This window comes from Echiichthys vipera, assembly GCF_963691815.1.
Source record: "Echiichthys vipera genome assembly, chromosome: 9".
Classification (NCBI taxonomy): Eukaryota; Metazoa; Chordata; class Actinopteri; order Perciformes; family Trachinidae; genus Echiichthys; species Echiichthys vipera.
Window position 1 is genome coordinate 20,161,665 of NC_139834.1, and position 144,179 is coordinate 20,305,843.

The following is a 144,179-nucleotide window of genomic DNA, read 5'->3' on the forward strand; positions in this document are numbered from 1 at the left end:
AGCTGAGAAGTTTTAATTAGACGATCAGAACCATTAATGCACAAAAAAAAGGTGTGCGCTGGGAAATTAACGGGAACGTCTTAATCAGGGTTAGCGACTCCGAAGAGGAGTCAAGTGAACAGAGAGCAAAAAACAAATCATTTCCGCACCACTGGGACAAAACTCAATTAAATATGCATGCAGAAAAATGGAAATTTCTCAGCATCGGCTGCACCGACTGTTGGAAAACTGAGGCAAAATCTCATGGCGGGGTCGACGACCTGCTTATTGTTATTCTTGTGTAATAAAAATGAGAGAGGGGCCAGATGCTGGGGTTCGGGTGTCGTGGCGTAGTTGTCCATCAGTGGCTTTCCGCTTGACTTCCTTGTGGCTGCCGCAGCCTCTCCGCCATGCAGAGGGAGAGAGAGAGGAGGAAAACATTATCTTCCTGCAAGCCGTAAATTTACAAAAATAAAAACATGGTAATTTTCAAGTGTGTTTGTGTATGTTTGCCTGTGTGGCTCAGTGATTTCCCAGAAACACTCATGCACACGCGCTCTCTCACACATACATCTCCCTTGAGAGCTAGACACAAAAGGTTCACTGAGCTACACACAGGGAGCTGCAGCCTTGTCGATTAATCTGCCAAAGGTTCATAAAGTTATACTGGGTTATTTTTTAAAGAGCTACAGCAATTCTCTTGCATATTGTAAAATAATCCTGAGCTGAACAGACATCTCCCAGACCCTGTTTGTATTAATTAACTCCTGATATTGCGGGGGGTTTGTCCTTGTGTCAGTCATGTTGGAACTCAGCAGGAATCTACAACAAGCCTTGTACCTGTGTTTGATTAGGTGTAGAGATAAGCTTTAGTTTAAACAGGTAATATCTACGTCTTTTATATACAGACCCTCATGCACGATCCATACAAACTCATAACACTCCAGGGAGTCGATGTGTTTATGGTGCAGCGCTGTGCTTTGAATGAACAATAAAGTCAAGTTACTCAGTTTTCTATATGTTTATGTGACTTCCATAAGTTGATTAAACAAGCATTTTGGACAGGAGCTGCCTCGTCTTGTATGACAAAAAAGAGGTTAAGCCATGACCCTGCCAGTCACAACCAGTCTTAACTCTTACATCCTTTACCCGTAGCTGCCTTGATTGCAGTCTGTGCACGTTCACACAAATAATTCACTTCCAACAGCGTTATTAGGATTTGAAACACCACTTGATTGGGCATGATATCATTCTGGCACATAAACAGAGGCTCTGCATCAAAAACCAACAAGACCTGTGGGGCTTTGAGCTGGGGAAGAGTAAGCTTGTCAGTGCAGAGGGCTAGACTTGCACACAATCCGTGTCATCCAGCGCTGAGAAGAAGCAGGGCTCCAAAGAACTTTGATGCACTTATTTTTGACTGAAGATGAAAAAGAACCTGACCTTGTCCAAATGTATTCAAAATAGTTTCTTGACTTTTTCCTCAGGTTTTGGCCATATACAGACAGTATATGGCGCTCCTTTGTGGCCCTGCACTGTTTCCAGTAAAAATAGTGTCACAGTTAACATAAGCAGTTGGAAAAATTAGTTTCAGCTGTTGTGTTGAAATTCAAACCTGCCTGTTTTTTCCAACTCCCAGTGCTTACTGAGGTGTCTCCTCCTTGACAATTAGCACACCAGGCTAAAACAGACTGTAAATAATGTCCAATGCATGTGACAGTGTTGTTTTTCTGTCTGATATTCATTAATAAGGCATAATGCTTACTGGACTCTCAGGGAGGTGGGGGAGTTGGTCCCAGAGGGAAAAGTTGTTCTTTCATGTAGGTCCCCACAGATTTTATCTCATTGTACGCTATCATGCACACAAACGACTTGAGGTAAACAGGTTGGTGTTACCATAGCAATCCCTATTGTAAGCAATGGCAAAAAGCTGCTGTGGACAGAAACCCTCAGCATAAATAATAGTTTAGACAGCTTCCATAAACCATCGAACCATAGCATGTTTCTCCTCAAGGGACGCTCACAATATTAAATTTGTTTTAAAGCACGCCCTACCTTTAAAAAGAAAACACTGAATGTGTGCTTAAGCTGTCTGATAATTCAGTTAGAGGCCTGCTTAGATACTCAACCAGTAGCACTTAGTCCTCTATGCACGCTTTGTATTGTTAACAGAAAATCATACATAAATACTCACTAATGGAAAGAAACAACTATGTCAGGGTCATTTCCTACTATAGGAGCTTGAGATTGCAATGCAAAGGAAATCGGTAGTTAAAGCATGAAATACTGAACACAGTAAACAGACAAAAATGACCTCCACTGCAACACCCAAATGACCTCAATCTTCCTTTGGAGAGTATTTCGAAAAAAAAAAAAAAAAACTTGAAAATTTATGTCTTCCACTTCCTAATAGTTTTTCCAGCTGATTTCTTTCTTTTTTTTTTTTTTCAAAATTGCTGTCTTCTCAAAGGTGACCCTTTCACCCCTGCCTGCAATTGTCTAACACTAAATTGTACAGTAATGTGCCGCTGATATACAACCCCCTCAAAACTACATAATTCCTGAAGCCATTGTTTCAGAGAGGAAGCCCGCAATGTAAATACAGTAACTGAGAAAGCATGTGTGGGGAGCACGGGGTGCATTGTCTGGCGACAGGGTGATCTGTAAACTCCTTCAAATTGTATATCCTCTAATGATTCCACAGCTTTGCAAAAGAAAATGAAAACAGGATTTTATGTTGCACCGATGTGATTTACATAATGCTGGCAATGGCTCACACATGATTGTGCTTGGCTTTATGGCTGAGGGAAAATGAAGAGGCTCGTACTCATTGTTATAGAAAGTGAATTGAGTCTTTAAGATAGAACTTTGTTACCTTTCATATCACACATTTTTGTCTGTTGAAATGGTGGGACCACAGCTCAGTATAGTTATCTTAACCACAGTGTGGCTGAGTTAAGACTCAATACAACTTCACACAAGGAGAAATATCTCTGCAGTAGCATGCTGTTTAACTGTTTTCACAGAGCTTCAACTGACAAAGCTTTACATACTGCCAAATAGAAACAGAAAACAAGTTAAAATGCTAGTCTGATCCCTGGTGGTTTTACTGCTTTTTCTTGTGTTACTCACGGTCACCTCCTCCTCGCTTTTTAAAAGTTATTTACAACTTGATAAAGATCTGGCCTTGATTTTGAGTCGGGAAAATGCTGCAGGAAGGTGAACTTTGGTGGCTCTGGAATTAAAGTGAAAGGTACTAGAGTGCAGTTTCTGCCCTAAAAAGGCAGCTCTGGATATGGAATGCCTCAGGCAGCTGTTCCTGCCTCATCAGAGGACATGTTATAAAGATAGCCCCACTTGGGTTGAAATAATGCCACCAATTCCTGCCCCAAAGCACACTCTATCATGCTCTATTGTTCAGAGAGGCCACACTGGGGAGAAGATGGTGAGACTGTGCAGTATGTCTTGTTAAATAAAGATATGCAAAACATGCCATCATTTTTTGGTAGATGTTTCTGTCTTGGCTAGATGAACAGTTAAAGACAGCAGAGGGTATGTAAAGAGCATATATACATGGTATATTCTTTTAATTTTAATAAAGAAACACATACGGTTTAATCACACTGAATAACCCACATGGAAAGATGGCTGCAAAAAGACCAAAAGTACTGAATTTTCACTCCACATCCTGACAGCTTTAACGCTGTGCAGACCCCCACTCAGTGGCAGGCCCATAGCCTCTTGAGGTGAGAGTGAAGATAACATTTCACAGTGTCTCTATAGCGCTGTCATGTGAAGGATTATGTAGCCATGTATTTGCTGCTTGTAGTACCGTAGGGGGTCTGATACCTATCTGCCTGTGGTTTCAGCTGCCTGAGCTTTTTTTCTGCTTTTTTTCCACTACTACTTTAGACCGAGCTGACCGAAGAGGTGTGACTTAGAAAGATATGTACAGTATCTCTGTGTGTCCTTCCAGTCTTGTGCTGTTATTGTTAAGTGCTTTGGGATGTTATTAATAGCAGCAGACAGTGTTGTTCAGTGTTGTTTTTCCATTGTGATCTTTAAAATCAGTAAGTAAGTAAGTAAGTAAGTTACTGACGCGGAAGAACAGGTTCACTCATTGAGTGAAAAAGTAGAGTTAGATTTTTAAACTTTAACACTGATAAATGTGTTACCGAACAACTTAAACTAATCGTCTATCTTTTTTTGTTCTTGTTTCCATCAGCTGAAAGGAGTTTATGCACTGAAACGACCTCAGGAAAATCCAAGATGGCCGCCAAAAGGAAAGGTGGCCTAAAACTCAATGCTATCTGTGCCAAGCTGAGCCGCCAGGTGGTGTTCGACAGCAGCTCCCAGAATGCAGAGGGAGATCAGAGTGTAGCAGAAAACAGTGAGCGTGGCAGTTCCCACTACGATGACAATGAGACCAACTTCCCTGAGAGCCTGAACCTTAGTCAGAGCCTAGAGGAGGACCAGAAGAGACGCGAGGCCATCGAGAAGTGGGTCAACGGTGAGTATGGCGATGAGCCGCCAGCTCCTGACGATGAACAGGAGCATGAACCAAAAGTCAGGAATGACGTAGATGGCCCTCCTGAGGGCGTGTACATGGTACAGCCCACAGGCTGCAGCGATGACGAAGACAATGCAGAGGAGGCCGAGCCCGTGGCAGGCTCTCATGATGGCAGTTACCATGACGACAAAGAAGCTGAAGAAACCCCTACAAAAGATAACACCTACATGCCACCAAGCGAGGCCCAGAGTCGCCAAGCACCTTTCTCCTCCACAGGTACATTTTGACTCTCTGTTGTCCAATCAGTTTTCTTTGTGATGTCCCCACCATACTCTGATTCATTTGACCCTTTTTATACATCTTAACATTCTCTAACACTACTTTTGCCCTACAAAACATTCCACTCCATAGAATAAAGGGACAAATGCTTAGATAAAGGGTTGCCGCATCCACATACAGTAAGCTTAAGTGTGCCCATTATTGGAAAGACACACTCTAGAGTTACATTATGAATAGCCAGTGACATTATTACCCTAAAGACAGATTCAAATGGCAGACCGGGGGGGGGACAGGAACTTGTCAGTGTGTGGTTAACTGCATGAAGAAATTCATAAATGGAGTAGGCTTACAACATAAGGCTGTTTATGCACTCTCCCAGCAGCTGTGGGCCAAGAGCGCATGGCAGGACCAGGCTAAGCTTCATATTACACCCAGGATTACATATTGAGTCTTTGATTTTCCCTAAGCTCACTAAACTTAGCCACTGCTTCAGACTCCTCTATTACATGGAGGTGTACTCTGCCGTGGAGGAGCTCAGGTTTTTTTTTCACAGTTGTCAAATACAAGAGATCAATCGTCAAATTAAGTCAGAAAAGGGGAATTTAAGTACATTCTTATCAAAAAACATTGGCTTCATGAATTTATTGTTAGCAGACATGGACATATTTTAATAAATTCCATAATACAATGTGCTCTTGTAAATGACTCATAATAACCCCTGTTTAATTGTGACATGATGTTCCCACAGTATAATTCACTGATTATCAAATAGATAAAGCTGGCATAAAGAGTCTTTCTGAAGAGAATGTGTCAACAGCTTAAACAATCTTTTAAGAAAGTACCTTTAACAGTCATACACTGTGACCCTTGAAGCTAGATGCATGCACACTATAGGAGAGATTGGCCTTTGTATAGCAGTTAAAACACAGAGCTGTAAAAAGGAGAAAAAAAATTCTTATATGAATAGATAAAGCCTGTTTCACAGACAGCCAGAGCAAGAAAAAAAAAGCAACTGCAATTTGCAGGTGAGACCGGTTGTTGCGGTACAAAAACAAGTTTTGTTTTGTGCTTGCTCACCTCACTTTAACAGTTTTTTGGTCTTTCATCTAGGTTTAGGTATCTACCTCAGAGTCATGTACACATGCTCTTTTTGTCTGCATTTCTTTTTGTTTTACAGCAGTAGCTCCGGCCACACATAGATTTAGAGCAGGGGCTTCTGAGAAAATGACGCAGGTTTCATTTCAGCGGCAAATGAAAAATGCTTTGTGGTTTTAATTAGTCATTTTGTGTATATTTCATGGCCATAAAACCGTCTGTCTGTAAATATGTATTACTGTTGTGTAGCAGGCCTACACCTTTCCCTTCCTTACTACTTTATGTCTCACAACAAAGCTAGAGTGTTTGAAGACTGCGGGGAGAGCATTCTGCATCAGTTGCAAATCTTGTCTTTAGAGTGGGTTTTTTTTCAGAGTTGCTCTTTGTTGATTGTAACTAGGGCATCTATATTGCCATGTTTCTGCTCAGCTCACAATTAAAACATTTTTTTCGCCCCTCTCTCTCTCTCTCTCTCTCTCTCTCTCACCGCTGTCTTTCAAAGGCTGATGCGGAGTGCACATAATTATGCATATAAACATAGTGGCTTAATTATCTCTCACAACATCAGTGACAATGTAATTAACAAACATTGCAAGATCAATGAGAGAAAGTGCGACCTTCAAAACATTTAACTCCTCACATCGAGGCATCGTGCGGATTTCCTATCAGTGCAAAACCCCAGAATACTTTTCCTAGATAATTTAGATGTCGCATTAGAGCCCTCATAAGCCAGTCAATGGAAAAACCAATGAATAAAAACTATGAAAGCAATGACAGAGATGCTGGATCAAACAGGCTTGACCATGACTTCCATTTGCAATTCTGGGTTCACTGTTAAAGGTTATTGTTCATTTCAAGCTGTTTCAAAGCCCTCTCTATTTACTGCTTGTTAATTAACTAACCAAACAGAGGGGAAGTTTGAAGCTCTATACAGTTTTGTGCGTGTCAAATTAGTCCAAACAAATGCACATAATGTCATTTATTCAAAGCAACTCTTGTCCATTAAAACAAAACAATTTCAGTAACATGACCTCAAATTGCTTTTTAAAAGAATATTTAAATTATTATACCATCTAAAAGAATCCCATTATTCTAAACTTTCTCCGACTGAACACTGAAAACAATGCATGCTATTAAACTTTCTGTTTTAACCAAATGGTTTACATGTGCATGTGTGATTCAAAACTGACACCCTTTTGAGGGTATTCAAACTCTAGATTATTCCAAATATAGGCACTAGCATGCACCTTTATCATCAGCGACACCTCTGCCTCTCAGTCCTGTGAGCAGGAAAGCTATGCCACACTGATGGCCATGTTTGGTCAGTCAAAAGGAGATATAAAGCCCATCTGTTATCATATCTTGGAAGGAAAATGTGGCCTAATTGCCTCAAATATAGACAAGGCAGGTCTGTGTTGTGTGTTGGGTTTTGCTTGCCTGAAGTGTCAAGATTAGGAACCACTTGTTTGTAGATTTTCCAGTGACACCAGAGAGAGTGCAGAGGGAAATTTCAGATATGAGGGGTTTTTTTTGTTTGTTTTTTGTTATTGTGGTGGGTCGGTACACCTTAACCGATACACCTAGACATAGTTTCCCACCTGGTGTCACATGACATCATGAAGAGGCAGCCAGATAGGGCTTGAGTAGAAAACTCATTTACATGGTGTTTTAGAAAGGTTCTCTCCTGTCAGTCCCAGTCATAATCCTTTTCAAGTCCAATCACTTGCCATTCATTGATAGCACGCCACATGGCTCCGCTGATGAATAAAGAGACTCTGCTAATTTTTTTTTTGGACAAGTGGTGATGATAATACCATAAGCAAATAGAATATGAAAACAGAGATGACGGTACTCCCATGACAGAAACCACTAGTCTCTGCAATAATTAACAATTGACTCTGCTACAAAAATGACAGATGTTTTCTTTAATTTGACACCTACTCCAAAGCAAAAGTCAACAGGCATTCATCGGTTCCCAGACAATATTTAATAATATTCCCATCAATTCTACCTATAATAAAAAATACCATCCTTCGCACAGTAAAGTGTAGTTCTATTTTCTGACCTGGGCACGTCTGCCCTAACTTTAGAGCTATATGATACGTATCTGTGGCCTGAGATGCCCTTACAAATACAGTAGCAGTTAAATCCAACTAAGCACAAAGGTTATCTAACGAGTGTTTAGCCAAATTACATTTTAAGTGGACATGTTCAGTTGTCTTTCCAGTGATCTTTTATGGCCTGTATGATTATCAGTTGAACATCTCAGGGAAACACAAAATCTTACATATATACAGTATTTCACTCTGTGGTTTGAGTACATGTTAAAACATGGTAGATCTGATGAAAAGATCTGTGGCAAACATGCATGTATTTCCTGTCAAATACCTGATCCATTTCTGTTAAATTTTTCATGCCCTTTCGATCCACAAGATACTCTTTCATACTGAACCATCGCGCAGAGGAGCAACCCCAACGCTGTGAATGGAAATTTGGGGATTATTTTACATGCTGCACAGGAGATGTGAAAAGCAGGGCACAGACTGATTTAGCAATAACTGAGAAATCTGAGACAAGAACAGAAATATTTGTGTATTAATTACCCGGCTGGTAGGTGGTATTACTTCTCACCAGCTCATGTGTTGATGGCGATAGACAAAAAGCAATAAAACATTTTTAAAAAGCATTTAACATTTTTTTTAAAAAGGGTTTTGACCCTGGTCCTGAGGATGAGCCAAAGCCTTTACATGACCCAGGTGAAATTGTCATCTGGTACATTACTAGCATTTCTGTGTTCTGGTATTTTGCCTGATATGCAAACAGGAGATTTATGGAATTGAGTTGGTTCAGCCAACACAACTGCCTCACAAGTTCCCCCTGCCTCTCCGTACATTTTCCCCTCTTCTTTAAGCAGAACTTTGTCCCTCCACTGCTCTCAAGCCCAATCATTTTTCCCTTTTCTCCACTCCCTGACCCCTTGCACTAACCTGGATGAAAGTTAATGGGCCAGAATTAATCTCCACATAATGCAATTAAACTATACATTTACTATATTTCGCCTATGTCCTTGGGGAAGTTGTCCAATTTAATGGACTCTTAAAATGAAAGTGATGTTTCAGTTCACAAATGTGTAAAAAGGGGAAAAGATTCATTATTTTCACTCTTGAAGGTGACACAATATTCATGTTATTTTCAAATACCTTACCCCAAGTTTCATGGGGGATTATGAATTATGAATTGCACTTAACATGACATAATTTCCTAGCAGATAGTAATTATAATTATGCCATTTTCAAATTGTTAAGCATCAGCCATCATGTAAAAATCTGTAGGCAAGTGCACCTAAGATGTTTTATAAACAGTTTTCCTGCTAAACTTCCCCTATATATTTTTTTTTTCTCAAATTTGATCTCTTAATGTGGTAACCAACATTTCATACTCTCACATGTGAAATAATTATTTAAAATGTTAACCTCAAAAGTAATTATCTAATGAGTTTTTATAGCATAACATAATAGGCATAGAAAATCAGAAGATGTGTTTAGAAGTGTACTCAGTGTGTCCTCTGCTACAGTCACCCGCAGATTTTGCAGTAATGACTTATAGTGCAACCAAAACAGGAAGAGCATTGCCTCAGACGTCTTGTAGACACATAAATATAGAGATGTACAGATGCTGCTTCAAGCTTGCAGTGCAGAATCACTTTTCCTGTTTATAAATTTACTACAGTTCTGAAATGACGAGGATTAAGACCACCACATAATTTATTGTTCAGAAAAAGATATACACTATAATGTAGTGGAGAGGGGATTGTTAAAAAAATAAATATTGTCCACTTGAACACAAACTAGTGCCAGATTACGCTATTCATAACTCATGTATTTGATCCCTAATAAAAAAATAAACAGTCAAATATAGACTATCCTCTTAGGCTACAAAGTTCAGCGACAGTGTAACTGTACGAAGTGAGCATTAATCAATATGAAGTGAGGGAGAACCATTTGGTGGATGGACTGGGGACTTTGGCCACTGATTAACAAGCCTTGAGCAATGGGTTAATTTGGGTTCAGTTTCACTACTCAAATGAAAAACTATTATAATATGAAGCGAAAGTAAAGACTTACAGTAATTACAGTAATACCAAACAGCACCAATGACTAAGGTTTGAAACTCGACACATTTGCTGGTATGAGAGCAATTAACAGAAGTATTCATCTCACATACGTATGATCTCACTACTCTACTCTTTTCTCTGTGCAGGAGAAGCATCCGCCCTGCGAGACTATGCAGCAAACACCATGAATGAATTTTTGGGAATGTTCGGTTATGATGACCAGCAGGTAAGGGATGAGCTGACCAAGAAGATCAGCTTTGAGAAGCTCAAAGCCGCTACCTCAGACCCCTCATCCCTCAGCAGTGAGGAGGCCTCACGGCGTGCCCGCTTCTCCAAGTATGAAGAGTATATTCGTAAGCTAAAAGCTGGGGAAACTCTACCTTGGCCCATACATGCAACCCCACCAAAACCAGACAACCTCAACCCAAAACTGGCCCAAGACAAGAGCGCTACCATGCTCCAGACCTCTGGGAGCGTCCCAGGGGCCGAGGCACAGATCTACCCCCCGAGCCTGGACCACAAACAGCCCGGAGGACCTCAGCTGGGCACTTCTCAGCTACCAAATCCCTCTCACATGCAGAACATGGCGTCCCGAGCCTCCAAGTATGACTTCTTTATTCAGAAGCTGAAGATGGGTGAGAGTCTACAGCAGCAGAACGGTAATGCTTACAAGCGACCCTCCAAGTATGACCTGGAGAACGTCAAGTTTCTCCACCTCTTCAAGCCTGGTGAAGGTAACCCTGACATGGGCGGTGCCATTGCCTTTAAGACCTGCAAAGTGGGCCGTCCTTCGAAGTATGACATCAGAACAATTCAGAAGTTAATGCCAGGAAATCCAGAGGCCTCACTGATGCCGAATGTCCTCGCTACAGCGCCCGGTAACCCAGGAGCTCCTGGTGTCCCAACTATGGGCACAGCTGGGGCCAGCATCGCCCCAGGGCTCACAATGGACCAGACAGGACAGATAAGCTTCAACGCTGCTGACTACCTGAAGTCCAGCTTTTCAAAGACTGACTCCATCACCACGGGCACTGTGTCCTCTGTTAAGTAAGTCTGCTCAAACGTCATCAGAGCTAAACTAGAAAGCACTCAGAGAGCACATGACTTGCAACTGCAACACAATCCTTTTTTTAACCTTTATCGAAACACATATGTAGATAAATAATGCTGATTTTTGAGAAAACTTAAATCCTGTCTAGAAATATTAAACTGATGCAAAAAAAATTCAAAGTGGTGAAAAATCTATATAGCTGATACTGGGCGTGGCCTATATGAATTGATATTTGATTGATGTTTGACCAGGGAATCAAGAGAACAACATTAGTTTTAGGGTATTCATTAAATTAGGACTGTGCGAAAAGCTTTAGCGCTACAAATTGTAACATTGTGGCGTAATTCGTACCTCAAACTGATGAATTACTTTGCCCATGACCAAACTTCCCAATAAAAGTAGTAGATCAGTTTATTTTAAGTTAAGACAAACAAACAGTGAATAAAACATAACCTTGGTATTGTTAACAGTGAGGTAATATATGTACAAAACTTAGAGGGCAAGAGATGACAGCATGTATCCCATTGCTTCTCATCCTCTCTCTTATTGGTAATTGAGATGTGTGAACATAGCGTGACATACTGCATAAGTTATTTGCACAAAAACAATGCATACCTCTTAAAAATCAGCTAATAAAAACCATAACCTGTCCATTAAAATTGCAATTTAAAGTTTATTGGTGGATTGAAAAGATCCCAAGTTCCAGAGGAACACCTTGGAGCCAATGTGAGGCTCACATACACTTAACTGCTACTGTGAGTCAGTTAGCCTAACGCAAAGGTAATTGCTACCTCCACAGCAGCCAACAGGAATGTAGTGTAAAATAGCGCATAGCGCCCAATAGATCCACGTCATGATGAGTTGAGAAGGCACATGAAGTGTTTACTCGCTGTAGCACTCCGTGGAGACTGATTTAGCACAGTCATCGCAAAGTGACTGACTTCTTTCGTTTGGCTAGGGTGTAACAACTCTCCCTTTAATTACTTCGGAGCCATGACTAACCTCCCGGCGAGTCACAGGGGCCGACTCCACACTGCCTGACGAGTGCACTTTAAAGGAAGTAAACGAGGGGTTTGGGGAGGTAGCCTACAGTCGTGTGCGCTACCTGTAGGAAACAGCTCCCAGAGTCTGTTTGATTGGTTTTGACCTTGTCTCTAGTTAGTCAAGACCTATCAAAGACACTGTTCAAGAGCCCTCAGGCACCTCTCCCTCAGGCTTTGGTCTTTGTCAGGTTGGGGCTTTGTGGCGCTGCAAGCTAGGCTAACTGACCCAGTCTAGTGCTTGTATACAGGGAGGAGAGAGGGAATACTAGTGAGAATGTCTGGCAGTGCATCCTGCCCTCTGGGCCAGATTAACCTCAGGTCATCCCCCGTTTGGAGCTGCTCACATGGAGCTAAATGCCATTTCTGAGAGAGAGCAAGCAGAACCAACACTGTCACTGCTACCTGTTTTATGAAGGAAATCACATCACAGGTGACAAAATGCACACAGCATTCCTCTGTAATGTGATCAATCTGTTTTGAATTAAATCTGATTGAATCAAAACTGATCGAGTCGACAGATTAGCTTGATCCATATGCATTTGAATTGTTTTGTCTTAAATCTTTGTTTGAACTGAGTCCAGACTGATTGGAGACAACTTGACATCAGCATTAGACCCAAAGGCCCTTAGAGATTATCAGAAAAGACCTTTTCAGAGCTTTTCTTCCACATCCCCCATTATCCAGTTTTGCGTATGAGCACTCACAAAAATACCCATATAAAAGATTAATGTCCCCTTGCTTCTGCATTTTGCCTTTCATTGGTTGGGAGACCATGCATCAAAGTGTGTGCCTTCTATCCCTGATTCATACAGCACATGAAAACGCTGTTATGCCACAAGAAAATGTATATTGATAGTCCAAAGTTTGGGAGCGGCTTGTAAGTAAATATTGTGTCAGTTTGTTTTTATTAACAACAAGCAGCCCAACCTTACCATTAATCCTGTCTCTTTTGTGTTTGCTGTTGCATTAGGAATGGCCTGCCACCAGATAAACCCGCCAGCGACGACATCAACCTCTACCAGAAATATATTGCCAGGTATGCAAATCCCTCAATGTGCTACACCAATGAAAAAATATGCCCAAAACAGAGATGAACCTTTTTTTTTAATCCACTGATGGTGTGTTTTATTCAGTGATGTAACTAGATCGTAGACTGGTGTGAGAATGTTCTGTGTGCAGTAAATTGATTAAGAAAAGCCCCAATTTATGTGCTGAGAGGAAGTAGAAGGATGAGGGGTAATGAAAGTGAAATGGTTTGATGGTAGCTTACTGTAACTGGTTGAGTAAATGCTCATGGTGTGTATAGTACTAAAACATTGAGGAGAACATAATTCTGTGCAACTCTATTGTTAGCTGTCACTGACACAAAGAGGATATGAGCTTAGGCCGGGTTCTTCTTGAGTTCTGCTGTTTATTGTTGAACACACAAGGAACCGACTGATCTAAAAAGTCTGTCATTCACACCAACAGAGACAAAAACATCAGGGGTGGGTCGGTATCTCGCGTTTCAATGGACACAGAACAATGTCCCCCAGTCTGGATTCATTTTGAGCCGACACTAGAAAGGTGATTATCATTTGTTTGTTTATTCCGTTTAAAAAGAAAGAAAAATAGCATTTGAAAAGCCAAAGTGGCTTTGGCGTTAATGATTACTTCTCCAAGCCATAACATGAAGGGCACAAATCAAAGCCTTGGCACTGACAGACACACACACAAACACACACGTCCTCATCTGCACACACACACGCATACACATACACACACACAAAACCCCTTCCTTGGACTGATTACATTTTGCAAGAAGATTTAATTAAGGAATTTTTAATGAGGCTTCTGCTGGCACTGCCAAGAACTGTTTTGATATTTGCGCTGCATAATGCATAAAATTTGTCTAAACATCTCGGCAGTTGATGCACGGGGAGGCTGCAGATAAGCCCAGATACAGTTTCAATTTCCGTGTTGGGGTTGGAAAAAAAAGAGAAAGGAAAGAAGAGGAGGGAGGAAAAAAATGGAAAAGGAGGGCTCATAAAAAGGGCAAATGTAGCACCGAGAGGGGAGGTAGAAGCGGGGGAGGGTCCTCTTTGGAGCTCGGGCTAATGAGGGCACACAAATACTAAAAACCTGCTTTGTAAACATGTTCGTACCCAATCCTTGTGAAAAGAGAAAAAAAAGTTCTTCATCTCATCACCACACTACAGTTTGATGTTTTAAAGAGCTTCGCTGGTAGTGTTTAGTTGCAGTTTTCACTCTTTAAATGCTTTCATGCACCCACTATTGCCTCGGCACTTTGATCTGTGTATCTCTATTGTAACTGGAGATGCGCTGCAATCTCTGTATCGTGGCGATATTAATATTTAATCTGGTGCTGAACAGCAGCGGCCCATTAGGCCCCCTGACGCGGCAAGTGGGAATTGTCCAGAGGCAAAGTGATACAGCTGGGCAATGAGCAGAAGGGTGGGCCATAGTCTCAGGGGGGTGAGGGGGCTTTGTGTGTTCATCAGTGTAAATGCTTGTGTGCGTGTGGGTATGTAGTGTTTGTGAAATAAGAGTATAGAAAACAGTAATGGTAGGGACATATGTTGGTGTGTACGCACGTAGTTCAGCTTCTGGTTTTGTCTTTTCTAAAAAAAAAAGCCATCAAACCTTACCAAAGCCCCCTCTACCTCCATCACTCGTTTTTAGACACACATACACTCTCACAGCCAACTTAAAAAGAGTAGTGGATATGCAGTTCAATTAGCTTGATGAACTCAGCAAAGTGATCTGTAAATGCAGCTTTGGGATAATCCCTACAAGGAAAAAACAGAAAGAGAGATGGAAAAAATATTACTTAGCCCCCTTTTCCCCCTCTCCTCTGCACTGGCAGATGGAGCTCTTGGCAGGAGCAGTGCAAATGTTTATTTGTGTGTTTTCACTGGTAATTGGAGGATTTTAACAGTCATCATCGTCAGGCTTATAATCACCACCGTAAAAGTGGCTGTACTGTAGCAAGTGGCAGCCTTTTTTTAAATATATAGCTCGAGACTAAAATCTGTTTTTTGGACTTCAGACGAGTGAGGGAAAGGGTCTGGGGTTAAAAGAAAAACTGTGGTTAACCTGAAAGAACTGTGTGTTCATTTGACAAAGGTTTTCATAGCATTGAGAAATAAAGTAGTCATGAGGTCCCCGATCCTTGAGTGGGTGTGTGTATGTGTGTCGAGGGAAAGGGTTTCAGTGTAATAAGTGTCTCTTACGGCTGCTTTGGAAATAAATGGAGCTAATTCAGTTGAAATTGGTGTGACAGACGGGTAAATTGTTGCAGCGGTGTGGAAAGCAGAAGTCAGTTTGAAGGTGCGAGCTGTGATACTTTGAAAGTGAGACGCGCTTAATGCCTTTGAAAACTCCTTCACCTGTTTTTCTTTTGTGCTGTTCCTGGTATTTCAAATCATTTCTTCCCTAATCATTCTCAAATTGCTGTTGATTATTTTTGAATCACACTGCCATATATTAAGCTTTTTCGTCCCTGCAACTGCTCCTTGTGCGATAAGCCCCGATCTGTTCCCAGGTTTTTGAACCAGTCTTGATGTCCTTTTATTCACTGCTCTGTGTGGCTCTTCAAATGTGTAACGGTTGAAATATGTCCTGCAACTTGGTTTTCAGGTTCTCTGGAAGTCAACACTGTGGACACGTGCACTGTGCCTACCAGTACAGAGAGCATTACCACTGCATGGACCCTGAGTGTAACTACCAGGTGAGCGTGAGTACCTTACAACTTTTTTGAGCATCACTCAAATACACATTTTCTCCTGAATGCTCCAATCTTGAGAATAACCTCAGTACTCCACAGTTAAGAAAAATAAGACAAAAGAAAATTTGGAAAAAGTGCCACCCTCACTGGTCAAAACAAGTGAGAGCTTAATTTGCATTTTTTCTTTACGTTAGGCGAATTATTTTCTAAGCATCTGCAATACATGACAAAGGGGATGTGGTGATTCTAGGATAGACAAAATGGATAAACTTTATAATTGTGGTCACAACCCATCCAAAGTCTACGCAGGTGAAAAGTTTGTTGGCCTCTGGTCAGCCAGCCATGAGTGTTTACATCTGTTCAGTTTGCAGGCGCCTCTCAGGCACTGTTGGTCTTTGATAGTTGGCCTTTTATCATAAGAGTTCATTGAAAATATGCCTGAAATATGCCTCTTTTTATCTGTGTTCTTTATTCTAAAGACATCTGCCACTGACTGGGGCGCTGCCTTTAATCCCCTTTCACGTTATTAATCTCATCCTGGTCCCAGGAGTTGTCATGTATGGCACAGGAACGAGAAAAAACACAAAGCAGATCATAATACAGGCCCTGTGTTTGCTGTAGCATATGGCCTGAGAGAGTTAGATAAACACAGGAAGATTTGTCAAAGATGTCAAAAAATCCATGCACAGCTAGAGCTGTGTGTGTTTTCCTTCCTTTCCTGATTTTTTTGAATTAAGCCATCTTCAGCTGTAATCTCCTTTGTCTGCTCCTGATCATGAGAGATTAGCGCTCAATAAATATTGTTTATGTGGTGAAAAGCATTACAGATCTAAGCTTTCATTTTCTGCATGATTCCCACTTCACAGTCTGATGGGACACATTCTTGGAGCAGTACAAAGGAAAATCATTTCATGTCATTATTTAAAGTGTTAGTTCAGGTTATCATGGCAATTTCCACGGTCAGGTCCACATTTCTCTGTTACTTTTGAGTTGCGTAGAAACACAGATTTGCTCTGGAAGCCAGCTCTCTGGGATGTCAATACCCTGAAAAAAAAGAAACAGGCCGTGATGAGCAGCCCCTTTCGAAGCGATAACTCATGAAATGTTACATGACACACACTCCTGGAATATTATCCCACTGCCAGCTTGCGGGCTATTGGCTGAGTCTTAACATTCTCCTTTCATGGGCTTGTACGTGAGGGAGAGTGTGCATCTTGCCACACTAGTGGGAATCCTAAAATAAATGTAGCAAGTGGCTTCCAACCTTCATCACCACTCAACTGAAAATGAGATCTTTTTCCCAGTCAGCTCTCTACACGGCCTATTTTGGATGGCTTGATGGATCGAATTTACCATGACCGCAGTTCAACTTAACTAACGGTAGATATCAGAGAGCCCAAAGTCCAGAACTGAGCTCAGGATTTTCACGAAAATTGTTCAAAATGATAAATCCAAAGCATTCATCAATTAGATTAAAAATTCTAATGAAGTGTTTGCTCCTACATGAGTCAAACATATCAGAAATATGCAGTGGGAAACAAGCCAGCGAGGGAATGAACAGCTGTGTGAGATCTTAGCTTTTTACTTGTGCGCGAGTGGAACACATGACACAAAGCAATTACCCTACTTTGTACAGCAATTAGTTGCTTTTTAGAATAGTTCTTTCTGAGGTTTTTCCCTCAACTGTAGATAAATATGTATGGAAGACAGAACTGTCTCATTGATTCGTGCTCTCATGTTACAGGTTCTGTTACATCAGCTTAAGCCCAATTACAGCAGATTTGGTTGCTGAAAGTCTCTGTGGAGTTACTTTTCTGTTTTCCCTTCCTGACTCCTGGGTGTGGGAGGGACTTTTTATTTATTTATTTATTAATGTTGTAATTTTAGAAGGCAGGTCTCTTAGCATATTCACTCATCATTACAAGCGAAGCCTGCACCAAAAGCGAGTGTTAATGCTTTAATTAAAAATGGAATCATATCTCAGTGAATTGAAAGGGAAAGCGTTTTTTGGTTCGCTTGTTTGTTTGTTTGTCTGTTTCTGTTGTCTTCTGTTCTCCCCTGTGCATGTCTGAGAAACCATCTGCATGGAACATAATTTTTCCAGAGACAGAAACATCAGAACTGTGATCTTGCATGCCAATTGATTCATCTTAATTAAAAAAATACATTTTGGTGGAAGGGAAAAAAATAATATAGAGACAGTGGGTGTATGGGGAACATACTTCATGTTCCATGTGGAAGCTTCTCCCGCACTCACAAAGTCCCAGAGCCTTTGGTGCTGCATTTGGATAGGACAGAACTTTTAAGATATGCAAAGTAAATCAATAACTACAGAACGCATCATCTTTAAAGACATCCTGGCCCTCTCCATTGCAGTGTGCACAGCCCTCCCCAACTGCCAGTTGGCTTCTGCATGTTGCAGCTGCTGCTTCCACAGAGATAAAGTGACTTGTTGCTGATTCTGTGACTGGTTTAAATAAACACCAACCTGTTGCCGTACATTTTCCCCCCTCCCCTTTTGCAGAGGTTTACCAGTAAGCAGGATGTAATCAGGCACTACAACATGCACAAGAAGAGGGACAACTCTCTACAGCATGGCTTCATGCGCTTCAGCCCTCTGGACGACTGCAGTGTCTACTATCATGGCTGCCACCTCAATGGAAAAAGCACCCATTACCACTGCATGCAGGTACCCTACAAAGACTGACACCTCCTCCTCCATCTACACATAAGCCCACAATAAACCAAGAAATACGTACAGTAGGCATGCTTGCACACAAATGCACACAAACATGGAAATAGAAAAATATAAGCAGATATGGCCACATGTGCTTTAGAATTACATACAGTACAAATAGCCCACGACTTATGTATGCTAATAAAATATGTGCAATATAATTCATAATTGAATTTATCTGCTAGAGCCACACAACAAACGTGGTTGTCAGTAAACCAGATCTCACATAGAGAGAGTCTATATAGAGCCCAAAGCCTGCTTCTGTATCTGTTAAGAGCCTTAAAACAGCAGGGGATAGCGATGACCTGGACAAATGAGAACATTCACTGGCTTAAAACAGCATTTTACAACAATGATAAAATTTCAGGACAGTTTAAAACAGGAAGAAAAAAGGAGTTGCAGAGCATCATGATATAGACAATGCCCTGAATCTGGGACAAACGACCACTCTTAAGACATACACGACTACAGGATGTTTCAGAGTCACACAGTTTACCTACATCTGTGAAATGGAATTACAGTTCCAAACTTTTCCATTTACACCAAAGTGTCTTTAAAGAGCAGTTTGGCAAAACGTGTCCTTAAGTAAATAAAAGAAAATTTAAAAAGGATGAATACACGTGAGGCTGCTTTTGCTTTCTCCACCTCTTCACTCTCTCGCTCCTTAATTGGCATGGATAAAATTCAGTAAGGTGTTTATATAAACTACACATTTTTCATCTTTTAGTACCAAGCAGCCAGTTGAAGATTATTCCCCCTTCTGGATTTGTTTAATTTTTTACATCTGCTTATTTTCAAAGTGTCATTGTGCTGAGAGCTTTCTCACCGCCAGGGCAGCAGGGCTGTGGAGGATGGTTTGAGATATATTCTTTTTTAAACCCCTCTAACGGCGTAATTGTTATTAGGACATTTCAGCCCTTGTTTTAACAGTCCCTGAGAACCTGCAGATGTTGGCATCGGCTCACTTGATTTAGAGAGGGAAAAAAACAGAGTGGCATTTTTTTCATTGTTTGACTCAATATGGAGAAGTTGCCCGGTTTGTGCGGGTGAAAAGTGCCAGGGATGATATACAATTGCTGCTTTTAATTCAAACATTACCTGTTTTTTCCTCCCTCTGTTGGCTCTGAGGGCTCCTGAGTACCAGAACATTTAAACTAAAGACAGTCTCCTTACTTCTGTGCTTTCCTCTGCCCCCCTCCACCTCTCAGATTTGTTCTCAGAGTTAAAGTAAGCTTGTAGTGACTGCATCGTCACACTCCAAATATGAATTTCATTTTCTAAAAGGCAGCATTGCCAGGAAGGTACTGTAGTTTCAGCTACCTGCTGTGACCACTGCCTCTTTCAGTCACTTTGTTTTATTTTTTCCAATTATCACAATGACAAGATTGTTTCCAATTCACAGGTTTTACTCGAAACATGTACCACACTGTTGTGCATTACCAAAAATACATTTGTGAAAACAACCTTCTTCCACCCATTTCTAGGCCACTAGCATTTTCTTAACCACACTGAGCTCCCTTTTCTATGGCGTGGACATTATATCAGATCTCTGCATTTTAGTAGCTGGCTTCTTCAAAACCATTCATGCAAACTGAAACTTTCCTATCTGCTGTGGGGCACAGATCTTGTTTTCCATTGCCATGCTTTGTCTTTGCTTTCCTAGGTGGGCTGCAGCAAGGTGTACACCAGCACCTCTGATGTCATGACCCATGAAAACTTCCATAAAAAGAATGCCCAGCTGATCAACGATGGCTTCCAGAGATTTCGTGCCACTGAGGACTGTGGCACAGTCGGTTGTCAATTCTACGGGCAGAAGACTACGCACTTCCACTGCAGGTGAATATTGTAGGCCTAATAGAGTGGAAGGTTTTTTTTTCCGTTCAGAAAAAACTAAATTAAGTATAAATGCATTAAAACACTTCCAAATATGTGTATATTTGTATTCAAACAGGAATTGTATTATCAAAATGTGTAGTTAGGCCCATAAAAGCAGTTTATATAAATGCAATAGACCAAAAATCAGCAGCAGAAGAAAAGGGATATAGGCACATTCTTTACTGAAAAAGAAATAAATGATGGGCAGCAAACAATGAAATTGTGACTAATGGCCTAACAGAATCACAGTTAGATGAAAAAAGTGGATAAAAGCATCAAGCTCTTATTTTGAAGAGCATGCACCACAGAACTATTATCAATGGACATAGAAAATCACTTGGTTGATTCACCAAACTCCCTCCCCGGAATGTATCCCTCTGGCAAAGGTTACAGGTGGCCTAGTGTCAATGGGCTGCTGTTGTATTAAAGCCCCTCAATTATCATTCCTCCATTGTAAAATATTTGAATCATGTAGACCCTCTCTATGACTCCCAACTGCACTGAGGTACTGAGATGGCTTTGTGGCAGAGCATCATAGCGAGTCATGTTTTCCCCTTGTTTTCCTTCTTTTTTTACAGGCGCCCAGGATGCACATTCACATTCAAGAACAAGTGTGACATTGAGAAGCACAAGAGCTACCACATCAAGGATGATGCCTATGCCAAAGATGGCTTCAAGAAGTTCTATAAGTATGAGGAATGCAAGTACGAGGGCTGCGTATACAGCAAAGCCACCAACCACTTCCACTGTATCCGCTCGGGCTGCGGCTTCACCTTTACCTCCACTAGCCAGATGACCTCCCACAAACGCAAACACGAGCGTCGGCACATCCGCTCCTCCGGTGTAATGGGGCTCTCTTCCTCCTACATGGCGCCAAAGGATGAGGCAGAGGAATCGAGCAACGATGACCTGATGGACTTCTCAACCATCAGCAGCAAGAACTCCAGCCTGAGTGCCTCGCCTACGACCCAGCAGTCCACCACTGTATCGCACCTGTTGGCCACACCCACCACTGCTGTCTCCTCCTCCTCCTCCTCGACATCGGGCCACACCTTCAAACCCACATCCTCACTGCCCAGTGCGGGCCAGCGTATGTCCAGCCTGCTGTCCCAGGCCCTGCCCAGCAACATGCCTGTGGCCCTTGCTCTTTCTAACAGTGCCCTGGCCACCTCCAACCCTTTCTTCCCCCTCATACCCAGGATGCCTCTCCAACCACCTCTGCCAGCAGCTAGCCTGATATCAGCTGTATCCTCTGGGGCCCACTCCATGCCTACCGACTCACTGACCCAAGGTTGCTCCACAATGGGTGCAGACGGAGCCATGGCCTCTACCCCAACGTCCTTCGCCACCTCCTCAATCATGGAGAAGATCTCAGCAAGCAAAGGGCTGATATCCCCCATGATGGCCAGACTGGCAGCTGCTGCCCTGAAGCCTTCCATCAACCTAGACACAGGTCAGTCACTTCACAAATAGTCATCATTGTGCATAATTTATCTGTTATCTCTGGTTTTGGACTGGTGGCCAGACAAAACAAGCAATTTAAAGTACAAACAATTGATAATTTATTGATCTAGGTTAACAGGTTATTTCAGCCCTATTTCCTTTTCCTTAAGGCAGTAACTGAACCAGGTTAACAAGTGCAAATTGTAAGCCCATGAATAAATTGGTAGTCAATTGCGTAGGTTAGCTTTGCTTGTTACTCTATTAATAGACAAAGGTATAGAAATCCATGACAAACAATAACCTTTTGAAATATGTCAGTTTCCAAAGAGAATACATGCATATGTACTAAAAGCCACAACCTTTTTTCTGTGTGGACGGAGAGTGCACTCAGAGGTCAATTCTATCACTATCCCACAGTGGAGAGAAAGGCAGAAAAACTGGCGCTTTCAGGCTTAAAGGGGCATACCGGAGGCATAGTCCTCTGCTCTGGGCTTGTTATTGTGTTGATCGTTTGTTAGATACCCACAATCCATTTGGAGATAAATGCGCTGACAGGGGAGAGTAGAGCCTGTAAAAGTCTCTTATGATGTTCGGAGTGGGGGCTCCTGGGGCTTGTGTCGAACATGTTTCCTCATCATTGGTCTCTTATCTGTGTCTGCACCCGTTCCAAGCAAATGGAGGTGGAATGAAATTAAGTTCAGAAATTGCAAGAACAAAAAAAATGTTGGGTTTTTCCTTTTTTTTCGTATCCTCTATGCAAACCGATAAAGAAAAGAACAGAAATCGCTCAGGCAGAAATGACTCAATGCACTAGAGCTGAGAAAGAGGTTTTTTTTTCCACTGACACAAGAACTCAGACACACTTGCATGCATCGGCAAAGACACACTTTTATATTTTCTAGAAACCTTCTGTTCCCACAAAAACATGTCAATATCTATTTAGCATAAACACAATTCACATAAATTTTGGAGGTAATTGCCTTGTCTATGTTTATCATATTGCTCTAAACAAAGCTTCTGAAAATGAAAATGAAGTTAAAGCATTACATTGATAATGCACTGCAGAGCACAATCTTGCATGCAGTAGCAGTGGGGCCTCCTGTACTGAGCCTGAGCAGGTGGGGTGCAGATTGTAAATGGGGCTGCAAGGGGGAGCGTCTCCGGATGTTGGGGCTGGGAAGGATTACAATTCCTGGTGGTGTTCCTGGAGCAGGACAGGCCCTGGGAGAGAGATGGGGCAGCTGCTCCAGGGAGCCGAGCTGAGCCCAGGCTGTCAGGCTGAGCTCCACCTCTGGGCTTCCAGCAGGTAGTCTAAACACTGGGAAGGCCCCCACTGAGGGTGTGGCCTCCACAGATGGTGTCTTTACCACCCCTCTCGTTGTCTCACTGAGAGGCTGCATCTCAGATCTCTCTGCTTGATAAAGCTGGTTTGAAATAATCTCCTCCATCTCGATCACATACTTTTCGGTAAAACTTCAGTGCAGATACAGAACGGAGGAGTAGCTTAGGTTTTGTTTCTTTCATTTGTGCTTGATAAAATGTGTGAACAGGACATTTGGGGCTAAAATGAGGAGGATGTGGTTTGTGCTTCTCTGTCAAAAAGGTGTGAGAAAAGGCCCAGTGTTTGTGGCTATTTTTCACATTGTTTATCATGGGGTTCTGAAACTTCCTGTTTCTGCTTTCAGTATTTTCTTAGTATTCATTTTTATTTTTTATTTCTTATTAATGTTCCGCTCTAATTTACCCCTAAGTGTTTTTCCAAGAGATTCAAGCATCTGAAGGGTTTACTAATTAGACACACAGTACAAATGATCTTTCACAAGCTCTGTATCTTATCCGGAGTAATTACATGGTGATACATTATTCCTGGATAATTTCCAGAAAGAAGCTTCTTTGAGTCAAACTCATTTGTTCTCCCTCTTTGGGAAGTGGATAGAAAAAATAAATTCATGATGAATACAGAATATGAGACTTTTGCATTATAATCCACTTTAAAAAGTAAATTCCTCCTCTGATATAGTGAAAGAATGCTTTAATCTGCCTGATGATCACATACATCTCATACTGTATAGTGAATATATGATGCTGCTCTTGATATAATGTGCTCTCATTTGGTCTGAGAGTTGATTTAATTGTCAATGACAAGACAGGAGCTGGCTAGTTCATTTTGGGTGTACTTGTATCAAGTTGGGGGGAGGGAAGGAGCGCTGGATGGAGATTTGATAACCATTGCGTCAACCAGACGCAAAATTGTTTGACTGCTGTTTTCCTTTATCCCCACCCTGACCCCACCTCCAGCCCCTCCAACCCCAGCCATTGTCAAACTGAACTGACACTGACACTTCCCCATCTCTGAGCTTTCCGCTGACAAGGCCCAAGACAGGCTTTTCCACTCCTATTCTGCCTGATATGTCTCTGGGTCATCTTGGCGGGGGGAGGGGCTGGGGGGCAGCCCCTTTACGTAGGCTGATCTTGTTTTCTCCCCATCAAGAAAAAGGAGAGGAGGCTCACCAGGCAGAGGGCCAAGGGCATACACTTGGTTGCCCACGACCTTGCCTGTCACTATCCCTCAGCACCCGCCCTGATTCCCAAACAACATATTTCTCACCAAACCAATCACTGCTGCTGGGGCTTCACAGTCTTACAGTGTCTAAGAGGCTATACCAGGGTCACCCCTCCTGCTCACATTTTTTTTTAAATAAAACGCCACTTATTGTCTACCAAAAAGCCCAGCTTTCTATGTGTAGCCCCAGGACAAATGAATATTTCAGTCCCTCGGGGATCAGGGGAGTGGGGCAGAATTCACCTTCCTGTCAGCATTTTTACCCCACATCGCCCCTGGTCTTTATTTATTTAATTTCAGCGCTCCTGTTATCGCTCACAGCATCCACTGAATACCTATTTGGAGGAGAATGTGATCGAGAGGTCATGCTATTTGAACCAATCTGATTGGCTGTCAGCTCCAATCTGACCGACATAGCACCCCTGTTCCTTGTGGGTACGCTCAGTGGCATTGGCTGCCGTCCGTTGTCAGGCCAACAAGCAGCCTGGGAAGGTGGGAAAGGAGGGGGTGGCCAATCTGAGACTGCCACTTTCCCTCAGCATTAGCATCTCACTTAATGACCAGTTAAGAGGCAGCCTAGCAAATGAGTTGTGACAAGTGCTGCAGAAAAAGGGGTCTTTTTCCCTCATATCTCCCGCCTCTCAATCACCATTTAAAAGGCTTGACGGCCTGACATAATTTCACAATAATTATCACTCAGTGTATTCTTTTCGGGCTAGGACAGAAGTCAGATTAGATCTCGTCATAGGATGATAATGCTGACCAACAATAACTTTGTTGTCACTTCTCTCATCTGCGTCTCTGGCTTGATCCTCAGGGAATGGGCATCCGGCTTCAGCCAGCCATTTCAATCTAGTTCAAGTGAAGCAGGAGCCAATGGACCTCAACTCCGGGGCCTCCCAAGACTCCACGCAGGAGCACAGCCTGGACCTGAGCAAGAAAGATCAGAGGTACACAGATGCATGGTGCACAGAGGGTTAATGTTATATGGAAAATGGTGATTCTTGTTGTAAATTCAGCTAATATATTCATAAAATAAATCTACAAGGAAATAAGGTTTCTCTGATTGATGGATGATTTCTACAGTCTTGGCAGCCAGGGTTATGTTTGCAATTAATTATCAAAAGTATATCAGTTATATACACATGCATACAATTATAAAACCCTCAACATATTTCTCAATTTTGCGGGAGAAGGATGTTTGTATAAACCGTCAACTCCAATATTCCCTCCAACTCACAGTAGATCTTATTTCTTAAGAAGACAGCATTTTTCTTCTTCATTATACAGGCATACCTTGTGTGATAAATAGTAATATTTACTGTTCTCATGCAAATCTTGACTAAACATTGTTCATTTTCCTTGTTCCAGTAATGAATCAAACGGACACCCTGTACCAGGGAATACATCTCTTTTATCCTCGCTTATGAATAAGGTAAGATCCATCCATCAAACGCCTTTCATCCCAAGACAAATTAGTGGGACACGGAGGGGCCTGTTTGTTTTTTAATGTTTCACCGCTAATAAGATGAGTTTGTATCATTTAAATTTTCCAGCCATTTTTCATACAGTGTAATTTTCACTGCACCTCTCACAAATTAATATAATGAAGCAGTAGCTGGGTGCCATGCCAGATATATAGAGATGTTTGTTTTTTGATGAGCTGTTTTGAACTCGCCGTCCATTTTTTCTGCTCCTTTATACTTTTTCTTCCCCCCGCCTCGCTCCTCATTTATTTATAGAGTTTGTAAATTATTTGATTAAAAAGTCAGAGGAGAAAAAACAACTGGAAGGCACTGCCCTCATTTTTCTAAGTCCAAATGTTAGCGTATGGAAATTTAAATGGGTTTTTTTCGTGGTGAAGATTAAAATTGACATCGTCTTAATCATACATCTTGTCTGATTGATAAAAATAAGCCAGGTGGTTTCCATCACATTGATGATGTAATGACACATAAGCCTCCATTTTTTTACCCTTGTCAACTGGTCAAGACCTCCTCCCTCCCCTCTATACACAGACACACACGTTGTCTTTTTGTAACCTCTCCCCAGGAGAGCCTAACGTCAAGTTTCTCTCCCTAAAAGCGCTTATTAAAGCCAGACAGTTTAGGAGCTTGCAGACCTGTTTTCCAACAGCTCCTCATGTCATGTCAGCTTTTGAGGGTTTGATTCAAGGCACCACATCACATAAAAGGGTTAACAGTTGCTCCCAGAGGACGCTTGGCAAACACGCTTGGCCTGCACTCAAGCAAAAGCTTGGATGTTTGTAAATCTGGCTGTGCTTTTTTGCCTCGCCAAAACATTTGTGTGTGTGTGTGTGTGTGTGTGTGTGTGTGTGTGTGTGTGTGTGTGTGTGTGTGTGTGTGTGTGTGTGTGTGTGTGTGTGTGTGTGTGTGTGTGTGTGTGTGTGTGTGTGTGTGTGTGTGTGTGTGTGTGTGTGTGTGTGTGTGTGTGTGTGTGTGTGTGTGTGTGTGTGTGTGTGTGTGTGTGTGTGTGTGTCTCACAAACATATGCAAGTGCCCAGCTTACGTATGTTCAGCTAACTCAACAGCTGGTTGTTTATGTGCTATGTGTTTCGTAGATGTCACAGGTGAACCCTGCACTGTTCAACGCCATGAACCTGAAGACAGAGCTGGAGGCAGGCCAGGGCAGCCATACCTCGGAGGCAGCACATTATCTGAACAGAGTGCTGAAGAGGCCCCAGCCAGACAAATCCACTGAGATCTGGAGGACATACCTCCGCAGGTATAAAAGAGTCCCAGTAGTTCAATTCACTTAGTTGGACTTGACTCATTCATGTTGATAGGAAACAGTCAGTGTTTAAAAGTATTGTACATACGAGGCATTTTCCTTTAAATACAATTACTAAAAGATTGCATCACTGGAAACCCCCTGAAACATAAAGAATGTGGTCTTGCAGGAATTTGAAATGACTTACAGTACGAGGGAACATTTTTTAAATTTTGGAAAAACATAGCAACACAAACAAACATAAAACAAGGACAATAAAAGGACATATACACCCATACAACAAAAAAAGCAGACTAAAACAACCAACCAGCGAAAAAAAAAAAGGCTGCGTCATAATGGAATGATTGAGCAAATGTATGTGTGTGTTTGCGTGCAAGGGAGCTAAGCCCTGTGTTTTTCTTTAAGTGTCATTAATGCAGTACAGAAATCTTTCACATTCCAAATACCGTTCTATCCTGCCCAGCAATGAGAAGGGTACCCGCTCATATGCTGCCTCCCTAGCAAGCAGATTATGTCAGTCCGTGACTGATGGTGCGTGAGCTGACTTCCATTGTTGAACAAGCAGTCTCCAACCCAGCATGATAGCAGTCTGAACCCATTCAGTATATGTAGAGAGGAAATTGTGTCATTCAGGGTGGAGTAATAAGCGAATGCAAAAGGGAACTTCCTGACCAACAATTTTCCGGATACAGTCATTTGTTTAGTTTTTAAGAAGGCAGTATATTTACAGTCTTCATTATCTGTCTATGTTAAGGTTTGACACAGATGACTTTTGTGAAGCTCAGTGTGACTTCCTTCAGAAAGTGCACTTTCACTGCGTGGTAGAGGACTGTGGTGCACTCTTCAGCACTGTGGATGGGGCCATCAAACATGCTAAGTGAGTGTTCCACTGGTTCATAATCACAAACATATATAATATACCCTTTCCACATTTTCGCTTCTGGCTTAGTTCATCAACATACAAATAAGCTTCCGTCTTGTTTTCCAGCTTCCACCTCCGGGCCACCTTTAAAGTGAAGTCGGAGCCTCAGTTCGGTGAGGGCAAGGACTCCAGTGAGGGAGCCTCACTGGAGCCTGCTGCCCCTGTGTCTATGGCCAACAATCACTCCATGGATGTGGCACACCTCACCTGCTCTGGTGGCTATGGCTCTCCTCCTCCCTCTCTGCTGGCCTGGAAGCAGCTGACCGGCAGTATCCCTCAGATGACAGCCTCGATGCCCAACCTGCCGGCCAACTCCCCACTGGCCACTACATCTCTTGAGAATGCTAAACCACAAGTCAAACCTGGTTTCCTGCAGTTCCAGGAAAAGTAAGAGAAAACATGTAATTGACTCTTATTACATTACAGTACAGTATGTTTATTCGACCATGTGTTGATAAAACTGCATTTTCCATTCGTACTTATCCAGCGATCCCTGTTTGGCTACTGACTGTAAGTACTCAAACAAGTTCCACTTCCACTGCTTGTTTGGGAATTGCAAGTATGTGTGCAAGACGTCTGGCAAGGCCGAGTCCCACTGTTTGGACCACATCAACCCTAACAACAACCTGATCAATGTCCGTGACCAGTTTTCCTACTACTCTCTCCAGTGCCTCTGTCCCAACCAGGTGAGTACGGCTTGGTAACTCAGCCAGGAGCTGAATCACCTCCTGTCATCTCCCAGAGTTTTCTAAGCATGAAGTATGCTATCTATTAGACCAGTATTTGAGGTTATTTGACTCAAGGCTTTCACAACCGCCGCTCACCGTCTTCCATCTCTGCTGAAAAAGACAGTCGACTCACCCCAGTAATGCCTGTTTATATGTCAATGATGTCATTTTGACTGCCGCATTCTCCTCTCAGAAAAGGCCAATTTAGCTGATATTACCCAATAAATCATTGTCACTTGCACAGTAAACAAGGCTGCCTGGAATAGGGCAAAAATCAGGGGAATGCTTCGGAAATGAAACCTAAATGGCAGCCCCTGCCTACTCTCATGAGCCCGTATTTGGAAAACCGTTTAAATGAATTCATTAATGTGTCGAAAATCACCCCTCTCACAAAAAGTCCCCCCTCCCTCCTCCTCCTCCCCTCCTCCCTTTAGTCTCCATCTCCTGTACTGAGCAGATCTTATTTGGCCCAGTCCTTTGGGATCTGGGCCTCACAAACAGATGGTGGTGTACAGACATGCTGGAGAGGAGGGGTTTTTGTGGGAAGCCTCAAAAATAGTCACCGTGCTTAGAAATGTGGGATGTTCAAAATGACCAGAAAGGAAAGGGGCTGTGAGGTTCTGATTAGGTTTTTCGGAGAAACTGTTTGTGGTGTTCACTTTAACTTTGCACACAAAGAGAGATCAAATAATATTAATCAACTCCTTTGCTTTCAAACATTCACCACATTCGACTCATGAAATTGGAAATGATGTGTTTCTTTTACAGCACTGCGAGTTCAGAATGAGGGGCCACTATCACTGTCTGCGGCCTGGCTGCTTCTTCGTCACTAACATCACCACCAAGCTGCCATGGCACGTCAAGAAGCATGAGAAGGCAGATCGCCGTGCCGCCAATGGCTTTAAATATTTCACCAAGAGGGAGGAGTGTGGGAGGCTGGGTAAGAAAAAATACTTCTGATATAAGTAGAGATATTCCAATGAACTTGTGCATCAGCTGATAGAGAATATCTATTCCATACCAGAAAGTATAAATGATAAAGTGCAGCCGTAATTCAGTCAAATAAAATACATTTAAAATAGTACGGTAACGATATAAAACAGTAGCCTTGCACAACGTATACATGGCCCTTTCAATGGTGGTATTTTCAAGTATAAAATAGTGCCAAATTGCAAATGTTAGCTTTGACTAACATTACACTCTCTCGTTAGTAGACCATACCAGAAATGAATTTGTCTTTGCCACTCTAACAGCAATAGTTGCCACTGGCAACACAGCACATCTAGCTGTGTAGGCGAGTGAAACTAGTTTCACGTTTTTATTCTGGGCTAAATGACATGATATGGGATTGGTGCATAGACTCGTCTACTCACCAATACAGTATAGTATAAGTAAACATTCCAGCTCTTAATATATATCTTAATATTCTACCAGGAGAGATGTGTGGATTAAAGGTGTTACATTGAGAAAGTTGTAGATTAATTTTTGGTGGCTGTTGCAAGAGGATATTTACTGTGTTTACAAAGGGAGAGATACCAGTTTTGGCAAACACAGTGCAGTGCTATGTGAGTTGTTGAAGAGGCACGCAACTAGTCTGCCTCATAGGTTTTGCTGCTGTGTTTTGCATATTCACAATGGCACCTCAAGTCCCAAAGGTAGTCTTGCCTGTGCAATATGAGCAATAACGTCAAAGGGGGCAATCATATCCAGGTTGTTTTCTTCTTCCTTTTGCCCCTGTCAGAAATGAGCAATTAGGTTTGTGTTTGTTAATTATCTGGCTTGTCTGGTTTAGCCTGTTTGTGTTCTGAAGCTGCGCCTCACAGCCACCGCTGCCATCACACAGAAATGAATTAAAAGTGATCTGTTTTTTTCAGGCGGTTACACAAGCTTTTCAGAACACAAAAACAAAGCAAACAAAAACAGGCCCTAAACAGCTGTTTTTTGTCCCCAGCCTGATCTGCCAACTGTATTGTTTGGGCTGGGGGAAAATAGAAAGGATTACCATCGCTAGCACTCCAGTCATAAAGAATTGATGGGTTGCCAGTATCCATGGCAGCAACATTAAACTGAACACCGCTGATGATGTTACCTGATTTCTGTCTCACAAAAGGCCTCCATGTCACGGGGGGTTACTGTTATTTGCTCAACTTTGCGTGTTTAAAACATTGTGTGTGCAAAAGCTATTTGATGACACAGACGTGTTGTGCTCTTAAACTGGGTGCCATGGTTACTGACATGCTAGCACCTGCCCAGCATGTTACTCTTTCAATTATTTCTGCCTGCTTTTATATAATGGTATTTGATTAACAGGCACAAAACGGAACATTCATTTAATTTGAAATCATAAAGCAATTAGAGCTAGACCGCTTAAAACACTAGAAAATAACAGAAGAATAAGATGCAGACAGTGGCACAATGGAGGACAAAAGGAAAAAATGACAATGGAGATACTTTGAAAAATGAATTTAATATGGCAATAATTGTATATTTACTTTGGTTTGCAGGGGTGTGTGGATTATTGGCCCACAGAAAATGAGAATTTATTTATGTAAATTCCTAATTGAATAAAGCATGTCAGTGTAATAAAAGAGCTCCACAGGTTTAGTGCACAGAAGCCTTGACTTGCTCAGTGTGACACCGAAGTGATCTAATATTCCTCCTACATGTACACTCCCAAACCCTTTGAAACCGATCCCTCTTTTGTTGAAGCTATATCATGAAATTAAAAAAAACCTTAAAATATATCACTTTGTGTTCAATCTAATCATAGCATCGTTCAACTGATAACATTGCACTTAGTGCTGTAGCTGTGCCTAGATGCCTCACAATGAGCCAAAGATAAATGAATCGGGAGAGTTTAAAAACTGTTACTGGTTTCTGTTTGCAGGTTGTAAGTATAACCAAGTCAACAGCCACTTCCACTGCATCCGCGAGGGTTGCCAGTTCTCGTTCCTGCTCAAGCACCAGATGACCTCACATGCACGCAAACACATGAGGCGGATGCTGGGGAAGAACTTTGACAGAGTCCCATCCCAGGTACAAACACAAACTGTGACATATGACGCATGACAAACTGAAAAGGGTAATTATCCGATAATATTAAACCATAATCCAAGAACCTCACACGCCCTTTAACTGAGAGATTAATGGGCAATGTGTCATGCGTATGTATGCAAATGTTTAGATCTAGCGTCCTTTTGTTAAGGCTTATGGGTTTTGATTTTGTCAGGACATTTTTAAAAGAAGTTACATTTAAATGGTATGTTCCACAAATGCATACTGTATAGTTGGTGCGGTTTCTGCTGCAAGAAGTTTAAAAAAATGTCTGCTCTGTAAATCTGGTTATAGAAAGTGAAAAAGAAAAGGCAAATGAGCCACTAAACTACAAAAGGTGGAACAGATTTTACATTATTGACTTTAAAAAATCAACTGTTTTGTTCTTTGTATTATTCTTAAAGATCTATCCTTTTAACATTACTACCTATTACTTTTTGGTATCCAAAGTCATCGTGACTTACAGTAGGTTCCTATTTTTCGAGTCAGATTCTGGGAAAAAGTTTTTCAGTGCAAAAAAGAGGGTACCGCTCATATCCTGTCATACCGGTCGGGGACAAATCACTCAAGACATTCTTTTGATGAAAATTTTCACTGCAGAGTGTACTCCATTACCTAACTTCACCTCTGCGGTACATCCTGCACGGAAAGTGGATTTAAACATGTGGATTTTCTAGTTCTGTTTGTTGTTTTTTTGAAGCCTTTACGTATTTGAGAAATGCTTGGTTGTATGCCAATAGCCAACACCTTCAATAATGACACCTTATATCATATGATGTTTGTCCAATGAATTTATTGTATTCACTGAATTTGTTTTTCCAGGTGATGCCACTTGGTCAGAGGGCAGATGGTTCCGGCATAATAGGGAGCCACCCTGGTATGAACTCCAGCTTCTCCTCCGCCATGATGGATGAGACTGACGATTACATGGACTACATGGGAGGAGGGGGCAGCCCCTTGGGCCTCTCCTCCGAGTCCTCCAACCAAGACCGGAGCTGCACCAGCACACCTGTAGGCAACGATTGTTCTCCAGCAGGTGAGGATATGTTCAAACTTGACAGTTTTCTTAAGTGTCAGCATGTAAAGCTTTAATATAGTTTCATCTAAAAGGTGAAAAGAATTGTTGTACTCTTATCTCCAGCATGGTACATCACGTGGTACGTCCACATTCATTTACCTTACCCAGAAAACCAGCAACTTGTCATTTCATTCCTCAATCCTGTATTTTGTGATTTAGTAGTTTGACTTACAATCAATAATGTAATGACACATCAGTCATAATATATGAGGTTCATGACAATGTTGTATTCTTATGTTCTGAGTCGTGGACAAGGTCTTTTGCAGTTTGCCTGGTCATCCTCATAAAACATCCATTTTGTACATCAGTGGTTTGAGTTATTGCACTGTATGTAGCTTATTACATTTTCCTTTGGCCAGAGATCATCCCTGTGGCTTTATGTCTACTTTAGCACTTTCAGCAGTTTGAATTGTGGGAGAAAGGAAAGGAGAATCAACCTCCTTTCCCTCAAACTTACTGAGTCAATGGATTCTCCTCTGCTTTTTTTCTTAATCTGAGCCTGTCTGTGATTTTCACATTTTCTGTGGTTTTCACATTTTCTCCATGTGTTGCCAATATTATCCACTGCTCATCATTGTTGTTTTTGGCTGGTGTTTGGGTTACTTGTCTTGGGCCTCATTTTGTATCATTCTCTTATCTTTTATCTTTCCCTTTTTTTCCTCCCATCCCTCTGTGTGTGTGTGTGTGTGTGTGTGTGTGTGATTTGGCCCGTGTTTCTGTGTGTGTACCTGTTCGTGTGTTTCTTCCCCCTTCTTGTCTGTCCTTCACCCTCTCTGGTCAACCTGTCTCTCCAGGACAAGGCTGGCCCACCACCACCACTTCTGCTCCTACCACCCCTGCTGACACTAGCGCTACCCAAAATGCAACTCCTACTTCCCCTCCACCTCCTCCACCACCACCACCACCTCCTCTCTCTTCCGCTTCTCAGCCTGGCTTCCAGTCCCAGGTCCCATCCCTCTCTCCTGCTCTCCTCCGACCTCCTCTCTCCTCACTCCCATACCTCCTCTCTCCATCCTGTCTGTCATACTCTCTGCTCAGCGCCTCTCTGGGAGCCACTCGGAGTGTTGTCATGCCAACCAACACACCAGCTTTCAGCCCCATCATTGCCACTCCGTCTCCGGTTAAAAATGACGTCCCTATAGTGCAGGATGCTGCAGGTACTTATCCCCGGTGCAAACCAACACTGCAGCTGTCACTCTCAATTGAGTCCTGTGCAGTATTTAAGTGTGTGATCCAGCCTTTCTCTGCACTATAATTGTAGAAAGACAAATATGCTTTCCAGCATGCAAAAAGAAAACATGTATGTAGAAATGTGCATGCTTACAGAGTGGATACAGTGACGCAACAAATGTGTATAATTAGCTCACCTAAACCTTGGCGTGTTTTCACTTTTAGAGTACAAGGATTTAGAGATAGAACAGTAAATTTGGCACCTGTAGTATGAAGCCTGGGCCTTGTTTAGCTTCTATTAACAAGGCTGCATCAGCAGCCTCTTATTTTAATCATGCCTCAAGTTTTATTGAGGCCCACTGCTTCTTGTCTTGCAAAACAGGGATCACATCATTAGCAGTGACCCCAGGGTGTAGCATAAGGTGGGTGCCCCTCATAAAACAACATGGAGATAAGAGGGTTGGTTAAGACCCACAGCTCTGCCTCTGTTTGGAGGCTGGAGACACCCTGTAAAAGTGTCATGTTCCAAAGTCAATCTATCATTTTCCCCCTCCTTTAATCATTCTGGGAATTAGGAATAAAAAAATTAGTGGCTCTCTGTGCTTACTCAGCTGTGAACCACTTGGCTGAGTAAAGTCGCACATCAGAGTTTCGACCACGACGGTCTTGCAGTGTAATTTGTTTGTAGTTTTACTTTGTGAACCAAATCAAGTGATTATTGTTTAATGTGCTTTCTTCCTTCTTTCAGGCAACACCATCTCCATTCCCACGGCCACTGGTGCAAAGAAGCGCTTTTGGATCATCGAGGACATGTCACCATTCGGCAAGCGCCGCAAGACTGCATCATCACGGAAGATGCTGGACGAGGGGATGATGCTGGAGGGCTTCAGGCGCTATGACCTCTACGAGAACTGCAAGGACTCCGGGTGCCAGTTTTCTCTGAAGGTTACCCACTACCACTGCACACGAGAGAACTGTGGCTACAAGTTCTGCGGCCGCACCCACATGTACAAGCATGCGCAGCACCACGACCGCGTGGACAACCTGGTCCTGGATGACTTCAAGCGCTTCAAATCCTCACTTAGCTGCAACTTTCCTGACTGCCAGTTTTCAGGCAACAGCACTCACTTCCACTGTCTGCGCTGTGGCTTCCGCTGCACCGACAGCACCAAGGTAACCGCCCACCGCAAGCACCACGGCAAGCAAGATGTGATCAGCGCCGCTGGCTTCTGCCAGTTCAGCTCCAGTGTCGATTGTGAGGTTCCCGACTGCAAATATAAGCTCAAGTGCTCGCACTTTCACTGCACCTTCCCTGAGTGTAAGCACACGGTGGTGGGAATGTCCCAGATGGACTCCCACAAAAGAAAGCACGAGAAACAGGAGCGGGGCGAGCTGCCATCTGTCTCGCCCAAACAGGAAGCGATGCACCACCTGGGAGGAAGTGTGTCTGTGGTCCCTCCAGCCTCTATGGGTCTTTCTACTTCCTCACCTAGTGGCCTCCAGGGGTTGTCCCGCAGCATTAACAGCAGCGCTCCCTCCATGCTCTATTCATCATGCGGCATCGGGTCAGAGTACAACCACCTGTACCCTCCGTCCTCCATTAGCCTGGACGGTTCCCTCAACCTGGGCACAGACACCAGCAGCTCCCTGTTCTTCCTGAAGAACGCAGCCGGTCTGGGTCTCAGCGACTCACTGGATCTCAGCAAGAAAATGCAGCACGAAGCAGCGCGATCCAGCCACAGCCCGGCAACCCCGATGGGTCTGCCCGCAGCTCAGGACGACACAACAGGAACATCCGGAGAGGCAGAAGATGACCTGTCTCCGGAGGAGGAGGCACGCGTAGAGGAGGAAGAAGAAGAGGAGGAGGAAGAGGAGGAGGAGGAGGAAGAGGAGGAGGAGAACAGTGACTCAAATGATGATTCAATGGCGGAGCCTGATGGCGAAAAGGACAATGGCGAGAGTTTTGATGCTTCCGTTAACCACACTGATACTTCCCAACTGGAAAAGCAAGACGTTGACCCATGAAAAAAGAACTACCAGTGACTGTAGAAACTGAAGAAATACTCTGTGTACTATGAATAAACAAAAATGAAAGTGGCCTCATTTATCATGTTTAGAGACTTCAGAAGACGACAAAAAAACAACAACAACAGCGTGGAGAAAAATGACGGCCCGAAATGATTTATTATGATGTTTACAAGATGACCAACATTATTAATTCAATTATGCATTAAAAAACTATGAATGGAGACACACAGAATTAGGCCCTGGTTTACACGAGGGGCAGCAATGTAAAGCATTTTACTACACATCAGTCTTTTTGTGTGCGTGCATGTTTGACTTTTAATTTATTTTAATTTTTTTCACTTTTTGTGTGTGGATAAAAAAAGAAAATGTTAGAAAAACAAAAAACAAATCTCTCTATATAACTATATGTGTAAGTGTGTGTGTGTGTGTGTGTGTGTGTGTGTGTGTGTGTGTGAACGATGATATACAAAAGGAAATTGCTGGCACAGGCGACGTGAACTGCAGGGCCGTGGATACATAGAAAAAGGGATGTGAATCACTAAGGGGAAACAGGATGCGTTCAAACATTTTCTTCTTTTTCTTTTTTTTCTGTATTATTATTATTAATTATTATTATTATTATTATGAGACACTGAGAGAAAAGGGAGTTACATTTTGCTTGTTCCCGTCTCTCTCAGATGTGTTTCTTTGTTCTCAGTGACGTGTGAACTTGACCAGTAAATATTTGGTCAGTCTCAGCAGTTGGGCGGTCTCAACAGTTCTCTGACATTCTGCTAGAAATGTTCGACTAGCACCAAAACCAAGCTCAACCCTTGTAATTTTGACCCCCCTGCGGAGGAATCAAGTTTGTGTGTGGATAGTGCACTTTTATATTAGCTGACCACGATGATTATGATGATGATAGCTAACTCATAAGCATATTTAAAAAAAAATATTTTTGTTACCATTTGCATCTTTGCATTACAATGTCGTTCTGTTGTGTTGTTAGTCAGAAGCATATCGATCTGTAAGCTGGCGAGGTCGTGATTAACGGCCGGAGAGTCAGGAAGTGGGGGGTTGGGGGGTGTGGATGGGTCAGACTGACCATAGGAAAGGATGAGTCACTCGGACGCAGACAGAGCGAGGGGGGACGACAGAGAAAGCGTCAGGGAGTGTGTTTTATGTTGAAAATTTACAGACCGAAAAATGTCTCAACGGCATTTTGTGTCCACTCACTATGGCTGTGGTTGAGCTCCTGTTGTATCGGTTTTTATTTAATATTTATGTGACCTTCCAATGAGAAATTTCTAGGGTGTTATTGCACTTTTTAGGTTCATTTTTACCGTCTGAAAAAAAATGATATATATCTTTTAACAGGGAATTTTTTGCTTTAAAGATGTTGTTTTAGTTCACTTTTGCTTTGATGCACAAATAGATGTTAGTGTGACAAAGAACTGTTGTTCTGTGATTTATTTAAAGACTGGTTTTTATTTTGCTTCTGTGATTCGACAGTTTGAAAGAAATAAAAAAAGGAAATGAGCGCACCAAAAAAAACGGTGCCCTGATGAGAAACACTAATACGGACTGTGATTTTTAAAAGAAGAAGTCAATGGCAATGCTCACTTACTGTAGGACTAAATTATAAACCTGTCAAAGCCACCCTCTGGTTTATATCGAGCGCATATGTTTGACCAAGAAGTGGACACATTGATCCTGAATTATCTCCTGAGCTTGGCATTGGAAACAAACGATCATAGGGAATAAAAATGTGTGTAGATGATATTCCTCCAGATATTGTTTTGAGAAAAAAAAAGGTTGTACAGTATTTTCCTCTGTAAAAAATAACTATATATGAACAAAATGCTCTTTGATGAACAGCTTCCTTTAAAAAGAAAACCGTTAAGAGGAGAAATGAATAATAAAAAGTTAAAAATTCAAATAGCCTCATTATAGTTTGCTTGTGTGCGTGACCTTTTTTAATGACCCCAGAATTTTTGGAAAAAATTGTTCATACTGTAGCATTGGCAGATTCCGTTATGATGTTTGCAGTATATATCTATATATTTTTTTCTTTTTCCAAACTATGTCAGAAGCTCAAACTAAAATACACTGATTTGAATGAATTCATCGATGTTTCTGTTTTATTCAACGACTCGTTTTATTCATTGTCATTTTTCTATGTGAGTGTTTTTGTTTTTTTCCCCTCATTAACTGAAATTCTTGGTTTATATTTACTTTGCTGTGGGCATGCCTCGTTCACAGACTGAACTGTCCCGTGGGACATCACGACGTTTGTTTTCTCATCAGATATCTGTAGTGTCTGGGAGATACTGTGCACTTGAATTTAGTTTGTGTGTGCGTGTGTGTGTGAGGGTGTAAAATGGCAGGATTTGTAAAAAGTTGAAAATAAAGAAACTATAATTATTCTAACGATACACATGTAGTGATTGATAGTGCTTCAGCCTGAGGACATTTTGGGTAACGCGCGGACGGGAGAGCTGCTACTGGACGACAGCAGGGCAAAAGGTCACAGCAGCGATCTTTCTGCCTCTTTTTCTATCCAGCACTGATACTATTGAAGTTTGTGAGTATGTGTGTGTGCGTGTGTCTCCCCCTGAGAGAGACAGATAGTCCACGGCTGTAAGAACACAGACCTGTGGCTCCGTCCCAGCTGCTCAGAGCTTCGATTCATGTTTTATGACCTTGTGCGCCTTTTCCCTGCTTTGTTCCGCTTTGAAACCGACTGGGACACTTTTCTGTCACAGAATTTGAAGAAAACAAAAAGAAAAAAAACATCTGCATTCATGCAGGTTGAGGAATCAACAATATTTGTTGTTGGGGTCGCCTGTTGTTCATGCTTGACATTCTGGTGCGAGAACAAGATCAGAGCCGAGGACCATTAGGGAGATTTAGAGGCCTGCTACTGCTAACAAGATGGCTCTCTGTGTCTTGTTCAGTGTTAACAGGGCACTTCTTTTTTTTGTGCTTTTTTTTTTTTTTTTTGCCTTGAGCCATGTGCTGGGTTCTCCTCCCACTCCCTCATGTCACCCAGTGGCCAGTGTGCTGGTTTTTTTCTGTCCCTTCGTCTACAGCTGTTCCTGTCCTTCCTCCTTCTCTTCCTTGTGATGTTTTTTTTATAAAAAAAAAAAAAAAAGGGGGAGAAAAAAAAATCGGGTAAAGGCATCACCATCTGTCAGCCAGCTGGCATCCTGTATATAATCTACCAGAAAAAAAGAATAAACATGAAAATTATATTACACAAAAACCAGACGGAAACGACCTCCAAATCCTGCATAGGCTGCTGCCGAAACGACAGATCATTTTACTGTTTTAATTAACAGAGTAAAAGGGATGGAATAAAAAAATAGGGGGGAAATAAACTGAGATGTATTTCCACTGCTGGGAAAAATGTAATATGAAAGCCTGCTTACTGCAGCGTAGTTGATAAACAGAGCAACATTTTAGACTTTGTAAAATATATTGCACTTTTGGACTAAAAGCCATCTCCCGTTTGCGTTCAATTTGGCTAGACTCATGAGACATTTTATATGAAAAGTAGACAATGAAGTCATTTTTTAAGTCTCTACTTGAATTTGTGGCCCTCAGCACTACTCTTCATTCTTGTCATATTGCTTATTTCCACTTGGATACAGTGCTGTTCATCTTAATTGTGCTATATCTATGTTTTTCTTCTGTTTCTGCATGTCTTATGCAAAGATTGAGCTTTTCACTCAGTGAAATAAAAACATACTGAACGACTTTAGGCCTGTTTTCAGTGTCGATGTCTTTTTGAATGTCAAAGGAGAGTACGACACATCTCTCAACAGATGCGTGCCTCCTACCTTTTCACAAAAACACAACACCGTGTATGTCGTTTATATAAGAAGTGCCAACAATGAGTGCATGCGTGCCGGCCACGGCTGACATGCAGTGGGTTGATGTGCCAGGAACAGGCTGAGTGAGAGAGTGAGGGGAGGCGACAGTCGGGGCTGGGAACACACACGACAGGTGTGCGCTGCATATGTGGTCACATGACGCCTATAAGGCAGATTAGGGCCCAAACAGATGAAGCGCTGCTTAATGGCAGCTTTTATTAAGTTCACAAAGTGTGGAGGGAGGGGGGTGAACAGAGGAAAAGCAGGTGGCTGGGCCTGTGCACTCTTAGATGAAGACAGATATTGTACAGTGGAGTCTGAAGAGGGTAGCCTCTGTGGAAGGATTTATGAAGATTTGCCTGCCCTGGACTCACCGCCTGCCTGCTTGTTCCTGAGTCCTGCAGTAATATAGCCAGAGAGGGAGAGCTGCAAAAATGTGCCAGCCCAGAAGCCAGAGAGTGTGATCATATCAGATGAGATGAAACTATAATAATACCTGCGAGGACAGTCCGTCACTGCTGCAACAAAAAGTAAAAAGGACATACAGAAATAAAGACTAATGAAATATTAGAAATATGACACAACCAATAATGACACGCTGGAACATTTTAAGTTTAGATGAAGGTATAAAAACGCAGATAACATTTAAGACGATGAGCAAAATATGCGCTCATCGTGATGCATTATTAAATAAGTGCAAATAGGAAAGACAATATACACACAATACTGTGTTTAAGGGCATGAAGATGTACTTTGTAATAATAAATCATACCAAATAGTGTATATTCAACTACAGCTGTATGAACTGAAAATGTGCCAGTGGGTATATACACATTACATTTTTCATGAGCTATAGGCGCTACATGAAACAAAGGTGATAATGTGTGTAATCATGTCATTATCACGATATTGTAAATGTATGTGAGCATACAAGTGTCATATCTGCACAAAAATGGAAAAAAACAGCTCCAGATTATTACATTCGAGACACACAGGCTGTGATTGGCTGAGTCTGTTTGGACTGTATGTAGTTTAAGGTGTGACAGCTGCCAACATGACACCTGCAGCGCTGTGTGTTACGGCCTGAGACAGAGATACTTCAGTGAGATATGATGAGTACAATACAGTTCAGTTTAGACCACATCTGTCTGCAAAAGCTGCCTCCAGGCACCATTCAAACAAACAATCTGGTTGATGCTTTCAGACATCCATGATTTTAGCATTTGACCTAAAATCGTGTATGCAGTGCATTCCAACGGCACAGTACATGGATTCTGTGTACAGGGACTGGGACACCCTAAAATGCAATGGTGGACTATGAGGCAGACAGTTTAAATAATTTACAGTTAGATAATGTGATTGCAAATGATAAAGAACATTATGGTACATAATGTACTGTGGAAAACACTTTTTAACCTAAAATAGTTCACTTTCTCAATTCATCTTCAAATAAGACTGAAAAATTGAGTGGAAGAGTGTGATTTTGATTAGTGATAAACAATTTTGGTTTCAGACCAGAAATGTCATGACCAACACGTTGTGATTCAGAGAAGACGTGTTGCTTAAGTTTACTTTAGTGTGAACAGTCTGGCGGTATGGCAGTTACTTAATAGTTAATTATGTTGCTGCTGCAAGCTAGTTTGGCTAATTTGAACCTCCGAGTTCGGGTTTCAAACCGTGTTTTAAAAAACTATTAAAAATAACGTCGTTATGCGTTTTTTAGTTCCGTCATCGGACAAATATTTGTTGCGGGAATTCGCAATACAAGACAAGAAGAGAAAATGGAACCTGTTCCGAAAACTGTAATGACAACGGATGTGTTATTAAAACTGAAAAGGGTGGCCACTCTTGGTACTGCAATAAAAAATACAGCTGTGGCCCAAAAAGCATTCTCGCCACAGGTCACCATTGTAAAAGAGACATCTGTAAAACTGTTAACAGGACACCTCGGACTGCAAACAATGTCTCTTATGTCCACGTCTATCATGAATATTTAGAAAAAGTTTTTAGATGTTTTAAACTTTCCTTGAGTCGAGAAAAGTGGAAACCTTTGACGTCAGTGTAATGTAAAGGGAGCCGAGCGGGAATACGCGGGCGGGGCAGCAGACCCGGAAACCTCTCTTTCTTTCTTTCTCTGCACCAGGCAAACAATTCTCATTGGATTCAATAGGTGTCGTTTTCGATCCAGCATCCAGCTCTAATAATACATCCATGGTAAAGACAGGCGAAAGTTTTTGGAGTCTGTGTGTAAAGGTCTTTTACACATGTGACAGTTTTGGAAAATGATGAGCCAAAAGCCTTCAGTAATAATACAGAACAGAAATGCTAAATGTCGTTGAGTTCAGTTTTTTTTAAACTGTAAATTTCTCCCTCAGTTCATACTGTATATTCACCACTCTCTAAAAACTGAATATAACATATGCCATATCTCAAAAACACCACACAAAAAAATACAAAGAATCCTTTTGCATAAAAGGAATAACTGCCGTCCCTCACGTCTTTGTCATCAGACACAGTCCAGCTCATTGTTGATAGGCACCACAGGTACACACTGTACCACGTACCATGTGTGTATGACACTGCTCTGCTGCTCATTTTACTGCTTCATTGGCCCGATAATAGTTCACCTTTTTGAATAAGATGTTTCCCCTCGTCTCTCTCAGCACTCTGCCCCAGTTAGACCTCTCTTTAAATCCTCTGCCCTTTGCAATAGATGTTCATTTATCTATTTTTGCATGTGTATGGGCTTATTTTGGAAAGACCTCAAGTCATGCGGCAGAAAAGGGGGCTGTGTGAAAAAAGCTGCTTTGCCATTGGTAGCAGCTGTTGCGGCCGAGACACCTCTGAGGAAATGGAGAATTGGACACACACTCATCCAATTTACTATTAACAAGACCTTATTGGATGCAGGGCCATAGGAACATGCAGCTTTGCCTTATGTGGCTCTGTTTAGATATGCTGCTGTTTGACGTGTAACCGGGCTGTGAGATGGTCTTGGCGTCTTTGTTCGGGGATCTAAGTGCGGTCTACGTAGTTATCTCAAGTCTGTTGGCTTCAAGCAAGCAGTCCTTTATTGTTACATATAGTTGCTTTACTAAATAAAATAAAATAATGTTTTATAATATGGAGTAGTGTTTAGCAACAACACTGAAAATGTTGCCATTTAAGAATAAAACTTAGCGGAAAAATTGACTTTAACAGTGACAAGAATTTCCATGCGCTGTTAAAACGAGCCGTAGGAAAGTCTGAGCTGTAACCTGAGATGGTTTCAAACATCAAAGACTGAGGCTGGTCTACAAAGAGTTGCAAGAATGAGAGATTTCCATCCGCTTTATATTTTTCCACATTTAAAAATCCAACCACACTACGAGAACAAGGTCGTCGTTAAGCTTTTCAACATAGCAACCACCGGTCACACGAGTGTTGACTTCATCCTCCTCCAAATACACAAATATTCAATTACCCTTCAAAGATCCCATGAACCTGTATGACCTGTATGATATTTTTCTCTTGTGCAACACCTGTGTGTTTAGTTTCTGACAGGGTACCTTTTTTTTCTCACATTCTTTAGAGGGCAGTGTATCTGGAAATCTTTGTCTTTCAACACATTTTTCTTCTGTTGGGACATAAAGATAACAAAAGCATTCTTCTCACAGTTTGGTTGGAACGTTCGGTTGGTGAAAACAAACAACGTCAGTGGTGTGTTTATTAACGTCGAAAACCAGAAAAACTGGATTCAAGTCCGGCCAGCTCACAGCGTCCGGAAACTGCTGATCAGATCGTCATGGTAGTGACCCACATGCTTCTTTCTCTCTTTTTCCTTGGAAGGCAGGGATTGTTGCTCAAGAGCACTTCAGCAGCACGTCTCATCATGGCTAATAAGAACAAGATGGATCTATACAGTGTATGACTTTATCTTAGATGTGAAGGTGTTAGTCAAGGCTACAGATTTTCTGAAGACATTTAGATTATGAGTTTGACCTTTAGATGAAGTTTCCTGAATATTCAAATTCCTTATTTCCCCACACTTGATTAGAAGATGAAACAATCAGGTACTTGGTGCTCTGTAAATGCTGATGGATGTTTGATTCTAAATGCAAAGTTAGTGTGTTCATCTCTTTGACCAAATGTTCAACTGTGTGCTGAAGGCTGAGTTGGGAGCAAACACAGTTCCTATATTTCGGTGAGCTCTGTTTGAAGTGAACACATTTTCAAAAAGGGTGTGTGTGTGTGTGTGTGTGTGTGTGTGTGTGTGTGTGTGTGTGTGTGTGGGGGGGGGGGGGGGGGGGGGGTGTAATGTTACAAGGGAGATTTTATTTGGTAAACATGAAGTCGTCATCTTACAAATACAAACAGAATCCAGTGGAAAGATTAGCGTTGGCCCTTTAAACAGCTTGTGAAAAACGAGCCTCCTGTCAACCCTGTTACATAAATGTTTATTAAGAAATACCAAACATTGTGTTCTATTTGTTTTACTTTGCCTCAAGTTTGCCCATCGCCACAGATTAGTCATCCCCTGAGTTAAACACGACTTTGCCAGCAGAACAAACAACTAGTAGCAGACAGCAACCAGAAACAAGTGCATAAAACGGTTGATCCAGGCTGGCTCATAGCCATGCGGCCATTACCCTTCAAGTAGTTTGCTTCAGAATTGGACCAGAGGTCTCCAGAGTGGAGTGGGGGTGTTTCATCACTTTATAAGTCTTATCCAAAAGGAGAGAGCTTGGAGCAAAAAAAGAGAAAAGAATCTAATGGCCCAGCGCTCTGAGAGGCCAGAGTAATTCTCATTCCACTTCAATTGCCACAGCGCAGCATTGCTAACTGGCAAGTAAGGCCCGCTTCTGCTGCTACTGCTTTCTTGGCAAACGGAGAATTCTTAAGTGCTAAGCTGTAAATTTGCTTAATTTGACGGGAGTCCGAGGGGAATGGGATCATTTTCTTTCAGGGAAAAAGCCTGGCATATTGGCTGACAATAAGCTGGAACGGTCCAACATGGTGTTTCTGCTCCGCGATGATGGCTGGAACACACAACGGACAGCGTTTGACAGAGCTGTAAAACCATTTGACTCTGGCACCGCCGCCGCGTGACTCATTCTTATGTTAATTCTGTGAAAGCCTTTCAACTGTAATTTCTGTGGCAGAAAATGGGGATTTTCTCCTGAAGCGGCTTAAAGTGGTTAGTGTGTTTGTACATACAAGGAAGTTGGTGTAATACTAAATGAAAGGATGCTTAACTCACACACACCTGTTATTACTCTGCCTTAATAAACCCACCATGCAAGTCTCATTGAGATTAATAAAAGAAAAACAACCAAGTTATTCATTTCATTTCTGACTTTCAACATTCAGGTCAAATAAAAAAATGTAAAAATGACTTTTGTTCACAGATGTGTAATCAGTTCTGTCTCGTCTGAGAGCAGTATATTTGAAAAGAGATTAAAAAAACAAACAAATCTCAGACTTAAAAGTGATGACAAGCAAAGTTTCCAATGGCTTTGTTCCTCCCAGAAGATTTAGCTATAGCATCTCAGTAACAACATAACTGTGCAGATGGTGAATGATTGCCAAAAGAACAGTTAGCTGTGGTTAATTAAGAATATCCTACAGACTGGGCTTTATTTGCTTCATGATGATTTCATCACTCTATAATTATGTTGCAAGAGATCGCCTGAGTAAAAACATTTATTGTGACCTTCTTTGGGGGTGAAGTGTTTTTGCTGTGAAAATAAAAGCATTAATGTCACTGCACTCCAACATGGTTGACATTGTCTGGGTGGGAATGAGGGTAAACTTTAAATAGTGTGGGGGTTAAACAGAAATGTGACAACTGTGGCATTTAGAAGACGGTACGTGGCGGGGACTCAGCAGGTTGTAGCAGGTTAAAGTTGGGGGTTTTGTATCGTCTCCGGTTGGTCACAACTGTTGCAATACATTTAAAATTAAAGCATTACAATCAGCTTTATTTTTGTTGAATGACTCTTGAATATCACCAGCCCCCCCCCTACATGAACATCATGAGAGCCTTTAAAAAGACCGGTTTCAGTATCACAGCTGTGACCTTCATAAAACAGAGCTGGGCAACAGGTGGGCATCATGTGTGTGCTAATCTTCCACATTATGGCTGTTGATAACAGACACTGCACAGCCCCGCTCAGTTAAAACTCAGTAATTTAATACGGAATACATCAGCAATGTGATATTTGTAGTATGGAAGAAGCAAAGGTTGGGAAGATTCTGCTGATGCTAATAATAGAAAACGTCCAGCATTCACTGCGGGTTTCTGTTACCAGAAGAATTCTGAGAGTACCGCAGACCCTCCAAAACAAGACATTGGGTGTCCACCGAGGGATTTTGGGATTATTTTTTTTCACTGGCTCTCCTCCTCACTAAGGGCATTAAAATGTGGATTGTATTTCGCTGTGACAATCCATGCCAATTTTGGAGGACAAGGTCAGTGAATGTGCAGCCTTTCCCCTTTTTCACAGACCACCCTACTTTACCCATCAATTCTCACACAAGGCTTATGGCGGGTGAAAGTTTGGGCCTCTTGGCAGCCGGTGATTCAGCGACTGCAATTAGAAAGCTATAGGACTGGTCAATCTTAACAGGGACCTATAATGCTTTTTCTTATTTTCTGTCCAACAATTTTTTTCTACTCTCGGCTCAAATTGAAGTCAATCAGTGGGATATTTCTTTAATTGGTCATCTGCTGCTAGCTGATGCTATCTACATGCTGCAGTGTTTACATTACAAACACTGCAGCATGTAGCTACATGCTAATGTCAGATGAAGTCATATTTTTGGTTGCTGATGTTTCTCATTTCTGCCCAATTTCAGATCACATTCCTGCTGCAACATGTTCAAATGCGTGTGTTGGATTTAGAGGCCTTCAATGGTGATTTTTTTAATGGCAGAAAGTGCCACTGGGACAGTACAGAGATGAAGAGGGCACAGATTGAAGACTTGGAAATGCTAACCAGTCAGAGCAGACTGGGCTTTTTCAGGAGGCGGGTTTAAAGGGAAATTCCGGAGTAAAATCATCCCAGGGTGTTTTTAGGCAAATTCGGTCATCAAATAAGCCATCGGGACAATTTTTTTTCGTGTAACAACTATTAACATAGTTTTTCCCGGAGTAACTAACAGCCTTCGCGGCTGACACGGATAAGCTCGGGGCAGCGAGTTTGACGCGTTAAAACGTATTTTTTAACATTAATACTGCTCCAAATAACAGTAAAGAGAGACAGAATGGTTCGTCTTTGTATCTTTCCCTGCTGCAAAACAAAAATTAAAGCTTACAACTTACATCTTGCGCCATCATCAGGTCATTTATTTACTTATATTTATATTTTCTATTTATTTTACATGTTTTTTATTTGCCACTTATAACCAAATTCTAAAACTTATGACATTCCCATTAGCCCCTGCTGTACTCAATGTTCACCTACATCGTGTCAATATTATGCCTGCCAAACATGTGTATGTTAGGATTATCAATGTGAAGGTGTTGGCATACTGACATTAGCATTTAACTCAAGCACAGCTGTGTCTTAGTGCATCCTCTAAGAGTTGAATAGCTGGACAGAATATGAGCCCCACTGTGAATGCAGCAATCCATGAAAAAGAGTGCTTGGACTCTCTATCCCCATTATTTTCTCGACCACCCCCCACCACCACCACACACCCCTGTCCCTGCCTGGCCGCCAGCATGCTTCAGGTGGTCTACAGTCGGGCCCTGTGATTAGTGTAATTTGCACAAACGCTGGCGAGTGCCGCACCTGTTGCCCCTGCGCTGCCTGCAGCCGCGGTCCCTCAGCAGGCTGACAGGCCTTCCCTTGGATAATCCAATCTCTTCGCAACGGCATCACTGCTCTCCACCAGCACAGGACAAGGACATTCATTTTTTCTACCTCATGTCTCCCTTCGTGTTCTCATGGCCACCATGCTCCTGATGGCTCATTATTGGACCATTCACAAATACTGCTAGCCAGTACCCACCCCCATGGGTTTACAGCCTGCTGCTGTTTCCCCTTACAGCTCCTTACCAGCGTCCTCCTCTACCTGTCAATAAGGCAAGTAAAGCTTTCCTTCAGGTTCAAAAGAGGCCCAACAGCCTTCCACATGACAGCCTTACAATATCCACATACTCCATTTGGATTTGAAACAGCGCCAGGAGAAAATCAAGTGACACAGGCCACACAGAGTGGGAGGGAGGGAATGTGATCCCACTTGATTGTTGAGAGTTTATATAGCGAGTGATGACAAAGTGCTTTATGACTTTGCAGTGTTCGCTGGGCTCTGCGATTGAAGCCTTATACAGGCAAAGCCCCCTAGTGACCTTGGCTTGTCAAATGTTCTCATTTTCACCAGGAAGAAGCCAGTGTTCAGCGGCTGCTCAGAGCTGGTAAGCTGCTTTTAGAGAGACAGACGCAGAGAGCTTTTGGAGGTGACCCATGCTTCCTTGCGTTCACCGCTGAAAACACTATTGAGGAAAAGCATTAGTCAGAGAGGAGATAGGTAACCCCCTCAACTATACGTCAATGTAGAATATAAAGCCATGAATATTTTCAGAGAGGCTAAGAGTCTGCAGCCATGCTAGCGGCTCTCTGAGGTTGTACTCGGGCATTAAGCTGAATGCTAACATCAGCACGCTAACATGCTCACAATGACAATAAAGATGGCGACAGTAATCTAACATTATAACATTCAGCTGGTATAATGTTTACCATGTTCATCATCCTAACTTTTGGATGTTAGCACGCTAGCTAGCACTAAACTTAAAGCTATGGTCTACGATTTGGAATATTGGTAATTATTATTAACATTGTTTATACGATTATGGTCCTGCAGTCCAATCTACACAATATGAATAGCAAAAAGAACCAAAAAAATCCATTCAGTCTATCCGCTGTAGGCCTGCATGGATATTGACCAACGGGAGCCCTCCGGTCCAAAAGGCTCCCATTGACTCATACCGCCCATCCAATCCCCTCGTCTCCCCTGCTCCTCGTCATCCCGCCTCGTCTCCTCCCACTCCCCCTCCCACTCTGTAACCTCTGAGCAGCTAGTTATTAGCTTAGCAGCTCAGCTACCGTAGCCTCTATTACCATGGAGAAGGAAAAGACGGATACAGCAAGCAGCCTCTGCTTGCCCCAACAGCAAAGGTTAGAGAAAGCGTAAGCCAACTGAGGAAAACTAAGAACTAAGAGGAAATGTGTCCTACATAGTAATTAATGACGAGTCAACATCTGGGATTCCTTTGACTGTTGGAAAAAGGCTACGCCAGGATTCGGGACTGAAAACAGATGCTGAGACAGCAGACTTTTTGTTGAACAGGTCATTTTTGCATTTTGTTGTGGTAGATGTTACATAAATAAGCTCCATTAGTCTGTGCCAATACTGTGTCTGTGAATGTCCCCGGTCTGATAAACGGCTATGTGAACACATGTTACCATTGGGGGGGGGGGGGGATTGCAAATCTGTCTCAGAGGCTCAACTGATTTTCAGAATGTAGACCATAGCTTTAATGTACAACTGAAGCTGACGTCGTCATTAGTTTTGCAGGTATTTGGTCATAAGCCAAACTATTGGACACATTAAAGAGAATTCAGAATTCATCCTGAGAGAAGGACATAAATGTGTGTGTCAAATTTTACAGCAACTCATCTGATAGTTGTCAAGATGTTTCACTAAAAAGCGCAAATTTCAACCTCATGGTGGCGCAGGAGAAAAAGTCAAGATCACCAAAGTCATAGATACATCATCTAGGAAACATTTTGTACCAATCCAGGACTGACCGAACAACCAACGTTGCCTACAGCCATGCCACCAGGGTGGCTAAAAATTGCACAGACCTCCAAAACATAGAATATTAGACAAACCTACAGTAATTGTGGGACTTAGATCAGAACATCTTGAAAGACGGTTAACAGATTTTCACTGCTGATGTTGATAACAGTCAAAAAGAGGAATCCCGAAGAGTAAAAGGATATTTCCAAAGGGTGAAGCAACTGGTGGTGTTCCGCAGGCCTTATCACAAATCAAGTATTACATCAGATTTCTCCCAGCTGCATGCCACATACATCTTATCTCACTGGGAAGAGGAAGAAGCAGCCATTCATCCTCAGGCCTCTTCTTCCTGCATTGTGACCTTTCCTATGCAAATCTTCACAGGACACTTCCTCTCGGAGAGAGATGTCGAGAAGTCATGTTGGGAGGAGCTGAAGCTTCAAGAACTGGACCTATGCTGCTACAATGCAAACTCTCCTGAAACAGTGTGATGAGAAAACAAAAGCTGGACCGGTATCAACGCTCAAGGACTTAAGAAGGAGTTTTAAACAAGTAGAGACGATGTGTGCGTGGTGCAGACGGAGTCACAGTAGCCCTCTGACTGGCTGCTATGGGCTAACAACCCTTGCATTGATCCAAGGAGACACTCAGCCCTCTAACCTGCTGAGTGCTCAGTTCCAGTGAACAATGGAGTTCAGAGCGCATCGATACACTACCCTATTGAGTGCTCTCCGTTTAGCAGCAAGATTGATGAGGTTAAGGCTCCCAACCGGGGAGCCAAATGGTGTCAAAACCAAGGTGTTGCTTTGGACGAACAATCCCTCACTGCACTACCACACTGAGAGTTGCTGGTTACTGGCTAATACGCCAGCTCCACCCAGAAGTGTATTATACAAGCACAATGATTCTGAAAGGGTATGCAGACTGTGGTGGATGTTGTTACGACTTCAACTGTAGATGAGGATATGAGGGTAGGATAGATGGTGCTTTCTGGACAGGAATGCACTGCAAATCCCCTAAGACACTAAATGATGTACAAGTGGATTTATTACAGTAGGTTCCTATAAATCTAAGGTTGGCCTGAACTCCAGGGAGAGGTTAATGGATTACAAAGGGATGTGGTATCGAACCTCAGAGAAGTTTATACACCTCATCAATATGTGAAACGCTATTGATCATTTAGACCCTGATAAATTAAATTCATACACATGATAATGCATGGCAGTATTCAGAATACCCCGGATGAGGAAAAAAAATTGGCTCTTTTCAGCCCAGCCTTTTTTTTTTGGAGAGGATCTATGATGCCACAGAAAGCACACTGTGGCAGTGTGTGATTTTAGCTGTACCGTCAATGATCCCAGGGATCTCTTGGAATTATTAGCAACCTGTGCGAACAGCATCCAGCCATTTTTGCTCAAATGTAATTCACAATAAATGATTCATGATTGTAACTGAATATGAAATGTGCACCAGGTCAGACTGTTTCAGAAACGTTGATACATGTTTTGCTACTAAATACACCTATGAGCTAAGGCACTAACTTACTTTATTATGGGATATATATTTTTCATAGCTACTGTATGATTTGGGGAATATCTGGTATGGATCTACCCTATGGATCCTAGTGTCATATGGTATGCTCCGTATATTTTAGCATTTTGGCTGCATCTAGTCAGGACAAAAATCAGCATACAGCTGAATGCAAGTCGACATGGCAAATTGTCCATTGGGGCGGCAGTAGGTCAGTCCATGGGGAGTTGGCATTGGAAACGGAAGGTCCCTGTTTTGATAAAGGACTGTGGCTTGGCAGCTGGAGAGGTTCCAGTTCACCTCCTGGGCACTGCTTGAGTAGGGCACCGAACCCCCAAACTGCTTCAGGGGCACCGTACCACGGCTGACCCTGCGCTACCCCCTGCATTGCACGTGTGTGCTGTGTGTATAAAGCGAGATACCAACTGCCGACTACCTTATGTCGATTGACAAATATTAAAAGTCATTTTTAATTAAATCTGACAGTGCAGAGGCGAGTAGTGTAAGTCTAAGGATAATCAGTCAGTCCAACATTTTGATCCAAACACTAGTTATTTTTAACTACTGGATGGACTCCCATTAAAGGGGAAGTGCCCCAATTTTACGTCTCTAAGTCTGTTTACAGTCTGGACTAGGCTACTCCTGCATATGTGAAAAAACTTGTACAATGCCTTCAGTGGCTCTGCAGCGAAGTGCACAAAAACTTATAATATGCTAGCGGCTTCAGCCACTGATTAATCACACTTGAATCTTTGAGTTGCACTGAAGATGTAGGAGCCAGGTTATGATAAGAACATGTAAAATAAAAAAGACAAAAGACAAGTGCAATGATAAATCAGAGGAGAACTCTAAATTGGATACAAATACTCATACAAGTTACATGCACTAGCATAGCTAATGCTAAAAATTACCTTTTGTCTCTGCAATCCTTTAACTACCTATCCTTCCTTTTCCTTCTCTCTGCCCATCTCACCCTGAGTTGTCTGTACTGTTGGAATAAGCAAACAAACAAAACAAAAAGTCTATAAAAGCTATCTTTATGATCTTCAACGTATTCAAAATAGAATAGGAAACCCTTTTTGATAAGGCATTACTGCAGCAACAGAAACCAACAGCTACACCTACAGAAATAAACAACCCTTCACACATATAATGTGTAACTATGTCACTTACTCATTTCCAGAGAAAGGCAGGCAACAAAAAGGCTGAAAGCCCCTGCTCTGTCATAATTTCTGAAAGGTACTGTAGTATTCTTATCCGTATCTGGTGTTACAGATACATTACAGCTGCTTCGGAGAGGTGACACAAAAACAGAGAGCGGAAAACAGAAAGATTAAGACACTTTGACCTAAAAAAGATTTAATAATTCACAGGCCTTTGTATACTTAAGACATCTTGGATCAGGGTTTCATTCAAATGGGGTAAAAAAGATACAGTTGAGATGTTACTGGATGTATGATGCTTAAACTTGATAAAAGACAAAAAAAAGTTTTCTCACAGAATGGAAAGTCTCATTTTTCAGTTTTTATTATTAACAAACTCATTTTTTTTTTGCCAAAAATACTACATATGAATGTTAAAGAACATCTTGCTGCACCTGACCTTAACACCACAAACCACATTCACACTAAGTTCTCAGATTTGAAATAAAGACTGCACAACCCGCTTTACGGCATACTTACTACTACTCGAATTTCATTCTTTGCTTTTTTTCTCTTCCCTTTAGTGTTAATGGATGAATGGAAATACAAATTAGGTACATTTTATTCAGTTATGACGAGAATCAAGACCCTGTTCTTTACCTCAAGTATTTTGCTGTGTTTCAAAATATATACTTATGTCACTGAGGGGAAAAAATATAAACATGAAAATCCTTGTAAATACTAGGTGTAGCCTTTAATAGTAGTATACAGTAGCATGTATTTAGTGTCCACTTGGTTTAAAATGAATATAACAGAGATTCTACTTGACATAAACCCGATTTATTACACTTATGTACATGTTTGGCTGACATTCAGACAGTAATCAATAAAAAGTTACAGCGAAGAGAAGACCAATCACTGGTTGTACAATGGCTGCATAAGTTACACCTCTTAATTACGTAATTATTTTAACCAACCTTATTCATTCATACAATCTAATAAATCAAAAATATAGTTAACAGCATACTGCATTGTTTTTGTCTCATCGTTCTCACACTTTTAACAGAAACTCAATTAACATAACCAAACAGAATTTGTAGGTTAGGACGGGTGTCACACAGAAAAGTGCAGTGCCCCTCTACCTTTTCTGTGTTCCTATGAAGGCCATGTGACGGAGGTGGAAATGGCACCAGAGCTGATATCCCTTCTTCTCACTCATGGACTCTTCTTGTTAGCTGGAGACAAAGTGAGTAATTCAATAAGTCAAGTATTCATTTATTACTTTCCTTTTCAATCATGGGGCAATTTTTTTCTAACTTCCCACATCCACCTCCACACTGAGAAAAAAAAAAAGTGATACAAGTTCTGCAACTTCAATCTTGGCAGCCCTGGTTGCCTTACTGCAGCTTAATTACAAAATATTGGCGCCGTTTTCTGTAAAGATTACTCACTGTAGGAGGCCCTACATAATTTGGACCGCAGGGTTTGTCACGGAAAATAATACAATGCAACTGGGCTTTCTGTATTAGATTTCCGCTTTTAGCCTCCTTGACATTTCAAGCTGCATGAACTAATACATCTGTTATTTGTTGATCATTTGATTATTAACATACTTCACAAACCAAATCAGCTGCCCTGCTGGAGACGCAGATACAGCTCAGCAGACAGTCTGGGTTTTCTCGCCTGCCACACGCAAACACACTCTTAAAAGATGCACCATTCAGCCCTCAGTGAAAAAGGAAAGTGAAGGGGAAAAAAAACATTTATCTTCCGATTCCGTTGAGTGTATGAGCACTCTGACACCTGCATGGAACAAAGCCCGTCATCACATTCTAATCTCAAATTTCAGAGCTTTTATTTCACCCAAATGCCACCCTGCTGGCCTTGTGAATTATTGACAGAGTGACACCAATGCGAAAGGACACATAAAAGAAGCTAAAAGCTCTGGCCCTGGAAGAGCTTGTCCTCTCCTATTGCCATCAACAGGGAGAAAAAAATGCTAATGCTTCTCTGGAAGCTCACAGTAACTTTGAGACTGAAGTGCCAACATATGACTCCTGACCTACAGCTGTACTATACGAAAAAGATATTCCCGACAGCACCACCTCTTTGGTCTGTATAACAGCCTTAGCGCAATTACAAGGACACAAATGCAAAGCGGTGAATTATCTGATCAAATCATGAAAATTAAAAAGTCAGTCAGTCACACACGGTTAGTACTGCACACATAAATTCTGATTTGACTACTGCTCGTCATTTCTCCTTTCAAAGACACGTCACAGCGTGGTACGCACTCATTTAGTCTGCATGATGAAAAGTAAATTGTGGTAAGCCGTGTGTCAACTAGACACTCTAATATTTGTCAGTTTTGCGTCTTCTCACGCATGCTCCTCATTTTGCTCAAGATTAAGATGTTACAGAAACACGAGGAAACAGACAGTGAAGATGGATGAAAAACAAAACAAAACAAAACAAAAAAGCAAAAAAGTGTGAGCAGAGAGCAGCACAATAAAAACAAAGCTGTCAGCAGAGATGAGAAGCGGTGTTTGGGTAGTGTTTTTGTGCTTTCTAATCCACCTCGCTCTCAGTGCTGGCACCCTCGGGCTGCCTCAGTTTGTCCACCTGTTCATTAATCTGTCCATCCCCACCTCGCCGATCCACTGTCTGCATGCTTACAGCATCCACCTCCTCTACGTGGCTGACATAATCCTGCTCTTCTTCCTCCTCCTTCTTCTCCTCCTCCTCACCCTGCACCTCCATGCGGACCTGGTCCTTCAGGTCCAGGGTCAGCGTTGCACCGAAGCCCACCGTGCCGTCATCTCCATTGATACCGTGCGCTCCATCTGGCCCTCCCAGTGCATCCTGAGGGCTGTGGCGTCCATCTTTGATGGGGGAGGTGTTGCTGGACTCGTTACTGACAGGGGAGATGTCGCTGCTGCTGTTGGTATGGTTGATTGGCGGCGACCCGGGAGCTGATGGTGGCTTCAGGGGAATCTGCCATGAGGGGATCTTAGGAATAGTAGGAGTCGAAGGGAACTGCCTCCTGTGGAAAGAGGGGTAGGGGGGAAGAAAACAAGGCTTGATCACAACCTCATCAAATAACCTCACTGTGATCAAGAGTTTATTCCCACGATGCAATCAGCCATAATTGGACATACTGCAAGCACTAAAACTATATATAGCCTCCTATGTTAGGTTTTGAATAGGAACATACATACATTACATTTTACCATGCAGACACACAAAAAGCACCCTTGTAATGCAATTCTCATAATTACAGCAAAGAAAATGGTTTTTCCCCCCCAAACAGCCAGATGTTCGTCACACCTGGTAAAGATGCTCTAAGATTTTTTTTTAATTACATCCACTGCAGCTTTTAAGATCAAAAAGACATTGAATCGTAATGGGATAAGCGCTTCTTGGTGGTTTAAAAAAAAAAAAGAAAGGTTTCAGTTTGGAGATGATTTAGATCATTTGAACAGGAAGGGAACATGTTTTTAGACAGATGGTGATAAAGAGCCTTTGGTTTGTGATTCAAGCCTTTGCTAGAGAACTCATTGTGAGAGTCAGGATGAAGTCAAGAAAGCAAATGACAAAAGGATTATTGCTGATTAGAGTGTACACGGGGAACAAAACATGCTCAACTAGACAGTTCTGAGGCAATTTTCGTTCTCGCCGGTTTTCTGATGTACACTCTTACTTCAGGCTTCATTATAGAGACTGATACATAATCATGCATGCTAATGGCCCTGACTGAGCTGGGCTGTGCCTGACTAGATTGAGGAACAAAGATGGGAAGAATGAGGGAATGTCTGGCAGTATACAATGAGACCTTTAACAACAAAACCAACAACATACTTAACACTTTGCATCAACATTGTGGTACTGTAGGTACGGTCAGATTTTACCCCGACAACAAGCAAAATGACTAATTGAAAATAATCTATATTTCATCAGGACACAGTTTATTTCCAGTTTCCATTAATCATTTCTCTTGCTGCATTGTGTCATTTTGCACTCATTAAAATTACTTTAGTTTCATAGAAGCAATTATACACACGTGGTTATCTTGCTTACCAATAAAAGCTTTAAAACACAGAAGACCAGCTGATGCCTGCAGTATGCTAATCGGCCAAGGCGCGTTGCGAAGTAAAAGAAATGGTGCAATCAGTATTATAACCTCTGCTGCCTGTGAGATTAAACATATCTGAGATTAATGAATATGCTTTAAGTGGGCGAGTAATTTGGAAGAGCAATGTGACATTATGTGTTCTTTTATTGTATTCATACAGTCACAAAGACAAACTTTCAGGCCATCAACAACAGTACTGTACTGTAGAAGCGGGTATGCAAAGATGATTGCATGATGGCGGTTTTGTAGTGTTTATATGTACATTGTTTCTCTGATCTAAACTCAGAACTCCAGTAAATATGTACTTTACCTCATAATGACCAATCGGCAGGCCCAGCCAACATTACTGTCTTCCGTAGCAGGCTCCATTTTTAAGCTAGAGTGAAGATATTGGTATCGTATGAAACTAAACTACTTAAATCCATGTCATGCTATCATGCTAGCTTGTCAACTAGCTTGGCCATTTGCAACTTGACCATCAAGATATCTGAATGAAAATAGGTTCTATGGTGCCCACCACAGACTGTACTGAATTTGTACGGAGTCTCCGTGACATCACAAGGGGCTTCCCAGACTAAACGTTTTCATAGTCGAATCGGAATTGTCACGTTTTGCCTGTAGTCGACTAATCGTTGAATCAGTTTTGAATTTTTGTTGCTCATGAAAAACCCTCTGATCCAGAGTGGCGAGCCATGGACATGAATCAGACAGCAGCGTGTGTACATGAGTCCAGTGCTGCGCAGTCACGCGTTTCAGGCAGAGGGTAACTGAGAGATGTGATTTCTGATTTCTGAACGGAGCATCTTATTAAAAGTTATTGTTTTGAAACATAAAAGTGTTTTGTTCGTATCATTCTTTGACAAAAGCTGACGGTTTATTTAGAACTGTAGTTTCACTTTCACCGCACTGTGTCGGAATGAACGTCTATAATGAAAAACAACAAATGGGCAAATATTTAAATTAAATGATGCTGATGATTAAACAGTAGAAGACTGTGGTATTTCTGGTGCCCAGGTAGTTTTAAAGCCCAGTCAATATATAGTACAACTCACAACTTACTTACTAGGGGTTATTCCTGCACACTAAGGAGATAGATTAGAAGCACATGAGTTTTTTTTAACATTTTTAGCAACAGTATTTATTAATAGGCTTATATTTATACCAAAATAGGCTATTTATCATGGTTTATTGGGACAAAGCAAGCATCTATATGTAAAATTAGACATTTAGCACCCCTAGAGCCAGAATGGAAAAATCTATTGTTTCATAACCCCATTTTGCGGCGATTCGACTATGAGATTGGCAGTTGAATCAGGAGCGATCAAATGGAGCCTACAGTCTATGCTAGCCATCAAAGATGGCACCCGTCACTCAAAGCGATCATTCCCTTCATTATGCAGAACTTTGAGTCTTAATATAATTTAGGGCGCATTCACACTTGGCCAGGTTCATCCGTGCAATGCTTAAATGCGATTGCCCACCCTCTGTCCTCCCCTGCTGGCCAGGTCTAACCATTTTTCTTAAGTCTTTGTTGGTCAAAAATGGTTCAATTAAACACCAACTTTCTGTAATACATGGCATCAACTTAAAAATTGCTGCAACAATTTCATTGAGCATGGAAATAGCCATCATATACTTCCATCATAATGTCCTAAGCCGTTAAACACTTTCACAATGTATTGATTTTTATTTCTGGTTTATGAGTAGAACAACTTAACACACCATAATCTTCAGGTGCCAGCTTTCAGATGATATATACCACTTCTATGTGGCTACTGTTGACCTTCTATCTCCCCCTGAACTGAAAACCCCCCTTTTCCCAAGAGGAGTGGGGTGGGGGGTGGTAAGGGGTCAAATAATGACTCATAAGCACATGCACATCTCTGTCACACATGCAAAACACAACATGTTAAATCAGATGGCAGGGTAAACTTGTTTGATCACAAGCAGCAACCTCTGGGGCTGAAAAATTAAGCCAACATTGAAGTGCCATAAATTGCAGTTCTTCGAATCGCCCCTTGAGGCTGGCTCCAAAAGTGAGTTAATCCACAAAGACCATCTTAAAATGCCTAACTTTACAGCAGAAGTAAACATGTATACAGACTGGTACAAAAAACAGTTTTGGTCTCTATAACTAATTTCCCTGTTCATGACAACTGTACGGAGGTTCAATTTTTATACAACTCATCTGTTTAAATTGTATTAAGGCTTATGTTATTCTGAGGGAACGGTGGGTGTGTGACGTCATGGAGGCAAAAGGCTCATTCCCACCCTACGGTAAATACAGATACGTATTTTCCATTTTCGGGAGGTCATTTCGTCCATCAGTGGGTCCGTTGCCAAAGAGTTTACGAATCAGGAGTGCTCCGGACGAAACAGAGCAATACCACCGGAAATAGAGGCGGCAGTATAGAGTCAGTAGTCAAACCATTCGCGAAAATCAACGAAGAAGATTGAGAGTTGGTGAGGGGGTACACACAGCTCTCTCACCGGCAAAACCAAAGAAAAAAACCTGCCATTAAGGTGTCTCGAGTGGCCTTACATGCCACTGCAGCGTACACTTTTTGCACCTTTTTTTCCGAATTCGGATGACACAAAGCAAAATAATCGATGCTGGTAATTTGCGACACGGCACTTCCCTCTAGAGGAAGTATTGCCTAACATCCATGACAACGCTGAAACCGGACAGAGGTCTGAACAGTAGTACCAGAGACAATGTTGGATACCGATGTACGAACTTCGTCCGGATCCAGAGGTATGAATCCTCCTTCAGTCCATATTTTATACAGTTTGTTCTAACAAAACTACTATAACGGCATTAATCTTTATTTGGGTCTTAATCTATCAATGTGCTGTTTTAACATGTGCAAAAGTAATTTAAAAGAGCAACAATATATTATGTGGATAGTTTTTATGTATGTTTTTTAATGTCAGGTATAAATTAAATGTGGCCAAAGTTAACAGTTGGTATGTTTAAGTACATTGCATAGAGAACAGTGTCAAATGGTGTGCATCTAGGACCTCAAAAGTGCATGAACCCCCCCCCCCCCCCCCCCCACACACACACACACACACACACACACACACACACACACACACACTGTTTCATCTGGATAACTTTGTTACCTGCTGAGCAGTAAGCCCTTCAAAGAGACGATCTCAGCCTTCAACTCTCCAACTGTTTGGTTGTCCAGGACGCGGTTGGTTGAAGACGATGTCTATAGGAAACACACAAGTGAGACACACTCAACAAATGTCACAGAGACACACAGAGGCGCGCACACACACACACACCAGGTCATATGAAGGATCGACAAAGTCAATACACGCCTTTCAACAACTTCTCTGTGTTCAGTCTCAACAACATGAAATAACAAAAAAAAGCTTTGTTTGAAAAAAGGACATAAGGTACAAAGTAAACAAATATGGTAAATGCAAATTCTAAAAGCCACATGTTTTTGTGTAGTCAGGCCATTTGTCACCATAACAACCTCACAACGGCCTACTGCTGGTGATGACAGAAAGGAGGACCAACAATCCCAACTACAGTCACATTTATGGCCTTGGCTGCTCTGAAAGTCCAGTGAGTGTGAATCATGCTGTTTTTACATAATTTCCCATACTATCGAGAAAGGATTAGGCCAGTGTCCAGTGTTTTGGATAATGACTCTATCTTGAACAATGGCCACATTCATGAAGGCAGACCATAGCTTAGCAGTTTGTTTTGTTTCTTTTTTTTGTTTTAATCAAAGGCGTGCATCATCACACACACTACTATGGCATGAAATGCTACAGGCTATAACAACAGATATTTGAATGGCAAATTGCTGCCGAAAATCTGTCCCTGCAGCTCTTTTTCAAGGATAGGCAGGACTTTAACAGAGAGAGCTATAAAATGACATAGCAAAAGTCCACTATACTAGACAGATACAACTAGACTGCAACTGTTGCAAAGTCTTGTAGAATATTTGGTCACTGCAAAATGAATGGAAATCTTATAGCAATTCAAATAGGGAAGAATTTAATTTTAAGTCGTAACATGGAAAATTTGCGAGATGATTTAAAGTCTGTATTCTTTTTTCAGGTTTGCTCTGCGGTGTAGGCAGTTGTTGCCAGTGCTGAAATAGAAACTTTTTCTTCAAGATTTTCTGCCACTGAATCACCTGCACTTGTAGAAAAGCCAACAGGAACGCGTCTCTCACTGAAATGACCTGTGTTTGGCCAAAGTCTTCCGTTACAGGCTAGATTTTCTAAAGCCTGAAAACAGAGCCAAGAGGAGGTGCAGAAGTATAGTTTTCCCTTAGACTACTTCAATTACAATACGTTGAAAAGTTATTATGGAATTTTTTTTCGTCACAAAAAACAAAACTGCTTAGCCCAGATATATTAAAGAAAAAGAAGATAAAAGAGAAGAGGAAAAAAAACATTTATACTAAATAAAATCTACCAAAAAAGATCAGTGGAAAAACTGTGAGAGGCCATCATGAGAAGTCACTGCTTGGCTATAAAGAGTCTCAAACCAAAAAGATTGGGAACCAGTGATGTAGATAATTGTTCCCCATTTGCAAACCATCCCTGAATAAAAAGCACAAACATGTGCGAAAACAGGGGGATAGACTGATGAGACCAGAGGGAGGAGAGGGAGAAGACAAGGGAGACAGTGGGATAAAAGAAAAGTAAAAACTGTAATTAAGACTCTCCTGACTCACCAGAGGAGGCTTGTTAGGAAGCGCGGACCCCCTATCGAGGGGAGAGGGATAACTTGGACTCTTTCGCTTGTAATTAAATCTAAGAGAAATTAATTGAATCACATCTGAAAGGGATCAGACTCATTTACAGTGGAAGGAGGGAGGCAGAGGAGGAGAAGTGAAGGGAGACAGAAAAGCTTTTTTTTTGTGCCTCTTATCGACTCCTAAACCTCCCTGATAAGGAGTCCTGTTTTAGAGGTGGTGCATTGGAGGCCTGCTGAAGACACTCTTATTACAGCAGTCACCTCATTAGAACCATCTTAATCCCTCGCCTCCCCAAGGCACCCGTATAATAAGGCTGGATTCTGCTTCTCTCTCATTTTACATCGGAAAAATTAATTGCTGTATGGGCTGAGCTAAAAGATTTTTCAAGGCACGGAATCAACTTAAGAAATATGTAAATTGCTCCAAATGACTGAAGAGAATATATTTATAACACTTAACAAAAGAAAAAAGAGGCTTTAGAGTACAATTGTTAACCACCAGCAAACTGTGCATTATCTACCAAGCAGCACCATATAATATCTCACATCAAGACTTGTCACACAACACTACCACTGACATATGTCTTATTAAGTCTGAAGAAACCTAATTAAATGTTGGGCCAGGACTGGATTTCAGCTTTGAGATACATTATGTGAGTGTGTATACACACACATTGTGTAACAATCTTGTGTTAAGTGCACTAGCTGCTTGAGTGGAGGGGTATCAGTGACTGTAGAGATTGAAAGAAACGCAGCTGACTTTAAAAGCCCCACCTGGAGTGCTGACACATATCCGATAGACCGCACGCGTGTGTACGATGTGATGCTTTAACAAACTGCTGATCAAAATATTTAACTTCTGCAGGGATTTTGCGGCTTTGATTACAAAAGCACCGTCATCAAGAAGATACTTCCAGGTCTGCGAATATAGTGCAATTGATGTCTGACTTTGCAATGAAGAATTAGACCTCTAAATTATCATTATCTTAACAGTAACAACACATTTATTGTGTCTTATTTATCTTTATTTACCAATTTATTTTAAAAAAAAAATTCAAAACAAAAATCTTTATTTTTCATGAACCTTCAATATTGCCTGTGCACGTGTGACTGGAAAGCATTTTGTCAAGTCATTTTTGACTTGATTTAAATGCATACATCTAAATGTATGTTTTGCTGTTTTGTGAGTCTTCTGCTGGTTCTGACGATGTGGACATAGAGGCCTTTCTTGGCTACGTACACATTATAAATTATTCTATGCTCATGCCCTGTTATATCATTAATTTGATCCACCTGTCCAATAGACTACATATGATCATTTTACCATTAAGAAGAAAGCTGAATCATAGATTTAAAAATAAAAAGAGTGCACATGTCTCTGTTCCTTCATCTAGTGTTTGACTTCTATCATACTTCCTGGTGTACAGGTGCAGGGCTCTGTGGGCTCTGTGTGGCCTAACCAGTGGAGAAAGTAATTTCCCACTTGGCACTGCACATCGCAAAAAGCATCATGCATGAACAAACAACCAACATACAAATGAACCAACCAACCACAACCAAATAAACAACTCAACTTGGGAGAGAGATGTCGCCTATAACATTATCAACCACCACTGTGCTGGCTGGGTGTGTTTTTTACTGTGTAAATACTGTACATAGTAGAAAACATTTCTTCAAACTGGTTTAAAAGCCTTGTAACTAATATGTCTCGGGTGGGTGCCTGGGTGTGATACGGGTCGGCCTCTTTCTGCTGGTTAACTAAGTGCTTCGAGAAAAAAAAGATATCACAAGCAAAGAAAAAAAAAAAAGACTATCAACTCTAGCAGCACCCAAGGACGGCAACGCATCTGGCTAAATGAAGATAAATGCCTGTGGACCATTAGCAACAAGATAAGATCTTTAACAAGGCTTGTTTAAGAGTGTCTGAAGGCAAATTAATTCACAGTTACTCCGCCGGCAGACAGTGTGTTTTCGTGTAACGCATGTATATTTATGATGGAATTAGTTTCAAAACGAAGTCCCCAGAGGAGTGTTTTTGAGTGGAAACACGGGTACAGTGCAATTGATTTCACTCTATTTATGCACTTTCCCACTGGCAGTTCGTCTTGTGCAAGCAAGGAGGCGGTTTCTAATCTTCTATGTAGTATCTACTAATAAAGAGAACGATCAGTGAGTTGAGACAGCAGGGAAAACACAGTTAACAGGCAGATTTGTAATGATAATGGAGCAGAAATAGACTGCTGCTTAACATCAGGGCTGAATCATCCTCGGGCAAATCCTTTACACAGCGGCATGTCTTTGAAGAGTCATGATAACTGAGAAAATATTGAAAAAGAGAGTCTGGAAATGTGCAGCATCAGCGTGTGCTCTGTTTGTTTGTGCTCTGTTTGTTTGTGCTGTGTGTGTGTGTGTGCGTGTGTGCGTGTATATGAGTCAGTCGGTCTGAACTCACTTCCATAATGGAGGTCCCCAGTTTAGGGACAGTAAACGCACTCTACAATTGAGCGGTTTCCAAACTACGAGAAATGTTTACTTAGCAGCTGAGGAAACAGAAGTCTCCATGTGTTTCGGGTTAAAGGCACATTTCCGCGTTGAGAGGTATAATTGCTAAGCGTGGCGCACATTGAGCGGCGTGGTGAGGCAAACCCTGAAAGCCGCAAACGGTGAATGATAAGTAGCTCACCAGCTCCAACATGTGTTTCTCATCAAACATCCCGGACCTGAAAACAATTTTACCAATTTCCCCCGTGGCCTGAGACAACAGAGGGCCTTGTGCCGACTCGCAGGGAAAATTTAAGATCAACACTATAGCTATAAAGCAGAGTTTATGATTTGTTTAATGGGTGTTTTGATGTGAATTATACTTTTTATACACTACCGCTGTCCAACAAGGCACTCATAGCAAATGAAGTAGACACTTTTTAATCCAATCTGTGATTCAGAGATGACAAATGAAAAGGAAAAAAAAACATCCCTCGTCCCTTTATGCTGGAGGGAACTCATTGTTTGAAGGCAGCCTACAGCCTGCCTGACAGAAAACATTAGATAGCTTTCAGATTCCAGACCAGCGTGGGGTCAAATCAGATCATCGCTCACACATGCTGATTTGGGAAGCTGCTGCTTTCCACACTGCTCACAGAGGCTGTGCGGCTTAGAACTTGAAATGGCAGAAAATGAGCTATGAGTCGTCAGTTTTTGATGAACCTCATCCAGGGAAGAGATTCATATTTTTCTTCCCTGTTTGTGCCGAAGCAGATGTGTCCGCATATGTTTTCCTGTGATATCCAGATGCTATAGTGAAACATCCATTTGCTTAACAAGCTGTGGACATAAAACATTGTCTAAGATTGTCTCTTCCAAGGCACTTTTTTAGAGCCCAGAGATCATAAAGCGATTTATGAGCGGTGTTGTAAAAAAGCAAGCAACATTTCATCCCTGCACATAAGTTTTTAGACCAATCACTCACTCCGATTCAACTAAACACTTACAATTCTGAGCAGATTATGAACACTGTCCATAAAAATCAAGGCGAGGAGGAACGACAATATGGTTAAAGATTATGGTCCAATGATGAGATGCACCATACTTTTTTGCAGCTTCTGTTCTGATGATATACAGTATAATAAGGCTGTCCGTCTTAGGTAGTTACGACTCGAGGCAGCGCAAAAGGTTTTAGTACACAGAGGCCTCGAGAAAGCTTTTCTCTCTCCTCATCAATCTGGAGATTTCAACCTGCAACTTTACGTTTACTGAGCTCTTCTGCAATTTCAGAGTTACTGCCTGTCTAGCTTTCATCAAAAACATTAATCATACATAACAGACCTTGAAGGTGCAGTCCGTAACTTTCATGTTCAAACTACAGTAAAGATGCACTTCTTGCCAGCTTTGTGAAGTTGTTTCATCTCATTGTTCTAAGTTTGACGTAAAGATATAATAACAGAAGGATGTCATTTAATGATTAATTTAGACGATACTAGGGTTTTCAAACAAAAAGGTGTGATTTGACACACCAACTGGATTATCATTCAGGGGCATCTCCAACTAGAACAAATGTGCCAACGGCTGTAACTAAATTACAGAATAAAACAACTAAAATGGACTACTTGAACCTTAATGCAACAATATCATCAGGGAAACGCTTTCTCACTCACTTTACAATTTTTTTCAATATTTTTTATTTTTTTTTCATTGCTCTACGTATTTGTCATTGCACTATGTCTGCACCTTGTCTCGTACCAATCTGTAACCGTTTTTGTATCTTGTTGTGTGCACCTTATATTCATTGGTTCATTCTTTTGTTTTTGCACCAGGACCAGAAAACAGTTTGATTCCTCAATGTACTGTACTGCACTGTACTGTATATAGATGGATGGCCATAAAGAATCTCATCTTTTCACTAATATTCCAGCAAATTGCAAACTGTTTGTGGTGGTAAGAGAATGGCGCTGACTTTCTGATGAAGGGCTAGGTACCTCTGCTGTAGCCAGTTCCTGATTGAGCTCTTGGATTCTCTGCTGCTGCTGGATCAGGAGCTCCTGGACGGAGACCAGGGTCTGCTGCAGCTGACTGACTGTGGAAACAAGCAGAATGACAGACTCTAAATTCAAGCAAACTTCAAAAGAACAAGTCAGATTGTCTGATAAGGTTGTTTTGGTGCCACAGAACTAAGCATTTTCTTTCAAGCGTCAATGACAGAACTGATGAGACTCAAACTTGTGTCACTTATCAAAGCTGTCCTCTAAGAATTGTAATCAAAGCTAATACCCGCTAACTTTAGTTGCAGCTTTTTGGTCCGAGGCGCTGAGGGTAGAGGGTGGGAAGGGGGGGGGGGGGGCGCACATAGGATGGAGATATTAATCTCTAGTGCCTGAACTTAAATCAAATAACAGTCTCTAACCTTCCATTATCCACCCAGACACTGCCTTCTAATGCATCTTAAATCCTCAAACGATCAACAAAGGAAAAAACAAGGCTCTCATTTGGGAGGAGGCTGCCAGACAAAATGTCCCCCCTAATCCTAATAAATATTGTTCTTTTTCCATTGACTTTGAAGATTGAATTAGTTCAAGTGTTGGTGTTGGACGAGGGTGTATGATTTCAAATAACACCGGGCACAGTTTGTTGCCCCCTGCTTCCAGTCACGCGTGTATTACCAAACAATGCATTAAGTTTCCCCGAGCTGATTATATTACAGAAAACCAATAAACATTCATATAAATCATGGGCGTGTAAAGTGTTAAATCAAGCCTAATAGGATTAACATCAACAGATATTGTGGCGGTCCACTGCTGAGGTTGTCAGGCCAATGGTTAAAAGCCTGAGCTGCAGCTGGCTGAACGGGATGTAAAGAACCCTCCTCTCACATTAACCCAGGCCAGGACAAAAAACAGATCCTGGTTATGAGGCTGTGTTTCTTTTGAAAAACAAACGCAGACAAAATATTTGATCTTTCAAAGAAGCCAATATCTTGCAGTGACACCTGTGTTTAAATGGGTGGAGTTGTATCAATATAGGTGGGGTGCTGAAACGTTTGATCTTTTCATGCTTGCAGAATCCTATGGAAACACGAGTTTGAGCAGGATCGTTGGCTCGGGCCAAAAACATTGTGCAAACAGTTTGAGTTTGTTAGTTGGTTTGTGCTCCAGAGTGGGACCAGCCTTTCTGAAGATGGTAATAAAACTAAAACAGTGCAGCCATCCCTGCTTAAAACGGTGTTACTATGACAGGGTGTGCACACTTAACCAAGAGCTGCCTTATTAGTCTCTGATTCTACCTCACCACAAAACAGCTTATCCAGATGTGTTTGACAGCCTGCCAGCGTGTAATGCTGTAGCCTCCTGAATTACCGCTGGCACCGCTTTTAATGTCCTTCCACAAAGTTGACTCCTTTGTACGGTTTAGACACTTAACAAAAATGCACAACTTCTTATCCCCTGTTATCAAAGATATGAAGCCAAGAATAATGAAGTCAATGACTTTGGCCAGGCATGAATCAGAGGAACGCTGTGTGTGTGTGTGTGTGTGTGTGTGTGTGTGTGTGCGTGTGTTTGTGTTTGTGTGTAAGAGAGAATTGGAGACATGATGATGTGTGAGACTTGCAGCTGCTGTGAGGAGGGTGCACATTGTGTAATCAGTAAATTATTCAGTAAATACCTCGATATAATGTACACTACATATGTCCAGGCCTGTCTCTGTCTTTAATGGCCAGCTGGTCACCAATATGGCTCCCACCAACAAAGAGTGCCCAAACAGCCGCACAATTCCATTACAGCCTGGGTGCGCTGAAGTAGTTCCAAGATCCATTCATTAATTGTCTGTGTGAAGTTGTAGGCAAATCATAATGGGAGTCAAGGCCCCTACTCTCGAGCTGGGGTTGGCGAGAGAGACTAATGTGGTCCCCATTCAAAAGGATACATCACCTCATTGCGCCCGACACTAGAGAAATACATGAACTTTAACAAAAGGGGGTTCAAGCAATTGGCAGCAGCGAGGCAGTCGGTCGCTATTACTCAGTGCAGCGAGGAGAGAGGGAGCGAGAGGGAGAGGAAGACAAAGGGAAAGCAGAGGGAGAAAACTCTCAGTGTAATTGCAACCCCTCTCCCCAACTGTTAACTACAACAGTCATTAACTACAATAGCAGCTTGGCTACTGCAGTCATAGCAAATTAGTTCCCCACACTGGCTGAAGAAAAGACCCATGTTTTTTCTTTCCTTTTTTTTCCTCACCCCCACTAGAGTCTCACCTACTCGCTGCAAAGCACAGGAGGACTCTTACTGTGAAATCCTGTCTATACCGACAAACAAAACAGGTTTTGTAAGTTGGCAAATCTCCAGAAAGTGATAAGCAGATCAAGAATGGGCAGTGAAATAGACAGGGGAAATGTGTTTGCATAGTTGGGAAAAAAAGACCATAAAAGAGCATATATTTGTTAATCAGATTTAGGGTGGCACACCTTGCACGCAATCTCACACAATTGCTGCCTTACACCTACCTACGGCAGCCAGAAAACAATAGCATGGGTGTGACTAGATACAATGATAACAGCCATATTTTTATCTACACTATGTTGGTCCGTGACAGGAGCTCAAACACTTAAATTTGTTTTAATTTGGCGATGAAGGGAAAATCAAACAAAGGATGCTTGTATTGAAACTGACAAGATCCTATTTATGATTCAAGTTAAGAATACAGCCTGTAAACTGGCTGAACTGTCTCTCTCTGCAGCTGAAGACCCTGTAAACATACATGATGGTAATTCATACAGTTTTACTAGCAGACCTGAAAAACACACAGGTACATTTGGCTGGAAAGAGGCAATCATTTAAGTAATGCAGTCTTAAGGCATTAAAGAAACTCCAGAGAGGAAGTTTTTACCTTGTTTGATGTTTCATTAAGACAGGTGCACACTTTAATGTGACCTAAATTTAAAACCAAATTCATTTTATTTTAACAAATCACAATTCAAACAAAACACTTGACCTGAATTATGTACAATAATATGCCATCAAAGCTCTGCACTTCCACAAAAGTTACTCAAAACTCATGTTTTAGAACTGTGCGATTTCATGTCCTGTTACCTCGTGCCTCTCGGTTCTTTTATTTAAATTGTCGTGTAAACCGTCTTTATTCCTGCCAAGCTATGGGAAGGGTAGCTTTCAGGTGAAAACGCACTTCAGTTCAACAGTACTACTAACGAGACCAAACTTTCTAAGAGTGCCTCTCTCTTTTACGCCTCTCTGGATTTTTAATTATATTGACGAAGAGGTAGGAAAGCATCTCTCTCGCTCTCTCTCCATGTCTGACAGCCAGGTTGAGATTCCTCACCTGTCCAACATGGGAGCCGCACCTGTCACCGTGCACTTAATCACACCACGGCCAATGCTGAGCCCAGACGCCACACAGTGCCATGCCACACGTACACACACACACACACACAAATACACGTACACACATGCATGCACAGAAAATTAAAATGAACTTTCTCCCAACCTACGGGGAAGAGGGTGGATGATGATGATGGCGGTGGAGGTTTGGATAGGGGTGAGGTTGGTGCAGGGGGAGACAGATGGAAGGGGGGAGTGAGAAAGGATGGGCGGGGGTGGGGGGGGATGGTGGGTAGGGGAAAGAAAAGTTGTCATTTCCCAACTCCTCATTAATATTCCGAGGTTAAGAGCTTTTCAGCGAAACGTAATTAATTGAGCCCGAGCCTGACAGTAAACAAGCAATTTCAAATTAAAGCGAAATGACAGCGGCGTCATTTGTTAAAAACGTGTTGGGCCCCCCGATTTTGGCGACAGATAAATGAGGGAAAATGTTAAGGAGGGAGAAAGTGATGAAGATATTAATCTTCACCTGTCTGTGTCAGCGTGCCACTCATTGCCGCAATGTTGCTTTCCATCCTCTGCAGATGCTTCTTGTCCTCTCGGCTGCCCATAATGAGGGGAAGGATGTATTTCTGCAATTAAAACATGGCACAATATTAAACTTCTCTCTGGTGGGAAGGGGCAGAAGATGAGGAAAAGACAGGGCCACCTAGACTTGGCAGCAGAGGGTCAAAGGCAATTTTTTTATTGGACTATTGCCTCATTTCCTAAACTGTCTTATTACTTACATGCATTCTGCTAGAATGTCCAGTAAACCATTAGTCGATTAGAAAATTAGCCAACATTTTTGATAAACAAAGTAGTTGTAGTATTGAAGTATCAAGCATGAATGTAAAATAGTTGCTGTTCTAGATTGACTGCCATCTCATACTATTGTAAATTAAATACCTTTGGGTTTGAGACTCTTGATCAGCAATTTGAAAAACCTTTGATTCTGAGAAATGTTCACAGTTTTTTGACTATTTAGAGACAAGGCTTTATTTGTAATTCTAAAAAAGTCATCAGCCTTATTGTTTAGTCTAATCGCAGCCCTAAAACATATTTCCAGCAACATAAATTAATGAAACCCAGGAAGGGACAGTGGAAATAAGACAGGCCTACAGGGAAAAACATGGTGGTGAACACTGAACATAGTCTTAAAAAACCAAAAACAATGTCATGTTGTTTATCGTCTCTGTGCCACTGAAGAGAAAGGACTCCAAAATAATATGCATGTCTGACAGCCAAATGGGGATATTTGTTACCAGTGTGAGTGTTAACCACATGAGCAACTCGTGAGTGTCTCACTGAATCCTTTACATATGTGCGTGGAGCAGAGCTCACCAAATACAATCGATGTCCATGTGAACGTGGTGGGCCCCTCTGAAATGCATAAATGTTTTATTTGAGTTTTAAGGTTGAATAAGGATAACTTAATCCCTCGCAGCCAGTTTGCAGCCCTCTGCAGCCCAAGCCGGGTTTTCTCTCCCACTCAGTCGGCAAGCAGCCACACCAGCGCAAGTAATAAACACTTTTTAGCGAAAAAGATTAAATGAGTGTCAACACGTAGTAATTAATAAGTGGGTTGCTGGGAGTGTGGTGTTTACAAGGTGCGCCATAACATAAATAAAGTATGGGCAGAAGCTTGGACATATGGTGCGACTGGCGCTACGCTCCAGTGACATGACAGCAACCTGTGCCGTCCCGCCAGGGAATCCCACCTCCCAGACGACTAGTGGCTGGCAAAACCTTCTGCACGAAGGAAACAGCGGACTGGTGCGGTGTGTGTTTTCTTCAGTGAAAGACCACAGGGACAGTGGAATAAGTCACAGGAGACTGTGAATGTGCAGCATTATGAAAGGCTGTGTAAAGAAGGATGAAATAATTGGACGTAACAGGATCTATAGAGATGCCAATATGTCCGACAGGGTCAGGTAGGCATATGCAAGTACATGATACGCACTCCCTTTCTCTCCCATGCACACAGCATAGGAGAACGACCTGTCATCCAGGCCGAGAGCTACTGCTAGAGCTCCTGTCCTCCTCTAAAACGAGAGTAATGGCTTCCACATGCCACTCAGACTACTACTAACAACCACTATGGGATTAATGTCACCGAGGACAAGGGGCCTCATGAGCTCATGTTCAAGGGCTGCTAAGCCCGATAAAAACCAGGGTGATTATTTTTAGACGGTAGGACTTCAAAAAAAATGGTTGCGTGCTGTGTTAGCAACTATATTTTTTAGGGGAAAAAATATATCTGAGAGAAGGGGGGAAGTGGAAGTTAAAGAGAAGGAGTTCAAATGAGATCATGCTTTGACGTAAAGCAGGGTAGCTTTAATAACAAGACCAGAGTGATGTTACATACTGCAGAGGCGCCTTCTATTTTAGCACCGTAATTCATCATAAACTGATGTGCTTGCTAAGCCCACCAATTTTAATGTAATATCAGGGAGAGGCAGTCCTGACAGATCTTAGGATGCAAAGGATAATTTGTAAAACAAATTTTAGAAAGATTAACTGTGAAAACAAAGTCAGTGAGGAATCATAGTCAAAAGAGCAGGAGAAGCAGGGTGTAACTTACTTTGTAAAGCTGATGAAAGCCAAAGGCGATGCCCACCATAATGAAGGTGAGGGCACCATAGTCTCTCCATCTGTAGCCTGCTGGACCTGGAGAGGACGATAAATCACTTCACACTTAATTGAGTTCAATTTGGATTTTTAGCCTGAAGCTATAAATCATATACTCAACATGTTTATAGAAACAAAAATTAGTGTACTGTTAAGTTGTAGAATAAGAATGTTTGTGACCGAGTCGAGAATAAACCAAGCCCCCACCCACCAGCCAGACCATCGCAGGTAAACAAATATGTTTCTTGCAATACAGTAACAGAATCTTGATTCATATTTGATCATATTGAGTTCAGAGCAGTCATTGACGCATCAGAGACTGCTCGGCTGTGATTGGTTGTCATTCAGAGGCGGTGGAATCTCTCAGATGCCGTTAGGAGCAGACAGCGAGTAGAAGGTGGAGGTGGAGCTACATGACTTTTACACAGATCAGTTTCTGTCTCATTGTGCTGTCAGGAGGATATAGTGACAGTTTCAGCAAATATGAAAGAAAACATTTGGTATAGAAAGTCACAGACTTCGGCTGTAAGATGAAGACATATGTACACTTATTGAGAACAATGTAATACAATCTCTTTGTGACATTACAATCATTTATATTTATTTATCTAGTCACATGTTTACACCAAACAATTATAAAGGGTAAAGTCTACAGAACAAACAAACATTCTCAATCCTGCTGTTGCAGAAATGACAACATTGTCTTCCACTTATTATGGGGTTGGGTCTAATACAGTGTTTTCACATAAACCTTTAAGCAACTAAAATGGACAGAAAGCTAAGCGTGTCTGTGTGTTTTTGTGTTTAGAAGTTGACTGCCTTGCTGAGTGACAGATAATGTGAAAGTGTGTCATTGTGCAAGCTGTCATCTGGGTAGGCCAACTGTCTGTCAAGGTGGAAATCCCCCACATAAGAGAGGCATTCAACTGAAAATGTCACTAAACAACAAACAAGTCTGGAGGAAATATAGGTGTGAGCATTTCTTTTATTTACTTTGGTGGGGCCCAAATGAATGTGAAATTATTAGCGGCTAGGCCACTAAAGTACCATGCTGATATTCGATGACAGGTCTGATTTCACCTAATGGGTTCTGTGGTACATGTCTTGAAGTAAGTAAACCAGATCAATCTTGTGCCTTACCACTTGTGTGATTTGACATGCAAATAAAATAAGCGACCCGCTGTCATATTGGCCCATATGGTATTTCTTCAAGGTGAATGCATTTTTTTATACTCCTTACTCAAGGGCACGTTTCATTGCTGCTGCAGCATTCAGGTATGACCCTGTAACCTTTCCTATCGAAATTTTTGAGTCATTCTCCAGCATCCATATGGTAACCACATAAATTTGGGTCTTCATCAACATTATAGCTGCGATAGACTGTCACCTTTCCCAGAATACCATGCTTCTGAAAGGCCTGGGAGTCCTTGGGATAGGTGGTTGACCCTGAACAAGCCTCACTGCATCACCAGGGGTCTTGACTTGCTCTTTTCCCCCGCCCGTTAGGACCTCTCGTTTTTCGTTTCTCCTTTTTCCTCTACCACTTCCACTCTGCCATCTTCCTTTTTTTATTTGGTCACTTAAGCTGTGGAACTGTGGTATCCATCCCCCGTTTTTCCAATCTCCTCTCAAATTTATTGGGTTCAGTGGAGGCCTTCCTGTCCTTCTACTGCGTGGAAATAGAGATCAGAGTATCCATTACTTCGACAGAGATGGATGCGGGTCCCCGTGCACCGTCCTCATAACAAGGACATCAAAGGGAGGTAGCCCCCTCTTTTCAGCATGACCCCCCATACAAGACTCCCCGCTCTCACCTCATTATGCAGCTCCCTTATAGCCGTTTTGATATAAAACCCCCCACTATGGACAGAGAGCCGCGAGTCTCCCTAACTACATGGCCATCCCATCAACATCACTTTCATTACAAAACATGAGATGCCAGGGGAGTCAAGGACAGTGTGGTAATAAATGAGGGTGGAATACATCTGGAATCATTGTCATATGGGTTAAACATTACGCGGACTTCATTCTGCATTGGTAAATCAGTGGACAGCACTCATAACCTCCTGAGGTAATAAAGATACAGGTTGCGGTGTGGGGTCTTGCTGTCGAGGAACCCCTTGAAACAGGACGGCAAGAGACTTCATGAGCTTATCCTGTGCAATGTCATATCCATGTATCTGAACTCACTATCACTGGAAATGTTGTGTGGCATACATGTAATCATCAGTAATCCTGTTTAGTGGGTTTAAATTAATAAAAACAAGAGGGGAGAACTCTAACAGCAAACCTCAACACTTAAATAACACTCCTCTTTTCAGCTGAGACAATGCACATAAATATTAATGTTATGTATATGCATCAGGTATCAAAGGGGAGAAAAGGATGTGTGCACTCACTGTGTGGTGCAAGAGCCAGCTGAGTTGGGTGGAGTGGATGTGGAGGACCCACGGGGCTCAGAGGCAGGACTTCTTCTGTGCTGCCAGAGCGCTGGATGGCCAACTCTACCTCCTCATCCGTCAGCCCTGGAATCAAGACACACACCTTTAACACAGTTGAAGGGGGTGTAGTAACTGCGTGTTAATGGGAAACACCAAGCGGCTTCTTGGCTATCATAATGTATTCTTAAATACTTCCCACGCTGCCCACAAATCTTTTAAGTACAATTTAGAGAAAGTATGACAAATCGTCATTCAATTTTACCTGCTCTCTTCTCAAAAATACATTTTCATTTCATAATTCAGAAATTCCACTGAGAGTTTCTATTTCAGGGACATCCATCAAAGGAAGATAGTGTGGAAAGGTTCGCACAATGAAATCTGAAACTCTGCCTGCCTATTAACTGCCACCAAAGCAAAAGAAAATAAGAGTCTGTCCACTTCTCCAGTTATATTTCCCATGTGGAGATTTCATACACCCCAGACAGCGAAAATGCATTATTTTAATTTCTTCATTGTAATGTAAATGTATTACATAATTTTGCAAATGCCAATATAATTTAATCTTCAGATCTTTTTAATGATTTTAGTGATGATTAAATTGCAAAGGGCTCCCTGATGGAGAATCTGAAGGGAGGAGAGAAAAAAAATCTAATATGAACATCTCCTTTTGTGGCAAGAAAGGATTTTATTTCAGGCGCCATATGCTGCCATTGCTGTGAGTCTCATCTTTTAATGAACAACTTAGTCTAAACAAAGGGAAATAATTACAACTTTTGATGAACCACGTTAACTCATTTACAGCAAAACAATTAGAAGAAAGCTGAAGACAACCAACCAAAACTGGTAGGTAAAGTAGTTTTTCGCTCATTAATGAGGGTTGGTTTACCTTATGATGAAAAATCAGCAAAGTCTGAATCATTATGTTGTGTATTGCTTTGTGACCTAATAGTGTGTCTTTCACTGTCATCTCACCATTACTTTCTTGAGCCATCCCCCTTGTTTATTGACAGAAAATCCCCTTTGTAAGAGAGCCTTTACTTGAACTATTCCCACAGGCTTTAGAGAATTTACACAAGCTCAGAATAAGCTTCCTCCAGCCTTTGAGAGAAATCGAGCAATTGGAAAAGGTTCAGTTGCAGTGTTTCAAGAGCTGGCTTGACAACGTTTTCATTATTAGTAAGTGCACAGAGCCAGATCCTAATACCTCCTAGTACAGACCTCCAGAGTGGTCTTCATAAGAGAAGCATCAAGTATTAATAATATACATTGTGTAAACATATAAAACAGAACTTTCCATTGATAAGATATTGATGATGATTCCTCTCATTTGAATCATCTGAATAGCAGGTAGAAGTCCCAAATTTCACCTGTCCCTGATCAGCAGCCCAAAAGCATAGAGAAATCCTTAGATAATCTAGCACACAGTTTATGCAAAAAGGAGGTCCCTCCCGTCACCTATTTAAATGTTCCGAGGACTTCAAATGGGCATGAAAATTGTTAAATAATTGAAGGCAAATATTGGCCGGCCTGTAGTCTACAGAAGGTCCTGAGTGCCAGGAAGTGGTGAGCGCCATGTGCTGAGTTTGTGCAGTCAGACTGCACTGTCAAATAAGCAATAATGTGTCCCTGGACTCCTGATTCATCTGACCACAGCAGACTACATGGTGGCAGACTATTGAGTGAGAGACGCAGAGATCTCAGTTTCACTGAATGAGAATTAATGAAAACATGCTTCAGGTTTTTTCCTTTCACCTTGAAATGTAAAAAAAACCCCACAATAATACTGCTTTTGAGCTTAATGTATGTACATCTTAATGGTTGTTCACATCTTTGATGTTGTTTATGCAGCAAATGAAAGGTTTTTGTACTTTGCATCGAAATAAAATAATTCCTAAAGCTGTTTACTAGTCAAATCACAGCTTGCTAAGTTGTGTTGTATGCTCTGATCTGTTTATTGTTGAGGGGAATACAACAGCAAATGAAAGCGCCCTTAGATCCAAAAGAAAAGGGAACAAGGTGAGAGTGAGTTTTACATATAAAAGGAAAAGACAAAAAAGGGATTGTGAAATTTATTATGGGTTCCAAAACCTGTGGAATGACCCCTGGACCCCCATTTCAGATCGACCTGTGAAGAGATGAATTTTTTAAGACATAAATTACACCTAATGACGACACCATAAAAAAGAACAATAATGGAAAGCTATTCTGTATTTCATTATACTGTATTATTTGGTGCACCTGATACACGCAGTGCCTGTTTATGAGTCACCGTATTAGCAGATGCTCAGCCAAAGCATTTGCTTTGACCTTGCCATTCTCATTGGGGCATGAAATTACGGTGCTGGCACCTCGATATTACAGCTATAAATACTGTAAACTGCATATCTGGGCTACGTTTTCTATTGTCTTTCAACATAAACCTGATCGGTATTTATTTAAAGGAAAACCCATTGCTCGTCAGGTTATTTACAGCTCTATTTTCAGTGGCTCATATTCTCTGGGTATTTTTAAAGGGCAAAGAGGCAGCAAGGCTCTAACATTAAATCCATTTCTCCAATTCTGGCACTTCTGGACTTTATGGGTCAACACCTTGGCCGGACAGCCAATTATAAAAATTGCTTACTAAAATATTTTGGGTGGTAAAAGGTGAATGCCTTTTTCATTGTCCACCGCCTGAATTATGAAGTTGCCCTTGAATGAAAATGACTTACATTTTGATTATCGTATTTAGAAAAAAAAAGCATGGCCGGGGTCATAAAAAGATGGAGGTCAATGGGTTATTAAGAAGTGGAGTGCAACTTCTCATGCTGTGCTGCAGAGGGAGATTCTACATGTCATTTGGTTCAGTACAACTGTTTGAAAAGAGCATGCCCTAAATAATGACCACTCTCATAGAGTATTCATTTATGTATTAAAAAGGGGGACTCTGCTCTCATTTCCCTGCTTTATCGCCTTGTACTGATGACAAAGTAGGCAAGGCCTAGGCTAGGTGGCGCCGTGGAGTAATTTATATCCACATCAATCCCTTTACCTTCTATTGAGGCCTTGGTCATTGTCATTTTTGTCCGAGAGGTGAGTCACATAACCCCACTTACAAACAGCATCCTATTAATATCTGGGATGATGAACCTTACCCTTACCTTCAAACCAGGTATGGTAATAGACCAACAGCATACCTGTGTTCCCTGTGACCCTCAATCACTGGCCCTCTACTCAGGGTGAAATCTATTAGCATTATTTATTCAACTCAATAACAATTGGGACGGCATAAAAAAGAAATAAGTCAGGCCATCATTTATGTCTCACTGACAGAGAATGTACTGCGCCTGTAATGCATTTAAGATTGTATTTACCTGTAATGCAACAATGTATGTGTACTCTGTATTTTACTTTGCCAAACAAACTGCACTCAGTTTGGTAATATGGGAGAGGCTGAGTGATGTCAGTTTAGGGGCCACGGTCAAAGTGACATGTTGAAAGCTGGAAAATGTTGTTGACTTTGTCCTGAGAATTTGATTTTTTTTGGTAATTATGTGTGTAACTGCTAATTTTCTGGGCTTAATGGTGGTGCCAAAATGGGGCCCAATGCTCTTTAGTTGTTACATCTGTTAATTGTAGAGGACATAGATGGCACAATTCACTAGATGAGACTGGAGCACATTATATTTCACTCAAACACAATAAAATTTACTTGATCTTGGCAAGGAACAAGTAAAGCTAAATTGCTTCAACGTGGCTGCGAGACTGTTTAAATGCAACTCATTTCCCGACTCCTCTGCAAAAGAAAGAAAAAACATCTGGGTTTAAATCTTGATTTATATTACTAAGTGACAAAGTTTCAATATTTCAGCCAGTTTATTCAACAAGGACTCAAGAAGGGCAGCTAGAAATATTGGACTGCATAATTGCCAATTCATACCCTGAAATTGACAGTTGAAGGAAAACAGAAAATTATATTTTTCAATGAATATTGAAATAAACCACACTATTAGGATCTCTTTGGGAAAAAAAAAACAAGATGTAACCAGAGAGGCATCCTTCAGTGCAGATTAAGGCACAAATGTGCAGGGAAATCATATGCAGGAGCAAGATTATTGTGTAAAGATTCTGCAACATGCAATCAAAGTGGGCCCTATTTTCCCCTTCATCAGCTGTCCAGCGTAAGTACTGGCAGCAAGAGGAATCCAATTTAAAATCCACTCTACCGGGAGATGGTATTGTTTCATTTTATGTGTGCTTTGACATTTCTGGCTGTTAATATAGAGTAAAATTCAGAAGTATTTACATAAATATAACATTAAACTGTATTAGAAATTAAGACAGACACATTTGGTGTGGTGACTGAGGGAGGAGAAGGATGATTGAGTTTCTAGGTCAGAGGGTTGAGAGGACAATACATGCTGGGTACAGAAACAGGGGAACTGTGAGTATTGGCCTGCTACATGTTTATGTAAAAGTGAGACAGAAATGGAAGCAATCAATAGTCATCACGATCATGTGCTATTTCTATCTTATGTCAACATTTTTATAGAGGAAAAGTGCTCATTGTCATGTCAACATAGAAATTTTAATTCCACTAAGGATTTATACTCCTTTTGTCTTTGTACTTTGTATATTAGTTGTTTACTATCTGATCCTCACAGTTTGATATTACTATAGAAATGTTCAAGGTGGGGCTACACAATTATGGCCAAAATGATAATCAAAATTATTTTTGATCAATATTGAGATCACAATTATTCAGTACAATTAGCCTATTCATTGATTTTAAGGACAAATTATTTTTACTGCGCTTTCCCATTCAAATAAAAAGAGCAGTGCTTTTACTTTCCCGTTGCACTACATTCCTGCTAATGTACAAATCTATGCATCAAAATAAGACTTAAGGGTTCTCAGTGTAACTTTCAGAAAACTCTTGTCATTAGCGACACCGGTGGCCATTGAGCTGCAGTCAGCATCTTGTTGCTCGCGCTTGAACACTCTGTAGCTGCAAGTACCCTCCAAAACAGTGAGACTGAATATAATTGACCAATATCATGTTGGTATAATGCTGTAAAATGAATCATAATCATATTAACAATAATGCCAGTTTGCAAATCACTCCAACAGTAGATTCATGCTGCACAGGTGCAGCCAAGCCACAGCCAGCCTACGTTTTTGGTTAGCAGCAGCAGAAGTTTAACATTGCCTTTTCTAGGAGTATAAATAAAAACTTTTATCAGGATAAGACATAATATGGATTCTCTGGACCACGATAAGATATTTTCTGATGTCACAAAGTCTGCCAGGATACGATGCGATTTCAATAATAATACGATTTGATATGAGATGATATCATATGCCCATTACATTTTAGTCAACTTGCAAAAAGCAACTAATATATGATTAAATATGATTATTACCGTGCTCTTCAAGACATTTAAATGAAAAATAAACTATTGTTTAAAAAAAGAATATAGAACTTCAAAATAAAGGTGCGTCTACATATCAATATATTCACTCTGCATCAATATTAAATCACTGGTTATTTAATCTTTACATCAATCCAGACCGATGTTTGGTTACCTAGTCTTTTCCTTACACAATTTCCTCTAACATAAACTTTTAAAAATGCTGCTCTCACATTGAAAATAATGTTTTGAAACAATTTCCTAAAACAACTCAGGGAAGTATGAATGTATAGGATTTCAGGTTCACTAATGCATGACTATACCATATGAGTCAAGAGTTATCCTATGAATACTACAGAGCGCTACTCAAACATACTTTGTGCTTAGTGTTTCATTGCTTTACTCTCTCATTCTTTACCTTCTCTCTCTCTTTCTGAGATCAATGTCCTTATGCAAATTGAGGATTCTTGTTTAGATCTACAGTGGAACGGACTTTCCAAAATAAATCTGCATTAAAGCGTCATACATATTTCATGGACTTAAAGTGCAGTAAGAGCAAACCATTTTGGATAGTAAAGCTCCTTGGAGTTTACAACAAAGCAGAAAGTAAGAATAAAATGTGGCGTGGTATGACATCATTTGGTAATGATGAGGCCATATTACATTTAAGATATCCAACAGTAGATTATGGACAGGCCTTAGTTGTCAATAATGACACAAAGACAAAGAATTTTCAAAAGATATCAAGAGTCATTAGAGCCACAGGAGATCTGTGTAGTAGCAGCAGGCAACCATGGATTTGGTTTCAGGTTACCTTCCCCTGTTATGCAGCTTTTAGGCTCACTTTTCACTGTTTGGCTACTCTAATGCTGGACGCAAAGTCCCCCAGCACTGCAGAGGTACAGTCCCCCAAGCACAGAACTGTTTTGTGAAGAACTGAAATAAATAAACTCACCGCAAAGAGCTCATCTGAGGAAAAGCCACATACTCTCTCTGTGCATATTGCCAATGCTCAGCCATAGGCCGGCTGTAACAAATACATGGCATAACAGTGCACATTTCCACCGCCGCTTTATATTGAACCGACTTAAACGAGTTCAGAGTAATAAAGCTTTTTGCAAGTTTTATTGCACAAACAATATGTCAGAAATAATCTCAATGGATTGCAAAGAAAACTGAAGAGCCAGCAAACGTTCCCACCATCCCTGCTTAGAAAACCTGCCTGTGTCATGTCTCAAATTTATGATAACAGTTAAATTAAGTAAAAGGGTTAAAATGCTGGAAGGCAATATTGATAATTCCATTGAAAATGCAGAGGGAGTTTGTCAATATTAATTTTCCTGAACCCAAAGGAGCATCCCAACTGGTGTGTCATTTATTCACAGGGCCTGAATCATGCACTCTGAAGCTAAATCGACCCCTGTGATACCCCAGGGCAAAGAGCTACAGCCACAACCTTTGACCCTTATAGACTAATCTTACCAAAAAAAAGACAGTGTGTGACCCGCTGGCCAACCACATTTTGTAAACAAACACGTGGATTATAATGTTAATACAATATTCTGAAAATATATATATTGTATTTTAAGGCTCCCTGCATTGCCTCCATCATAAATCAAATGTCTCACCTTTTTTCTTCAAGAAGGCTTTTCTGGTGGCCAAGGGACTCTGAAGTACTTTTGGGTTCTGTAGAAATTTTACAGCAGTGGTAATCTGGGAAGAGACAAATGTGATTTAATTCTTCATAATTAGATAATGTGAGAGGAAGAAGATATGGTCTGCAGGGAAGTGATGCTTTTAACTGTGCAAACAACAGTCTAGACCTTCTTTAAGAAAAAGGTTCATTATAAATCCGGACCAAAAACATAAATGGATTCCATTTGATAGTTGCTTCTAAGCCCCCACACCCAGAAGTGAGGAGAAAGAGCACCTGACCACTTTCCAGCTAAATGTGGGGAATGACCAAATCAGCAGTTATAAAATTAGCCCATCAAGAGTGCTGGACAAATGGAGTATGGAGCTTAATTTGCTATTACCCTCTTAAAGACAAACTTCCATTCTTAAGTGCGCAGTGGAAGAAAATCTATACTTAATGCAGAGGTGATCATTTGTATCTAATAACTTGAGAATCCTAGGCTGAAAACTTCTGTAATTCTTCCAGTTAAAAACCTGCCATGATCAAATCACCCAGCCTGAATGTTGTAATGACTTGAAACGTTAATGCACTAGAACGTTAAATAGCATCAGAACATCAGTAGTTTTAAGTGCACTGCGTTCATCGATTCTATTATGTTTTCCTTCGAGATGCACCTTAATTTTCCACCCCAGTATGCATTTCCAAGAATTGGAGGGAAAAAAAAAATCTCCCTCAAATGGCATTAAAACATAAATTTGAAGTGGGCGCCATGAAGTGGCGCCTCCTAAAATAGATAAATATGTAAGAACAGAGAGAAAGGGGAAACACACTGGAGGGGAGGTTTAGATGACTTATTATCGCACCTGTGGTCCCCGTGATTCAATTGTAAAAGTCATCTCTCTAATAGGTTGAAAGGTTTTGATTACTCTTCTTTTCTCTTAGTGTTGAAAGATACAAAGTGATTGAGCGCCCTGCCAGTGGTAATTCGTTTTGGGTAATGCATTGCATATACTATGAACCTGTTTCAATCCAAAAGAATTGCCGTTTAAACTTGTCCAAGGGGTAGGTATGGCAGGGAGGATGCATAAAGAGCTAGATTTCTGTGACAAACACACATTGCAATAGAGGATTACGGCACAGACAACTATGTTTGACTTTTCTTTAGAAGACTTTGAATAAGCTAAACACATTTATTCTAATTAGGTGCACCCGTGAAAAATACAATGCAGTATCTCGCTGCAGAATTATACTATTTTTTAAATCTACTTCAAGATGAATCCAGTTCTAAAACTTCAATGGTGAATTTGATCAAAATACACTTGATTTATCCCAAGAGATGCTGGCTCCAATTATTTAGACTAATCTACCATTTCAATGTGACACTACCGTGACCTTGATGTACATATGGGTTACGAAAGGGGTATAGAATTTCCTGTATTTCTATATGCTGAGGGTTTATTAAAGTCAGTCACCCGGAAACTTCATGGTGACAGGCAGATTAAACCATCTGCATGGTGAACCCCCAACTGATGATCTGGGCAAAAGACACTGTCAAAACAGAGAAAATATCCCTTTTGATAACAAGACAAAATCATTCTGCTCTTGGCAAAGCCCTTACTGTTCAAGTAAGTGAGCCAATGAGACTACTTGTGGTAAAGACAGAAACCAGAGATAAACATACGCTGAAATCTAATATTCTAATATTTATTCCAGTAAATAACGGAGTGATGCCGGCTCTGTGAGAGGTAATGACCTAATAGAGGAAGAATATGCTGAATGCGCAAACCTTGTTTACATTCTCTTAAAATTTCAATAGCATAACATTGACAGGAAAATTGTGTCGATGTTAATAGGCGTAAGTATGACATCTTAGTAAGGACCGCAGCCAGCTCAGCGGCAAACTAATGAGGCAAATTGTCTATTTGGTTAAAACTGTAGTGGTAGATCTTCAGGGAGAGGAAAAGTGCACTTCTTAGCAGATGACATAGATGCTTTGCACAAGTTCCACCCAGACATCTCAATCAATTATAACCACATTGCACAGATTTCAGTCTTGTCTTGTTATTGACTTATGGATCATCCTGGTTATAGTGTTGGGTAGCACACAACCGGGCTTTCAGGGGTTTAAGATGGATAACAATATGAGGCCAACTTGGTTTGGCAGTGTAAATGACTAACAGATAGAAATTGGGTGAATTTCCATCCTTTTGGTAAACTAGTAGTAGTGGATATGTTTTGGTTAAACCAACAGTTGGGCTCTTTTGCAAAGCTTCTTGTAAACCTTTGGCTGCTAATGCACCAAAGTGCTCCATGTTAAGAGCAATAATCTTTACAAACCAGATAACCAATTAAGTGTCAGGTAAAGCCGAAAAAGAGGCGAAAACTCAATCATAGGAAGAGATAACATTAACCAACACACTTAAAGAGAGTGAAGTTGATGAACGGACAACATTACAGCCATGTTATTGAGTTTGCATTGGACAAGACTTTGCACTGTACTTGTACTACGTCTGAAAATTACGATTGTGATACCTTGAATTGGGAGAAATGAGGATGAAATCCAATTATGTTCGAACCACATGGTTGGAGGCCTGAAGGAATCTATGTAACCAGTTGTATGTTTGTGTTCTAACTAGTAATATCACTTAACTATATTATACAGTAAAACCTATGGATATTTTCAGGTGTACATCATAGGGTTTCAGGATCTGAGCAGCTGGGAAATTCTGACTTTCTATACTGAAACTGCGATGCACTGTATCCCTGACACTTCATTCTTTGCTGGTTTCCATGTCTGAAGTTACAGTAAGTTTCAGTATTTGATACAAACCGAAGAACAACATTTGAACCACAACAGATTTAAAAGACACCTCACAAGAAATGATTCAAGAGGTTTCCAGTCTTAATTATCTGGGCCAACCCAAACCACCACTTTAGCTAACAATTAACTGAAACAGTTATAAGGTCAAATGCTTTTCTTTCTTTCACTGCATGGATTTGATCTCCGATTCTTGAACTTTAGAACTTACAGACATACTACAAATCTTAGGACAATTAAATTGTTAAAAGTCACATCAAAGTAAATTAAAGAAAAATGAATTCCCACACACTTAGCAACACCTCACCAAAAAGGTATATGTGAACATTTTGTCGACATTCAAAGGACATGACGGAACCAGAGGTGGGTGGGGGGTGCAATGGAGGGGCTAAAAGGAAATCATTAGCAAGTATAGGATTCAGTCTCAGTGTGAATCAATTCATTCCAAATTGCCCTGGCCTGTACATTTGTGGAGAAGTGCCCCTGATATAATAACAGACTGATAGACATGAACAAAAATTGTGTTAAGCTGGTCTCAAATTCCCCCCCCCCCCCCCCCCCCAAACACACGTTTGGAGGACCAAAAGCGAGAGAAAGTGAGAGATGGCGAAAAATGAAGCTCTATATTAATTTGGTGCTTTCATGGATGATTTGCTATCAGGGGCAGCTGTCTTAAATGACTTAACCCAATACCTTTCTGTTACCAGAGCCCTACCAGAAAGGAATCAAGTTTTAATGCAGTTATTGTGTTTCCGTTAGTCGCCCGACTGCTTGATATGGCCAACAGTGCTTTTTAATCTTTTTAAAAGAGCAGCTTTAAATGCCCTTCTAATTGTGACATCTTTCCCGCCTTGATGTGACCTTTAGCGGAGGAAGTAAGGCCTCATGGGAGCAGCAATAGGGAATTATTGACCCTGAGAGACATCAGGAAGTGAGGTGCAGAGCAGACCATTTAGCTAACCTCCACATCCACTCACGCTCAGACACTGCAGGAGCTTCAACAGCTCTGCTGGAGCTGAACCATTCTAACAATGACTGTAACAAAAGGAACTATTTGTGTCTTTGTGTCTTCTTCTCTTTTGGGCAGTGCTTTTCAGAGAAGCTACAATGTGACATTAAATGAACAACCTTTACTGAAACTGAAACTCATCTGCTTTTTTTTTCTTCTCCTGACAAACTATGAGCTAGTTTAAGCCTACTTTTACATCCGTCACAATGGTACAGTAAGTACACTAGAAGGGTTATTACAGTTCAGTTTTATTCTCTTCTCTGACTGTGGTCAATCTTTATCGAATGGTTGTAACTTTTGAAATTTAAAGATCAGACTCAACATAGATGAAAAAGGGTCATGGAAAACTTCATTGACGTTTACTTTGCAAAGGTTTAAAAATAACATACAGCACTGTATCAGTGTCAGTGTTAGAGCCATGGGCAAGGCTACAATCATGACATCAAACACGCATTATGCAATTTTTGTAAAGGGGGGTTGGTGGACGGAAATCAAGCTTTTTTTCCAAGTCCACTGCATGTAGAGACTAAACTTTCCATTCAGCAGCATCTCCCTATCAGAGCTCTGTCATCACAAACATGGAACAGTTGAGTAGGTTCAGCAGTAAGAAACACTAGGGGCTAAAATACAAATATGATCCAGTGAGGACAACTTAAAACTGTAAAAACTGCAAAGTAAAGATAAATGCAGATAATACTCGGGAGTTATACTAAGGCTATCAATGGAAAGAAAAACAAAAAATAAAAGAAAGGAAAGTTTCTCTGTTTATTTCATACTTCTCTTTTGGAGATAGGGAGTGATTTTTAATATGGAGTCAAATTATATTTTAAAACCGACGCCACATACTTTATGATTAAGAATGCCGGGGATGCATGATGATGTCATGTGATTGCTTCAGTTCTTTGATATTGTAAATTTAAGCTATATGTCTAAAAAAATAAAAAATTATGGCCAACAAGTGTGTTGTGTTTTCAAAGTTTGTGGTATGAATAAAATAATAATTCAGCCTCATTCAAGGTCTGGATAAACAAGATAAAAAAAATAAGATAAAGGTTTAGTTCCGCAGGAAGAAACTGTAGTTCATGCCAACAGTAAAGTGTTTTCTGTTTCTTTTATTCTTGTGAAAGCTAAACCTGGAAAGAAACATGTGGCATCCGGCCAATTCAAAACTAGCTTGAGAGATACAGTATAAAGCAGAGTCTGACATTTCTTAATGCGTAACTGTCAGTCGTGCTGCCTGGGGTTGCCCTTGCTAAACTAGCGAGACAGATGACTGTTTAGAGAAGAACGTCCCCAGCGGGGCCCTGAGAGCCCCAAGAGTCCTGATGACTAAAGAGCAGCGACTCCGTCAGTGACACCTCACTTTCACCCACTTTGGACAAAAATACTTATATAGCCCACAAATTCCTTTTAATTCAGGTAAAAGGCCCAAACCATGAGTCTGGAGCTGCGCTGAGAGATGAGGGTCATCAGAGATTAACCCATGGCACTTTAGCAGTGGGGGTGCAAGAGGGGAGTCGCAGTGGAGCACAACAAACTACTTAGCCACCACAAAACATTCCAGCCCCTTCTCAGCTGCAATCCAGTAATGGATACTTCCTCAGCTCCTCGATTGGTCAAAATGTTTTCATACAATAATTTAATTCAGAAACACATTTACAAAGCAGGAGTAATCAATTTTAATTAGTTGATTTTTTTTTTCATTCGCATAAAATTTAATGTACTGCCATCGATCTCCTTTGTTCTTTAATGCAGTGCTTCTTTCCTGTAATTTGAAGCTTTTCTTTTTTCTTTTCTTTTACAGTCAATGATGACATTCTGTGACAAGCGGTGCTCTTCAGTATGGGGAACGAGCGTTAGTTACTTAACTTAAAAGTGCTCACAGTGCAACTTTAGACCAGTGGAATGTGCTAAATGATGTTTATATTTTGATTATGAAATATTCTACGTATGAAAAATCAAGATCAAACATTAAAAAAATGTTTCAAAGAAAGTGGAAGAATTTCCTCTATGATGGCAAATATCCTAAATACAATAAAAATACAAAACTGGGCATACACTTTGGAAACTGATCTTAACTTGCTATGTTAATTTTTGTTAACAAAAAATAAACATATTCTTTTATTTCACAAAATAATTCTATCCCTTTTTTGAAATTATGAAGAATGTAGTGAAGTGAAATTTGATGTTGGCATTCTGTTGCGAGCAGCCTTTCAGTAAAAGAAATGATCATTAACAAACACAGTGTAATTACTAAAACTGTGTTTATAAAATGATTTATACAAATATCTTGTTCAAAGATGAGACAAAAATCTACGAAAATATGTGGGTCCCTCATAACTGGTTGCTCCATTGAATTTCATTAAAACAAGAGCAATTACACACTTCAATCATCATTTCATCTTAAACAATGATATAGAAATGCATTGAGGTCAATGACAATTATGAAGAAATTTACAATTAGAGATTTTTAGCCACAATGAACTGACCAGATTCAGTTGTAAGTTCTTTTGTGAACAGAAATCGAAGAAGCAACCAGCTACAGTCAAAAACACGACCACAAAGGCTTTTCTTAAAACTGCCACCACTCTGTGTGTTATCCTCCATATCATCAAGGCCCGCCAGCCTTTCACATTCAATTAGTTGATTGAGGCAAAATGCAAGCGGCACCAGCAGCAAACAACGTGAAGCTTGTGTCAAAACGACACACCACAGAAGTTGTGTTGTGGTGTTAGAAGAAGAGCCGCCACCGTCACGAGCAACTTACAGTGACAAGCCTATCCTCCTCTGTTGATCCAAACTGCTGCACCCAGCCAAAGACACACACACACACACACACACACACACACACACACACACACACACACACACACACACACACACACACACACACACACACACACACACACACACACACACACACACACACACACACACACACACACACACACACACACACACACACACACACACACACACACACACACACACACACACACACACACACACACACACACACACACACGAAGTGAACCACTGCAATAGGCAAATAAAGCACAGAGCTGGGGTGAAGATGCAGCGAGCTGGCATCAGTTTTGTGTGCGGCCCTTTCGGTCTGCCAAATTGACTAATAAAACTAGAATAGAGAGGCCAGTGACAACAGAGAGAGAGAGGTGTCCTTTTATTGATCAAATTATTCCTTCTTGGGTACACTGTGCGACCAAATGAAACTATGCCCACAAAGACAACTAGGCAGATTGTGACATTCCAGTGACATTATAATCGCGCGTCAACCCGTCTCCAGTCAATAGGCTGAATGCACTAATCGTGCGTCTTGGATCAGCAATTTCATGGTCTTCAAAGGGGGCCAGGAATTGGTGGCATGACCCTCAGCACGGGGTGAGACCCCTCTTTCCTCAGCGAGTGCCACAGAGAGAAGGAGAGGAGAAGGATGGTGGTAAGCGAGACACATCAAGGCAGGAGTGGAGCCAGAGAAGATTAACATCGCCATCTACTGGTCAGGGGTGGTAGAGGTGGAGTCAAAGGGGGGGTTGAAAGCCTGGCAGTTTACCCTTGCGGCCTGTCTTTCACTGAGACCTGTCAAAAACATTTAGACACACTTGCCAAGACAATGGACCACACATCTACAGCGGCAGATAAGCCAGAGTGAAATCACCATCAAATTGTGGGAGGAAAGGCAGTACGGCCTTCATTTAGTTTTGAAGAAGGAGAGCAGGCAAAATCTGTTCCTGATCACACTAAGTGACAAAGAAAAATGTTGGCTAATTCTCCTTTTCAGGGGGCTTCCAGCTGCCAGTAAGAATCTAACCTCAAGAGTAGGATAAGCATAAAAAGAGTGCAGTGCTTACAGCGTCAGAAAACATCACCCATCGGGGTCGCAGAAGTAGCAGTACTTTTTCTTCTCATTTAACCCGATGCCAGAGAGGATACAAACACGATAGCTCGTCAGATCAAATAATAACTCTTCATTTCAACCCTTCTGAGTCAGTGAGGCTACACACTGGAGATTACGTGGGTTCGAAAATTTCACAAAGTAACAAAAGCATGTGGGACATTTGTTTCAGGCCACACCTAAACATAATACACCTCTTCTGAAAAGTTCAGACAGAATTTTCAGGTTTTGCAACATTTTTGCCCGATGTAGATTGTAAATTACTTGATGTTACAAAGTGGCACTTATTAGTGTCTTCTTCCTCAGGTCATGACCAAAAATGTATCTAAAAAAATTTCCCTCTCCTTTAAAAGTATGTCTCCTTAAATGGGAAGATTTAATCAGATCAGAACGGCAGAAAAAAAAAAGGAGCAATCAGAAAGGAATGTTGCAAGTCACTCCTGCACAGCACCCATACTTTTTGTGACTGCGTGACAAACAGAGGCAGTGGTCAAAGTTTACGCGTCAACACCCAGCTGAACTCTACATCAACTCAAGTGGGGGGGATACATGTTTTACCAGGCTCCTCCAAAAGAAAGGAGAGGAGACAACCCACAGTGAACCACTATAATGTCACACAGGGTGGCGTGTTACAGCAAAGGGGCTGAGTTGGCAAGCAGCTCAGCAGCAGACGCGCACCTGTTCTGACATTTTCTGTCGACCTTGACACAGAAAACACATGACAATGCCACTCTCTGCATTTCAAAAGTACAGGCTGTTTGATGAAGCCCCTTCACTTCTCCTTTTCTCATCCCCATGATACTTAAAACTACTTTCCACACAGCATGGAAGGGGAGAAAAGCATGACGTAGTCCAATAGATGTGAGGAGGGATGGACAGGAAGCAAGTCACGTAGGGACAGTAAATAACAGGAAGAAATAATAGACTTACAAGACTTATAGACTTACTAAGTCTTAGTATAGTAAAAGGAGAGGCATATGAAAATCGGATGTCATATTTGAGGACAACCAAAGGGTGTTTGCTCTTTCTACAAGATGGCCACAAATACCTTCCTTAAAACCCCAAATTCCAAAGTAAACGCGATCTGGAAAGGACAAGAAGACCTGAGCCTCTTTTTCATTTATTCTGTTTCTCTCACCTCATTCTCACTCTTTCTTTTGAAGTTCATGACAGAGCTACAATGCATTCATCCATCTACTATTTTAATCAAAGAGAAAGCAAGGTACTGCTGCCAGGAGAGCAGCACAGGAAAACAAATGCAATCTTCCTGTTAATCACTGCATTAACAAGAAGTCGACAGTCTTGACGCACATGCCAGGGAGGGGAGCCAGTCCAGGTGTTGGATAATTGTCAGTTGTGCAAGTGGCTGTGGTTGCTTTTTTTTTTTTTTTACTGTGCCAGCCTCTGTTTCACTGCTGGTATACACTTGTGCCTCACCTTAATGATAGCTTTTATAAGTTCTCATTCTGCTGAAAACTGCATACAGACACAGAGAAGTCTTGGCAAGGCCTTCTCAATGCTGACTGTAGTGGACTCTGGATGAAGGCTTAGATGTCCCGCTATAATCAGTGCCAAGTGAAGTGTAGCTCAATTCTAAAGAAGGATGAGGAGCGTCTAATGCAAATGAAAGGCTCAAAACCACTTGAAAAAACACACAGAGGCTTTGTAACCTTTCTGAAAAACAAGTCCATATATCCTGTTTCTGGCAAACAACCATATATTAGAAACACATCACAGAAGCCCAAAAAACAACTTGCCAAGTCAGCAACTTGTCAGAAATGATTCACGTGTTTCTTTCATTCAGAAATAAAACTCCTTCCATCTTCAGGTGAGGATAACATCATTCTGAGCCAGGCTTGACTTTTCATTATAACACACTGAAAACTTTACAGTTTACTGGCAATGCACTTCTGAATCACACATCTAAAGTGAGGCTAATTAGAGTGCAATATTTTCACTTAAGTGCTCCATTTTTACGGGTTTTAGATCATTTATCTCAGTTTCTGTATTCTGTCACTTTCATTTTAGCCTGGAGAGTAGCCCACTAGCTCTTTTTTTTTCAGATTCCCCGGATAAAGCCACAATCTCAGGGCGCCACACACAGAGAAACTCCGAAATCCCATTAGCATTTTGCTTTCATTATTTTTAATCAAACCCCAAAAACTGACACATATTAATTAATATCCATTAGCATTTTTTTTGCTCCTCTCCCAGAGAATACTTGCGGTGGGATGTGTGTGTGTGTGTGTGTGTGTGTGTGTGTGTGGGGGGGGGGGGGGGGTAGAAAAGAAGCAATTAACTTAACAAAATAATAAAAAAAACTGTTTCAGAAATCCCTGATAAATGTCATGTGAGGTCCCGTCTAACTGTAAGAAGTGTAATACATTCTTGCTGTCATATTCCATTAAACTGCTATTACAGTCTTGATAGAACTATTAGTCACTACATTATTAATAACATTAATGTATTTACATTTTTGGTGTACAAGCCTGCTTTCATGCAATAATTTATGAACCAGACTTCAGATATGTTATAACCTTCCCGATCTAGGCTCTTTTGTGTTTATTATTGATTGTGAAAACAGTCAAAATTCCGAGTCAAATCTCTGTCTGCCTTCCCCCACCCCCTTAATGTATTGGAGTGGGCTGTTTACATTAAAGGACTGGAATAAAGTGCATTTACATCTGAAGCATAACTTCATAATTTACATTCCAACATTTATTAGAGGTGACAAACGAGCATTTGGTCCACTCGTGCTTTTCTACAATGCAGCACTCATTCAATCCATATAAATTACAGCTGGGCTAGGGAGTGCAAGAGCAAATTATTTTATTATATTTATGCATGTATGACTCTATAGGGGGGTTACTAAGACAAACAGGGAATTACTTGATTAGGCCAACTGTGGTTAACAAAGAAAGAAATATGAGACTGATGGCTGGGCCAATCAAATTTCAGCATTATTGAAATGTTTGGCATCAATTCAAAAATCTAAAATGCATAGATCTTAGTATAAAAGCTTTAGATCGATAAGATTGGTGTATCTATAAAATGAGTAAACTGCAGAGTCTGTTTTAGCTACATTTCACAGTTGACTACTGTGTATTTTATACAGTATAAAGAGCTCTTTTAAGTATTGCTGCTCCAATAGCTTACGCTGAGCTGAAGCTAATATTATTCAATTAAAAGGAACTTGCCTAAAAGGCAGTATTATATTACATAATTAGACAGGGCAGCATTTTCAGAAGTGTAGTTACAAATGCACTGAGGGGATCCCCGCATTTGAACAAATATCTGGCGCTGTAGGGGAGCTTGCCGACAAATTAACAGCTAATAACTTACTGGGACGCCAGATAAAACGAGAAAAAAATGTTCCCCAAAGTGTCAATTACAAATATTTTTTCCTCTCATTTCCACACGGTGTGATGTGCTAAAACCCATTTTGAATAGTGTGCCAAAATTGCATGTTGTTCATTTATTGCTTGTTTTGTTTTTACACACTGGATTCATTCACAGAGAAACAATCACAGGATTGTATCTGAAAACATAAGCAGCATATGGCTCCCTTTTGAGAACACTTGCTGGTCAGAGAGGAGAGAGGCAGACAGACGGGTGCAAGGGACAAGGGGGAAATGAAGGGGGATTCAATCAAATCCATGTTCATTAAAATCAGAGGACATCACAAAAATTAGGAAGATGCTGACAAATCAAAGGGTCTCAATACCTGAATTACCATAGTCATTTACTTATTAAAGCCAGAATGCTTCCTGTCAATCAAGAGCCATCACATTCTCCATTTGCGGCGGAAAGCCAGCGTAATTGCTTCTCATACTAATCAACACAACTTGTGTAATTATGCCTTGAAAGTGACATTGGAGGCTGAGAGCGATGTGAGCAGTCTTGACAGCGGAGACATCTCAGATTCATCGGGAGATTTCCAGCCTCGCTGCGAGGAGACAAGCCACTCTCAGACCAAGTTACTCACTCGAGCAGTTTACAACCATAAACACAAAGAAAAGACGATAAATCAAGCTGAAGTAATTACAAAGCAGAATAGAGAGTATAAAGGAAGCTCAGCTCAATAAGGCCACTTTCCCAAGTATATTGAGGCAAAATGACTACGCTGTAATTAAACTGGTGTCGTATTTCTACCATTTCTTAAGTAAACATATTATGACAGTTCACTAAATTGTGGGAGAATGGGAAATTACAGCTCTGTTGCCATGCTGTTTACATTAATGTACTTGCTGAGATGAAAACCATACAAATAAAGCCCTAAGTATTCATTAAAGTTCATTGAATTCAGCTTAATCACAGACTTTACATGTGTCTCCAGAATGAACTTTGGGTAAAACTAGCTTTAACATTCCTCTGTGCATTGGAAAACTATCCAAACCATATTCCCAGGCTGCATCTGTCACTAGTCACACTGCGGCCCAGCCAGGAAGGTCAGAGCGAGGTCAAATTACTGCAACAAATCAAGAGCCAGGGGCCACGACACGAGACTATATCTACATAAAATATGCGTATTATTGACATCCAGTGACAACAGCTTCTTCTTCATTTAAGATGAACTTTATAGTGAATTAAAGGATTTTCAATGCTCCCCTCAAAATCTAAAGATAAAGACACTGTTGTCTGTATTGTAGATCTCGTCCAGCTCAGCACATGAGGCAGAAACCACAAAATAAATAAAATGTATAAAATGGGTTGGACTCATCTGTGCTCATCATTTTCAAAGGGGTGGGAGGAACCATCAAAAAAAAAAGTCACCAACATCAAAAAGACAACTGATAACTCTGGCATACTATGAGGGGAATAAGCATAATGATTTAATCTGCGAACAGAAAAAGATGAGATTTATGGCAAGTAAAAACTTCAAACAACGGAAAAACCAAAAATCTGTATCTGCGTCATTCCACACTCATGACCTCCAAACTTTAGCACATGTTGAAGACAAAGTAAAAAAAAAAGCTCTTTTGTGGCCAAATGTGAGATAAACAAGTACTTACTGACATAGAAAACAGTGGCTTTTACAGGAAAAGCCTGTGTGATTCACCCTCTGCGTTCAACTCTAATGAGTCAAAAAGTGTGACCTGCACTTAAACAAGAAGTCACAGCCAGAAGCTGTAAACTCATTTTCCCCATCCGAGCCAGCAACGTCGGCAGGACCTGGAAGATGTGCTCCGAGCATGCACGATAAATCTGACGTGAAATCATAATCATAAAAGCAATTAGCTGACCCTGCGCCACTCGTCCTTGGACATGACAGTGAGAATTCATACAGAGTCCTCTAAGGAGGCTGGCTGCCGGGTTGGGCGAGGAGGGGAAAAAGTGCAACACAGCAACAATAAAATGGAGGGCCCTTCCTGTATCATTAACCACTGAAACAAACAGCGCATGATGCACAATGAGTGTTGTTGCAGTGCTGAGAAACAGCAAATTGAGCTTTTATGATTTTCAAAGAGAAAACTTCACCACGACCACTGAAACAAACTGTGGTGTGCAGATGTGTCATGTTAACTTATAGGCATGGAAAATAAAATGCAACTGATGTCATGTCATCACCATACCCTATATCACTCTGCATTAGCCGGTGAAATACGGTTTTCAGATAACATTCAAAATAAGTTTACATATTTAAAATTGAACATAAAAATATGAAGATTGATACTTTCCATGCACACCTTTGTTCTTTGCTTCTGCAGAGCGTGTGGCATGTTTACAGTCAACGTGACAGGATGCTGAATCTATTGACTGCGAGATGGCAGGTGATTAGATTTATTCGACTTTTCTCTTTCAAGGAGTGTGTTAGAATCTGAAAAATCTCTCTTCACACACCCTCACGTGCGCACACACAGTTTCTCGCCATCACTTCCCACCCAGTAATTACAGCGAGGCCGAACTAGTGGCTGCCACCTAGTGACCGTCTTCACCAATAATCATGAAATATCTCTATGGCACGCGCCCCCACTCGGACCATAACTCTCCTTTACTGCAGACAGCTCCAATAAAGGATTACAATTACAATTAAAGTAATGAGCAAAGAGGAAAAAAGGAAAATCTCAGAGAAGGTTCCCTTGACTAACTAAATGGTAGCCTAGTTTCTTGACAGAATGGAGTTACCATACTAGACTCATTACTGGCTCCCATTTCTTATTCTGCCCCAATAATTAATTTGGGGCGTGTTGAAACCTGGAGTCCTCAAAAATTAAAATAATGGTTATGAAAGTGATGAATGTGAAATGAATTGAAATATGAATGATTTAACAAGAGATGAACTTCTTGTTATTTTTGCTATATGGTGGTGAATGGTGGAAATATATATATTTTTAAAAGTTCAAATCACTTAAAACAAACTGTATTTTCTGTTTGTTTTTTAATTGTGCAACCCATACAATCCAATGATGAAAAAGCACACGCAGAGGATGGATTGGTATTAAAAGGACATACTGTATATTTCTACGAACACATGTTCCTTGAGGGAAGTCATTAAGGACAAAAGATAACTGAGTCAAGACCCGAGTGTGACCTCTGACTTCCTGGTATCAGCGCTGTGTTACATTTGTGTTACACCCACACATACGTGAAGAAAAAAAAATCTCCTTTTAGAACTAACATATGAGGAACATCTGCCTGCCTGTGACTCATGGGGCTCAGCAGAAGAGCCGTCAGGGAGAGAGAGGTGAAATGAGGAGAAAAAGAACCAGAAAAAAAGACAACAGGGGAAGGTAGCAGCGGTAGTGCCTTCATGTTGCTGGCTGGACCAATCATTGTTGGCACGTCCTCTTCCAACCTGCCAGGTCCCCCACGACTTCTGCACTCAACACACTGTTCTTTTTGTTTTTTTTCCCTCTATAGTGTGATGGCTATTGCAGAGGGGCTACGGAAATTTGGAGACTGCTGAGCCAAAACAGATCACTTCAAAGCGGCTTATTTAACGCTTGCTAAATTTTTCATCACAGTCGCTTAATATCCTGGGGAAGGGGAGCTTTTGAAGTTGCTGTGAGACCGGGGATGTTCTTCTTACAATTCTTTTCCCCTCCCATTACCACCCTCCCTCTGCTGCACTAAAACCCCCAAACCTAAATACATACACACACTCATTTAACACTACGTATGCCCACATGTAGGCATGGGCAGGTATGAGATTCTCGCGGAATGATAACCTTTAGCAAAAATATCAAGGTTTCGCGGTATTGCAATTACAGCTCTTAAACATATTATTTCGAAGTGTCTGGGTAAAAATCTACAATTTTTTTCAATAGAACACTGTTTATTTAGTTTTTATAACATATGTAGCACTATAACTACTATTACTATGAATATTACATAATATTGATTCTATTTTTTCAATGCTGATGCACACACATATGGAGGGAGAGAGAGAGAGAGAGTGAGTGAGTGAGTGTCGACTCCTATGTTTACTTTGTTCCCACACGCACGCACGCACGCACGCACGCACGCACGCACGCACGCACGCACGCGCTCTCTCTCTCGCTCTCTCTCTCTGTGTACAACACAGTCACAAAACCAGATGTACACAATGGATTACAGACGTGATACCAGCTGAATTTAATTTACATTACAAGCACTACAGTAAAAGTACTAACTTCGCAGAAAATTAGTACTTCTCTGCTCTTAGCCATGTTATCTGCCTCTGTAGCAGCCTATAATATTTATTTCACTATTGTCAAACATGCTAACTCTAATAGCTGTTTGCAAACGTTCATTTAAAGACAGCGTTAAGTGATGGGTAGTGTTCCCGTAGATGTGCAATCATGTTTGAGTATAGCCTACTGTGGCAGCCACTCTTCACAAGCACGGTTTACATGTCGGTTGACTTCCGTCCTCCAAGCAGGGGACCGTTTTTTGGTACCTGAAAAATTCCCATATAGCCAACCTTATATTTTTGGATGGGGGTTTCACATCCTTCGGCAATCATGCACAGACACAGACTGACTGCTCGCGCCAACAACGGGAGGGGGAGGGGCCGTGATACTCTACGCTGCACACTGGCAAGGCAGAGGGATTCCTGACCTGCACTTTTTGTCCGTGGAGACTAAAGAATACAAAAAACAGCTTATACCGCAGAAACGGAATGACGGAAAATTTGAGTGGTTTTGAAACCGGGACTATTTTAAACCGTTGTAAACCTTGAAACAGGTAACCAGCCCATGCCTAACACACACACTCATCTAACACCCAGATGCCCACAGAGGTGTGAAATGGAACAGATGCACCTCCTGCAGACAGAAGTCACACACTTGCTTTCCGTCACACACAAAAAACACATACCTTTCATTTGGGGCCTAGGACTTTTCAGTGTGCAGAGACTAAAGGACAGGTCTAGTTCCACCAGGGATACCTAAAAGAATTACAAGCCTGTGAGGGGTTAACGATCCTGCAGACCAGCTATACACCCACACACTACAACAAAAAGTTGTGGCAGCTTCATTCCTTTTTTGTGAGGTTCACGACCAAAATCAGAGACAAAGCGACTGTGGTCTGATGATTTGCTACTGTTTCATATGAGAGAGGGTACATTCTTGGTTTTTTTTGGAGTGGTGGCCAGGTAAAACAAGGAATTATCTTTTTCTCTGGTAAATTATTAAAGGTCAAAATGTTCTGCCAAATATTAATCAGGTAAATAATTTGCAGATTAATCAATAATGAAAACAATTGTTATTTGCAGTCCTAATCTCCATATTGGCAATGACAAGATACTTTAGCTATGAATGTTCTTTTATATAATCTTTTTTTTTTTAACTCTAAACTGCAGTTTCTGAGAGAAAACATTAGTAATGTGGATTTGATGGCTTAGCAGGTATTCCTTTTAATTTAGCTTAGAGTGGTCAAAAAAGTTACTTAATGCAACAATAATGCAGCTTTTATGATTAGCAAAATACATTTAAATTTAATCCTATACAATATCTAGTCACAATATACTCCTGCACTACTTGATGTATTTCCTGGTTTCACCCCATTTTCTTATCATGTGATCAAAGGGATTTTGACACATAATTACTAGTGTGATGTGTTTGGGTGGATGTGAAGGCAATGAGGACAGAGTGACCGGAGGAGACAAGGGATAAACACAGGGTGTCACTGCAGGGAGAGAGCACAAATACTAGGGAAACACAGGCAAGAGACTTGCAGGGGTAATGGTCATGGAAGCGATGAGTGGAAGGTGCGAGGGGGGTGGGGATTATAGACAGAGACGAAGCAAGCGGGGATGAGAGCGAGTAAAGAGCAGCGCCAGAGGCAATATCAGCGGCTGGAAGCGACTGGTATACCAGTCAACCATGGAACACACTCAATCAGTCGCTCTCTAACTGCAGGTCCAAACCTGCCCCTCTGGCCTAGATGGTGGCACCGACCCCTGACCTGGGCCCTCTTGCCACAGAGGAGAGCCCATGCCGTGCAGTGTGCCAGGGCCTGCTGATCTGGGCGAGGTGAGTCAGAACCTGTTAACATGACTGGTGTCCCCGGCCTGACACACTGGCTTGTCTGACATGCACATGTGCACATAAATGTTATACAAACGTGTGTGCTCGCTCTCTCTCTCTCTCTCCCTCCCTCCCTCCCTCTCCCTCTGTCTCTCTCTCTGCCCTCCCAACCCTGCCAGCACTCCCTTTCCTCTCATCCAGATAAAATCCTTTCAGACATAAATTTCAATTATTCACCTCATCCAAATAATGCCATGTGACAAGAATTATCCCTACTGTAATAATCCACTTAACTGGGAAAGAGCAGCTCATCAAAAAGAGAAAGGAGAAAAGGGGTTGGAAGTGAGGGTGGTGGTGGTGCGGGGAGACTTGTCAACCAGTCTCGAATCAGGACCCTCATAACAAGAATTTCTTCCCTTTTTGAGGAGGCAGTCTTGAAGCGCACTGGGATGATGAAATTGAAGTAAATTGAAAGAAAGCCTGGGAGAATGCTCCCACAATCAATAACCCCAGGATTAAATTAGCGTTGGCATGAAGGGATGATGGGGGGAGGATGAAGAGTGAATGGTAGTGAATGACATTGAGACATGTAGGCTGAACAATACAGCACTCCTATAACCTGGATGCTGTGCCCATACAAGGACAGTGAATATACCTGTGATGTATTCCATCCCACTTAGCGAGAAGACAGCCCTGGCTATAATCGTTGTCATCACTTGAGCTGACCAATGTTTAATAAACACTTCCCTTCGCACATTATGAAAAAACAACTTGTGTTTATTGTCATTAAATGTTACTGGCTTTGCACATATTCACAAATTGGACATATTATGAGGACTCTAGCGACCTCAGAGACCATGAGTTAAAGGAGGAACAAAAACATTCATACAATACTTTCAGGTGCTGTGCCATTAAAATATTATTTTACTGAAGGCTACATCTTCAAGAATAAATGAGGAAACTTTATTTTGTTTTTGTTTTTTGCAGGTGCGGAAAGGATTGCAGGCATGCTGTGTGCCACAGCCTATAGTTGACGAAAGTTTGTTTTAAAATGTTACTTTCTTTTTCTTTTGGTGACTACTGACTACTAATACAAAAAACTGGATATGGGTGATGACCTATACTGAAAAATAAGAAGCTAAACTAAGGACCACAAAGGTATGGAGTAACATGATTAATGAAACTGTGAAACCACTGTGACTGCTACAATAGACATTTTCTACATTTCCTTTTTACCCTCTAAAGACAAGGAACATAAAGTACACTCTTATTACGGGCATTGGGACATCAGTGTGGTGATTGGTTACTAATTGGAAGCCTTCAACACTTGATCTCACTGGGGAATATGTAATATCATCGGATTAGCCTTCGAAAAATTGTTTGTTGATGAAAAGATAAAAACAAACTTCTTTAAATCACCAGATCATAAAACAACAAACTCACTGTTCCTCAACTATGCGTCATCATCGCCAAGACTGTGCTGACTTCCATTCTCCTCGAACACTACAGCAGCAGATTTCACTGGTTACCACACAATCAGAGCAAAGGGAATGACCAGTGAAACCAGTTGCTTCAGTGTTTGATAACGTACAAAATCTGAGGCATTGATAGTACGATTGAGAATCATGGCATGCAGCATTTGTCAATATTTCAAAATGTTCATGTAATAAAGAAAACATGGTTTCCTAATATTAAGCAAAATAGGTTTTCTTTCTAATATGCAATTACACCAAATGGACATAGGCCTACTTATATATATTTTGTGAATTTAGTCCACATTGCCTGATCAACATATATATTTTGCTACATTAGTCCACATTACCTGATCAGTCAAGTATATTGTATTAAAAGAGTCCTTACCAGCGCTTCTCTGGGGAAACCTGCCGCACCATCACCGGGTGGAAGGCCAGGCTGAAAAGATAACCAAATACTTGTATTAGAGTGCCATCTACTGGAGGACAGAGGCTGTGTTGTTTTATTGCAACAACATTTAGAAAGCAGCAGTGTTGGAAAGTAACTAAGTAAATTTACCCAAGTGCTGTACTTAAGCACAAGTTTGAGGTAGGCAAATTGTACTTTACTGGAGTATTTACATTTTCTGTTACTTTATACTTCTACTCCATTTCAATTCAGAGAGAAATGCTGTACTTTTCAGTCACATTGCAGATTCAGATAGAGAATACAACACATAATCAACAAATAAATGATGATGCACTACAATCATTTCAAATAACATTTTAATGAACCTGGTGGGAGATTCATAAGCTACCAAACTGTACAATGTACTTCAAATTAGTCCCACCAGTATCAGCTGCAACAGTGAAGTAATTTACACATTACCGCATACACGAAAAATAAAATCTGTATGATTACTTTTACTTTCCTTCAAGCTTTAAGGATCTGTACTCAATATTCAGAACATTAATAGAGCAGCAGACAAATAATTGCTTTTAATCAGATTAATGCTGCTGAAGTTAACAAAGACAAACTAAAACAGTTTAAAACATGAACATCTTTTAACAGCATGTTATACAGCCTCAATGTGTCCGTCTGAAAGGTAAGTAGAAGACAGTAACGCCTCCTTACCAGCTGCTTGATAACTTGCTGAATGCATCTAAAATCTAGTAAGGTAAAATGGGGGAATACATTAAAATCCACCGTTTGCATTGCTTTTGTCTAACCTTCTGCCCCATTTAATACCGCGTAGTAAAGGAAATATCAAGACAAAAGTTTGATACATGAGCGTAATAGGGTCTAAGTATGTTTTGAATGGATATCGGTACTTATGCACCAGTTGATTAATTATTGGGGCCCTAGGCTAGCAAACTATGAACTACAGCAGTGACAATGCACAACGTTTGCAATGACCTCCCGAAGGGGGCCCCACCTGACTCTTTATAAAATATCTTTTATTATTAACATATTTGAATTGTACATTTTTTTAATGTTTATATTCATATTTTGAAAATAACTAACTTTAAAAATAACTACAATGTGCACTTTTACTGCAGTTTTTTTTGTTGGTGTCATATTATATATAACATCATGGTAATGAATGCTGGTTTCAAGGGCCCACTTGTAAAGTTTTTGCCCCCGGGCCCAAACAGACTCTAGAATCGCCTCTGCATACATGACAATAATAACTTCAATTCTTTGCTTGGACCAACTGTATTTCCTGCTTTATCAGTCTCTGGGTTTGGTTAACATAAAATAAACCATTTAATTATTGGGTTTTAAAAATGCATATTTAATCCTGGATAAATGACTTCACTGATACTGAAATTAAAAGCATTGTAAATGTATAGTGTAAAGCTGTAACTGGCTTCATGTATGAACCACAACTATCAATCTATATAACGTGTTTTCCGGGAATGATCACATGATGACAGTAATTTAAACCAACACAGTGTTAGCAAAGAGCCCGGCACAAGGCAGCAGGCTTGTTTGTCTTGTAGTGACCTTTACACACCAGTTATTAACTACTTAAATAAGACATAATGGTCAGGTGGGGACCTACATTTGGTCATGGCAAATAGCTAGCCGACTAGGTACTGAAACCACATGTTTTGGTAACATGTGGTGAAGCACAAGACCGTATCCCTGACACCTTCCTGTCCACTTTTCAACACAAACACGTCCAGAGGTAACTTTTGAAGCGTTGCAGGAGCTAGCTAGTTAGCATACTAACTAGCAAGCAAGCAAGCTAACCTTCGCTAGCAGAGCAGTTATAAAAGTAACTTAACAAAATGAAGACATTCAAGGGTCACGAATATCTAAACGTGTTATGAGAGGGTTTGTATCTGGGCACCAGGAGGTTAATGTAAATTGTTTAAGGTGCATAAATGTAGACCTGTGTTGGAGGATCAGGTTCGTCGGTGGATGCCATCTTCCTTGCTGACACGCTGCTCGAGTGAACCACTCTCGATTGCTTTTTCCTGAAGTCAAGGCAAGTTTATCTGTGTACCTTTACATACAATAGAAGCATTGGAAATAAATACATTTAAAATACAATTTTAGATGAAATGTCATTCGGATAAAAATAATTGCAAAAAATAAAATCAAGCAAATAAAAAAACAGGAATATCAAAGGTTACAACACAGTATAAGCAGTTAATAAATTGTGTTCAGGGGCGGATTAAGGTTGTCAAGGGCCCCTAGGCTACTGTTTGTCCCCCCCCCCACACACACACACACACACACTCCTGTCAATTTAGGAATTTTCTTTAGTAGATCTTGGTCCCGCTGTCCTTTCAGTCGTTGCGCTTTTCTTTTTCGTGCTTCATTATCACATTTCCTTTCTGACATTTTGCCGCTATACTTTCTAGAAACCGTGAGTGGGGTATCATTTGACAACAAAACTAACCTTATGAATGCAGCCCCAGGATGGCAGCTGATTGGGTAAATGTGTCCCATATCTGTCCAATCAGAGACTATTTTCCTAATGTTTCTAAGCGCCCCAACAGGACCAATCCGGGGCCCCTGCACACATGGGGCCCCTCGGCTGCATCCTAGGCCAGCCTGTGCATTAATCCGCCGCTGATTATTTTGTTTACTGAAAGGCAGCAGGCAAACAGAAAAGTCTTCAGTCTCTTTAAAAAGAGCTGAGAGTTGCAGAAGACCTGCAGTTTTCTGGGAGTTTGTTCCAGATATGTGGTGCATACAACTGAACACAGCCTCTCCATGTCTGGGGACACAGTTTACAATCTCAGAAGTCTGAGTAGTTCACAGCAATGCAAAAGATCAGAAATGACACAATCACAATCAGAAATCACAATTATGTACTCAACACAGAAAGTCACAATTTCAGTCATTAGGTTTTTGCCAAAGCCCCTTGTGTTTATAAGAAAGCACAATACAACCAAATTTCTTATTTATAATTGTATTAATAATAATGATTAAAAAAATAAGAGAAAATCAGCTTCATTGGCTAATCGGTACGTGTTATAAAATAGTACAAAAAATAAAAACATAATTAGACTATATTTTTGACAGAGCGCACCTCTACAACATGGTCCCAAGAATAAACACTTAATATTTAAACGTTGTCTAAGGAGATATTGTCCTTTAGTGGTGCATTTTCCTCCAAAAATGTGTAATTAGTTGAAACAACAGGAAAAAAATCCAAGCAAAACTGGGGCCACCGGGGGCTCTTGTCGGTCTGGTTGCCCTGAGACTCCAGGGCCCTGGAGCACCTTTTACCGTTTGATAATCCAACCTCCACTCCCAGTCGACAATCCTGTCATCACAGCCCCGGCTGATATATCCCTATATAAACTGTAATAATAATGGAACATTAATCTTTATAACTGCCACCAAGTGACACATTAAAAGAAGTGAGATTAGCTTTGTGGCCATAATATCTTACGGAGAGACAATGCTGTCTTTATATTTCCCGAGAGAAGTTGATCGACACATTTCTAGTAAGACTCTAAGGCTGTGTCAAAATTCACTCTCAATTTGTTCTACAGTGCACTACATTTACGTGGCAAAAGATCAGCAGAGAGCAAGTAAAAGAGAGCGAGAGAGGGGGGTTTGAATATGTCCAGGGCAATTACTCTCACAGATATTTGGGACATAGCTAGTAGGTACTACACTATAACATTAGGAAGAAGTTCTGTCTCTTGGAAATCAGGAACAGTCCCACAACTGCGTCATGTTTTAATTGAGAAACCCCAAGTGGCCATTTTTCACCATGGGAGAGAAACACCATTCCTGGACATATCATTATATTATTGTAGACTAGTATCCATGTGTCTCATTTGACATACTACATTGTATTTTAACGTATTGTGAAGTGATCATGTTTGCCCACAAAGATGCAAAATTATAGTGGAGGAACTGGCACGCTGGGTAGGCCCCCCAGAATACATGTAATTTACGTCCCTGGCAGCATACCTAAGGACAGATAGAAACGCAAGGAGGGAACTGCAAGGCTAGCTGGAGGAAGCAATTCAATTTCAATTCAATTCAATTCAATTTTATTTATAATGCCAAATCATAACAGAAGTTATCTCAGGACACTTTACAGACTAGGTAAAGACCACACTCTATGATAAACAAAGACCCAACAATTCCCCCGTAGGGTACGGTGGCAACGAAAACCTTCCCTATAACAGGCAGGAACGTGAAACAGAACCAGCTCTGTGGAGGACGCCCATCTGTCTTGACCGGTTGGGGAGGGGAAAAGACGGACAGATGGACACAGAGAGACAAAGACAGATACAAAGACAGAGACAGACACACTTACAGTAACTATAATAATATCTATAGTAATGTGAATATGACTTATATGTTATGGCAGTTTATACAGCAGAATAGTAGAAACAAGCACAGCTAAGGTTATAGATTATAATAGCAGCAGGAAGCATCATGCAGGACCACGGCAGCAGGCACCACCACGATCAGCAGAGACCTGCGAGACGACAAAGCACAAACAACTCCGTGGAAGAAGCTGCATTAGTAACATGCATTGATGAGACATGAATGATACAAACAGAGAGGAGAGAAGCTCAGAGTATCTAGAAGCAGGGATCAAGCCCACTCAGCTTGCAGCTAAGATGTCACTATTTCTGCGGCTTTGTGAAGGCACGCTGGGTTTTTTTTTCTTATTTTCATAGATAACTGACACTTAACTTATTGATGTGATGACTTACTTTTTTTAATTCTTTGTTTTTTCATAAGAAGAGGTAGATGCATTATGCGAGAGCCTTGCTATCCATGTCATTCCTGAGGCCGAGGATGAGCTGCTGACTCAGTGGAGGATATCAGAGTTCCGGTATGTTTCAAGTTGGTATGATGGTATGGTTGGTAAGATGGTATGGTATCATGGTGTCTGACTCCATTTGAGATCTATATCGAAAATGTTTGATGACCTAAATAGCAAGCCTTATACATCACTTTACACTGACTTAAATAAGCTGTACTCGAAATACTGGAAAAAAAAGTGGGATTGTCAAATACCAACGTTTTATAATCACGTCGCTTGACATTTGAAACCTACATTCAAGAGCAGCTGGACCGGCTATCAAAGAAAAAAAGAGAAACAGTTGATGATACATCTCATCATATACAGTGTGACTTTAGGGTGTAGCATTGGCTTTGCTTCAATGGTTAAAGATATACTCCATAAGATTTGTATGTTTGTCTGTTAAGTTCCTATCTATCAAAAAGTGAGTTAAAACAATGGTGACTGATCATGTGACCCACTAATGAAAGTGCTTCTACTTGCCTTTTTGCTGAGTATTCAAATCTGTGTGTCTGAGGCCACATTCCCTCTCTAAATCCAAATGCACCATCATGTTAGTGACGCTGCTGACAGCGGTTGGTCTGCCAGTGGATCGTGTCACTGTTGGTTACGCTGCATTCACTTGTACTCAGAAATCAGGAACTATGGCTTGTAGTAAGTATGGCTTGTAGTAAGGGCAGACGTGTAATAGGAATGTGTGTGTGTGTGTGTGTGTGTGTGTGTGTGTGTGTGTGTGTGTGTGTGTGTGTGTGTGTGTGTGTGTGTGTGTGTGTGTGTGTGTCTGTGTGTGTGTGTGTGTGTGTATGTGTATGTGTGTGTGTTTGTGTGGATTGAAGAGGGTGACATAAAGGGGACGGACCGTAAGTATAGCGGCAAATGTGTTTCAATAAAGTTTACAAAAGACCACAAAAAAGTGAACACATAGCGACGCTGAACCTGACAAGTTGGAGGGCTCTGAAAGAACCAGGCTCGCCTGCAATTGCAGCTTACTGCCACAGAGGCCATTAGAAACAACGTATCTTAAATCTAATGGATTATGACGGTGGTGTGGGGGTTAGCACTGTGGCCTCACAGTAAGAGGTTCGAATCCGGGCTGGGAACCTTCTGTGTCTTTGCATGTTCCCCCCGTGTCTGTGTGGGTTCTCTCTGGGTTCTCCAGCTTCCTCCCACAGTCCAAAGACATGCATGTGTTAGGTTAATTGACTCTAAATTGCCCATAGTTGTGAATGTGAGTGTGAATAGTTGTCTGTCTCTGTTTGTCTCTATGTGCCCTGCGATAGACTGGCATCTTGTCCAGGGTGTACCCCGCTCTAAGCCCGATATCAGCTGGGATCGGTTCCAGTGACCCAGATAGGGACAAGCAGTTGAAGATGGATGGATGGATGGTCATCATGGAGAGAACACTTTAAGGCCATGATCATTATTAACACATTAATTTATTTATACATCATGTTAAATATACATTTGGAAGGCACATTGAATCCTTTAGCTCAAATGTATTTGTGCATGGCTACCTTAGTGGCTACCTTGCTTATAAGCCAGTAAAGCCTTTCATCAAGGTTGTGTGAATGTATTTTTCTTATTCACATATGTATCTTTGCTAATAATTAATCTTGTAAATGTATATTTTGAAAAAAAGAGACTTTTTTGAAAAACAAAAAAACAAAAACAACAACAACTAAAAAAAACGTTGGAAAGATTATCAAACAAGTTGGCGGAGGAGCCCCTGTTGAAGACCTCTGGAGTAAACCATCTGCCAAACAGGACTCTGTAATAGTTAACAAACGCCAGTAGATGGCAGTGTGCACGCTGCCGGTAAACCCAAGAAGAAGAAGAAGAAGAAGAAGAAGAAGAAGAAACCGCAGCGGTTCCGTATTCGAAGCATCCAAAGAACTTCTGCCTGAATCTGACAGTTCAACTAAAAGAAAGAACACAAACTCTGTTTCAACACGAACAACCTAAAAATGACAGATAGACCGTGTAAAGTGTGCAATTTCACACGACAGAAGTCCTACGGGATGGTAGTCCCCTCCTTGGATGAGCTGAAGACAAAAGGTGAGTTGTGTTCACATAAGAAAAGTGAATAATTGTGCGGCTTCAATTTTTAATAAATGTATCAACGTTATTCTATTATAAAAGGCATATTTAAGAGAGAAAATGCCTCTGCAGTAGTGTGTTTAGCGGTTACCTTAGTTTGCATTGGTCTGTTTTTACCAAACTAAAGGGTGCTGCCAAATGTTGTGTCTAAAACACAAATGTTGTGATGTAACATTACAATGATACGCAGCATTGTTGTCAGCCACTATTATTACCGCCATTGGGATTTTTGTTGTACAGTTTAAACTCTCCTATCCGCAATGAGCGCGACCGAGCTGAGTGGAGCTACATTTTCATCATGTTCAAACTCGCAGGAGCTCAGCAACATGAGAAGTCAGGCAGGACCTGCCTCCTGTCCTGCTCATTCCGAGAATGCGAGTCAGCAGCAGGCGTTGCCCACATCAGCGCACACTTGAAGGTCTCTGTAAATACAAGCTCCATTGGACAGTGCCAGATTTAAGTGCTATCTTTTTTCTAAACCAATCTACGTCTCAGATATACTTTTGTTATTGATAAAGTTCTGTAACTACGGATGTTATTAGGAAAACTTCCACGCTCAAATCCACCATTTTTCCTTTATGATCAGTCATACATTACAGAAATGTGTTGTTTAAGGCAGTACTGAATTATTTAGGTCTATAAGAGAGCAATGTACATTACATAATCAAACAAAGGTAATGTAAGTAAGGCTCAACACTAACTTTTCAAAGTTGTTGCCAGGCATGAGCTTTTGGTTGCCGAAACTGAAAATATGGTACCTTATATTTTTAATAATTAAGATAGGCTACTATGCAGTTATAGATCAGTCTAATAATGAAAATGTGACATAAAAGATTTCAAAATGTCCTTTTTGTTTTTTGGTTCATCTTTTTCTTTGCCATCTGGTATTGCACATTTGTTTGTGATGTTGATGGGTTAGTTGAAATTTTCACCCCACAGTCAAAGAAATAAAGTGCAAGCAAGTATAAGCATCAACATCACATGGGCAGCGCCAAAAAGTTATTTAATTGAGGTGCATGTTTAGCTGTTCCTATTATTCTGTATGTCAAAAAATGGTGGCCACGGATGGCAACCTGGCAACTGTTACTGTTGAGCATCATGGATGCTTCATATGTGAATTTAAATGTAACATTAAAGATTCAATGAGGACCACAACCAAATATATCATCGGCAAATCCACCAAACACAAATGATGAAAGAAATATGAATATATGATGATAATAATAATAATAATAATAATAATAATAATATAATAATAATAATATGCTGAAATATGAATATACACATTTTAAAAAGGAAAGCTTACGGTTAGTTTGGCAGAGGAGTGAGCAGCGCAACCGCTCAACAACATTGACAAATAGTAACAGATGTGATTAGAGAAGAGGTTACAGCTTAGATGTATTGAATTGTTTACAGAAGTCATTGGAATTAGATTGATATAATAGATATATACAACTTCCGGACTGGTTGTCCCTGATTATTTTTGCTATGAAGTATGGCTATACGGCTAAATATAAAAGTTATCTGTGGGGGATCATGATAAAGGATATTCAAATATGACCTGTAAAGTCTGTTATTTCTCTTTTATTCCCACAGGATGTGAGTTTCTAGGGTTCAGCCCTAGTGAGCCGGTCTCAGTGGTCCTAGAGGATGATGGGACGATAGTAGACGATGAGGCCTACTTTATGTGTTTACCTTTAAACACAAAGTTCATGCTGTTGCATGAAAAAGATACATGGTCTCCAGTTCGCAGGAGTAAGCAGTTTTACTTTAGTCTTTAAAAAAAAAAAAAACGAAATGCACATCTTTCTGTTTTGGTTCTAATTTATTTTTTATTGTAGTGGATGGTGGCACAGCTTGGATGGCCAGGGATTCTCTGGTGCTTGAGGCCGATACTGTAGACGCCTCCAGTGCTGCAGCACCCTGGTGGCACCTGTCTCAGCAGCTGAAGCAGGACCTTACCAGCATCATCCTCATGTCTGAGGCAGACTTACAGGTATCATCATTATACTTCAATTCACCAAGAGTGTTTGCTGTCTTGTTTAGCAGCATGCACTGATTAGAAAACAATAAAGAAATACTACTACCTAAAAAACACTTTACTCAGTTGTCACTATCAGCCTTTTCACCTTTGTCCTGCTAAAGGATAAGGCTGAGATGTACCTAAAACAAACATAAATTAAGGCTGCATGCAGTGATAAAGGGACCCTTGCGTTTGCGGAGCTGGCCGAAGTCTAGTTAAATACTACAAGACAGGGCTAGAGTCGAGCCCCATGTTAAGAGGCTGAAAGTCCTTGAAGCAGCGGGTTAGACTCCGACCTGCAGCCCTTTGCTGCATGTCTCTCTCTCTCTCACCCCATTTCGGATCTGTGCTATATAATAGAGGCTTGAAAAACTGCCCAAAGAAATCTGAAAAAAACACTGGAAGACAAATCATCTACTATTTATGTGCTCAAATTTGTGCAAAATTAAACACTTGATGATTAGACATCATTATCTGTGCATTTCAGAGAAGGGATACATTTTGTAGCATACCAAAAACTGCAGACAATGCAGCCTGAAATAGTGTGTGTGTCCCTTTAACTTTTGCTAGGGATGAAGAAACATCTCCAAATTGAGCAATGTTACTAGTTATGATCTAAAACAAAACCTGAAACAACACCTACATTTGTAATTGTTTGACCCTGATGAAAAAGCATGGGAGTAGGCCTTGTAATGGTAAACATAACAGCAAAACCTTTAATGTAACATCACTTAAGGGGAGACATCTGAGGCAAAATCATCTAATGCTGACACAAAACAAGAGTCAGCATTGGATAATGCCTATTTGCATATTTACACTCACAATTACAGGAAAACGGAAAAAATGGAAGTAATGAACTGTGGAAGTTTCAAAGTGCTATGATATAATATAAGATAATGCTAAACAGTAGTTAAAAAAGTTACCCTATTTACCTGTCACCCCTCAATCATCTGTAAATTTCAGAAAATACAGCCTGAAACAATGTGTGTCCCTGTAACTTTTGCTAGGAAACAAGAAACTTCTCCATATTTACCAAAGTTACTATTTATGATCCAGGACTTGCATGAGAAATGTAGGGCAGAATGGATAGTGTATGCATCAAGTTACAGCAACTTCCTGTTTTATGGCGAAATGTGATATTTTGGCGGCACGCCACTTTAATATGAGTGAAAACAAGTAAAACGTTTTCAGTATGATCAAACATAAGACATGTCTTTAGATGGGACTGAAGGTGATTGTGTTAAATCTCTAGGGGGAGTTTGTAAGTATGACGTGCGAAAATGTTGGAAAATGGCCATAAAAATCAAAAGGTCGAACTTCCTATTGAGTTTAGGACATCGCTCCAAGAGGCTTTTTTGTACATAAGGAAGAGTTCTATACGCCTACTAGTTTTCATAAACTTGGGAGTAGGGGTTGTATTTTAGAAAGCCCAAGCGAGTCAATTTGGCACGCCCAAGAAGAAAAGGAAGAAGAAAAGAAATGCCACCAAAGAAGTTTGGGAGTAAATTTGATTTATTTTAATTTCACTGTGCATTGCATATTCTTTTCTCTCCAAGACAGCCCCCAAGACAGTGGGAGGGTCATCGCACCATAGACCTCCATTGTTATCCAAATATAATTAATAACTCATCAGTGTGCCACACTGTCACACTGAATGACATGATCCTTTGCTAACATGGGCATTGTTGTTTATTACTAGTTCATCTTGCATCCACTGTAAATACTTACTGACTTGTTTTATTCTGCAGCTAAAATAGTCTTCAACAAAGGCACTGTTTACTTCCACTTTTAAGATTAACATCATCAGTAGAAACCTATGGGATCACAGACAGGGTAGGGAAGTCAGAAAGTATAAGATTTTATCAGCAGTACTTTTAACTTTGCTATTCACTCCCTCATTGTTTTGTTCCATTATTTATTTTTACCACATAGACATATTGTTCTCACATGTTCTCAGAGTTATCGTATATTATTGTGTTTCACCATCTGCTGTTCTAGACCTTAGTGGACGCCCCATGCCCTGAGCTAGCTTCTGCTATGGGCTTCCAAGTGCAGAAGGCCGAGGACCTGCAGGAGACACTGCAGAGGGTTTTGGACCGACGAGAGGAGGAAAGGCAATCCAAGGAGCTGCTCCAGCTCTACCTCATGGCTGCAGGGAAAGAGGATGGACAGCATGAAGAGCCAGGCCAGTCCAGCAAGGAAGGTACGAATATGTCATTGTGTGGGGATTTTTCCTTTTTACAATTTAAAAATTGTTCTAAATAATCTTTGAAATAACTTCTCGGTTTACCCTCTTTCTTTTATTTGTTTCAGTCTTTATTGTATCATCATCATTTGGCTTATTTTTAGACTTAGATTTGTTTAGTACAATAATATAACACTATTTTAATGATAATAATAATAATAATAATATGTAATACCCCAAGTGAAGGAGTTAAAGTACCTCAGGATCATGTTCACGAGTGAGGGGACGACGGAGCGAGAGTTTGGCCGGAGAATCGGAGCAGCGGGGGCGGTGTTGCAGTCGCTCTACCGCACCGTTGTGACGAAAAGAGAGCTGAGCCGGAAGGCAAAGCTCTCGATCTACCGGTCAATCTTCATTCCTACCCTCACCTATGGTCATGAAAGCTGGGTCATGACCGAAAGAACGAGGTCGCGGGTACAAGCGGCCGAAATGGGTTTTCTCAGGAGGGTGGCTGGAGTCTCTCTTAGAGATAGGGTGAGAAGTTCAGCCATCCGTGAGGAACTCGGAGTAGAGCCGCTGCTCCTTTGCGTTGAAAGGAGCCAGTTGAGGTGGTTTGGGCATCCAGTAAGGATGCCCCCTGAGCGCCTCCCTAGGGAGGTGTTCCAGGCACGTCCAGCTGGGAGGAGGCCTCGGGGAAGACCCAGGACTAGGTGGAGAGATTATATCTCCACACTGGCCTGCTGCCCCCGCGACCCGACCCCGGGTCAACCGGATAAGCAGTTGAGGATGAGATGAGGTGGAATACTTTTTATTAAGTCTTTGAATCTTAAAATGCTGGAGGTGCTCCTATATCTTCTAAAGTTGTCAAAAGTATTGATGCTCTTCAGTGCCACATGTTTCAAAACAATACAGTATCCACATTTGATACAACTGAAAGTAACAAAGCAGATTGACAATCACCTTTTCAACCCAAAGCTGCAGAGATGAATCTCCAACTTGAAACAATTGCTTTTTTTAAATAAAATGCATGGCATGAAAACAACTATAGATATCCTTTCTTAACATGCTATTTTTCTTAGTGCTAAATCTTGGTTAAATCAGTATATCACTCTGTTCCCTCTGGTTCCTTATTATGTTTAGGTGGCTCATACGAGAAGAGCTGTGCTTGTGTCTTTTGGCCACTAGGTGGAACCGTTGTTGCTGCTGAATGATCCCACATCTTGTAGTGTTTTATTGTAGCTATACCCTTATACAACAAATGATTCTGAAAGAGAATCCATTTTAATGTATCAGGGGCTGGAGACGAGGTGGATGGGATGGAGGTGGACTCTACATCTGGATTCATATCCAGGACACTGATGGTCCTGAAAGGCAAAACAAGCCCAGAGACCAGACTGTCCACTGAGGATCTGCAGGTACTTAACACCAACATGAGAGAAGTTATCCTTCAGGGATTTCAGGAAGCCCTTTTCAACAGAAACCCCACCACTTTCTTCCACTGGTTAAGAGAGTCAAACAAGGCTTCAGCCAATGATATGCGGTTTTCAGTTTCACAAGTCCAGCTCCGCTCCGACCGCTATTGGGAGTAGTTACGCTCAAATTTACCACCCAGAGCTTGCATCATTCCTAAGTATCATAGTTATTTACATTATTACACCTCTGCCCTTACTATAAGCCTGACTCAGAAGTTTGAAGTTCAAGATTTTAGATTACAGTGAAACACAGCAAACCTGGCAATAATGTGCTCCACCAGCAATCCAACTGCTGCTGACTGATGTAAACAGCGTCACTAACATTCTGGTGCATTTGCATTTAGTGGGAGAATGTCACCACAGACACACAGATTGGAATACTTGGCAAAGAGGCAAGTAGAAGCACTTTCATTAGTGGGTCACATGATCAGTCACCATCGTTTTAACTCGCTCTTTGATAGATAGTAACTTATTTATATACCATAAGATACCAGATGAAAACCTTACAGATTATATTATCTTAAAATGTTAAACAAACTTAACAAGCTAACGTCAAGCTAATTTTAGCTTGCTTGCTACATTTTTGCAGACAATGCTGAGTTAACACATATGTGATTTGCATCAGACGGCTAGTTTAAGGGCAAGAGTTGAAGCTCCTTAAACTAAGGAGTGTCATAAAAGAAGATGATCTGTTAGCTTCCCTGATCTTCTCCAGCAGGTCATTCCACAGAATTGGGCCTGAACAGAAAAGGCCCGGTCACCTCTTACCAGCCTTAAAAGTAAAATTTTAAGATCCAGTCTAAAACAGAATGGAAGCCACTGGAATGTTGAAAAAAACGGTGTGATGTGATCCCTCTTGTTGGACCGGGTTATTGGCTTGGCTGCTGCATTTTGAATGAACTGAAGTTTATTGAGGTTTTTGTTAAGTGAAGCATGCGAAAAGTGCATTGCAGTAATCTAACGATGAAATTAATTATTAAGTTGTTGTATTAGTTGGTTTCAAGATCCAAACTGCTCCACTAAGTTGTATGTTTTAATGCTTTGATGAAAAACATGTATCATCCCCATCTCTGCGTGTTGGAACCACTGTCTGCAGAAATGTGGAGTTGGTATTTGTGCCAGTCGTTGTATCAAGCCTCTCTTTGGCCTTTTCTTTGAAGTCGGTTGCTGATATACAAAATAAAATGCAAATAACAAATACTTGCTTTACTATAATTGCATTATGCAATTGCTATAATAAGTACAATGTTCTTCATCCTTCACTCACATGTTGCCTGTGATCTACCATACCATTAGCTGTGTAAAAGATAACACCAATGACCTTTCTGAGAGAAAAATACTTGATACTAGCTTTTCTGATAGATGATACTACCTGCAAGTAAGAAATGAACTAGCCTTTTTGAAAGAAAGATAATTGTTATTATTACGTTCATCATTTACTTTTCTCACAACAATATGGTTTATCTTACTCCCTGCAAGTGATAATGCATTTTTTTTTCTAATTATCTTGTATTTAATTAAACAGTATAATGTAAATAACTTTAATGCCTATGAATGAAGCAAGCTCTGGATGGTTAGTCAGAGCGCAACTTGGAAGGAGTGTGTAAGGGGGCAGGATTTCTGCTTTCTGGCAGAAATCCCTGAGGGATAACTTCTCCCATGTGCAATCTGCATGTAACAACTTCTCCCATGTGTGTAATGCACTCACACTACTGATAAAGTGCGCCTCAAACTATCTGCAGTTTAGCTGTAAATTACGCTACTGAGTCTAAGCAGCTGTAAAATTGATGAAGCAATCATGGAAAACTGCAAGTCCGAACAGAACACATCCTTACTTTATCAGTGACTCTGTCATAAAATACAAAAAGGCATTTACTTTAACTAAAACGCAAGTGTAAGATTTTGTCCCTCATCTACATACAGAGGAAGAGCAAAATATTATACAACACCAGTACACCAACACAGAAACTTCACAAAGGAGAGGATTTATTACAAGGATTTATTGCATATGTAGCTGAAAAATGATAAGCCAGTATAAAGTCTCACACGTTCACATTTTCAGTATTTGAAATGAGCGGTGTCCCTCCCTGTGTCTTTAGATGGTAGTGACCAGAGGGGTGGAAGCTATGGAGCAGGTGCTGGGCTGGGACAGAACGAGAACGTCGGCGCTGCTGCAGGCCTGTGAAGCCGAGCTGACCAGACGTCTCCAGCAGGTTCAGGCCGTGCAGTCCATCAGGAGCAACACAAAGCTAGACAGCAACCGGCAGTCAAGTGAGCAGAGTGAGGAGGATGCAGCAGAAACGCCAGCTAAAGGCAGCAAATAGGTCCAGGCTTTACCTGAGCAGAGACTGATAAGAATTCACACTACCTGCCGCAGGATCAGAAGAATGGTACTTACCGTATTTTACTGATAATATCCATAATGCTGGAATCCATGAATGTTAATGATGTTTGCCTCTTTTTGTGAAACTTGCAAGCCACTTAAATGCTTTCGCCTCAAGAGGAAGTAGAGTAATTTGCACAAGTTATGTTTATCAAAGTCATGATGGGGTCCCACCACTGGCATCAACTTGAAAAAAATGACAGATAAACATATCCATGTGAAACTTAAAGCAAAGAAAAACATTCTTATGTACTTTCTTGCTGAAAGTTGGATGAGATCAATACCACTCTCATGTCATCAACAAATAGGGTTGTGTGTAGATGCTAACCCTAAATTTGTGAAAAGTCTTGCGAGACTCGCTCTCCATTCAAGATCATTGCCTAACCATCTAACTGTAAACATTTTTACAGTTGCCTTTCGATACCTAACCACAATCATTGTGAGAGTTTCACAAATCTTGGGTTATCATCTAGACACGACCAATAAATAGTCCAACACATAATCCCCCTGCTAGAAGACTCTTAGAATCAAACTATTTCTAACTTGTTGATGAAAATCTCCTAATTTTCTCTTTATGAGCATAAACATGTAAATATACAATTGCCTAAATGTGACATTTTCCTTTCCATTTTGTACCACAGTCCTCATGTATATGCACCTTTGTGGGAATTTTCATCATTAACTGATGTGTGACCATTTAGAGAATCTTTACATGGATCAATGAATAGTAGAAATACCAAAATGCAGTCATACTGCAGGCAGGATCAGACTGAGAGACAAATGTGTTTTCAAGATATATGCAAATGCTGATGTCAACCAAATATGTTTGTATAAAAGCTAAGCTTGAATGGGGTACGCAGACTAATCATTCGAACAATAAAGAGTAGGACAAGATAAGATGTACAGTATATCACTTCATACAGCATCACTGAATACGTGGGTGAGAATGATATAGCTTCAACTTTTGAGTTTCATGGCACCAAACTTTATGGATGAAAGCTTGTTTAAGACCATCTATTATATACTATTATGTATCTGTCTCGTGGCTGTGTGATGTAAGATGGTGTGAACAATGTGTGCAGGTCTTTGTGACTCATAGGCCATGTAGAAGATAGCCTTTGTCATGTCTGTCATATCATCATCGGTCTCTTGAACAATGGACACAAATTGTGGTGAATTTGCGGAGGGATGATCTTTTAATATTATGGCTAGATTGAGATGTCTCCTTGGCCTTGTACTTTAGTATTGGATACAGAGAAAAGTGGAGCATTCATGAAGACTTACTATTTACTCAGTATTGTGTCTACATGACGGGGTTTCACCAAAAATAAGTTGTCATTGTTTTATGATCCTGTAAGAACTGTCATGTCAGTTCCCCGACACATTCACACTGCATTTAATTTAAACATGAACAACAAATGTTACGAAGAACATTGTATATGAGTGTACGTTTTGTATTTTACGGTGCCTTTATAAACATGTTGAATGGTGGTGGGAGGGGTTTTCTAAAATAAACCAACATTTAAAACATTTGACAGTGCTGTTGTCCTTTATTGATTCATATTAAATGCATTCAGAATTATGAACTGACAATATGCCACGGTTCTGTATTTTTCGATATACAACTTCCTCTGAAGACTTACAAGCTAAACACTGGGCCTCCTCACGCAGGATGAAAACAAATGTCCTCTTATTGTTATTTATTAGATCACAAACAAATTTCCTCTCATTTTTGTTTGTAAGTTGTAATTGATTTATGGGACATACCAATGCTTTCTTATTATTGCTCTTGTCTTAGGTGGGAAAACATTTTACAATTAGATAAGAAATAATCACCTAGTTTTCACAGTTTACAAATTGTCCAACGCAAGGAATGTTTTAAATTTGAGAAACAGAAAACGCTTGTGAATGTCATTAAATTTAAATATTGAAATTATTATGTTTTATAATCATGTTGTCTGTGTGTTCTATTAATATAGAGTATGTTATTGATTTCCCTACAGTATAGTGCCAGTACTGATGCTATGGAAAATCACGTTTAGTTAGTTTTACTTTATTTAACAGTGCGTCAATGTCTTCTTAAAGCCTCTTTTGGGTGAAATCTCTCCAATTCTTGATCATGTGCCAGATTATTTGCACATGGCAAAACACTTGCACTTAGATAGTGTTTACATTTATCAATGCTAATAACCATTATGATGAAGACCCATTGTGTTGTGAGACAGGACAGAAGTTTTGGAAAATGAAATACCTATTCACAGATTCTTTTTGTGTCAGAAACATTATTAACAATAACAAAACTTTTTTTTTTGACAACCTAATCTCTCTTTACATATAGTTATTTTATACAGGAGATGCACGGTTGTCCATAAAATACTGATGGTCATGTTAGCTACAAGATGCTGGGTTGTCAACAAAATACTGATGGGCATGTTAGCTATAAGCCTACTGGCTGCATGCTGCTGCTAGATATTTTCCAACAGTTGGTTAATGGGTTTCATGGTGTGCGTGATTCCTGTGGAATTGGCTCCAACTAGGCTGAACAGTTAGAATTGACTGGGGTATGGGAGCAGTCGATTGCACATGTCTCACACTTTCATGGTGAATTAGATTATGAGTAAACAGTACTTGGGTAACAACTGCAAGCTTGCTCTGTAAGCACCCAGCTGCCCCGAGGACTGTCAGGGCATTTCATGCCGAAAACAAACCTTATGCCATGTGGTCAGATGACTTTCAGAGAACACATGTCCACCTAAGGCCTTATGATTCTGTCGGGTTTCAAATGTCAAGGTAATGTATGGGTCAATATGTACCTTGCCTTGCTAAATTGCTGTGGCCTTCAAAGTACAAAGTACACAGCAGCATAACAGTTCAGTCAAAGTTAACATAATCGGGTTTAAAAACATCATAAATTCATATAAAAAGGCAGTTGGCCCAATTCCAAGAGACAAGAAAAAAAAAGAAAGAAACAGAAACATTAATCAACACAAGTGTGTTTCTTTCTCACATTCAGGTGTGCTCTTTTGGCCCACTTGTGATCCACAGATGGAGGAAATGTTAGCAAGTGAGCGCAAGTGTCAACTAAGAGGCAATTTCACAGGACTGAAGAACCCTATAAAGACTGTTATGATAGAGGAGTATGGCTGGGATTGCTGTGAACAAGCTGCATAATGTATGAAGGTTAAACGACTAACATTCACCACTTCTAAGAGCTGACTGATGCCACACAGAATTACTTTGTTATTTCTGCCAGAGTAATAAAATGGGTCTCTGTCTTTTGCTGGAAAATAGAAGAATTGTTTGCACCACACTTTGAGAAAAACGTGCTTCTTTTTTTTATTGAAATGTATGTCCGATCACGTATATGGCTTCAGGTTCCACTGTGTCATGGTGACAAAACATTCACAGTATTTTAATGATTTTTTTAAATGTCTGAATTAACTAGCCAAAGTGTCTTTTGAGTCTTCCTTTTCCTTGCACAAGTAGCAAAACAATAAAACGCCTTATACATAGTGCGCTATTGAGATTATAGCAGCATCTCCCCAAACAAAGAAATACAATAATGACAGTTACATTAGAAATTACATGCAATCAATGAAATTGCATTAAATTTGAAGCACCAATGTCACAATGTCATACGAAGGTATCATAAGGAAAATGCTTCTTCTTACACAATACCCAAGCTTCATCACAAACACTATGTTAAGTTGCCATGATATAAAAGTCAATGAATACAATTTTCCTATAGTGTATAAGTACGCATACGATGTTCATGCCAATAAGCCATCAGGAGTCAGCCTTTATACTAGTATACTTGATCTTCCATCCCTTGTTTTTCCCACTAGCGTCGGATCTGAACGCAACATGCACTTGGTAACTTCCTGTGTCAATGCGATTTGGTGACATTGATCCACAGAAGGGTCCATACTCCTGTCCAGCTGTTGAAATCTTGTGAAAGGGAAACATCAGATAAAAATATTCATTCAATGCCTTCCTGATTTATGTCCAGCCAAACTTAATTATACACGTAACAACATGGCCGTATAGTATATCACCCAAGGAGGACAAGTTGGTAATAGACTGCCACCGCAGGCATGAGGAGGAATACATTGCCTATTTATCGTCCTTTGTATGTTGTGCTCTGAATGAAGTCACATGACTAACCTTCAACGTATCGTATGGACAAGGGACTGCCGAGTGTCCCTCTATGTCAAAGGGTTCCAGGAAGTCCAGAATTATTCTGTAGCCCTCTGGCAGACGGATGGTATGGTCACACTGACTCATGGGTGGGTAGGGGCTTGGGTAGCCCGGACTGACCAGAACCCCGGACAACGAGGTCAACAGCTGGCTGTGGCATGGCACTGTAGGGAAGATTCACACACTCATTAAGTTCCACTTAAAGGACCCATATTATGCTCATTTTAATACATCATGCATCATGTATTTTCATACTTGTATTTTGGGTTTCTATTAGAACACATTTACATGTTTCAATGTTCAAAAACAACTTATGATTCTCATACTGCCTGTGTGAATATACCTGTATTCATCCTCTATCTGAAACACAATTTTAGCACCTGTCTCTTTAAGCCCCCATTTTGTGTCTCTGCACTGCTACTGCAGCCATAGAATGACTGTAACTGCACTATAGCGGCACGTTCTACCGATATGTAATATAGTTGCGACAACACAACTTTACTGAAGTCCTGACGGCTCATTTAAAGGCACAATTTCTGAATACAGGCTGTTTGCATGTCTCTGTGGATTGAGCTCTTGATACTTTCACAGTATTTATATAACACCTCGACCTTCGTCATAATAAAAAAAGAGACATAGCAACATTTTAAACAGTTTGAGGCATGGTTTAGATCTTCTATCCAGTTGGCTGTGTTCAAAGCCTTTGGATGCTTATTTGAATACTGATGAGCAAGTCTCATAATCTACCCGCAACAATAAAATACTGGCTATGAAAAGGTTTTTTGTTAAAAGAACATTTTTTTCTTTCCAACTGAGCCATTTCCTGGCATCCTAAATGATGGGATTTGCATTTGCAATATTGCCCCGGCAAGTGTGCAGATGTTGTTACAGACAAAAACAAATGAGTATTGCAAAGAGGCTGAGTTCCTGTAATTCATATAATTAGTGCAATCTGTAGGCAGATAATCATTTTTGCCTATTCACTGCATGATTTGTTTTGTCACCCTGTTTCCTCTGGCGAAGAATAATAATTTAACGCACATCAACTGGTAATTGTGATTAATCACTGTGTGTCAGTGCACTATATGTGCTGCACACAGGTATTCATTTTTAATGCCATTTTGACGTTGCTTTTCCCTTAGGAATCGACAGTAATTAACCCTGCCTTAGACCAGCTGGCAGAGATCAACTACTTTATGCATCAGTATGCCTTTTCAGTCTGAAATTAGCTAGTACAGGCCAGATATGATAGAATGAACTCCAATCTAAAACACTATCAACTGTGTGCCCTGTGTGAAATGTCAAAAAAGGTTTTTTTGAAGATTTGTTCTGAAGTACTGGAAAATATTGCGAACACTTTGAAAGACAAATGGCCTTTTCGTTAAATTAGGTGTAATTACTTTACAACTCTGATCTAATTTTCATCCAGACTTCTTGCAAAAGTCTGAAATCAATGGCATTTTGTATTTTCAACACCTCAATAGAGGGTTAGAAATTCCCCTAATGACAATATTGCTTCAGGAAAAACAAGGATATTGAAAATTAGCAGACACATGACAATTTGGGAGGGGTCTGAGCCCTTCCGCCATGTTGGAATCCCACGCTACTGGTTGATACTGGATGATGATATTATCATCTGAAAAAAGAGGGTTAGAAGAGAGAAGCATACAGACAGAAATATCTATGGGCTGGAGACACACATGTTGCAATACCCATAAGTGTCTACAAAATAGCCACAATGTATTCTCAAAGCAAAATTCCTGACTTCCTCAACATCCACCACAGCATAAAAGCACGTTCACTTCCTGTCATATGTTGCTTTGAATGTAAAACGGCAGACAATCTGAAAATTAAGCTAATTTTCTTTGATATTAGCATGCCAAAGGGCTACTGTGTGACTGGTTGTAACCTTACTAATAATAAGACAAAAGAAATCCAAGTTTTGAGTTTTACATCATACCAGTTAAGGAATCCTGGGGATTTCTAGTCTGTTGAGTGAGCCAGCTACCTTAAGCTATAGTTAATGCTGTGTAGAGATCGTGTGATTTCTCATACTGACTACACATATAAACAGGATACTGCCTTGCTAGCTCAATGTAGGTGTGGCTAAGATATCTACTATTTTTCCATTGACAGATTTAGCTACTACATCCGCAACTTCACATGTAGGGTTAGTGTAAACTTAAGCTGGCGCTGTGTCGCCATGTCACCAACTCGGCACTGCTAATGTGATCCAAACTTCAATTAAAGTTAACTCCAGAGCGCTGTAGAGGGGAGCTTAGAGTTTCTCTGTGTTAAACTGTGGTTTTCTGATTTATTTTAGGTTTCAACCTCCACCTCCACGGTGTTGAGGCTTACGAGTGTTGAACAATAATCTCATCATATCCACTAAGCCTACCTCAATACCACATCGACATGTTGTGCCAACTTAAAAAAATGTCCATTTCGAATTATATATTCAACAAAATCTGTGGAATGAAAACATGTTGAAGCCCAATACATCAAACAGATGTTATATTACCATCAGTGTCTGGAGGACCTGAGCAGCAGCATATCTATCTTGACAAACATCATGTATCATATCTACTCCCGGTCAAATGCGGTGTCCCAAGCTCTTAACAATGAACCTCACTACACAGCTTTTGACTCACTTTGATTGAGCTTAGATGAACATGCCTCTTGAGCTTTCGTCTGCGCGGCTCTTACCTGTGCAGGATCTATTGTTTTCATGAAGAAGGTAGTCTTGTCTGCATGTGCAGTAATATCCGCCAATGTAGTTGTGGCAAAAATGATCACACACTTTTTCCCCATCTATCTTGGACAGACACTCGTTGATGTCTGTTAGAGAATGGAAGGTTAGAGAGTAAAACACTACACATTACCTTTTTTTCCATCCATGAACAAACTGAGTCTCTTGAGTGTGTCACCACAGCTCTAAGCACACCAATTGAGTCTGGATTATCTTAACTCTAGCTCACACACAAAAAAAAAAATCAATGAAGGAACTTAGAAGGAACATATTATGCTAATTTTCAGGTTCATACTTGTATTTTTTGGTTTCTGCTAGGACATGTTTACATGCATTAATGTTTAAAAATAATCTCATTCTGTCTATCTGAATATACATGTAGGGTATTCTGTCTGAAACGCCCAGTTTTAGCACATGTCTTTAAATCCCCCTCTTGAAAAAGCCCATTCTGCTCTGATTGGTCAGTGTTTCTGGGTCATCCACATCTGCGTCATTGCAGCCGGGGAATGACTGTTACAGCACCGTAGTGACAATTTCTACCTATACTGTATATAGTATAGTTGTGACATCACCCCTGTACTGATTAGCTGATTGTTATATGTAAATTCAGTGCCTTCTAATAACTGTGTTTGGTCCGGCATTCCATTGTGTGAGATTGTTTTGTCACTGCTGCATTTCTGTTGATGAAAGCCTCTTTCTATCTAAATCCGAATTTTAAAACAATACCTTCAATGGTATAATCCTCTACAAACTCAATTGCACACAATTACAGCCAACAAAATGTATTAGCCCTCTGGCAACAAATGTCACTATTCTACATCACCTTCTGAGGTGTAAAATGCTTGGAAGCCTGTGAATCGGCCCTCGTTAGAGTAGTCGCTCCTAAAGACCACTGACATGATGTTCCCGGCTGACAGGATGATGGTGTTCCTGGGGGTGCTTTCATAGTTCTTCTCTTCCTCACCACAGAAGCGCAAGGTTTCATTCCCCTCAGCCAAAACCTGGTTTGACAAGGTCAGAGGCCTTTAAGTCAGCAAATTAGAGACTTTGGTGCAGATAATGGGAGTTGTAGTTTCCCCAGTATGTTACCTGGATGTAGTCATATTCACACTGGTTTGAGGGTTCCATGCTGAAGTGACTGAAGTAGAGTTTGACCCTGTGGCCATCTGGGACAGTGATGTTCCACACTATGAGCTGGTTGTCAGGGTATGGCTGGGGGAAGTTGGGGGAGGTGAAACTGCCATATAACCCTGTCATTTCCACACTCAGCGAGACATGAAGGAGTGAAAATAGAACAAATACACAGCACCCCCTGGGCAAAATTAGCTGAGATGGCAGTAGTTTTAAGGATTATTTTTGCACAAATAAATGCTGTGACACTCACCTGGTCATGTTTGCTTCACAGTCCCCAAATAGTTTGCGTGTTTTGAAATGGTTCACCCCAGTGATCTGAGGGTAAATGAACCCAGCTGTCCTGACCAGGCCGACATTTAGGTAAACAAAGTGAGACAGGCGCATGATCAGTTTATCATCATTCCCCACCCCCCGGTCACCGGAATCCATGAAACTGATGAATGCCAGAGTAATTTATAATCATTCTATTCTGTTGAACTTTTCATAAATATTTTATCACCTCAAATCCGTTTTTCGGGAAATATAATTTGGATGAATATGACACTAAATACTATTTCCTTGAAATTGATTGCATTCCCCAAACACAGGAAGGAAGCTGTGTCTAAAGAGAATATGTAAACTAAATCTAAAGAGAACACAATGAAGTATACCTTTTTTTTTAATATAGTTTAGTATGTATTGATTATGATTTTAAAATTTTACGTTTTATACATAAAACTCTTGGATTGAAATTTATTTATAAAATGGAAAACACTTATCACCCGTATCACACGTTGACCCTGTGAAACCTGTTTAGACAGTGATGCTGATTAGATCAGACTCATGCTGCTAATTATTTCAGTCCCCGCTCTAGGCAGGATAACTATTAAATAAAAGCCTCAGAAACATAAAAACACGCTACCCACAACATTTACCTGCCTGGCCCTCTTGTTGGCACACAGTTAAATTCAAGTAAAGGAACCCAAAAGACAGGCAGGATCAGTTTGATGATTTATTGGCAAAATTGCAAAAACAAAATGTACAGGGTTCTAAGGAAAGCAAGGGTCAAAAGGCAATGGTTATATTTGCCAAAGAACATGCAGAATGTGAGGCAGGTGAATGCAGGACTTCTTACAGTACTACTTTCAACACTGCCCAAAATAATTCATGCAAGACCCTTCAAGTTACTCTCCTTTCAAGTTATGACGCCACATTGAATGCGTTGTCTCGTTGCTGAGATGAGTCAACACAGCCGACATATGCGAGTAAACAGGGGTTCTATAGTTTTTCTGGATAAAAAAAAAAACACTAATCAGACACAACTTCATGTACCCCTTGAATATAAAAATGACTAATTTAAATGGGTTGAGAAATGTAAACGTTATAGAGCTTTTTATCCGAAAAAACACAGCTCCCCTGTGTTGACAGGCCAGTCTTCTGTAGGTTTAGGAGTTTATTTGTTCGTTGTACAGTTTTTTTGTCTTCTTTAGTTTATTGTATATTTTCGTCCCATGTCAAGCTCTGGTCATGGAGCTGTAGGCATGCTGGCATAGTGCCGAAGTGCGCCCCCCGCCCTCACCTGGACGAATAATGTTTTCCTTCTGTTAAAATGATAGCATGCCCCTCCGAGGTTAAGGTTAGGGCATAAGGTCTGGTTCAGGTTAAGTAAGGAGAAACACATCACGACAGGGAAACAGTCTTTGACACAGTACAGGCAGCTGTACAGCTGGTATGTGCAGCAGTGGTTGGCTAATCTGCTGCAGAGAGGTTGTTCTGCCCGGTAGCTTAGCATGGCTGTAGCGACTTTTGCTGCCCGTCCGTAGCTAACCATGGTCCAGTCCTCCCTGTGTCCCCTGCTCATGTTGGAGCTATGCTAACTAACAGCTTTTAAAAAGACATGGAGTACCTGTAACTAGGCATTATTTCTGTTGAAATTATATTGCAACGTTTCGGCCCTGGTAGGCTTGCTCAGAGAAAGCAATGCTAAAAGCAGGGGAAGCTAATCTAGAGCATTATGGAGATTACTGAGTTTGGAGGCGTGCACACTGACTTGTTTCAGTCTTGACCAGGTTAGCTATCCCGGCAATAATGTCTCCTTTTGAAATCCCATGGGCTTCTGTGTGATTTCAACTTCAAGTTGAGCTCCTGTCTTGCGGTCCCCTGAGAAGCTCCTCTCTGCTGCCCAAATGTCAATTTTATCCCCACATCTGGTAAGCCCGACTAGTCTTTCACTAATCACGTGGTTGGCGGTTTGATTCTTGCCTTGCATGGCTGGCAGCTTTGTCACCTTCTGTGTGTGAGTGTGTGTGTGCATTGTGTGAATGGGTGAATGAAAGGCAAATTGTGAAGCACTTTGTCTGTTAAGGTTGAAAAGCGCTATACAGTATAAGTGCAGTCAATTTACGATAATTGCTCCAACAGGAACGGAGACAGTCAATGGTACATCAACAACAGTTCCCCAGTGAATGAAACCAGATTGCATCATGTTTTAAAAAACATTTTTTTTAACATCTGCCAAATGCCAATCTTAGGGTCAGACATCATTGTGAAGGCTTTTATAATGAGGGAATAATAGACTATTCATGCTGGCTGTTTTGATGGAATATGGATATATGATGTTATACAGAAGTGATGGGATATTGCTTATAAAAACACCCATTTCCCATACTAAAGCACTAATGGCTAGTATTTGAGGTGAATAACAATAATTATCTCCATAGACAATTTATTTTTTCTCTTCGCAAATGACCTCTCTGATGAACTCTTTTTAAATGGTGCCATAACATTTTCCTTTTCAGCCGATTGTGAACTGGTGGGATATTGAGCCTCTATGAAGTCTGTATTGATGGCAGATGTTGTCCTCTTGGATATCATCCAGCTGCCACTCTGGCATTGATGCTCCAGCAAGAATGATACCCTCTGAACAAAGCATTCCTGGAAAAGCTAACTTCATCATAAAAGAAAAACAGTTAATAATGAGTACTTTATGCTCTATACATTACTGAGACCAGGGTCTAATTTCTGTTGTCTCTGGGATTGTAAATTCATTTCAAGTTTATTTCTACTATAACTCTGGATCTTACAGGTAAAAAAAAGAGAAAGATTCTAGGCTTTTTCCATTTAGTTCATGGTATTTATGTGAGATTGATAATGAGCCAGTGTTCAATGAGCAGGGGAGTTGGACTTTCAGAGACAGTTCATGTTGAATTTTAAGAAGCTGTTGCTGTTGTGTGGGCATGAAGCTGACAAACCTTTTTACAATATAGGTAATTATTAGTAAATACAATGTGTTATCTCTTTATGGAAGGTTAACAATGTTTAATAGTCTGTTTCTCCCAGTTTAGCATTTTATTCTCATTTTATGGAGAGTGTGTTTGGTTTAAATAAATAGTGCATGTGGTGTCGCTACCCCATTCAGATGATGAAGTGATGGTGCATCAAAAACTGTTCAAAAAGGGGTGTTTGAGAAGCCAGAAGGCAAACAGGATAAGTGCAAAAATGTGTGATTTATTTACAAAAGAAAACTCAAACAAAAAGCACCAAATGAAACCTGGGATTCACTATACAACTAAATTAAACTGAGGCAAACTAACATCAACAAACAAACAAACAAACTGCCACCTCAAAGCAAGCTGCTCACTTCCCTCACTCTTGTGAAGCCATTTATACAGGTCAGCCTCACCTAGCCTGGACCCTACCACCTGCCCAGGTAACAAGATTAACCCAAATATTACAAAAATGTAATTCACTGCAGAACTATCTTACCTCTGAAAATGCCCAGCCGCGCCCTACTGTGAGGTTCTAATTAGGCAAACCTGCAGGCACTCTCCTGAATGACATTGGTGAACAGCTGATCTAATCCCACAATCACAGATAGAACCAAAACACAATAACTATAAACCCACAAATAAATACAGGCCTGTAAAATATCTATAATATAATATAACTGAAAAATGTACTGAAAACAAGGGTTAAGCAGATACCAAAACTGTTAATGATGGAAATAGAACTAGGTGACAAGGGGAGAAAGGCAGCCTTTTCACATTGCATTTGTTTCAATTTAACATTCCCAATTACTGCTATTATGAACAAGCAATTGAAGCTGAAATATATTTTTTAATTAATATTTTAGGTTTAGTAAATTAATTTGCTTCTGATTATGTTTAACCATTGTGTAGATATTAAAATTTGCTTTAACTTTATCTAGAATATCTAGAATCTGAATACACTTGGTCTATGTTAGCTGTTATTTTGTATAGACCCATACACTAACCAACAGGTAGGAAAGTGGAGCATGTTGACTGGTGTGGTAACATTATTCCATAAATATCCTAGAAAACAATTGAATGCCTTGTCCATGACCAGATGTCTGTTGCTATTTTTACTGAACAAGAAAGGTTCTCAAGTTTGTTCCAAAGACTGTCTTTCATTCAGTCCTTCAAAGCAGATATTGGGGATTGCCACAGTGAAGATGTTTTCTAGTAATCAACCTTATCATGGCTGAGAGGGGCCTACAGTCCGTTAAGCAATATCCCTAGACCCAGTTATTTTGCTGACTCCCCATCATGAAGCGAGTAAATCACATGATGAGGACCCTTCAGTTTCAGATCACCCTCCTCTTAACAGGACCATCTCCAGGTCCTTCCCTGATTACTGTGCTCCTTCCATTTCAGGAGCACAAGGTGGTCATATTGTGTGATATGAGAGGAGTGGTCAGCAATGCCTATATCCACACTTTGGAGGGTGCAGGGAGAGCAAGATTAAATCCCTCATATCAGCCTTTAATGTTACACTGAGCCCAAGTGGCAGAGGAAATACTCCTGACTGTGTTGGTAGAGGTCAATCAAGTCTAAGAAAGATGGCCAAAAAGTTACAACATGGTACGGCTCTACTCAACTCAAATTTCTTCACCCTAACCCTAACCCTTTGCGGATAGTACTCCCTCATGTAGGTGGGGTTCTCAACTTGCCATAGAGACGGAGCCTTGAACTGCTGCGACGTCATCTTCAACCCGACAGTTGCTGAATCCTTTCATTGTGAACCAAACACAGAAATTTCTGCACTTTATGAATTGTATGGTGTAGTGTACGGCGTAGTTTTGCGTGCTGACAATTTTGAAAAGTCTGGGTCGACTGAATAAAAAAAACTCTGTTGTTATAGATGGCTATTTCAAAATCACAGGTTTGTGCAGGAAATCCTTTCTCTCTGGCCAATCAGTGGTCTGCAATGTTTTAACTTCACCTTGTAGTATTGTCTCAACTCGCTTGGAACCTTGACTAAGGTGGTACCAATAAAATTACCAGGTACTGTTGTGGAAATGGATTCTTCAACAAAGATCAACAAACAGGTTCAGCTTTTTCTCCGTGGTTTATTTTGCCAAAGCATTTTCCTCTGCAGACAAAAATACGTTAATCTCTACATCCTCACAAAGTTAGTGTCTAGTAGGAATGACGATGTACCAAATCTCGCACAGTCTTTTAGGGAGAGGGACAGGACGCGAATAGCCTTGGTTAGGTGACGTCTTTAGACCAAACAAAAAACATGCCTTAGACATTACAATTCTGAACATTCTGAACCTCTCTCATCACAAGGTCTCTAACACAGGGTACAGATGCACAAATATGCCAATATATCATCATGAGTTAGTTATTTGCATTATCCATTAAGAAGGTTAGACAGAGGAGACACTGAACTGTGTCTGACCTGTCAAAACTATGATTATGAATTACAAATATCCAAAATTCCCACAACAGTACCAAGTAATACAAAATTTGCTAATAGAAAACCAAAAAAGAGCCGTGCCTTGCAGTGGAGAAATGGCATAAGAAATGTTTCAACCTGATTGGTACTTATAAGTCAGTGCGTTTACATGCAGTTTAAAATCCCGATCATTTTCGGGTTAAGGGCATACCCCGGTTTCTTAAACACCATGGCCCTCATTTATCAAACAAACGTACGGCAGAAAAACGTGCGTACGACCATTTCCTGGCAAACTTCGGCATTTATCAATTTGGACATGAGCGGGAGCTACGATCAAATCTCACGTCAGGTCTGAGATCGTGTACGCAAAGTTGAGCCTGTGTATTTGCGGTGCAGCACAGCAAAATCTGTCTGAAAATAATGAACAAACCTCAGCTGTCATTAAGCATAAGCAGTCACATATTAAGAACAGATCAAAACGGATTCTGAAAACGAATAAAAAAAATAAAATTGTGGTTGGAGCAATTGATTTTACTCATGTGCGTCTGAAGGCACCATCCATGAATGATTATGATTATGCATTCATCAATCGCAAAAACTACCACTCGATAAATGTACAGGTGATTTGTGATGCCAAGCTGTCGCTTTTAAACGTGGTGGCCAGGGGGACACACACAATTCTTTTATATTTCAGAACAGCTCGGCTCCAGCCCCCCGCGACCCCGACAGGGACAAGCGGTTGAGGATGAATATATGAATGAATGTGTTGGCTCGCGGCTGCAGCAAGGCGCACCGCAGAGCCAAAGTCATCTCCCCTGTAAGTGGCTACCCTCGATAAATTGCATTAAATCAAACAAGGTATCAGATGATTAACATTTTGGTATGGTTCTTCTAGGTGACAAAAGTTATCCTCTAACGGAATACCTAATAAGCCCGCTGGCAAACCCCGCTAAAGAGCAGGAGCGCAGGTTCAGCAGTGCGCACACACGCACACGGGAGACAGTGGAGCGCTGCTTCGGGTTGACTGCCTCCGTTAATTTTTTCCATACAGCGTTTTTATGGGCCCCTTTAATTCCACTCTTAAGACTGACAAAAAGCACATCTTTATTTTGCTCCATCTCGGATGTCAGGATGCCGATCTGTGTCGGAAAAGTTTCTTTTCTAACCACTGTTTCGTCTCTCCATGTTTGACCTCAGTGGGCGAGGCCTCCGAACCAGGAATATTTAAGGGAGTAACATGTTAATGTCAGATACAAATGTTTCATAAATCACACGTGTGTCCTGTCCTACGACCAATTCTGCGCTCAGATCTGCGCCCGTTTTCACGCAAGTTTGATAAATGAGGGACCATATACTTAAACACCATACCCCGGTTAACAGACCTAGAGAACTCCTTCAGTTCCCTGATTAATCGCGCATGTAATCAGCGTTCTAGGATTATTATCGGGTTTCTTGTCTGCGCATGCGGCCAACTCCGCGGCAGTGGCTTTTGACCAGGAAATAAAATAAAACAGGAAGCAATGGCACCGAAAACAACGTGACAAAAACAACAATAAAAGAGCGTTACCTTTAAGCCAAGGGAGGACTCGCAACGGCAAGTAACATCACTACCAAGAAGACCCGTTTCGGTAGTAATTTTGTCCAAAAGTCGGCTGCTTGTAAAGCTGTATTCAGTCCAGCTGTATGTTGGTAGAACGCCACCTACTGTACAGGAGGTCCAGTTTTTTCCCATTCAACCCTTGCTCATGAATGCGAACTTCAATAATCCGATTATTCCCTTAACCAGGGAAAGACCATTTTTGGGTTACTGATGTGCATGTATACGCACTGACTGATTATTAAGACTGACAGGCTGAGTGAATACTACTGAGGCAATCTAGAAACTTCTTCCACATAAAAATAATGTAAAACATCTGTTGTCATAAACCGCATATTTATTTTGAGGTGTCATTTATCATAAATAGGGCAAGTGTCATGTTTTCCAATCCCATAATAATCTATCAATTTGGTGATACAGCTTTCTGAAAATATGGTTTGTCACAATAGACTGAAAAGTGCATTAAAAACACTCACTGCATATGTTGGAAAAGAAGGATTTTCTTTGCTGTTTTAGGGTTTGCCTTTACTCAGGGTAAACATACTTTTTAAATGTCACTGCAGTAATGGACGCTGAAATGCCATATCTGTAGTAATTAGAAGTTGCAAGACAGCCGTTCCTTCATAATGTACTGCTTAATTGCTTCATTGACTGGGCACAACTGTTGTTTTGGTTGGTTAAGGAATGTTATCTGCACTGCAGCCTGTTCTAAAATGGAAAAAGACTCTATGGTCATACCTTTAGGTGTGAAAAAACTTACATTTTATCGTTGCTAGCTGTGGACTAGAGGCATTGTTCAATAATACAGGTGCACAATCAACCTATCAAAGCTTAAAATGAATTCTTGGAAACAGTGAAATGTTTGAGGTCCTTGAGACGCCATTATAGTATACCAAAATTGAAAGACAAAATAGTTATAAAAGACACACATCAAAAATGAAATACAAGGAAACAAAAGAAAAGAAAAATAATATTTTAGAATAATTAAGTTCAGTTCTAACTTCTTCATCTGAAGACAAATTTGTACTCCAGTGAAGGAGTGAGTCAGTGCCATTTCCTATCATTGTCCTATCACCAACTGCTGACACCATGACAGCCACCATGGGCATTTTACCTGTATATGAGACATATTCTGATTCGCAGCTAGGAGCATTTCAATCAAATGTAAGTCACTGGGGTGGATGTAATTGCTGAAATTAGTCCACAGACCTGTTCGGGAATCAACTTTCAAAGAACAAAGTCCAAAAACCATCAAGTTAAGCCTCTGTGCTCGGACTGCCAGCTATAGACAAATCCGGATCCTGCTACTAACGGATCAGGCCCAGCTTACATCCAGGACATGATACCCCGCCTCACGCTCGATGTCAGCTGGGATCGGCTCCAGCCCCCCCGCGACCCCGACCCCGGGATAAGCGGTTGAAGATGAATGAATGACCCCAGCCCGCCCACTCCACTCTGCATCAGCAAATTGTCTTGCCGCTCCCTCACTGAGAGAAACACAGAGTCACCCGCCTAAGTCACAACTGTTTGTTGTCCTTGCTCTCAAATGGTGGCACAAGCTCCCCATCGATATTCGGAAGGCAGAAAATCTACAAATCTTCCAACGCAGGCTAAAAACGCATCTCTTTCAACTGCACCTTGCCTAAAAAAAAAAAGAAAATTACCTTCATATTGCCATGAAAACATAACCGCTATGCCTAATATACCTTATATTATAGACATATGGAGACATTTTACTACAGACTGTATTTTACGAATTTATTTTATGGTCCTAAAGTATATGCATTGACCTGAAGATGGACAGGTGATAAGCAAGCTCTGATTACAGAGGTATGCACCTTAACACATTGGTTTGATCTGCTATAAATCAGAGAAGAGGATGCAGAAGAAGGAGCTCTGAAATGAATCGTGTCAGTGAAACTAATCAATGTTTGCCAAAGAAAAAGGGTTCAACTGTAGGATATATTCATCGCACGAGTGAAAAATCTATAATTAGAACAGGCCCAGCCGAAGTGGTGTTTGCCCATCCAAAATTGTAATCCTAGCGTCACTAGGGCCGCTATGTCCGCTATGTCCGCTATGTCCGCTATGTCCTCTATGCTAATCCCCCGATGGGTGGGGACTTCCTGGCACTGGCACCATGAATCTGCATGTACTGCGGTGACATGGAGCCGGGTAAGAATTGGTAGTTTCCCGTAAGTTACCAGCTAAGGCTAGCACTAGCTAGCTAGCTTGGTTAGCAAGGTGCAACCACCAAACGCTGATCAAGACATTTTAGATGGCCAAAACGTTAAAAACAACTCTGATGAAGTGAAAAAACACTGAGAGGATCAAAGTTCTATATCAACACCCATAAACAAGTTCACGGCTATTTTAATGTAAACACTGCCATGGATATGTACCACTAAGCTTCTATCCTCATAGGCAGGTCACCATGTTGCCCTGCCCTAAAGCATGTTTTATCATCTATTTTACTCTAAATGGGACCATAATTTAAAAAATGAACATCATGCTGTATTGAAGACTTGAAACTAGCAATTGAGACCATAAACTTTACAGCAACTTTAATAACATTTAACGTTTACTGAGGTAAAAAATCGAGTGAGAAGTAGGCAAATTTTCTCATTGACTTCTATATATATACTTATAAATACAGTATATACGGCATATATATACAGTCTGACTTCTTTTCAGAGCCAGTGCAGTTGTCCACCCTGGACATTAGAAAGAATGCATTTCTGCATTGGTTTCAATTTTCAAGCCCGAAAGCTATGTCCATTATTCTAGTCTATAGTAGAAATCTGCTTCTCTATTCATATATCCATATATCTATAGCTCAATGGAATAATGTGTGGCAGATGTTCCATTTAAAGAAGTTTGTTACCCAGTTTCTGCAGAACTGGAATGCATTAAAAGATCCTTAATTGCAGTTTGTTTTTTGTTTTTTAAGCAACAATGATGAGTTTTCATTTCTGCAAGAGCCAGAGTCTGAACGTGCAGTTTGATTTAGTGTCCTGTGTTACATGGAGAACTTATTTGCGAATTAAATCAAGCAACTCTCAACCTTAAAGAACAAACATCATTACAAAGGCTTCAGGGCATATATGAATATAGGGGCAAGTATCGTACATGTGCGTCATGAGCAAAGCAAATTTGCTAGACTAAACTAAGTGATGTTTGTGCATGTACCATAAATAATTTCCCTACACACACACATGGAGCTGGTCATGCTCTCAAACGTGCAGAGGCACAAGACACAGGTTGTTGTTTATTTCGGCATGATTAAATCTTGAATGTCCATGTGCACAAGACAGACACTGTCTTCACAGCGCTGTTTCACCTGTTTGCTGTACCATGCCTTAATGAAGTGCTTCCTTATAGGAGGTCAGTCAGTCATTAAATAAAGGATAGGCCACCTGAGATCAACTGAAAAGACGAAAGAACAGTTTCTGTTTGTATCTGGAGAGTCAACAAAAGGCTGAGATGGAGAGAAGGAAGAGAGAAAGCTTCAAATCAATGTTGAATAATATTATGGAAGAAGGCAAAGGGGGGAACAATTCTTTCTTATTTTTTCTTCTATTGCACAAGTAGACATCTCTGTAAAAATCTTGTGCTTGGATATACTCCTAGACATCTTTCTGTCAGTACTCTGCGTTTATTTACCCTCATGCAACATCCTTCTGCCATCCTCATCCTCTTTTTCCTTTCCACTGGCTGCAATCACAGCAGTCTCAACCACCCACATGCTGTAAACTGTAATTAAGGACTTGAATAAGTGGGAATGTGTCACTTTAGCTGAACGCCGAGGAACAATGTAGAGTTATTCCACTGTAATTTGCTGGTCCACTGTAGTTATGCGGACATGATAGGGCTTAGGCTTCCACAGCACACTACCTGCTGCATAAGACAACGTAAGACAGGCCAAGATGTTTCTTAGTGTTAGGTGCTCATTCATCAGTGTCTGAAATTTCAATGCAGAAATGTAAAATGTTGCTGGCAGGAACATCTACATTTAATTCACATAATAGAGGAAATAGTTTTCAGATGTTTTGGCTTTCAACTGCACCAGGGACTCATTCTGTCGCTGCCTCCAGGCCAGATGTTCGCGAGGCAAAGAAACAAAATTGATTGAATGCGTCAATATATATTAACATTTTTCTTTGTTCAGTGGGGAGCAGCAGGTTCCATTTAATGTTTCAATTAACTGTGCCATTGTCTTTGTTTATTGTGCGTGGGCACAGAGAATACATTAAATGGCATAAAAGGAAAATACACCTGGAAATGACTCACTTCAATTTCCTGCATGTTTTTTGAGCACCACAAACTATCTTTAGGGGCGGTATAAGTTAAAATGGGACTTGCAAATCAATACAATGAAAGAATTTGTCTGTGATGCATCGGTGATGTGCTGTCACTTTGGTGAAGAGAACTTGCCCAGATTATGTGACAAAATATATTCAATTGGAAAAGTAAAGGGGTCCAGATAAATTAAATTAGCTAACCTTTACAAATAGGAAATTCTAATACATTCAGTTAGAGGTTGTCCTGCTGTTGAAATACACACTTTGTTGTTATTTTCACGGCTCTAAGAACAAAACAAATCTTGCTGGTGAATGCTGCATATTGTTTTTGGTAAAAAAACAAAAAAACCCACAAATGTTCTTATTAGTAAATGTTAGGGCCAAAGTCGACTCTTCTTTCTTAGGAGGCTGTCCTTCAACATCTGATGGACGATGCTGAGGATGTTGTGGCCAGTGCGATCTTCTTCGCTGTTACATGCTGGGTCAGTGGGCTGAAGGTCGCAGACACCAACAGACTGAACAAACTGATCAGGAGGGCCGGTGATGTCCTGGGGGAGGAGCTGGACACCCTGACGACCGTGGCAGAGAGGAGGATGCTGTCCAGGCTCCTGTCTATCCTGGACAATGTCTCCCACCCTCTCTACGACACACTGGCCCAGCGGAGGAGCACCTTCAGCAGAAAACTCCTCGCACCCAGTTGCACCACAGAGCGCTACAGGAAATCATTCCTGTCGGTGGTCATTAAACTATACAACGCATCCCTAGGAGAGTCTGTCACCTCCTCTCTGTGATTAAGACTCAACCACAGACAATCTGTTCTTTTGCACATTAGTCTGGTATTTTCGATCTTGTATATACGGTATTTCACTACTTTAAATATTAATTTTTGTACATTTAAATTTGAGTTTTTCTAATATATGTTGTCTGTATAATATTGTTGTTTGTATATCTGGAGTTTTTGAACACAAATAATTTCCCCCCTGGGATTATTAAAGTATTTCTGATTCTGATTCAGATGAATGCCCCCATTTCAGAGACATACCATGCCAAATTCACTATTAGTGAAAAAATATTTTTAAGGTTGAAACAACTTTTGAAATATTCATCAATTATGTTGAAAATCCATTGCAATATGTGAGGATTGTACTGTTTTGTTTAAGGATGATTGCAATGACAGCATATCGTTATGACAGAACCTTGGTGCGTTAACCACAAAGTGTCCCAAACACTAGGCCCACATGTTCAGTGTATAATTTATTGCTCATCCTGATCCCCAGCATCCCCAGATGCTAATGATAAAGAATGGCTCCTGATGAATTGATGTTGAGCCTTTTTGTGCTGGATTTCATTCCTGACGTCAGGCCCATTACTCTTTCTATTTGGCCCGGCATGCCTCTTTTTCACAGATAACAAATACCGTCATTTCCTTGCTAATTCAAACAGGCTCCAGCTTTAGCGATTCAGTGGACCGCCATAAGGCAGTAAAGCACTCAGTGACGTTGGTGCGAACAGGCAATGATGAGAAATGGCACACAGGTGCTGCTATCACCCCTGAATCCTTTCCTTCATTAGGGTGCCTCATTGCCACCGTGTCACCTCCCTTCATTTTTTTTCAAACAACTCTCTTTTATAAAACTACTGAGTTATATTTTAAGGCTAGAAGAGAATTTGTAACATCCAACAGAACTTTTACCAGTAAGAAAATGCCTAAAAGGAAAAAAAAAGGCTCACCTCTATCAAGTTCTGGGTAAGCCTGCATGTTATCAACAGTGAATAATTAAAAATAATATAATACATAGACTCATTGTGAACATACCTATGTAACTGATATGAAACTATATAATAGGGCTGATAGGCCATGACTCAATAAATCCAGTATGGGGATATAAATGGTGGTTTATTTCTTGTTTAATTGATTAAACATTTTCAGGTCTGTTAGGCTTGAGAAAAATGATGGTCAGCCTAAACATTAAACATGGATTTCCAATATGATTAATGGCACAACTCTCTCGTCGACAGCAGTGAGTCTTTACACGCCATTAATAAACGAAAACCATCACTGTCACGCATAATGCTGTGGTAACATTTAGGATCTTTTTGTGTGTGGGTTTCTGCATCGCAGCCAGATCATTTGACATAAGTGGGATTTCATGTTGTTAGAGTAACAGCAATCAGCTGTACTACCATCCCACAAGGGCTCAATTGTCCCGAAAATTGTCTTAAGCAGCACTATACTGGGGGAAAATAACATTACTGGAGATCCTCATCTGCTGCTGTGGCAACAAATCTATCAAAGGTGCAAAAGCTGAGCCAAACAAGGACAGTTCTGCTAGCTAATCACGGGAGTACCACCCTTGTGATTACACACCTATATTGTACACATCAGACAATACACTGGAGTGCTTAAACAAGACAGTCAATAGCGTCTTGTGGTGCTTTCCTCCCTCCCTGAAATCCTTTTCTTCGAATGCCCCTATCAACATGAGTGGTGCTGCAGGTTATGAGTCAGACGTGTTGTGTAAAAGCCAAACTAATGAACTGCGACAATAACACGCACCACTATGGATGCTCTGATAGAAGTTCAGTGACTATATACAGCAGGACACAGCAATAGAAACTTATAGATAGCGGTTATTTAACAATGTTGAATGTTTCTTTCCTTAAAGAAGACACATAATGCTCATTTTCAGGTTTGTACTTATATTTTGGGTTTCTACTAGAGCGAATGTTTAATGTTCGAAGAACACATTATTAAATAATAATACTTTCTGAATACGGGCTGTGTGCATTTCTCTGTACACACAATATTTACAGTATTTATATAGCACCTCCACCTGCTTTAAAATAATTTTAAAAAAGACATGTAAATCCAACTTTTTACAAATGGGACCTTTAAGCACAATTTGTATTTTTAATCAGCTTTCCTCAGCATAGACCAATCCTTTGCTGAACATAACTAATATGAAAGCGGCCTTCATACACAAAACAATTTACAAACACACAATGTTGCTGCATGAAGCCCAAAGATTATTTTTGTAAACCATATTAACCCCAGAGGAAATTGGTCTTGAGGCTCACAGCCTGGTGAAGGATTTCCGATTTGGTTGTCAGTGTAGAGAGCCATTCAGTTGGTCAATGAAGCACAAAACAATTAATTTTTACATGTTTTGCATTGCCACCAAAAGTAGGCCTACAACCCCACCCCCACACAGCACTGCAATTCCTGTGCTCCACTGCTCACACAATACTCTTCTGCCTTACTGCTTCACTTGACTGAAGTTGAATGGTTTGTGGATCAAATATGAAGCAGAAAACATTTAAGAAATAAAACATAAAATACACAAAGGTGTTCTATAATCTGTTTTTTTTTAGGTCTGGTAAGTGTACATTTTGACCTTACCAGCAACATCTGAATGTAACCTGCTGAGCAATTTCAGGTTGATTTGCCATGAGAAGGATTATAGTCCACTGGTCTAAACTTGGCTGGAAAGCTTCAAAAATGAAGGATGTCATGAACTGCATAGTGATATAACAGATACTGTACAATAGTTTGCTCGTTAGCTGGCACATTTACACTGAGGTAGAAACTAAAATGTTGAGGAATGTGCACTGTCTCTGGTAAATGAATAAATAAAATATAGCCTTAAGCATTATGTCTCATAAATGGACATTTATCCACCTACTTTTCTGTTGCTGTTTCAAATCCGTATAGGCTTTTGTACATATAGGCTATTCTAAGGTGCATCAATTTACAATATGTTTGAGGGAGAAAACACATGCTGTAGAATTTAAAATGTAGTACGTTGACAAGTTTACAGTCATCAGCTCAGTTAAGACTGGCTCAAAAACAAGAAAATGTGTCGTATTTTCACAAAGGAGTTTTGTGATTATTATCTTAGACCAGAATGTTATATACCAGAATAATTAGCTCAAAGCACTGCTGTTCCTACAGCCTAAAAAAGGCATGCGCATGGCTGTAGACTTTAACATAGAGTTGTTTCAATGTAGTCATTGGGGATAATCTAGTCATAACTTTTCAGCTTGTATTCTTTTTTATTCTTTTAACTGGCATTCCTAATAATTGAACACTGTGAAGGAAAAACAGTTGTCCTGGTCAGCACACTAATGAGACCTGGTTTAAAACATCTCATATTAAACTGATAAGACTTTTCGCTACAGTAAATGTAACCTGAGGTTTGCATCCTACAGCACTTAGAGGTCATCGTTAACTAAATCTTTGAAACCCTGTGTTTTGCTTCTCACCACAGATCTTCCTAGCTTCCCAGAGTAATGGCATCCAGAATAAACAGGGTCACGATAGTGACTGTTGTGCTGCATCCCTTCCTCATGCTGGTGACAGCTCATTTTCTGAGCCATGGCTTTAGCACTGAAAGAGCAGAGAGCCCAATAATGATCAGCTTTTAGCGCAGGCACTGGGCAGCTGAATAAGCCATCAGGTATCATTAGACCCTGCTGGGGAAAACAATGTCTCTATTACCATCAGTGCTCCCAAAAAGGAGAACTCTTTGAGAGAAATGCATCAGAGGACACTTCAGCCTGTGTGTTGTGTGTACTACTTTGCTCAGGCACAATGGGGCATCATTCAGTGGTAAAACACTCCCTATTCCTGATGATGTTGCTTTTGATGATGCCTTTGAAAAGCATCATTCATTTAACCCCACACAATTTTTTTTCAGTTTATCTGTTAACACTTGCTAAAATCTTGATTAAAAGAATAATAGTAGGAAACAAGTGATTGATCAACAGCAGAAAGACATGGAATCATAATACTTACACATTAATAATGGAGAGTCCATGAAAATGTTCTAATGATCTCTCAACAGAGTGGTGCAAACCTGCAGCATACGCATAGAGACAGGTCCATTATTCCTCCTGGGCATGTACTTTCCCTTGAACATTAAAAAGAATTGCGTACTATATTTATTTTACTTCAAAATGCCTCAGCTAGTCAACAATATTCTGCTCTGGATACAAGATCCTGATACCAGATCTCAAATGTCAAACTAAACAAACTGAGCCTGGCTGACAGAGATGAATGAGGCCGCTGCAGGCGCTGTGTCCAGAGTTACTAGGTTAATAAAGTACAAGGATGTCTATAAACGGCACCGAACTTCCTCCTCCGTTTTTTCAAACAAAACATGTACACTCACTGTATAAGGTATTGTAAGATTTCAGAGCAGAAACTGTAGGTGGATGGAGGAAAAACAATGAGGAAACGACGTGTATCTGCTAGTTAAACAGGGCCCGAATTTATTCAGTTGCTGCAGCAACAGCTAGGGGGGAGGTTGAGGTGTTCCCAGAAAACAACAAAACAGCTAATCCGCTGCCTCTCTTGCTTCTGTTTGTTAGCTCATGAACATGTAACGTGCGTCTCTCAGAACAGCGCAGACATTCTCCACGTAACTTTGCAACATCCAAGCATAACCCCCTTGTCCTTCACCGGAACTACTTCCCAGCCAGTTTCCAACTACGGTAGGTAGGCCTAATTCATTTCCATGCATGTTGCTCAGAGTACAGCTCAGTATACAGTCTATGGGTCCGTCTCTCTCCTCTCACGCAGCAGCACTGTTGTTGTTATGTAATGCCGCAGGGTTAGGGCGCACTCACACTGTCGTTCTGTCCCGGGCCAAAACCGTTTTTTCAGCTAAAGCCTAAAGCCTTAAGCAGTGTGAGTGCACCCGTTCCGCGCATAATAGCCGACAGCGGGCCGCCCACGGCCCACTTGAAAGAGGTGGGCTTTAGCTGAGCCGTTTGCACATGTACAAGCACGAGCATACGCACGTGTACGAGCACGTGTACGAGCACGTACAGCATGTAAATAGAAGGACGGACCATGCGCGGACATTTAACAACAACAACAATGGCGGTGAAAGGTTCACGTTGGTCTGGTGCGGAGGTGGAGTGTTTACTGCAGATTTGGTCGGATGAAAATATTCAAAAACAGTCGACAAGACACACAAAAACTTGTAGCTTGTAAACAAAGCCACACACACACGATCAATGCGTGTGACGTGTTACGGCGTGATGGCGTATGGACAGCAAGAAGTATTTGCCGAGGCCCAGGCAGTGTGAGTACAAACTGGGCTGGGGCGCGGGGGGAGAGGGAGGGGGGACAAGTACCCTAAAGCCCGGGTCGAAAGGACAGTGTGAGTGCGCCCTTAGAGTTCGGAGGTGGGTTGATGCCGATGTGTAATCGTTAAACCAAGTATGCGGCTATGGGGGACTTTTTATGATCTTCCCACTCTGGGACCCGGTTTTAGAAGATACCCTTTTCTAATAAGAAATACCCAGCATCCAGCTTTCTAAACCTCATTGTCCCAAAAAACTTTGAGAACTTTAGGCCAACAAATGCTGGATAACCCAACATTATTTTCTGGGTCCAGTGTTACAGTGTGAAATTAAATTCAGGATAGAGTATGATGAAGATGTAAACTTAATGTGGTTATGATTACTCTGGTACACATTGAATCAGTGTTATGCTTTGAGCACACAACACGTTCTACTAAAGGCCCCATATTGTATATAATGGTGTTTATACCCTATTTTATCAGGAAGTAGATTGAGGTGCTATATTAATGCTGTGAAAGTATCAAAACACTCAATCCACATTGAAATGCCCACAGCCTCTATTCAGAAACTGTGTATTTAAACGAGATGTCAGGACTTTGGTTTGTCTATGGTTGTGGTGTCACAACTATACCATATATGTGGAAAGTGCCACTACAGTGCGGTACAGTCTTCCCTGACTGCAATGCTGGAGCAGAGACACAGAGAGTGCAGAAGACCTGAAAACGCTGACCAATAAGAGACAGGCGCTAAACGGAGCATTTTAGACGGATGGTGAATACAGGTATATTTAGTATAAGTATAAGAAAAATAATGTGTTTTCTGAACATTAAAGCATGTAAACATGTTCTAGTAGAAACCCAAAATATAAGTATTAACCTGAAAATGAGCATAATATGTCTCCTTTAACAATACATAGTCTGAAGTAACCTGCGTACGTATAAGATCATTCCAGTCTCTTTTATGAAAATCATTTTGTTTTCAGCGTGATGTAACTCTTTGTTGATCGTGTTTGTTGTAAAGAGGAGACAGGCTTTTCTTTCAGCCGCTCAACCTGCCTGTTCACACCTTTTCTCAGAAGCATTAGCAGAGCACTGGGTGTTAATTTGGCCTGTCTTGACCGATCGAGGCCAGGTTAGGGAACAGTTTGATGTTAACCGTTTCTAAAATGTCACTAGTGGGGGATGAAAATGAGTTCTGACACATCTGTAAAACACGGAGACAATCAAAGTGATCATAGAGCGTTCAGAAGCAGCTTACAATGAAGGTTAAATCATTAAGTATAATATGTTTGTCTGTACAACTGACCCCTTTCCTATTACACATGGATTTGACTAGATCAAAATACTGATTAATGGAATATTTTATTCTTTGTCCTCCAGTTTTTTCAAACACTAAGTTTGTATTTATTTGTGGTTGTGTAGGCCTATTTTCACACATCTCATTTTGATCAGGGCACTGAGACGTAATGTTATCCAATATGGAATAGCCATACATCATGAGACAAACATAAACACATAAGAATAAATATTATACACAAACTCAACATATACAGTCACTTCCAAGTTCACAACTATTCTATTAATTCATGTAACCGCAGTGGGTTCACTTTGAAGTTGTTTTTTCCTCCAACAAAACCAGAAAGTCTTTGTTATTTTTTAAACACCGGCACATACAAAGTCACATTTAAATTTGAATTACACAGTTTGGCCTGAGCACTCCTTTCCCTCCTCCTTCAGATCAAAAGGAAAGCCAATAAAATGCTTTGCTTGCAGGCATCAGCTTTGATGTTGCTTCTCTGCATGCTCATTTGAGCTCAGGGGCATAAAGTCAGAAGTGGACAGCACCTCCGCCGCCATCAAATTGTTTTGTGTTTATAATCTAAACCCCAGATATACTGATTGGCATCAGATGCTGCTTTTTGGAAGTAGAAATCCTTTAGTGTTTGACATTTCTCTCTAGTATTACATTTTTTTTTTTTCTTGTAACACAATCTGGTTATTCCCCCACAGGCTGTAAACCCTGAATATGTGTCATTTTTGATACGGTGCGTGTAAGAATGAAAGATGCTGTGTGATGAACTGTAATCAAGTAAGCCCACAGGAGCCTTTGTCTATTCAGCATCGTTAAAGGGAGCGGCGGAGCAGAGTTCCCAGCGGTTTGCAAGAACCATGTAATTACATTGCTTTGAAATTCGTGAAACTATAACTCACCATCCAGTGGTATTTTTCAGAGGATTATGCAGCCTTGTTCAATAAAAACTAGGAATCATTCAAGAGCTTCTTTCTCAAACTGTCACAGAAAATGTCATCACCGTGGCCTTAAATGTTACAACTGTAATTGGATCAGTACTGTGTACTTATGTTAACTCATGTCTTTGCACCTGGGAAACAAAGCCATTATCTCCTATTCATCCCATTCAGGCAGATAATGAGACAGTAACCAAGTGGAGAAAGTGGAAGGAAACCAAAGCTGATGCTGAGAATTTGTGCGTCTCGTAGGAGTTCTATGGACTCTGGTACATTATTGTAGGTTCTTTAGGAATTCACACATTTCATTAAGTCTTTCATTTGATTAATGCCAAGTACCAAACATCTTTTAAGCAATTGGGGTAAATTACTACTGGCAGGAAACTTTGATTTGAATAATTAGCAGGGAATAGTTGTCTAAACATTGTTTTTACAAACCTATTGTCGGCTATTTTAAACCTATTTTCGTTAACAAAAACAATGGTTCTGTTTTAAATTAGAGATAAATAAAAAAAAATTATATATATATATATATATATATATATATATATATATATATATATATATATATATATATATATATATCTTTGACCAAGGGGAATATTTGTTCGCCTTTTGCTCTGAGATCTACTGTACTGACAGTGTTTTCATTCATACCACACGCAGCTTGACTTGATCTGAACTACAGGGCTGGCTGTCATGGTACTGAAACCTGTAACACCAATGCAAAACTCTAAGGACTCTAAGGTCACTTTTTTATCTTAATTCTCAAAGCCAGGAGTTGGTATCCAAGAAATGTATGTGCTTCT

General features: G+C 40.8%; 4 protein-coding genes across 18 annotated transcripts in view; 2 read left to right on the forward strand and 2 right to left on the reverse strand.

The window, feature by feature from the left end:
* The window catches only part of casz1 (castor zinc finger 1), a 179,935-nt gene extending 141,252 nt beyond the window's left edge, over positions 1-38,683 (forward strand). For 4 of the 13 annotated variants that reach the window (XM_083919746.1, XM_083919747.1, XM_083919743.1 and 1 more), the window contains 19 exons: positions 4,205-4,765; positions 10,124-11,024; positions 13,042-13,107; positions 13,542-13,637; positions 15,711-15,807; positions 18,323-18,487; positions 20,199-20,371; positions 20,989-21,863; positions 25,234-25,366; positions 25,788-25,851; positions 26,998-27,161; positions 27,922-28,044; positions 28,156-28,476; positions 28,577-28,775; positions 29,586-29,757; positions 31,705-31,853; positions 32,694-32,907; positions 33,744-34,106; positions 34,868-38,682. In XM_083919746.1, the coding sequence (XP_083775872.1) occupies positions 4,249-4,765; positions 10,124-11,024; positions 13,042-13,107; positions 13,542-13,637; positions 15,711-15,807; positions 18,323-18,487; positions 20,199-20,371; positions 20,989-21,863; positions 25,234-25,366; positions 25,788-25,851; positions 26,998-27,161; positions 27,922-28,044; positions 28,156-28,476; positions 28,577-28,775; positions 29,586-29,757; positions 31,705-31,853; positions 32,694-32,907; positions 33,744-34,106; positions 34,868-36,144 (6,069 nt within the window). In that variant the 5' untranslated portion in view covers positions 4,205-4,248 and the 3' untranslated portion in view covers positions 36,145-38,682. Of the gene's footprint in view, positions 1-4,204; positions 4,766-10,123; positions 11,025-13,041; positions 13,108-13,541; positions 13,638-15,710; positions 15,808-18,322; positions 18,488-20,198; positions 20,372-20,988; positions 21,864-25,233; positions 25,367-25,787; positions 25,852-26,997; positions 27,162-27,921; positions 28,045-28,155; positions 28,477-28,576; positions 28,776-29,585; positions 29,758-31,704; positions 31,854-32,693; positions 32,908-33,743; positions 34,107-34,867 lie in introns of all 13 variants that reach the window. The other 9 variants (XM_083919749.1, XM_083919745.1, XM_083919742.1 and 6 more) reach the window with 8 other exon arrangements.
* Positions 38,684-52,918: 14,235 nt separating this feature from the next.
* pex14 (peroxisomal biogenesis factor 14) lies at positions 52,919-102,378 on the reverse strand. 3 transcript variants are annotated; one of them, XR_014593333.1, is made up of 10 exons: positions 102,323-102,378; positions 100,333-100,383; positions 81,276-81,360; positions 74,216-74,341; positions 71,770-71,855; positions 69,676-69,778; positions 65,796-65,893; positions 59,718-59,809; positions 54,073-55,502; positions 52,919-53,694 (listed from the first exon to the last, which is right to left on the reverse strand). XR_014593333.1 is itself a non-coding variant. In XM_083919591.1 (10 exons), exons 1-10 carry the CDS (start codon positions 102,356-102,358, stop codon positions 53,675-53,677), a joined length of 993 nt encoding a protein of 330 aa, XP_083775717.1. In that variant the 5' UTR covers positions 102,359-102,378; the 3' UTR covers positions 52,919-53,674. The 3 variants fall into 3 exon arrangements, 2 of the variants coding, with proteins under 2 accessions (XP_083775717.1, XP_083775716.1); XM_083919591.1 differs by having other exon boundaries at positions 55,207-55,502; XM_083919590.1 differs by having other exon boundaries at positions 55,037-55,502.
* A 4,720-nt stretch (positions 102,379-107,098) lies between these two features.
* On the forward strand, positions 107,099-116,844 carry dffa (DNA fragmentation factor, alpha polypeptide). The gene is made up of 6 exons (XM_083919518.1): positions 107,099-107,272; positions 108,911-109,069; positions 109,156-109,310; positions 111,336-111,540; positions 112,816-112,937; positions 115,094-116,844. The coding sequence occupies exons 1-6, from the start codon at positions 107,182-107,184 to the stop codon at positions 115,316-115,318; spliced, it is 957 nt and encodes a 318-aa protein (XP_083775644.1). The 5' UTR covers positions 107,099-107,181; the 3' UTR covers positions 115,319-116,844.
* A 2,319-nt stretch (positions 116,845-119,163) lies between these two features.
* On the reverse strand, positions 119,164-123,715 carry masp2 (MBL associated serine protease 2; the record flags this gene model as incomplete). Its single annotated transcript, XM_083920541.1, has 6 exons — positions 119,164-119,325; positions 119,542-119,738; positions 122,281-122,412; positions 123,147-123,324; positions 123,413-123,587; positions 123,708-123,715. The coding sequence occupies 6 exons, from the start codon at positions 123,713-123,715 to the stop codon at positions 119,164-119,166; spliced, it is 852 nt and encodes a 283-aa protein (XP_083776667.1).
* Positions 123,716-144,179: the final 20,464 nt, after the last annotated feature.

Excerpts from the sequence above, each read along its gene's own strand:
- pex14 (XM_083919590.1), bottom strand. The coding sequence starts at position 102,358 with ATGGCATCCACCGACGAACCTGATCCTCCAACACAG. Across the intron at positions 71,856-74,215 it reads GCTGGCTCTTGCACCACACA|GTCCAGCAGGCTACAGATGG; the intron begins GTGAGTGCACAC and ends CGTCCTCTCCAG. Across the intron at positions 59,810-65,795 it reads AGGAACTGGCTACAGCAGAG|ACATCGTCTTCAACCAACCG; the intron begins GTACCTAGCCCT and ends TGTTTCCTATAG.
- dffa (XM_083919518.1), top strand. The coding sequence starts at position 107,182 with ATGACAGATAGACCGTGTAAAGTGTGCAATTTCACACGACAGAAGTCC. Across the intron at positions 109,311-111,335 it reads TGTCTGAGGCAGACTTACAG|ACCTTAGTGGACGCCCCATG; the intron begins GTATCATCATTA and ends CTGCTGTTCTAG. Across the intron at positions 112,938-115,093 it reads TGTCCACTGAGGATCTGCAG|ATGGTAGTGACCAGAGGGGT; the intron begins GTACTTAACACC and ends CTGTGTCTTTAG.